At 42.6% G+C, this 127747-nt stretch overlaps 3 protein-coding genes across 3 annotated transcripts; 1 reads left to right on the forward strand and 2 right to left on the reverse strand.

Annotated features, from left to right (window-relative positions):
• The first annotated feature begins 20131 nt into the window (after window positions 1-20131).
• Window positions 20132-44982, forward strand: LOC117505869 (haze protective factor 1-like). Its single transcript, XM_034165402.1, has 3 exons — window positions 20132-20792; window positions 23491-23613; window positions 44736-44982. The coding sequence occupies exons 1-3, from the start codon at window positions 20253-20255 to the stop codon at window positions 44748-44750; spliced, it is 678 nt and encodes a 225-aa protein (XP_034021293.1). The 5' UTR covers window positions 20132-20252; the 3' UTR covers window positions 44751-44982.
• A 20415-nt stretch (window positions 44983-65397) lies between these two features.
• Window positions 65398-67559, reverse strand: LOC117505875 (nucleoside diphosphate-linked moiety X motif 17-like). Its single transcript, XM_034165410.1, has 4 exons — window positions 67389-67559; window positions 66370-66468; window positions 66147-66280; window positions 65398-66042 (listed from the first exon to the last, which is right to left on the reverse strand). The coding sequence occupies exons 1-4, from the start codon at window positions 67521-67523 to the stop codon at window positions 65877-65879; spliced, it is 534 nt and encodes a 177-aa protein (XP_034021301.1). The 5' UTR covers window positions 67524-67559; the 3' UTR covers window positions 65398-65876.
• A 6280-nt stretch (window positions 67560-73839) lies between these two features.
• LOC117505872 (nucleoside diphosphate-linked moiety X motif 17-like) lies at window positions 73840-121482 on the reverse strand. The gene is made up of 9 exons (XM_034165403.1): window positions 121467-121482; window positions 117692-117773; window positions 83007-83123; window positions 82749-82932; window positions 79444-79469; window positions 75831-75923; window positions 74812-74910; window positions 74589-74722; window positions 73840-74484 (listed from the first exon to the last, which is right to left on the reverse strand). The coding sequence occupies exons 2-9, from the start codon at window positions 117764-117766 to the stop codon at window positions 74319-74321; spliced, it is 894 nt and encodes a 297-aa protein (XP_034021294.1). The 5' UTR covers window positions 117767-117773; window positions 121467-121482; the 3' UTR covers window positions 73840-74318.
• Between the last annotated feature and the right edge of the window lie 6265 nt (window positions 121483-127747).

Consider the following 127747-nt stretch of genomic DNA (forward strand, 5'->3'; position numbering starts at 1 on the left):
CAGATCCAAAAGATAAAGAAAGATTAATAATTTCCAGCACAGTCAGCCCAAGAGTGGGCCACAGGTCCTTAAACAGTTTTGTTGGTGTAGGATCAAATAAACAAGTTGTGCTTTTTGTTGATGTTATGAGTTTCGTCAGCATGCCTAGTGAGATACTTTCGCATTCTGTAAATCTACCTCAGTAATGGCGCCCACCTCAATAGCAGGGTGTAGTGGCTGGGTTAAGGCATGCTGGTATATGTTTAACCTAATGTCTTCTATTTTCTTCTCAAAGTAATCCAGGAAATCTTGTGCTGTAAAAGGAGAGCAAACTACAGGTGGTTGTCCATGAATAAGTGTTGCCACCGTGTCGAACAAGAACTTTGAGTTAAGCTTGTTCTTGTTGATCAAATCAGAGTAATAGGTCCACTTTGTAGCCAGTAGTGCATGTTTATAGTCTAAGATACTTTTGAACTATGCCATTTTCATCTGGACCTCTAGCCTTATGCTTGAGGTCATGCAAGTAATCATTGAACCAAGGTGACTGTGTTTTAGGGGGGCGTGGTTTTAATAAAGAAGGCGCAATCATGTTGAGTGTAGTTTTGAGCGCTGAGTTTAAACTCTCCACAAGTCTGTGTACTGACTGGTCATTTTCCAAATGTGAAGCTAAGACATCAGGCAGTCTAGCTTCGAGTCATAGCTGAGGAGTTGATGCGTCACTGAAGTGATAAATAAGGTTGCTGTTCCACTAAACACAGCAGCGATACTACAAACCTTATGAGTGATCAGAGACCACCAATGCAAGAGGCATGATGTCAATCTTCGTGACAGCAATACCACATGTGAGAACCAAATCCAGGGTATTTCCACTAATGTGCATTGAGTCCTGAATGCTTTGCTGAAATCCTAATACATCCACAATTTCCATAAATGATTTGCAGAGGGGATCAGAAGGCTTATTTATATGAATGTTAAAGTCACCAATCATCAGAATGTTATCTGCACTAGTCGACAAGTTAGAGATTAATGCACCAAATTCATCTAAGAATTCAGTGTATGGGCCAAGGGGCCTATGTCCAGCAACAAAGTAATACAGCTGATTTTTATTCTTCTGACTTTGGCAATACATAGTATCATGGGCAGAGCGGAGAATCAGATGTTCAAACGAGTTATATTTGTGACCACCTACAGCTAATAAACTAAGTCTAGATTTATCAATAAGAGCAACACCCCCGCCTTGCGTAGTATCATGAGGTACGTGACTAAATGTGTATGCTGGTGGGCAGGCCTCATTTAAGGGGAGGACAGCTGTCAGTTTAAGCCAGGTTTAAGCTAATTGGTTTAAGCAATTATGGTTGATGATCCATAATTAGATCATTAATCAGCAATGATTTTGAGGACAGTGATGTTCACAGCCATAAAGTCTTGCAGACGTGTCACAACATGCACAGCAAGACAGTTTTGACTCATGGTTAGAATTTTAAACAAACTAATTCTGGACAATTATGATTATTCAGTTACAGTGAGGAAAATACGTATTTGAACACCCTGCGGTTTTGCAAGTTCTCCCACTTAGAAATCTTGGAGGGGTCTGAAATTTTCATCTTAGGTGCAAGTCCACTGTGAGAGACATAATCTAAAAAAAAAATCCGGAAATCACAATGTATGATTTTTTAATAATTTATTTGTATGTTACTGCTGCAAATAAGTATTTGAACACCTACCAACCAGCAAGAATTCTGTCTCACACAGACCTGTTAATTTGTCTTTAAGAAGCCATCTTATTCTGCACTCTTTACCTGTATTAATTGCACCTGTTTGAACTTGTTACCTGTATAAAAGACACCTATTCACACACTCAGTTAATCACACTCCAACCTGTCCACCATAGCCAAGACCAAAGAGCTGTCTAAGGACACCAGGGACAAAATTGTAGACCTGCACAAGGCTGGGATGGACTATAGGACAACAGGCAAGCAGCTTGGTAGAAGACAACAACTGTTATGATTATTTATTAGAAAGTGGAAGAAACACAAGATGACTGTCAATCTCCCTCAGTCTGGGATTCCATGCAAGATCTCACTTTGTGGGGTAAGGATGATTCTGAGAAAGCTCAGAACTACACAGGAGGACCTGGTCAATGACCTCAAGAGAGCTGGGACCACAGTCACAAAGATCACAAAAATCCTGCAGGGCAGCAAGGTCCCAAGCCAGCACATGTCCAGGCCAGTCTGAAGTTCACGAGTGACCATCTGCCAGAGGAGGCATGGGAGAAGGTCATGTGGTCAGATGAGACCAGAATAGAGCTTTTTGGAATCAACTCCACTTACCATGTTTAGAGGATGAGAACAACCCCAAGAAAACCATCCCAACCGTGAAGCATGGGGGTGGAAACATCATACTCTGGGGGTGCTCTTCTGCAAAGGGGACAAGACGACTGCACCGTATTGAAGGGAGGATGGATGGGGTCATGTATTGCGAGATTTTGGCAAACAACCTCCTTCCCTCAGTAAGAGTCTTCCAGCATGACAATGACCCCAAACACACAGCCAGGGCAACTAAGGAGGGGCTCCGTAAGAAGCATTTCAATGTCCTGGAGTGGCCTAGCCAGTCTCCAGACATGAACTCAATAGAAAATCTTTGGAGGGAGCTGAAACTCCAAACCTGAAAGATTTGGAGAAGATCGGTGTGGAGGAGTGGACCAAAATCCCTGCTGCAGTGTGCAAACCTGGTGAAAAACTACAGGAAACGTTTGACCTCTGTAATTGCAAACAAAGGCTACTGTACCAAATATTAACATTGATTTTCACAGGTGTTCAAATACTTATTTGCAGCAGTAACATACAAATAAATTATTAAAAAAATCATGCATTGTGATTGCTGGATTTTGTTTTTTTAGATTATGTCTCTCACAGTGGACATGCACCTAAGATGAGAATTTCAGACCCCTCCATGATTTCTAAGTGGGAGAACTTGCAAAACAGCAGGGTGTTCAAATACTTATTTTCCTCACTGTATGTATTTACAAAGTGACAATATTAGCTATATGTTTTAGTTTTAAAGTAATGCACTCATTTGGAAGGTTTTAGCGTTTACAGGCACACATGCCAAATATATATATATATATATATATCTCAACAAAAATATAAACGCAACACTTTTGGTTTTGCTCCCATTTTGTATGAGATGAACTCAAAGATCTAAAACTTTTTCCACATACACAATATCACAATTTCCCTCAAATATTGTTCACAAACCAGTCTAAATCTGTGATAGTGAGCACTTCTGCTTTGCTGAGATAATCCATCCCACCTCACAGGTGTGCCATATCAAGATGCTGATTAGACACCATGATTAGTGCACAGGTGTGCCTTAGACTGCCCACAATAAAAGGCCACTCTGAAAGGTGCAGTTTTATCACACAGCACAATGCCACAGATGTCGCAAGATTTGAGGGAGCGTGCAATTGGCATGCTGACAGCAGGAATGTCAACCAGAGCTGTTGCTCGTGTATTGAATGTTCATTTCTCTACCATAAGCCGTCTCCAAAGGCGTTTCAGAGAATTTGGCAGTACATCCAACCAGCCTCACAACCGCAGACCACGTGTAACCACACCAGCCCAGGACCTCCACATCCAGCATGTTCACCTCCAAGATCGTCTGAGACCAGCCACTCGGACAGCTGCTGAAACAATCGGTTTGCATAACCAAAGAATTTCTGCACAAACTGTCAGAAGCTGTCTCAGGGAAGCTCATCTGCATGCTCGGCGTCCTCATCGGGGTCTCGACCTGACTCCAGTTCGTCGTCGTAACCGACTTGAGTGGGCAAATGCTCACATTCGCTGGTGTTTGGCACGCTGGAGAGGTGTTCTCTTCATGGATGATGCGAAGGAGATGTGTTGCACTGCATGAGGCAAATGGTGGTCACACCAGATACTGACTGGTATCCCCCCCCAATAAAACAAAACTGCACCTTTCAGAGTGGCCTTTTATTGTGGGCAGTCTAAGGCACACCTGTGCACTAATCATGGTGTCTAATCAGCATCTTGATATGGCACACCTGTGAGGTGGGATGGATTATCTCAGCAAAGGAGAAGTGCTCACTATCACAGATTTCGACTGGTTTGTGAACAATATTTGAGGGAAATGGTGATATTGTGTATGTGGAAAAAGTTTTAGATCTTTGAGTTCATCTCATACAAAATGGGAGCAAAACCAAAAGTGTTGCGTTTATATTTTTGTTGAGTATATATATATATATATATATAAATATATATATATATAAACCGACCAACCACTGATGACAGAAAACTAATTGTCCCATAATATCTTTTGGCATTTTGGCACACTCAAGTGGGATGGTGCTTGTGCATGCGTGTACTTCCAAACAAAAAGACTGTGTACTTCCTCAGTGCAGTGAAAAAACTCACTTCAGAAATTAGTCCACCTTTTCATTGTAACTTCCTCCTAACAGTACTTCATGCCTCCAGACGACTTACAGCACAGTGGATTTGTTGTGTGTGTGCATGTGTGTGTGTGTGCATGCGCAAGTGTGCAGACTGCAATGGTACCAAATGTATGGAACCAAATTTGGACACTAAATGCAATGCAACACAAATGGGATGAATAATCCATGTCAAATGGCAAGGATCCACTCAGCCATTATATAAATTAATTTATGTCCACAGTGTCCACTACATAATGAATTATGTCCACAGTGTACAATACAAATTCAGTTATGTCCACAGTGCCCACTACATATTAAATTTGTCCACTATATAGTGGATTATGTAAACGTGTCCACTACATATGCAGTTATGTCCACAGTGTCCACTACATATTCAGTTATGTCCACAGTGTCCACTACATATTCAATTTGTCCACAACATATTGGTTTGTGTCCATGGTGTCTACTACATATTCAATTATGCCCACAGTGTCCACTACATAGTGAATTATGTCCACAGTGTCCCCTACACAGAACCTTCTCCTTAATGATTGAAAGTGTTCATGTGTTCAGCCCCTGATGGTTCTAAAGACTGTCTGGAGAACTGATGGTTTAATTATATTAAAGTGGTTGTTTTAATCAGTTATTAAGTTAACTTTATTCTTTTGAAAAATGAAAAGTGAGTTTTCACTGCTTGACCTTTTACCGCGGTGATTCTGGGGTCAGGTTATTGATGGGTTTGGATCAAATCAGGGATTCAGATTATTGATGGTTTTGGATCAAATCAAGGATTCGGGTTATTGATAGTTTTGGATCAAATCAGGGTTTCAGGTTATTGATGGGTTTGGATCAAATCAGGGATTCAGATTATTGATGGTTTTGGATCAAATCAGGGATTCAGATTATTGATGGTTTTGGATCAAATCAAGGATTCGGGTTATTGATAGTTTTGGATCAAATCAGGGTTTCAGGTTATTGATGGGTTTGGATCAAATCAGGGATTCAGATCATTGATGGCCTTGGATCAAATCACGGATTCAGGTTATAGATGGTTTTGGATCAAATCAAGCATTCGGGTTATTGATAGTTTTGGATCAAATCAGGGTTTCAGGTTATTGATGGGTTTGGATCAAAACAGGGATTCAGATCATTGATGGCCTTGGATCAAATCACGGATTCAGGTTATAGATGGTTTTGGATCAAATCAGAGATTCAGGTTATTGGTGGGTTTGAGCCAGATCAGGGATCCAGGTTATTGATAGTTTTGGATCAAATCAGGGATTCAGGTTATTGGTGGGATTGGATCAAATCAGGGATTCAGGTGTTTGGTGGTTTTGGACCAATAATGGAGCTGACTTGAGCAGATTGTGAGTGTGACCACTGAGTGGAGCCCTGCGTCTGCAGGAGCATGCTGGGAAAGCCACGCCCCCTGCACCTGTGTATAAAGGAGTCTTTTTGTGGCTGGAACCGGACTCCCGCCGACACTGACACTGAGCGCTTTGTCCCAGTAGGACTATGTGGAGCTGGACGCTGTTCGCCATCTGGCTCCCTCTCACCGCCTCCTCAGGTAACACGCTCACCTCTGCTTTTACCAAACAGCTTCCCAGAAAGAAAATCACAAAGGAGTTCAAACTCAGAGGTTAAAGGTCAGAGAGTTGACTTTATTCCTGAGTGTGTGGGACACAACAGTGATCAAAGGTCAAAGGTCTGAGGGAACCTTAGTCCTCACATCGTTTGATTGACATGTAGTTTGACAGTTTTGTTTATTGTGTAGATTGTGAGGACATCGTTTGATCGACTGTAATTTGACAGTTCTGTTTATTGTGCAGTTTGTTGAGGACATCATTTGACATGTAGTTTGACAATTCTGTTTATTGTGCAGTTTGTTGAGGACATCGTTTGATCGACTGTAATTTGACAGTTCTGTTTATTGTGCAGTTTGTTGAGGACATCATTTGACACGTAGTTTGACAGTTCTGTTTATTGTGCAGTTTGTTGAGGACATCATTTGACATGTAGTTTGACAATTCTGTTTATTGTGCAGTTTGTTGAGGACATCGTTTGATTGACTGTAGTTTGACAGTTTTGTTTATTGTGCAGTTTGTTGAGGACATCATTTGACACGTAGTTTGACAGTTCTGTTTATTGTGCAGAATGCTCGTAGCACGGGCCGGGGCGGTGGATTAGCAGCAATCTTCCATTCCAGCTTATTAATTAATCAAAAACCCAGACAGAGCTTTAATTCATTTGAAAGCTTGACTCTTAGTCTTGTCCATCCAAATTGGAAGTCCCAAAAACCAGTTTTATTTGTTATTATCTATCGTCCACCTGGTCGTTACTGTGAGTTTCTCTGTGAATTTTCAGACCTTTTGTCTGACTTAGTGCTTAGCTCAGATAAGATAATTATAGTGGGCGATTTTAACATCCACACAGATGCTGAGAATGACAGCCTCAACACTGCATTTAATCTATTATTAGACTCTATTGGCTTTGCTCAAAAAGTAAATGAGTCCACCCACCACTTTAATCATATCTTAGATCTTGTTCTGACTTATGGTATGGAAATAGAAGACTTAACAGTATTCCCTGAAAACTCCCTTCTGTCTGATCATTTTTTAATAACATTTACATTTACTCTGATGGACTACCCAGCAGTAGGGAATAAGTTTCATTACACTAGAAGTCTTTCAGAAAGCGCTGTAACTAGGTTTAAGGATATGATTCCTTCTTTATGTTCTCTAATGCCATATAACAACACAGTGCAGAGTAGCTACCTAAACTCTGTAAGGGAGATAGAGTATCTCGTCAATAGTTTTACATCCTCATTGAAGACAACTTTGGATGCTGTAGCTCCTCTGAAAAAGAGAGCTTTAAATCAGAAGTGTCTGACTCCATGGTATAACTCTCAAACTCGTAGCTTAAAGCAGATAACCCGTAAGTTGGAGAGGAAATGGCGTCTCACTAATTTAGAAGATCTTCACTTAGCCTGGAAAAAGAGTCTGTTGCTCTATAAAAAAGCCCTCCGTAAAGCTAGGACATCTTTCTACTCATCACTAATTGAAGAAAATAAGAACAACCCCAGGTTTCTTTTCAGCACTGTAGCCAGGCTGACAAGGAGTCAGAGCTCTATTGAGCTGAGTATTCCATTATCTTTAACTAGTAATGAGTTCATGACTTTCTTTGCTAACAAAATTTTAACTATTAGAGAAAAAATTACTCATAACCATCCCAAAGACGTATCGTTATCTTTGGCTGCTTTCAGTGATGCCGGTATTTGGTTAGACTCTTTCTCTCCGATTGTTCTGTCTGAGTTATTTTCATTAGTTACTTCATCCAAACCATCAACATGTTTATTAGACCCCATTCCTACCAGGCTGCTCAAGGAAGCCCTACCATTATTTAATGCTTCGATCTTAAATATGATCAATCTATCTTTGTTAGTTGGCTATGTACCACAGGCTTTTAAGGTGGCAGTAATTAAACCATTACTTAAAAAGCCATCACTTGACCCAGCTATCTTAGCTAATTATAGGCCAATCTCCAACCTTCCTTTTCTCTCAAAAATTCTTGAAAGGGTAGTTGTAAAACAGCTAACTGATCATCTGCAGAGGAATGGTCTATTTGAAGAGTTTCAGTCAGGTTTTAGAATTCATCATAGTACAGAAACAGCATTAGTGAAGGTTACAAATGATCTTCTTATGGCCTCGGACAGTGGACTCATCTCTGTGCTTGTTCTGTTAGACCTCAGTGCTGCTTTTGATACTGTTGACCATAAAATTTTATTACAGAGATTAGAGCATGCCATAGGTATTAAAGGCACTGCGCTGCGGTGGTTTGAATCATATTTGTCTAATAGATTACAATTTGTTCATGTAAATGGGGAATCTTCTTCACAGACTAAAGTTAATTATGGAGTTCCACAAGGTTCTGTGCTAGGACCAATTTTATTCACTTTATATATGCTTCCCTTAGGCAGTATTATTAGACGGTATTGCTTAAATTTTCATTGTTACGCAGATGATACCCAGCTTTATCTATCCATGAAGCCAGAGGACACACACCAATTAGCTAAACTGCAGGATTGTCTTACAGACATAAAGACATGGATGACCTCTAATTTCCTGCTTTTAAACTCAGATAAAACTGAAGTTATTGTACTTGGCCCCACAAATCTTAGAAACATGGTGTCTAACCAGATCCTTACTCTGGATGGCATTACCCTGACCTCTAGTAATACTGTGAGAAATCTTGGAGTCATTTTTGATCAGGATATGTCATTCAAAGCGCATATTAAACAAATATGTAGGACTGCTTTTTTGCATTTACGTAATATCTCTAAAATCAGAAAGGTCTTGTCTCAGAGTGATGCTGAAAAACTAATTCATGCATTTATTTCCTCTAGGCTGGACGATTGTAATTCATTATTATCAGGTTGTCCTAAAAGTTCCCTAAAAAGCCTTCAGTTAATTCAAAATGCTGCAGCTAGAGTGCTGACGGGGACTAGAAGGAGAGAGCATATCTCACCCATATTGGCCTCTCTTCATTGGCTTCCTGTTAATTCTAGAATAGAATTTAAAATTCTTCTTCTTACTTATAAGGTTTTGAATAATCAGGTCCCATCTTATCTTAGGGACCTCGTAGTACCATATCACCCCAATAGAGCGCTTCGCTCTCAGACTGCAGGCTTACTTGTAGTTCCTAGGGTTTGTAGGAGTAGAATGGGAGGCAGAGCCTTCAGCTTTCAGGCTCCTCTCCTGTGGAACCAGCTCCCAATTCAGATCAGGGAGACAGACACCCTCTCTACTTTTAAGATTAGGCTTAAAACTTTCCTTTTTGCTAAAGCTTATAGTTAGGGCTGGATCAGGTGACCCTGAACCATCCCTTAGTTATGCTGCTATAGACGTAGACTGCTGGGGGGTTCCCATGATGCACTGTTTCTTTCTCTTTTTGCTCTGTATGCACCACTCTGCATTTAATCATTAGTGATCGATCTCTGCTCCCCTCCACAGCATGTCTTTTTCCTGGTTCTCTCCCTCAGCCCCAACCAGTCCCAGCAGAAGACTGCCCCTCCCTGAGCCTGGTTCTGCTGGAGGTTTCTTCCTGTTAAAAGGGAGTTTTTCCTTCCCACTGTAGCCAAGTGCTTGCTCACAGGGGGTCGTTTTGACCGTTGGGGTTTTACATCATTATTGTATGGCCTTGCCTTACAATATAAAGCGCCTTGGGGCAACTGTTTGTTGTGATTTGGCGCTATATAAAAAAAAATTGATTGATTGATTGATTGATTGTGAGGACATCGTTTGATCGACTGTAGTTTGACAGTTCTGTTTATTGTGATTTTTGTTGAGGACATTATTTGACATGTAGTTTGACAGTTTTTTATTGTGCAGTTTGTTAAGGAGATCATTTGATTGACTGTAGTTTGACAGTTTTTATTGTGCAGTTTGTTGAGGACATCATTTGACACATAGTTTGACACTTCTGTTTATTGTGCAGTTTGTTGAGGACATCATTTGACATCATTTGACATGTCCCTCTTGCTTGCCTCTACTGGTGGTTGGCTCTCACTGCGGTATTGTATCACTTCCTGTTCCGGAGCACAGCTGTGTTTTTCTGTATCTGTTAGCTGTTTAATCTGCGCAGTTAGATTGATCTAGTTATCTAGATTACGATTTGTTTCCCAGTGTAATCTTTACGTGCCTTAACTAAATCACTCCTTCTGCTGAATCACCTCTAAATTATTTACACATTATTCACTTTGCGTGTTTTTAGGAATCCGCTAGCTTAGCGTAGCTACTAGCTCTTAGCCGATTTAGCATGGCGGCTTCTCCTGTCTCTCCTGCACTTTTCTGCTCTGGGTGTGAAATGTTTAGTTATTCCTCGGCCTCCTTTAGCAGTAATGGTACTTGTAATAAGTGTAGCTTATTCGTAGCTTTGGAGGCCAGGCTGGGCGAATTGGAGACTCGGCTCCGCACCGTGGAAAATTCTACAGCTAGCAAGGCCCCTGTAGTCGGTGCGGACCAAGGTAGCTTAGCCGCCGTTAGTTACCCCCTGGCAGATCCCGAGCAGCCGGGAAAGCAGGCCGACTGGGTGACTGTGAGGAGGAAGCGTAGCCCTAAACAGAAGCCCCGTGTACACCGCCAACCCGTTCACATCTCTAACCGTTTTTTCCCACTCGACGACACACCCGCCGAGGATCAAACTCTGGTTATTGGCGACTCTGTTTTGAGAAATGTGAAGTTAGCGACACCAGCAACCATAGTCAATTGTCTTCCGGGGGCCAGAGCAGGCGACATTGAAGGAAATTTGAAACTGCTGGCTAAGGCTAAGCGTAAATTTGGTAAGATTGTAATTCACGTCGGCAGTAATGACACCCGGTTACGCCAATCGGAGGTCACTAAAATTAACATTAAATCGGTGTGTAACTTTGCAAAAACAATGTCGGACTCTGTAGTTTTCTCTGGGCCCCTCCCCAATCGGACCGGGAGTTACATGTTTAGCCGCATGTTCTCCTTGAATTGCTGGCTGTCTGAGTGGTGTCCAAAAAATGAGGTGGGCTTCATAGATAATTGGCAAAGCTTCTGGGGAAAACCTGGTCTTGTTAGGAGAGACGGCATCCATCCCACTTTGGATGGAGCAGCTCTCATTTCTAGAAATCTGGCCAATTTTCTTAAATCCTCCAAACCGTGACTATCCAGGGTTGGGACCAGGAAGCAGAGTTGTAGTCTTACACACCTCTCTGCAGCTTCTCTCCCCCTGCCATCCCCTCATTACCCCATCCCCGTAGAGACGGTGCCTGCTCCCAGACTACCAATAACCAGCAAAAATCTATTTAAGCATAAAAATTCAAAAAGAAAAAATAATATAGCACCTTCAACTGCACCACAGACTAAAACAGTTAAATGTGGTCTATTAAACATTAGGTCTCTCTCTTCTAAGTCCCTGTTGGTAAATGATATAATAATTGATCAACATATTGATTTATTCTGCCTAACAGAAACCTGGTTACAGCAGGATGAATATGTTAGTTTAAATGAGTCAACACCCCCGAGTCACACTAACTGTCAGAATGCTCGTAGCACGGGCCGGGGTGGAGGATTAGCAGCAATCTTCCATTCCAGCTTATTAATTAATCAAAAACCCAGACAGAGCTTTAATTCATTTGAAAGCTTGTCTCTTAGTCTTGTCCATCCAAATTGGAAGTCCCAAAAACCAGTTTTATTTGTTATTATCTATCGTCCACCTGGTCGTTACTGTGAGTTTCTCTGTGAATTTTCAGACCTTTTGTCTGACTTAGTGCTTAGCTCAGATAAGATAATTATAGTGGGCGATTTTAACATCCACACAGATGCTGAGAATGACAGCCTCAACACTGCATTTAATCTATTATTAGACTCTATTGGCTTTGCTCAAAAAGTAAATGAGTCCACCCACCACTTTAATCATATCTTAGATCTTGTTCTGACTTATGGTATGGAAATAGAAGACTTAACAGTATTCCCTGAAAACTCCCTTCTGTCTGATCATTTCTTAATAACATTTACATTTACTCTGATGGACTACCCAGCAGTGGGGAATAAGTTTCATTACACTAGAAGTCTTTCAGAAAGCGCTGTAACTAGGTTTAAGGATATGATTCCTTCTTTATGTTCTCTAATGCCATATACCAACACAGTGCAGAGTAGCTACCTAAACTCTGTAAGGGAGATAGAGTATCTCGTCAATAGTTTTACATCCTCATTGAAGACAACTTTGGATGCTGTAGCTCCTCTGAAAAAGAGAGCTTTAAATCAGAAGTGTCTGACTCCGTGGTATAACTCACAAACTCGTAGCTTAAAGCAGATAACCCGTAAGTTGGAGAGGAAATGGCGTCTCACTAATTTAGAAGATCTTCACTTAGCCTGGAAAAAGAGTCTGTTGCTCTATAAAAAAGCCCTCCGTAAAGCTAGGACATCTTTCTACTCATCACTAATTGAAGAAAATAAGAACAACCCCAGGTTTCTTTTCAGCACTGTAGCCAGGCTGACAAAGAGTCAGAGCTCTATTGAGCTGAGTATTCCATTAACTTTAACTAGTAATGACTTCATGACTTTCTTTGCTAACAAAATTTTAACTATTAGAGAAAAAATTACTCATAACCATCCCAAAGACGTATCGTTATCTTTGGCTGCTTTCAGTGATGCCGGTATTTGGTTAGACTCTTTCTCTCCGATTGTTCTGTCTGAGTTATTCTCATTAGTTACTTCATCCAAACCATCAACATGTTTATTAGACCCCATTCCTACCAGGCTGCTCAAGGAAGCCCTACCATTATTTAATGCTTCGATCTTAAATATGATCAATCTATCTTTGTTAGTTGGCTATGTACCACAGGCTTTTAAGGTGGCAGTAATTAAACCATTACTTAAAAAGCCATCACTTGACCCAGCTATCTTAGCTAATTATAGGCCAATCTCCAACCTTCCTTTTCTCTCAAAAATTCTTGAAAGGGTAGTTGTAAAACAGCTAACTGATCATCTGCAGAGGAATGGTCTATTTGAAGAGTTTCAGTCAGGTTTTAGAATTCATCATAGTACAGAAACAGCATTAGTGAAGGTTACAAATGATCTTCTTATGGCCTCGGACAGTGGACTCATCTCTGTGCTTGTTCTGTTAGACCTCAGTGCTGCTTTTGATACTGTTGACCATAAAATGTTATTACAGAGATTAGAGCATGCCATAGGTATTAAAGGCACTGCGCTGCGGTGGTTTGAATCGTATTTGTCTAATAGATTACAATTTGTTCATGTAAATGGGGAATCTTCTTCACAGACTAAAGTTAATTATGGAGTTCCACAAGGTTCTGTGCTAGGACCAATTTTATTTACTTTATACATGCTTCCCTTAGGCAGTATTATTAGACGGTATTGCTTAAATTTTCATTGTTACGCAGATGATACCCAGCTTTATCTATCCATGAAGCCAGAGGACACACACCAATTAGCTAAACTGCAGGATTGTCTTACAGACATAAAGACATGGATGACCTCTAATTTCCTGCTTTTAAACTCAGATAAAACTGAAGTTATTGTACTTGGCCCCACAAATCTTAGAAACATGGTGTCTAACCAGATCCTTACTCTGGATGGCATTACCCTGACCTCTAGTAATACTGTGAGAAATCTTGGAGTCATTTTTGATCAGGATATGTCATTCAAAGCGCATATTAAACAAATATGTAGGACTGCTTTTTTGCATTTACGCAATATCTCTAAAATCAGAAAGGTCTTGTCTCAGAGTGATGCTGAAAAACTAATTCATGCATTTATTTCCTCTAGGCTGGACTATTGTAATTCATTATTATCAGGTTGTCCTAAAAGTTCCCTAAAAAGCCTTCAGTTAATTCAAAATGCTGCAGCTAGAGTACTGACGGGGACTAGAAGGAGAGAGCATATCTCACCCATATTGGCCTCTCTTCATTGGCTTCCTGTTAATTCTAGAATAGAATTTAAAATTCTTCTTCTTACTTATAAGGTTTTGAATAATCAGGTCCCATCTTATCTTAGGGACCTCGTAGTACCATATCACCCCAATAGAGCGCTTCGCTCTCAGACTGCAGGCTTACTTGTAGTTCCTAGGGTTTGTAAGAGTAGAATGGGAGGCAGAGCCTTCAGCTTTCAGGCTCCTCTCCTGTGGAACCAGCTCCCAATTCAGATCAGGGAGACAGACACCCTCTCTACTTTTAAGATTAGGCTTAAAACTTTCCTTTTTGCTAAAGCTTATAGTTAGGGCTGGATCAGGTGACCCTGAACCATCCCTTAGTTATGCTGCTATAGACGTAGACTGCTGGGGGGTTCCCATGATGCACTGTTTCTTTCTCTTTTTGCTCTGTATGCACCACTCTGCATTTAATCATTAGTGATCGATCTCTGCTCCCCTCCACAGCATGTCTTTTTCTTGGTTCTCTCCCTCAGCCCCAACCAGTCCCAGCAGAAGACTGCCCCTCCCTGAGCCTGGTTCTGCTGGAGGTTTCTTCCTGTTAAAAGGGAGTTTTTCCTTCCCACTGTAGCCAAGTGCTTGCTCACAGGGGGTCGTTTTGACCGTTGGGGTTTTACATAATTATTGTATGGCCTTGCCTTACAATATAAAGCACCTTGGGGCAACTGTTTGTTGTGATTTGGCGCTATATAAAAAAATTGATTGATTAGTTTGACAGTTGTGTTTATTGTTTAGTTTGTTGAGGACACCGTTTGATTGACACGTAGTTTGACAGTTCTGTTTATTGTGTAGACTGCGAGAACATCATTTGACTGACTGTAGTTTGACAGTTGTGTTTATTGTTTAGTTTGTTGAGGACACCGTTTGATTGACACGTAGTTTGACAGTTCTGTTTATTGTGTAGACTGCGAGAACATCATTTGACTGACTGTAGTTTGACAGTTTTGTTTATTGTGCAGTTTGTTGAGGACATCGTTTGATTGACTGTAGTTTGACAGTTTTGTTTATTGTGCAGTTTGTTGAGGACATCATTTGACACGTAGTTTGACAGTTCTGTTTATTGTGTAGATTGTGAGGACATCGTTTGATCGACTGTAGTTTGACAGTTTTGTTTATTGTGCAGTTTGTTGAGGACACCGTTTGATTGACACGTAATTTGACAGTTCTGTTTATTGTGTAGATTGTGAGGCCATCGTTTGACACATAGTTTGACAGTTCTGTTTATTGTGCAGTTTGTTGAGGACATCGTTTGATTGACTGTAGTTTGACAGTTTTGTTTATTGTGCAGTTTGTTGAGGACATCATTTGACACATAGATTGACAGTTGTGTTTATTGTATAGTTTGTTGAGGACACCGTTTGATTGACACGCAGTTTGGCGTCTCACTAATTTAGAAGATCTTCACTTAGCCTGGAAAAAGAGTCTGTTGCTCTATAAAAAAGCCCTCCGTAAAGCTAGGACATCTTTCTACTCATCACTAATTGAAGAAAATAAGAACAACCCCAGGTTTCTTTTCAGCACTGTAGCCAGGCTGACAAAGAGTCAGAGCTCTATTGAGCTGAGTATTCCATTAACTTTAACTAGTAATGACTTCATGACTTTCTTTGCTAACAAAATTTTAACTATTAGAGAAAAAATTACTCATAACCATCCCAAAGACGTATCGTTACCTTTGGCTGCTTTCAGTGATGCCGGTATTTGGTTAGACTCTTTCTCTCCGATTGTTCTGTCTGAGTTATTTTCATTAGTTACTTCATCCAAACCATCAACATGTTTATTAGACCCCATTCCTACCAGGCTGCTCAAGGAAGCCCTACCATTATTTAATGCTTCGATCTTAAATATGATCAATCTATCTTTGTTAGTTGGCTATGTACCACAGGCTTTTAAGGTGGCAGTAATTAAACCATTACTTAAAAAGCCATCACTTGACCCAGCTATCTTAGCTAATTATAGGCCAATCTCCAACCTTCCTTTTCTCTCAAAAATTCTTGAAAGGGTAGTTGTAAAACAGCTAACTGATCATCTGCAGAGGAATGGTCTATTTGAAGAGTTTCAGTCAGGTTTTAGAATTCATCATAGTACAGAAACAGCATTAGTGAAGGTTACAAATGATCTTCTTATGGCCTTGGACAGTGGACTCATCTCTGTGCTTGTTCTGTTAGACCTCAGTGCTGCTTTTGATACTGTTGACCATAAAATTTTATTACAGAGATTAGAGCATGCCATAGGTATTAAAGGCACTGCGCTGCAGTGGTTTGAATCATATTTGTCTAATAGATTACAATTTGTTCATGTAAATGGGGAATCTTCTTCACAGACTAAAGTTAATTATGGAGTTCCTCAAGGTTCTGTGCTAGGACCAATTTTATTCACTTTATACATGCTTCCCTTAGGCAGTATTATTAGACGGTATTGCTTAAATTTTCATTGTTACGCAGATGATACCCAGCTTTATCTATCCATGAAGCCAGAGGACACACACCAATTAGCTAAACTGCAGGATTGTCTTACAGACATAAAGACATGGATGACCTCTAATTTCCTGCTTTTAAACTCAGATAAAACTGAAGTTATTGTACTTGGCCCCACAAATCTTAGAAACATGGTGTCTAACCAGATCCTTACTCTGGATGGCATTACCCTGACCTCTAGTAATACTGTGAGAAATCTTGGAGTCATTTTTGATCAGGATATGTCATTCAAAGCGCATATTAAACAAATATGTAGGACTGCTTTTTTGCATTCATGCAATATCTCTAAAATCAGAAAGGTCTTGTCTCAGAGTGATGCTGAAAAACTAATTCATGCATTTATTTCCTCTAGGCTGGACTATTGTAATTCATTATTATCAGGTTGTCCTAAAAGTTCCCTAAAAAGCCTTCAGTTAATTCAAAATGCAGCAGCTAGAGTACTGACGGGGACTAGAAGGAGAGAGCATATCTCACCCATATTGGCCTCTCTTCATTGGCTTCCTGTTAATTCTAGAATAGAATTTAAAATTCTTCTTCTTACTTATAAGGTTTTGAATAATCAGGTCCCATCTTATCTTAGGGACCTCGTAGTACCATATCACCCCAATAGAGTGCTTCGCTCTCAGACTGCAGGCTTACTTGTAGTTCCTAGGGTTTGTAAGAGTAGAATGGGAGGCAGAGCCTTCAGCTTTCAGGCTCCTCTCCTGTGCAACCAGCTCCCAATTCAGATCAGGGAGACAGACACCCTCTCTACTTTTAAGATTAGGCTTAAAACTTTCCTTTTTGCTAAAGCTTATAGTTAGGGCTGGATCAGGTGACCCTGAACCATCCCTTAGTTATGCTGCTATAGACGTAGACTGCTGGGGGGTTCCCATGATGCACTGTTTCTTTCTCTTTTTGCTCTGTATGCACCACTCTGCAAGTGCTTGCTCACAGGGGGTCGTTTTGACCGTTGGGGTTTTACATAATTATTGTATGGCCTTGCCTTACAATATGAAGCGCCTTGGGGCAACTGTTTGTTGTGATTTGGCGCTATATAAAAAAATTGATTGATTGATTGACAGTTGTGTTTATTGTGTAGTTTGTTGAGGACACCATTTGATTGACATGTAGTTTGACAGTTTTTTGAGTAGTTTGTTGAGGACACCGTTTGACACGTAGTTTGACAGTTTTGTTTATTGTGTAATTTGTTGAGGACACCATTTGATTGACATGTAGTTTGACAGTTTTTTATTGTGTAGTTTGTTGAGGACCCCGTTTGATTGACACGTAGTTTGACAGTTGTGTTTATTGTGTAGTTTGTTGAGGACACCATTTGATTGACACATAGTTTGACAGTTTTTTATTGTGTAGTTTGTTGAGGACATCATTTGACACATAGTTTGACAGTTCTGTTTATTGTGCAGTTTGTTGAGGACATCGTTTGATTGACTGTAGTTTGACAGTTTTGTTTATTGTGCAGTTTGTTGAGGACATCATTTGACACGTAGATTGACAGTTGTGTTTATTGTATAGTTTGTTGAGGACACCATTTGATTGACACGCAGTTTGACAGTTGTGTTTATTGTGTAGTTTGTTGAGGACACCATTTGATTGACATGTAGTTTGACAGTTTTTTGTGTAGTTTGTTGAGGACACCGTTTGACACGTAGTTTGACAGTTTTGTTTATTGTGTAATTTGTTGAGGACACCATTTGATTGACATGTAGTTTGACAGTTTTTTATTGTGTAGTTTGTTGAGGACACCGTTTGATTGGCATGTAGTTTGACAGTTGTGTTTATTGTGTAGTTTGTTGAGGACACCGTTTGATTGGCACGTAGTTTGACAGTTTTGTTTATTGTGTAGTTCGTTGAGGACACCATTTGATTGACACATAGTTTGACAGTTTTTTATTGTGTAGTTTGTTGAGGACACCATTTGACACATAGTTTGACAGTTTTGTTTACTGTGTAGTTTGTTGAGGTCACCATTTGATTGACACATAGTTTGACAGTTTTTTTATTGTGTAGTTTGTTGAGGACACCGTTTGACATGTAGTTTGACAGTTTTTTATTGTGTAGTTTGTTGAGGACACCGTTTGATTGACATGTAGTTTGACAGTTGTGTTTATTGTGTAGTTTGTTGAGGATATCGTTTGATTGACATGTAGTTTGACAGTTGTGTTTATTGTGTAGTTTGTTGAGGACACCATTTGACACATAGTTTGACAGTTTTTTTATTGTGTAGTTTGTTGAGGACACCGTTTGACATGTAGTTTGACAGTTTTTTATTGTGTAGTTTGTTGAGGACACCGTTTGACATGTAGTTTGACAGTTTTTTATTGTGTAGTTTGTTGAGGACACCGTTTGATTGACATGTAGTTTGACAGTTGTGTTTATTGTGTAGTTTGTTGAGGATATCGTTTGATTGACATGTAGTTTGACAGTTGTGTTTATTGTGTAGTTTGTTGAGGATATCGTTTGATTGACATGTAGTTTGACAGTTGTGTTTATTGTGTAGTTTGTTGAGGACATCGTTTGACACAGTTTGACAGTTTTTTGTTGTATAGTTTGTTGAGGACACCATTTGATTAACACGTAGTTTGACAGTTTTTTTTATTGTGTAGTTTGTTGAGGACACCGTATGATTGACATGTAGTTTGACAGTTGTGTTTATTGTGTAGTTTGTTGAGGACACCGTATGATTGACATGTAGTTTGACAGTTGTGTTTATTGTGTAGTTTGTTGAGGACATCGTTTGACACAGTTTGACAGTTTTTTGTTGTATAGTTTGTTGAGGACACCTTTTGATTGACACGTAGTTTGACAGTTGTGTTTATTGTGTAGTTTGTTGAGGACATCGTTTGACACATAGTTTGACAGTTTTTTATTGTGTAGTTTGTTAAGGACACCGTTTGACACGTAGTTTGACAGTTTTGTTTATTGTGTAGTTCGTTGAGGACACCATTTGATTGACACATAGTTTGACAGTTTTTTTTTATTGTATAGTTTGTTGAGGGCATCATTTAACATGTAGTTTGACAGTTTTTTTATTGTGTAGTTTGTTGAGGACATCATTTGACATGTAGTTTGACAGTTTTTTATTGTGTAGTTTGTTGAGGACACCGTTTGACTGACACATAGTTTGTGTCTGCAGTGGTTGTTTATATGTTGGCCAACAAGCAGCTACAGTGACCCATGTACGTTAGCAACTAGCATCCTTGACTGATAATGTCTTCTTCTACTTGTTTTTGCTGCTCCCATTAGGGGGCGCCACACCAGCTCAGTCATCTCCATCTCACCCTGTCCTCTGTATCTTCCTCTGTCACAGCAACCACCTGCATGTCCTCCATCAGAACATCCATAAACCTCCTCTTTGTCCTCCCTCTTCTCCTCCTGCCTGGTGTCTCCATCCTCAGCATCCTTCTCCCTATATACCCTGGGTCCCTCCTCTGCACATGTCCAAACCATCTTAGTCTCACCTCTCTGACTTTTTTCTCCATGTGATCTGTAATTCATTACATTTCTATACCCACTGACTCCAGTTAAGAGTCACAGGGGGTGGAGCCTATCCCAGAAGTCACAGGGCGTGAGGCGGGGTTCCCCCGGACAGGATGCCAGTTCATCACATGATTTCTAACGTGATTTTTTTTCTTCACATTTCTTTAGAGTCTTCCACCATGACACATGTTACTATGACAACCGCCATGTCACCACTGACTAGGAGTGGAGAAGTTTCTAAAAGTCCAGAATCTATCACTCCACCACTAACACTTCCTGTGAAGCCTGAAACCAGTCAAAGCCCGAATTCAGTCAGTGCGACCAGCAGAGAAACCGACTTCGGCACCTCCAGCCAGGAGTCCGCCACAGACCTGACAAAGCAGTCCATCACTCAGTCCATGTCCCTCATTGTCCAGACTGATTACCCTGCAGCCCAGACTGGTTCCACTGTCACTCAGTCTGGTTCTCCCTCAACCCGGACCGGTTCCACTGTCACTCAGTCCGGTTCTCCCTCAACCCGGACAGGTTCCACTGTCACTCAGTCCGGTTCTCCCTCAGCCTGGACCGGTTCCACTGCTGAAGTGACGCAAGAACACCAAATCACTACAGTGCCAAGTGCCAACACAGCCATGTCTACGGTTACAATGGCGGCCACCAATGACACCGAAGTCCAGCCCACTGCAGATGGTGCAGACGGGAATTTGATGGTAGCGTCCACCCATGGCACAAATTCTGCTACAGCTTCTCTGAACAGCGACACAGCACCTGTTAGTAAAGTGACAGGAAGTGCCACAGGAACCCTCACGTTACAGACATCATTCAAAGCGGAGACCACAGGTGGTGCTCCAGCTGTCGCTGCTGTTCCAGGATGGGGAATAGCTCTGCTAGTCCTAGCATCACTAGTACTGCTGCTGCTATTTCTACTGCTAATCGGACTGGTGAGTACATACACAATCATTAAAGTCACCAAAACACCAATGATACCTTTTCTTTCCCTACAAACCAGAAGTGATTTAGTGAGAGAGCTAAAGCATTAGTATCGCTGACAAACTCCCACAATGGTTATCCTTCACATGGTGTACCTCAGGGAAGCTGCGTGGGTCCTCTAAGTTTCTCACTGCACATACGTCCCCTGAGTGACGTCATCATAATGTTCATATTTTACCATCATTTAAGATAATCTTTTATTGTTAAAGTGAGCAACAATAATTTGTATTCGAACTGGACCCACAGTTTCAAGACAAGATCAGCTGGATTCTGTAGACAAATAATAATAATAATAATAATAAGAAGAAGAAATAATCCTTGAACTGAAACCCCAAAAGTCAAACTTAATAAACAAAATAACCAGAACATTTTTTTTCTATTTTTAGGTTTTGTTTTTTTTTGGTGTGTTTTTGTCTCTTATTGGGATTAAAAATGAACAAATGATTTTACTGTTTGTCCAGAAACTTCGTTTGGACTTGAGTCTTTAATTAAAAAAACATGATTCTTTACACAAAAACTTTTAAAAACTAAATCCTAAACATATGAAACACAAACTAAGCATTTATGTAATTTAAGAGAACTAAAACATCACATTTACAGCCAGCTGTTGATAACAAGAAGACGTCTGAAGGTATGGAGTTAAAATGGTCTCATTAATATTTGTAAATGCACGCAGGGTGATCTACAAATAATCATTGATTTGCAAATGTGTTCTGATATCCACAAATGCAAATTTCATATTTATAACTTGTAAATTGGTCTTTGCAAATAATGTTGTATTTGCAAATATAAAACTTAATTTGTAAAAAAAAAATTACATTTGTAAAACTGGAAATTGTATTTGTGAATTGAGTTTCAGCATTTGTGGATCACCAATTACACGCATTCCTCGCTTTCCTCTGTGACGTCATTTTGAAACATTGTTTTCGCGAACACAGATCCACAAACAAATGCCGACTGATTCACAAATACACACACACACACTGGATATCCACTAGATGGCAGTGTTTTTCCATTCATTGATGTGGCAAACTGAAACTATATGCTCCCGGATGACTCTTTAATCGTGATCGTTACTGAGTATTTAAAATGCTTATCGCAAAGCGTTCTTTCTTTTACGACATAATGCAAGTTTTATAAGTCCGCGGACACTGATCTGTGTGTTACAGATACAAATCAGTTTCCTCGGATCCGCGGAGCCTGGCTGTTGCGACAGTTGTCGTAAAGCGGGACTGGTTGGTTGTTGCGGTGACGCTGTTTGGGTAGCAACTTTTAGAACTTTCAAGTTTTTAAAAGAAGAATTTTGCAGCATGTCTGTGTCACGGAGCACGCACAGGCGCAATGCTGTTTAATACGCTTATTTGAACCACTGCGTTAAAGAGTACAACACTAACACCCCCGCCCCCCTCCCCATGATGAAATCCGCAGACATATAATTTTAAAAAATAATTCAGCTTGCCACATCAATGAATGGAACCACACTGCCATCTAGTGGATATCCAGTGTGCGTGAGTGTGTATTTGTGAATCAGTCGGCGTTTGTTTGTGGATCTGTGTTCGCGAAAAGAATGTCTCAAAATGACGTCACAGAGGAAAGCGATGAATGAGTGTAATTGGTGATCCACAAATGCTGAAACTCAATTCACAAATACAATTTCCAGTTTTACAAATGTAATTTTTTTTACAAATTAAGTTTTATATTTGCAAATACAACATTATTTGCAAAGACCAATTTACAAGTTACAAATATGAAATTTGCATTTGTAGATATCTGAACACATTTGCAAATCAGTGATTATTTGTAGATCACCCTGTGTGCATTTACAAATATTGAGACAATTTTAACTCCATATGAAGGAGGTCCAAGCGTGAGCATCTGTGACTGGTGGGACCTTCTTCAGTCACAGCTGGACTTTGTGCTAAATCATCTGTGTTCCTTCTTGATGGCTTCCCTCAGTTGTCTGGCTGGAGGACAGAGTGCTCCAGGCTTTGTGGTCTGTGTCAGAGACGTCTGTCCCGATTTTTACAAAGCTGGCTGTAAAAGTGATGATGAGTTGTGATACCAGAAGGTGTGAGTGCTGCTACAGTCCATCAGTTCAAGTCCATCCAGTAGCTTTTATGTTTTCTTTCATTTATCTCATCTTGTAGAGATTTATTTTACAGGAGAGTGACAAATATGTTGCATATAACTTCAAAATGGATCAGGCATGCCAAATCCTGCTGGCATGTCCCGATTGTGCTCACATTCTGACTGTGTTTCCCATTTGGGCTGATTCGACCTCAGTCACACTCATTCATGCTAAGTAAAAAATGTTGTTTCTATGTCTGCTGGCCACGCCCACTCTCCTGTTTAACTCACTCGATGCCATTGACTCTAAAACGCGTCTTTTCCGATAGTAACGCGCCAAAGACGCGTCATCGAGCAAATTTCTTTTCTTCTCTTTTCTTGTGGTATGTTTGTTGTTGACATGGACATAGAACTCAATTGAAAAACACTCAAATGCTGAAGAAATCCTGGCACTGGGATGTTCTGAACTTTGAACATGGCTGGCACTCAATGAGTTAACAGGCATCTGTCTGTCACCTGAGCCTCAAACCGGTTGTTTCAGGTCTAAATCACAAAGTGATCAAAGCTGCTCCTCCTCTGTAGTTACTGTGGTGCTGCTACAGGGGGCGCCACAAGAGCTTCAGCCCCTATGAGAACCTGGACCACAAAGGCGACATCCCCCTGTACACCACGCACGGCCGCTTCGAAGGATGCAACGGGACACCTGTACGTAAGTCCGAGCGCACACAAGATCCTCACACAGATTTGTGCACGAACATCCAATCAGCGAGACCAGAGTCTGAGCGAACAGACTGTCAGCGGCATGTTGGTGATGTTACCCAGATGTCTGTCACATCCTCAGCACCATGACAGAGGTCTCTCAGAGTGAGGGCGGGGCTTCAATCAATCAATCAATCAACTTTTTTCTTATATAGCGCCAAATCACAACAAACAGTTGCCCCAAGGCGCTCCATATTGTAAGGCAAGGCCATACAATAATTATGAAAAACCCCAACGGTCAAAACGACCCCCTATGAGCAAGCACTTGGCAACAGTGGGAAGGAAAAACTCCCTTTTAACAGGAAGAAACCTCCAGCAGAACCAGGCTCAGGGAGGGGCAGTCTTCTGCTGAGACTGGTTGGGGCTGAGGGAGAGAACCAGGAAAAAGACATGCTGTGGAGGGGAGCAGAGATCAATCACTAATGATTAAATACAGAGTGATGCATACGGAGCAAAAAGAGAAAGAAACAGTGCATCATGGGTGTTGGGTATTTTCTCCTCCAAACATTTTTAAAACCTTTAACAAGACAAACAGAGTCAAGAAACACCAGTGAGACAGAAAGTCAAATTTTACGCGTGGAGTGCAGTCAGGCTGTACACCAAGGCTACACTAAAGTCTGGCCTGCTTTTCCGCTCTTTTATTAAGAGACGCCCTCATCACATAAACAAAAAACTTGTCCTAAGGGTGGGGGTGATGACGCAAGACAAGTTTCTTCCCGTAACATAAACGCATACGTCAATAAGTGCAGCTGTAAGGAAGAACACTTTCTTTTACACAGGTCAGCACATCTCGTTCGTCTGTTGCAGTTATCAGCTGTTCTGCATCTGCCTGAAGTGTCCTGTCCTTCACACTCCTTCACACTAAGCACCACATCACAACAGTCAAAACGTTCTCTTACTCCCAGTCGTTAGAGGCTGCAAAAACAAAGTTATATTATAATAATAAGTACATCCAGCCCTTCATTCCCAGCTCAGATTGACCCCAGAGTGCTAAAACAAAATTGAATTCTCAGGCTTGGTTAAGACAGGTGCAAAACAGCACAACACCGTTCTCATGAGAAAGAAGACAAAGCTAAAACAAGGTTGAATAACACGTACATTCTCAGGGTGAAGTGCAAAACAGCACAACACCGTTCTCATGAGAAAGAAGACAAAGCTAAAACAAGGTTGAATAACACGTACATTCTCAGGGTGAAGTGCAAAACAGCACAACACCGTTCTCATGAGAAAGAAGACAAATGTACAAATGTTTAACAGTGATAACATATATACAAAATCTTTAACATTCCCCTCCTGTTTATCGCCTGTTAAACATACAGTAGGCATCACTCAGCTTAGCACTTCTTTTTGAGATTTTCACTAAGAGGTTCATCATGGTATGTTCTCTCTATAGGCTTACACCCCAGAGGTGATGTCATCATTGTCACCATCATCGGTGTCTGGGTCATCATACTTCCATTGGTCTGGGTACAGGTCAGGAGAGCCATCGTCCTCCTTGTCGTCGTCTGTCCCCAGAAGTGGATATGATGCTGGTCCCCCTCCTGGTCCTGGACTTATTGCTGTGGTTATCATTCTATTTGCAAGGCCTCGGAGACATGGAATACAACAACATCCACACAATGTTAGAATTGCAGCAAATACTGCTATAGACACTAATAGTGAAGAAATCAAAGACCTCCATTTTCCCATCCCTTCCAGCCACCAATCCCAGCCTTCGGTGTTTACTCCACTGTGCTCTTTCATCTTCCTGTTCAACGTCCTCAGCCCATCAATGGCTTGAGTGAGACTGCCGTCTGCAGCCGTGTTGTTGGGAATGAATGTGCAGCATTGTTCTCCGAACATGGCACAAACACCTCCTTTCTCTGCCAACAACATATCCAGAGCAATACGATTCTGGAAGGCCATAAGGGACGTGGCTTCTAACTGTGAATGGACAGCCTTAAATCCTTCCTCAGTCCAATTTCCTAATTTCTGTACATTGTAGTGGATGTAGTTTATTCTGTCCACGTTTTTATTAATTGAACACCACCAACAGATGGAAGATTCGAATCCAGCTGCTATTTGATCAACCAGTTTATACTCGTCAGGCACTCCCCTGGGGACTCCTATTGCGTCAATATATGTTGGATTTCCCACTCCTTTCCAATCTCTTTTTACTCTATGTCTGGCTATGCCTTTCTGCCAATCTTCAGGAATAAGAGAGGCTGCATATGTCGTAACGTCTTCAGGGGTCATGGGTATGGCTTCAACTGGTAACAATAATGATATTAATGCACAATAACCTGACACATTCCGTGGCAGTCTGTCAAAGATTCTGTTATCCCCACACCACCACCATACGTCACTCCTCCCGACAGGTTTGAATGTGGGAGTACTATGGACCACATTCTTACACCAGGCGGTGTGGTTTAAGCTACCCAAAGTCTTACTTGTCCCTGTCAAGTGTACACATGTATGGTTAGCATGCCCAACTTTGCTTGAGAATAAAGGTTTAATCTTAGTCAATTTGGTCACTGGATAGATCTTGTCCCACTTAGAACAATTGTTGTTTGCCGCAATGTATGTCTGTGTCATAGCAGTCTTTGGGTAATGCTGCCGGTATTACCTGTAATATAGGTCTGGGTCCCATACATACAACACAGTCCTTCTTTGCTGCTAGTCCTGCTTGTTCTGCCATTAAAAGCCAATTGTTATTTTGTCCACTAATTCCTGTAGTTACTAGGAACCAGTCATCTGCCTTCATGTCTTTTGTGCCTTGTACAGACACCCCCTTTGCTTGTATGGGCACCCCCTTTGCTTGTATGGACACCCCCTTTGCTTGTATGGACACCCCCTTTGACGTACTTAATTCGGTCAATATTGGTTGCTGTACTCTATCTGTTTCACAGAGGAAGAAATGGAAATACGGATCTTTTCCTTGTTTGTATACCCAAAGGAGGAACAACCAACAGTCTCCCTCTATATCAGGTGGGAATATGGTTCCTTTTTCTGTGGTATTCACCACTATAGACAGCTTATCATCTGTTTGATACATTTTGAGAATTTGACTCTGGTACTTAGCCCACTCGGTTTGTGCCCATCTTGGTGTCCATCTACTCCATTCATCGGCTACCAACGTTTCCCATCTCCTATCTTGTTGATCGTTGGTCATATACCATGAGAAACTATTTCCGTAATTAGTCCCTCTGTCACCATCCGGCATTCCATGGGTAAGAGCACTATATGGTACAGAGATGATCACAGAAGTATTTCTAGGAATGCAGGCTTGTACACCAAATCGGTACGCATTATTCCCATCACAGCTATGTACTGTGGCATTTATTATCGGACTGGGGTCTTCGTTACTTCTTTTTGGTCTCTGCAATCTGCGGATGTGATCCTTATTATCATGTCCCGTGCTCATGGCTTTTAATAATAATCCCAATTCAAAAAAGAAAAGTAGCATAACAAGGACTGTCCGTGGGGTCCAGAAACCCTCGTTCTTTTTATTTTTTTCTTTCGCCATTTCTGCACACTACAGCACACCTATGTTCAGAACAGTGGCTTCTTAATGTCTTCTGCTAGCTTTCGTGTCTAACCTGGATCTTAACACCAAGCTCACACACTATTACTAGTCTTATCCTACTGTTCTTACTGTTTGTCTGTGTCTGCACAAATGACTTTCTTACAGTGAGTTAAATGAATCCATGTACTTCTTTCCCCAATTTTCAAAGCTGTGGGTGTTGTGAGTAGTACTTGATAGGGCCCTTCCCATTTAGGTGAATGCCAGTGTTTTCTCTTGATGCTTCTTATCAACACCCAGTCTCCAGGTACCGCTTTAGGGTCCTCCTGTGGAGAAATGGGATCATCAGTGTTTGGAACTCTCCCTCGTTGTCCTTCTAACATTTTTCTCATGTAATCCGCCAAATTGGCTTCCTCAGGTACATCCCAAATTTGTCCATAATATGGCAATCGATATTTTCTGCCAAACAATGTTTCATACGGTGTCAACCCCATGGTACTAGTTATGTTTATATACATTTTTACCAAATCTACACTATGCGTCCATGGTCTGCCTGTTTCCTCCATTGTCTTTCTAAGTCTGTTTTTTACTGTTCCATTCATCCTTTCCACTAATCCGGCGCTTTGTGGATGATAAGCACAATGATTTTTTAGATTAACCTGTAGTGCTTCTCCTACGTATTGCACTATTGTATTAACAAAATGCGCTCCATTATCTGAATAGACTGTTTCTGGTATTCCAAATCGTGGGATGATGTCTTTGCATAATGCTTTAGCCACTGTAAGTGAATCTGCATGTTTTGTAGGGAACAATTCTACCCATTTTGAGAAGGCATCAATTATGACTAAACAAAATTCCTTCCCTTCATGTTTACTCAGCTGTATATAATCCATATGAATCACTTGAAAGGGATATTGTGGTGTTGGAAATTTACCTCTTTGGGGTCTCAAATTGCCTTGTGAGTTGTGTTTTGCACATGTCATGCATGCTCTACAATGCTGTTTTGCATATGCATCGAACCCATAAAAACAAAAAATAGATTGCAATTGCGATATCATACCCCCTGATGAGACATGCGTCACGCCATGGCTCATAATAGCTGCCCATTTAAACATATTTTTTGGCAATATGGGTTTCTTTTGTGGTCATACGTACAAGTCATTTGCATACGTAGCTCCTTTAGCTATCCACATTTGTTTTTCTCTGTCAGTTGCCTGCTGTTGCATGTCAGCAAGCAGTGTATGACCTAAATGCAAATCTGGAGTAGTTTCCTGTACAACAAAAATAGAAGAAGCTGCTGCTGCCTCTTTTGCTGCTCTGTCAGCAAAATCATTTCCTTTTGAAACACTGTCAGAGCCATTGGTGTGAGCCGCACATTTGCATATAGCAATTTGTTGAGGCAACTTCACAGCTTGCAGTAGGGCAGTTAGGAGAGTGGCATGAGTCACTGGCTTTCCAGATGATGTCACCATTCCACGCTCCTCCCACAGTTTTGCAAACATGCACTGTGCTGAAAGCGTACTGGCTGTCTGTATAAATCGATACGGCCGTACCTTGAAACAGATAGCAAGCTGCAGTTAAAGCAACTAATTCAGCTGCTTGTGCTGAAAATGACGATGGCAATGAAGCAGAATCTAATACTTCTGAATTTGTGACGACAGCATATCCAGACTGCGTTTGTCCATAAGCATTTTTAGTGGAAGAACCATCCACATACACAATTGTACTGTTTGGGATGGGTGTGTCCCAGAGGTCTGGGCGTGCTTTCGTACAGACCGTAGCTACATCAAGACAATTGTGCGGCTCACCATCCTCAGGTAAAGGTATCAATGTGGATGGATTCAATGTTGTACAGCGCTCTACCGTAAGGTGTGGTTGTGATAATAGCAAGGACATGCACGAAAGATGTCTTGCTGGGGACAAAAGGCTCATGTTTGTCTGCAACAGAAGTGCAGAGACTGCATGTGGAACTTTCAATGTCAGCAGATGGAATAGAACAACATTACTGCTACTTTGAACAGCCATAGAGGCTGCAACAACAGCTTGTATGCATGGTGGTAAAGCACTTGCCACTGCATCCAATTTAGATGAGTAGTAGGCAACTGGCCTTAATTTTGAGCCATATACTTGAACCAAAACACTAGTCATGAACTTATTCTTACAATCAGCTGTTTGAATGAATGGTTTACTATAATCTGGTAGTGCCAAAACTGTGGATGACACTAATGTTTGTTTGACTTTTACAAAGGCTTCCTCAGCGTCTTTGTTCCATTCCAACACGGTTGACATTGAAATATCATCTTTGTACATCAAATCAGAAAGTGGACTAGTCAATTCTGCATAACAGGGAATCCATGCCCTGCAGTAATTTGTCAGTCCAAGAAATGACATCATCTGTTTTTTGGTTTGTGGTTTTGGAGCGTGTAAAATTGCTTCCTTTCTGTCAGACAGGATCGTGCGCCCAGTGGCTGATAATTCATGTCCTAAATATTTTACTTTATCCCTACACAACTGAACTTTGTTTTTACTCACTTTGTGGCCATTATCAAATAAGAAACATAATAATGCTACTGTGTCAGTTATGCAGTTTTCTCGCGTGTCAGAGGCAATCAGAATGTCATCAACATACACTAATAGTTGGCTATCTGCCGGTGGAACAAAATTGGCTAAACATGCTGACATGACTTGAGAATAAATAGTTGGACTCTCTGCGTAACCCTGCGGTAATCTGGTGAATGTATATCGTTGTCCTTTAAAGGTAAAAGCAAACCAGAATTGACTATCTGGGTGTACTGGCACAGAGAAAAATGCATTACTTATGTCAATTACTGAGAAACTATTAGAATTTGGTCTCAGCGAATTTAACAAGGTGTGTGGATCTGGAACACATGGTGCTCTTTTTACTACAGCAGCATTTACTGCCTGCAGATCTTGAATCATTCTCCACCCCACTGAGGGCGGAGCCTTTTTTACAGGAAATATGGGTGTGTTACATGGTGAATCTGGACATGGCACTATTACTCCTGCTGTTAACAAATCCTCTATTACTGGCCTGATTCCGTCAATTGCATCAGGTTTCAATGGATACTGTCTTACACATGGTCTGTATTCTGTTTTTGGCCTTATAACTACAGGTTGTGCATTTTTAATCAGTCCTACGTCTGAAGGACCTGTTGTCCACAATCCTGACGGTACCGAAGAGAGAAGATCATCCTCTTCAGGACTCAACTGAAACACTCAGGATTGTGAAGTGGACACATCAATATGTGTCCAGCTGTCAGCACCAATGAGACATTAACTGGCACTTTATACAATTTAGTTGATGGACTGAACTCCGTTCGTGGTCCAACTCTGCTCCAATCAGTGGCTGACAAAGCTGTCATGACTGTCAGTCCCAATTCTTGCCATTCTGTCAAATATGGTTTACAAAGTGACACATGTAATGGCATACCTGTGAATCTCAATTTTAAAATGTCTTCAGTGGCACCTGTCACTGTTATGACGGCTGTTGAGTTGCCATCATGAATCAAATCGGTCATTGTCAGTTTCACAGGTGAAACATTTTTCAATTTAGTTTCATAGTCACCATCCGGACCTGGAGGATCTTTATGCCACATTGTGACATGCAGGTCAGGTGGTGACATCTTTTGTTCAGGATTTTTTAGTAGGGCTGTCGCTTGCAAGACGACATCTTTACCCCATCCTGCAGCATCTTCTTCTGAAATGTCAAATGTATAGTAATAGTGGAATGTGGGGTCATCGTTTTCTTCTCTTACCATGTTAACGCCTCCTGTGCGTTCAACAACTAATTTCCCTTGTTCCACAATTATGGACAAGCCCAATGCAGTCAATCCGTCTCGTCCTAAAAGGTTAACTGGACATTGTGGCATGCTCAACACTGACATAGTACACGTCAGGCCAAATGGATCTGTCAACGTTATGGGTTTAGTGATAGGGACGTCTGATGTTTGTCCATTTGCAGAGCGAACCCTAAAGATTTCGTTGCTTAATTGATGGACAGGTATGTTGTCATTACATGTGGTTCTACATGCTCCTGTATCACAAAGGAATGTCACTGGTCATTTACCAACAAAGTCACTTCTGGTTTTGGTACCGGATTTCCCAGCAAGGCACACAGATCCATATCACAATCAGACTGCCTATCTGATGTGGAATCATGGATTATGGATTCTAGTCATTGTGGATACTGTGGCTGTGGAGGATTATTCCGTTGTGGAATTCTCCCTGCTGCTCCCTCAGTAGGTGGATTCGGACAATTTCTATACATATGTCCCTCTCTCCCACAGTTCCAACAAATCAGGGGACCACGTGGTGGCCCTCCCTGTCTGTGCTGCTGTTGTGGTTGCCATGGTCCTTGACGTTGTGGCTGTCCACCTTGTCTATTTTGCCATGGCTTTTTGGGGCGTTTGCACTGCTTCTGCTGTCTTAAGTTGCCCTGCTGGTAATATATTTCATCATCTCCATGTGCTACATACACTCCTTTGTCGCTGTTTCTTGTCTTTTTCTGTTTTAAGACTTCTTCTGCATGACAGCAGTGTGTATGTGTGTCTTCCAATGTGCCTGTAGGCAATCCAATCCAATGTTTCTGTATCCAAGCTTTTATATCCTTATTGGAATGTTGGATCAGAGCGTTTTTCAATTGTTGTTCATACACAGGTGTTCCTGGCAATATGCCACTATGGACCCTAAATACATTCTCAAATCTGCATCTAAACTCTGTCCATGGTTCTCCTTCTTTCTGTGTTGTCCTGGTAATTTCAGTATAATTTATCTTTGGTCCTAACACTCCTTTTGCACGTGTAATCATAGCTTCCACTCTTGTTTCTAAGACTAGATCATCATGTGTCAGTGGTACGCCTTGTTGATCTGCAGGATTCCAGTCTCCGCGTACCTGACTCCATTTAGGGCCACATGCTTTCATCCACACCTGTTGGACTTCAGGTCCATTAAGGTGGTAAGATGTTCTAATGTTTTCTATATCCTGCAGAAAGCCCTCGATATCGACATGTGGCGATGGTATCATGTCGACTGCTGCTTTGATATCATCAGCATTCCATGTTCGATATACGAGCATGGTTGATCGATGTCCTGCTGTTCCTGCACAAGGATTTGGTACTTCTATCATAGGATAGGCACCTCCCTGATCACTATGTTCCACCATGGGAGGGGCTGTAGGCACTTTTGCTTGACTGCGTGTTTGTGGTTTTTCTGTTTTTTCTCTTTTTACCTTAGGTTTTACTGCCAAATCATACTGTGGTGGCGGTACATCGTCATCCTCTGGTAGAGGAGATAAAGGTGTTGTTGTCACCGACGATCCAGCCGGCGGTGGTTGCTGAGGTTGTTCTGGCTCTCTGTGCTGAATTATCACATCTTCTTCTGCCTTACCTACAGCTTTCTTTTTCCTTGCTTTCTCTAATCGTCGCTTCTCTGCTCCTTTCTGTCTGTTCTCTGCTTCTTCCTCTCAAAATGCCACTAAATCTGCCCCTACTTTCTGCATCTTTTTCTCATCCCGTTCTAACTCCTTCTTCAGCTTCTGTATGCTGATCAGGTTCAGTCGTCCGTCAAAGTCATGTTTATTTATCCAGGTCTCCAATTTCTTTGTTGCTTTTGGATTTTTTGCTTCCATAAATTTCCAGTCATCAGTTGATAAATTTTCCTTATTTTTAGACGTCTTACCCCCCATTTTTATTATATTTTTTATCCCTTGTTATAATTTGGACTTCAGACGGGGGCACACCTAGGGTGTTCTAAATCTGAAGTTTTCACACTTTCTTTGGACATGACAATTAATTTGCCGTCGTGTGGTTGATTCCTTTCACCTCCCCGTAGGAAGCGGAATCACTTGCCTGCTGCTTCCACACGCACGGTTGTCACTAACGTTGTCCAAAGTATTACACTTTCACACAGTTATTTACACTTACACAATACACTATGTACACATAGAAACACTTTTAATAATCGTACGCGTATTCTTATGCCAGGGGAGCTCGCCCTCCCGTGAAATTTAACTAATGTCCTGCATTAGGGGACTCCGCCGTCCCTGCCAAATTTAACTGCTTTTTTACAGTGCACATATTTCTACCCGGGATTTCCTTTACGTATTAAAACAGAGGAGTCCGTATCCTCCTTCCGGAATTTAACTACGTGCGTCCCTCGCAACCGTAGAGGAGTCCGCCCTCCTTACAGAGTTTAACTGCTTAGCATTAACAGACGATTCTGTATCATCGCTTGCGGAATTTAACTGTTTTACGCGATCTGATCACCACTCACTCAGTACTGTTTACAAAGAAATTTTACTCACTGACTCGACTTCCTGTCTGTCTTCTTCGGGAAAATCTCGTCAACCAGACGATGCCAACAGTGGTCGACAATTGCAGACACGATCAATCGATCGATCGGACCTTGGCCAAGGATTTACGTCTGGACTTGACGACCTCCGCCGGACACCTCCGGTGTTGTTGAGATCCCGGACGAGCCCCCAGTCAATGTTGGGTATTTTCTCCTCCAAACATTTTTAAAACCTTTAACAAGACAAACAGAGTCAAGAAACACCAGTGAGACAGAAAGTCAAATTTTACGCGCGGAGTGCAGTCAGGCTGTACACCAAGGCTACACTAAAGTCTGGCCTGCTTTTCCGCTCTTTTTATTAAGAGACGCCCTCATCACATAAACAAAAAACTTGTCCTAAGGGTGGGGGTGATGACGCAAGACAAGTTTCTTCCCGTAACATAAACGCATACGTCAATAAGTGCAGCTGTAAGGAAGAACACTTTCTTTTACACAGGTCAGCACATCTCATTCGTCTGTTGCAGTTATCAGCTGTTCTGCATCTGCCTGAAGTGTCCTGTCCTTCACACTCCTTCACACTAAGCACCACATCACAACAGTCAAAACGTTCTCTTACTCCCAGTCGTTAGAGGCTGCAAAAACAAAGTTATATTATAATAATAAGTACATCCAGCCCTTCATTCCCAGCTCAGATTGACCCCAGAGTGCTAAAACAAAATTGAATTCTCAGGCTTGGTTAAGACAGGTGCAAAACAGCACAACACCGTTCTCATGAGAAAGAAGACAAAGCTAAAACAAGGTTGAATAACACGTACATTCTCAGGGTGAAGTGCAAAACAGCACAACACCGTTCTCATGAGAAAGAAGACAAAGCTAAAACAAGGTTGAATAACACGTACATTCTCAGGGTGAAGTGCAAAACAGCACAACACCGTTCTCATGAGAAAGAAGACAAATGTACAAATGTTTAACAGTGATAACATATATACAAAATCTTTAACAATGGGAACCCCCCCACAATCTACATCTAAAGCAGCATAACCAAGGGATGGTCCAGGGTCACCCGATCCAGCCCTAACTATAAGCCTTAGCGAAAAGGAAAGTTTTAAACCTAATCTTAAAAGTAGAGAGGGTATCTGTCTCCCTGATCTGAATTGGGAGCTGGTTCCACAGGAGAGGAGCCTGAAAGCTGAAGGCTCTGCCTCCCATTCTACTCTTACAAACCCTAGGAACTACAAGTAAGCCCGCAGTCTGAGAGCGAAGCGCTCTAATGGGGTAATATGGTACTACGAGGTTCCTAAGATAAGATGGGACCTGATTATTCAAAACCTTATAAGTAAGAAGAAGAATTTTAAATTCTATTCTAGAATTAACAGGAAGCCAATGAAGAGAGGCCAATATGGGTGAGATATGCTCTCTCCTGCTAGTCCCCGTCAGTACTCTAGCTGCAGCATTCTGAACCAACTGAAGGCTTTTTAGGGAACTTTTAGGACAACCTGATAATAATGAATTACAATAGTCCAGCCTAGAGGAAATAAATGCATGAATTAGTTTTTCAGCATCACTCTGAGACAAGACCTTTCTGATTTTAGAGATATTGCGTAAATGCAAAAAGGCAGTCCTACATATTTGTTTAATATGCACTTTGAATGACATATCCTGATCAAAAATGACTCCAAGATTTCTCACAGTATTACTAGAGATCAGGGAAATGCCATCCAGAGTAACGATCTGGTTAGACACCATGTTTCTAAGATTTGTGGGGCCAAGTACAATAACTTCAGTTTTATCTGAGTTTAAAAGCAGGAAATTAGAGGTCATCCATGTCTTTATGTCTGTAAGACAATCCTGCAGTTTAGCTAATTGGTGTGTATCCTCTGCATAACAATGAAAATTTAAGCAATACCGTCTAATAATACTGCCTAAGGGAAGCATGTATAAAGTGAATAAAATTGGTCCTAGCACAGAACCTTGTGGAACTCCATAATTAACTTTAGTCTGTGAAGAAGATTCCCCATTTACATGAACAAACTGTAATCTATTAGATAAATATGATTCAAACCACCGCAGCGCAGTGCCTTTAATACCTATGGCATGCTCTAATCTCTGTAATAAAATTTTATGGTCAACAGTATCAAAAGCAGCACTGAGGTCTAACAGAACAAGCACAGAGATGAGTCCACTGTCCGAGGCCATAAGAAGATCATTTGTAACCTTCACTAATGCTGTTTCTGTACTATGATGAATTCTAAACCCTGACTGAAACTCTTCAAATAGACCATTCCTCTGCAGATGATCAGTTAGCTGTTTTACAACTACCCTTTCAAGAATTTTTGAGAGAAAAGGAAGGTTGGAGATTGGCCTATAATTAGCTAAGATAGCTGGGTCAAGTGATGGCTTTTTAAGTAATGGTTTAATTACTGCCACCTTAAAAGCCTGTGGTACATAGCCAACTAACAAAGATAGATTGATCATATTTAAGATCGAAGCATTAAATAATGGTAGGGCTTCCTTGAGCAGCCTGGTAGGAATGGGGTCTAATAAACATGTTGATGGTTTGGAGGAAGTAACTAATGAAAATAACTCAGACAGAACAATCGGAGAGAAAGAGTCTAACCAAATACCGGCATCACTGAAAGCAGCCAAAGATAACGATACGTCTTTGGGATGGTTATGAGTAATTTTTTCTGTAATAGTCAAAATTTTGTTAGCAAAGAAAGTCATGAAGTCATTACTAGTTAAAGTTAATGGAATACTCAGCTCAATAGAGCTCTGACTCTTTGTCAGCCTGGCTACAGTGCTTCCTGTATATAACTGGTCAGGCCATATTTAACTTCCTGTTTACTTCTGGTTGCACCATCTCAGCCACATGGGCTGTGCCGCCAGTGCATTCAGAGTTATGGCCCCAAATCTGGAAAAACCAGCTCAATCAAGACTCAGCTGGCCGATATGATGGAGAGGAGAAGGGTCGACATACAACCCCTGGCAAAAATTATGGAATCACTGGCCTCGGAGGATGTTCATTCAGTTGTTTAATTTTGTAGAAAAAAAAGCAGATTACAGACATGACACAAAACTAAAGTTATTTCAAATGGCAACTTTCTGGCTTTAAGAAACACTATAAGAAATCAAGAAAAAAAGATTGTGGCAGTCAGTAACGGTTACTTTTTTAGACCAAGCAGAGGAAAAACATATGGAATCACCCTGTAAATTTTCATCCCCCAAACTAACACCTGCATCAAATCAGATCTGCTCATTGACATTGACCCTATGTGTCTTTTTGCAAGGAATGTTTTTGCAGTTTTTGCTCTATGGCAAGATGCATTATCATCTTGAAAAATGATTTCATCATCCCCAAACATCCTTTCAATTGTCCAAAATATCAACGTAAACTTGTGCATTTATTGATGATGTAATGACAGCCATCTCCCCAGTGCCTTTACCTGACATGCAGCCCCATATCATCAATGACTGTGGAAATTTACATGTTCTCTTCAGGCAGTCATCTTTATAAATCTCATTGGAACGGCACCAAACAAAAGTTCCAGCATCATCACCTTGCCCAATGCAGATTCGAGATTCATCACTGAATATGACTTTCATCCAGTCATCCACAGTCCACGATTGCTTTTCCTTAGCCCATTGTAACCTTGTTTTTTTCTGTTTAGGTGTTAATGATGGCTTTTGTTTAGCTTTTCTGTATGTAAATCCCATTTCCTTTAGGCGGTTTCTTACAGTTCGGTCACAGACGTTGACTCCAGTTTCCTCCCATTCGTTCCTCATTTGTTTTGTTGTACATTTTCGATTTTTGAGACATATTGCTTTAAGTTTTCTGTCTTGACGCTTTGATGTCTTCCTTGGTCTACCAGTATGTTTGCCTTTAACAACCTTCCCATGTTGTTTGTATTTGGTCCAGAGTTTAGACACAGCTGACTGTGAACAACCAACATCTTTTGCAACATTGCGTGATGATTTACTCTCTTTTAAGAGTTTGATAATCCTCTCCTTTGTTTCAATTGACATCTCTCATGTTGGAGCCATGATTCATGTCAGTCCACTTGGTGCAACAGCTCTCCAAGGTGTGATCACTCCTTTTTAGATGCAAACTAACGAGCAGATCTGATTTGATGCAGGTGTTAGTTTTGGGGATGAAAATTTACAGGGTGATTCCATAATTTTTTCCTCAGAATTGAGTGATTCCACAATTTTTTCCTCTGCTTGGTCTAAAAAAGTAACCGTTACTGACTGCCACAATCTTTTTTTCTTGATTTCTTATAGTGTTTCTTAAAGCCAGAAAGTTGCCATTTGAAATGACTTTAGTTTTGTGTCATGTCTGTGAGCTGCTTTTTTTCTACAAAATTAAACAACTGAATGAACATCCTCTGAGGCCGGTGATTCCATAATTCTTGCCAGGGGTTGTAGTGTGTGTGCAAGAGACCAAGTGGAAGGAAAGTAAGAGCAGGCGCATAGGAGGGGGGTTCAAGTTGTTGTAACATGGTGAGGACAGGAAGAGAAATGGTGTTGGGGTCATTTTAAAGGAAGAGTATGTTAAAAATGTGTTGGAGGTTAAGCGAGTGTCTGACAGGGTGATGAGTGTGAAGTTGGAAATTGAAGGGGTGATGATGAATATCATCAGTGCATATGCCCCACAGGTAGGTTGTGAGATGAAGAAGAAAGAAGATTTCTGGACTGAGTTATATGAGGTGGTGGAGAGTGAACCCAAGCATGAAAGAGTGGTGATAGGAGCAGACTTCAATGGGCATGTTGGTGAAGGAAACAGAGGTGATGAGGAAGTAATGGGTAGATATGGTATCAAGGATAGGAATGGGGAAGGACAGATGATGGAAATGGCTGTGGTGAACACCTTCTTTAAGAAAAGGGAGGAGCACAGCGGGACATATAAGAGTGGAGGAAGGTGCACACAGGTGGACTACATTCTTAATAGGAAATGGTGGTTTGTAAGATGACTTAGAGGTGAAGAAGAAGAGAGAGAGAACTCAAGAAAGGATCAGATGGCGGAAGCTGAAGGAGGAAGACTGTTGTGTGAAATTCAGTGAGCGGGTGAGAGAGGCACTGGATGGAGGGGAAACAATTTTGGACAACTGGAAAAGTACTGCAGATGTGGTGAGTACTGAGTGAAACGTCACAAAGAGACGGGGTGGTAGAATAAAGATGTGTGATAAAGTACACAAAGAAAGAGGTTAAATGGTAAATGGACTGCATTTATATAGCGCTTTTCCATCTGCATCAGATGCTCAAACCACTTTACAATTATGCCTCACATTCACCCCGATGTCAGGGTGCTGCCATACAAGGTGCTCACTACACACCGGGAGCAATAGGGGATTAAAGGCCTTGCCCAAGGACGCTTAGTGATTTTCCAGTCAGATGGGGATTTGAACCCATGATCTTCTGGACTCAAGCCCAACACCTTAACCACTTGACCATGGAAAGATGAAAAAAGTAGACAGGAGGACAAGGAGATGTGACATAATTTGAAAAGAGAAGTGACAAAAGCTGAGGAAAAGACATATAGTAAACTTGTACCAAATAGTCAGATAAAGGGACAGTGCTGGAAAGGGTGCAGCAGGAGAGAATTTTGAGAAGTTGGAGGGAGGTAGTGAGACCAGCTATGTTGGATGGCTTAGAGACGGTGGCACTAGAGAGACAGGAGAGAGGTGAGGTGACAGAGAGGTGAGACTGAGACGGTTTGGACATGTGCAGAGGACGGACCCAGGGTATATAGGGAGAAGGATGCTGAGGATGGAGCCATCAGGCAGGAGGAGAAGAGGGAGGACAAAGAGGAGGTTTATGGATGTGCTGAGGGAGGACATGCAGGTGGTTGGTGAGACAGAGGAAGATACAGAGGACAGGGTGAGATGGAAATGGATGATCTGCTGTGGCGCCCCCTAATGGGAGCAGTATGGAGCTAAATCCAGGCCAAAAGTTTTGTAATCTGAAAATAAAAAAAGATTGAAAAAATAAATTTTGAAACTGAAAATTCAATGTTTGTTCTTGAATTTTGTAATCATTTAAAAAGTATTATTAAAATAAAAATAAGTGTAAGATATACGAGGGCTGTCAATAAAGTAACGGTCCTTTTTATTTTTTTCAAAAACTATATGGATTTCATTCATATGTTTTTACGTCAGACATGCTTGAACCCTCGTGCGCATGCGTGAGTTTTTCCACGCCTGTCGGTGATGTCATTCGCCTGTGAGCACTCCTTGTGGGAGGAGTCGTCCAGCCCCTCGTCGGAATTCCTTTGTCTGAGAAGTTGCTGAGAGACTGGCGCTTTGTTTGATCAAAATTTTTTCTAAACCTGTGAGACACATCGAAGTGGACATGGTTCGAAAAGTTAAGCTGGTTTTCAGTGAAAATTTTAACGGCTGATGAGAGATTTTGAGGTGATTCTGTCGCTTTAAGGACCTCCCACGGTGTGAGACGTCGCTCAGCGCTCTCAGCCGCCGTCGTCAGCCTGTTCAAGCTGAAAACCTCCACATTTCAGGCTCTATTGATCCAGGACGTCGTGAGAGAACAGAGAAGTTTCAGAAGAAGTCGGTTTCAGCATTTTATCCGGATATTCATAACCATCCCAAAGACGTATCGTTATCTTTGGCTGCTTTCAGTGATGCCGGTATTTGGTTAGACTCTTTCTCTCCGATTGTTCTGTCTGAGTTATTTTCATTAGTTACTTCATCCAAACCATCAACATGTTTATTAGACCCCATTCCTACCAGGCTGCTCAAGGAAGCCCTACCATTATTTAATGCTTCGATCTTAAATATGATCAATCTATCTTTGTTAGTTGGCTATGTACCACAGGCTTTTAAGGTGGCAGTAATTAAACCATTACTTAAAAAGCCATCACTTGACCCAGCTATCTTAGCTAATTATAGGCCAATCTCCAACCTTCCTTTTCTCTCAAAAATTCTTGAAAGGGTAGTTGTAAAACAGCTAACTGATCATCTGCAGAGGAATGGTCTATTTGAAGAGTTTCAGTCAGGTTTTAGAATTCATCATAGTACAGAAACAGCATTAGTGAAGGTTACAAATGATCTTCTTATGGCCTCAGACAGTGGACTCATCTCTGTGCTTGTTCTGTTAGACCTCAGTGCTGCTTTTGATACTGTTGACCATAAAATTTTATTACAGAGATTAGAGCATGCCATAGGTATTAAAGGCACTGCGCTGCGGTGGTTTGAATCATATTTGTCTAATAGATTACAATTTGTTCATGTAAATGGGGAATCTTCTTCACAGACTAAAGTTAATTATGGAGTTCCACAAGGTTCTGTGCTAGGACCAATTTTATTCACTTTATACATGCTTCCCTTAGGCAGTATTATTAGACGGTATTGCTTAAATTTTCATTGTTACGCAGATGATACCCAGCTTTATCTATACATGAAGCCAGAGGACACACACCAATTAGCTAAACTGCAGGATTGTCTTACAGACATAAAGACATGGATGACCTCTAATTTCCTGCTTTTAAACTCAGATAAAACTGAAGTTATTGTACTTGGCCCCACAAATCTTAGAAACATGGTGTCTAACCAGATCCTTACTCTGGATGGCATTACCCTGACCTCTAGTAATACTGTGAGAAATCTTGGAGTCATTTTTGATCAGGATATGTCATTCAAAGCGCATATTAAACAAATATGTAGGACTGCCTTTTTGCATTTACGCAATATCTCTAAAATCAGAAAGGTCTTGTCTCAGAGTGATGCTGAAAAACTAATTCATGCATTTATTTCCTCTAGGCTGGACTATTGTGATTCATTATTATCAGGTTGTCCTAAAAGTTCCCTAAAAAGCCTTCAGTTAATTCAAAATGCTGCAGCTAGAGTACTGACGGGGACTAGAAGGAGAGAGCATATCTCACCCATATTGGCCTCTCTTCATTGGCTTCCTGTTAATTCTAGAATAGAATTTAAAATTCTTCTTCTTACTTATAAGGTTTTGAATAATCAGGTCCCATCTTATCTTAGGGACCTCATAGTACCATATCACCCCAATAGAGCGCTTCGCTCTCAGACTGCAGGCTTACTTGTAGTTCCTAGGGTTTGTAAGAGTAGAATGGGAGGCAGAGCCTTCAGCTTTCAGGCTCCTCTCCTGTGGAACCAGCTCCCAATTCAGATCAGGGAGACAGACACCCTCTCTACTTTTAAGATTAGGCTTAAAACTTTCCTTTTTGCTAAAGCTTATAGTTAGGGCTGGATCAGGTGACCCTGAACCATCCCTTAGTTATGCTGCTATAGACGTAGACTGCTGGGGGGTTCCCATAATGCACTGTTTCTTTCTCTTTTTGCTCTGTATGCACCACACTGCATTTAATCATTAGTGATCGATCTCTGCTCCCCTCCACAGCATGTCTTTTTCCTGGTTCTCTCCCTCAGCCCCAACCAGTCCCAGCAGAAGACTGCCCCTCCCTGAGCCTGGTTCTGCTGGAGGTTTCTTCCTGTTAAAAGGGAGTTTTTCCTTCCCACTGTAACCAAGTGCTTGCTCACAGGGGGTCGTTTTTACCGTTGGGGTTTTACATAATTATTGTATGGCCTTGCCTTACAATATAAAGCGCCTTGGGGCAACTGTTTGTTGTGATTTGGCGCTATATAAAAAAATTGATTGATTGATGATTGATTGATATTCCACTGTTAAAGGAGATTTTTTTAATGAAAGACGTGCGGACGGATCCGCGCGTCGGGACGCAGCCGACGCGGTGTGGCGGCACAGGAAAAACACCTCCGTGTTGATAACCATTTGTAAAATCCAGGCGGCTTTTGATGGCTTTCAGTGGAGTGAGTATATGAGAAATTGTTTAACAGGCAGGACATGTTCCAACTTGTCCTTAAGGCTTTCAACAGAGGTGTTTTTCCTGTGGCGGAGCGTCGCGGCGGCTGCGTCCCGACGCGCGGACCCGTCCGCACGTCTTTCATTAAAAAAATCTCCTTTAACAGTGGAATATCCGGATAAAATGCTGAAACCGACTTCTTCTGAAACTTCTCTGTTCTCTCACGACGTCCTGGATCAATAGAACCTGAAATGTGGAGGTTTTCAGCTTGAACAGGCTGACGACGGCGCCTGAGAGCGCTGCGCGACGTCTCGCACCGTGGGAAGTCCTTAAAGCGACAGAATCACCTCAAAATCTCTCATCAGCCGTTAAAATTTTCACTGAAAACCAGCTTAATTTTTCGAACCGTGTCCACTTCGATGAGTCTCACAGGTTTAGAAAAAATTTTGATCAAACAATGCGCCAGTCTCTCAGCAACTTCTCAGACAAAGGAATTCCGACGAGGGGCTGGACGACTCCTCCCACAAGGAGTGCTCACAGGCGAATGACGTCACCGACAGGCGTGGAAAAACTCACGCATGCGCACGAGGGTTCAAGCATGTCTGACGTAAAAACATATGAATGAAATCCATTATAGTTTTTGAAAAAAATTAAAAGGACCGTTACTTTATTGACAGCCCTCGTATATTTTTCAGTTTAAATAAATGTTTGATTCAGCTCTCTAATTATTTTGATCAAATAATTTATTTTCATTCATATTTCTTTTTTTCACCTTCATATCTTTTTTCAGTTTCAAACTTTGGGCCCCGTTCTGGAGTGGGAGGGTGTGGCTTCGATTGAGAGGGGCGTGGAATTGTGAGTGACAGGAGAGCAATCAGTGCTCACATGATGTTGCTTTCAGGAAACGTGGGTACTTTGATAGATAATGACTTAACACTTTCTCTCCACTGTGTTGTCTTGATACCTGTAAAGAAAGTGATGCTAAAGATGTCTATTACAAGTCATTCTAGACCACTCTTGGTCATTTTTGATGTTTAAAAACTGCAAAATATGCAAGATTGTAAAGTTTAACACCTATACCTAAAAAAGTGATGTGTCCCAAATCCACACAAGACCATGAACGCAGCAAAGCATCGCCGCATGAAAATGAGGCAGGTCGCTCATTTTACAGGCTGCCAGCAGTTATTGTGCATCAAGCAGTGAAGTGTTACGAGTTTTCTAAGTGACACACAGAGAGACCTGACTCAGCAGATCTGAAGGAAGCTTTAATATGGACAGAACCAAGCAGACCACCTGGAAATCCAAATCCAAAGCCGCCCAGAAGAGTGCTCCAGCTACTGGCGGTGTGAAGAAGCCTCACCGTTACAGGACACCGGCACTGTGGCACTCTGCTGCTACCAGAAATCCACCGAGCTGCTGACCCACAAGCTGCCCTTCCAGCACCTGGTGAGAGAAATCGCTCAGGACTTCAAGACCGACCTCCACTTTCAGAGCTCCGCTGTGATGCTCTGCAAGAGGCCGGCGAGGCTGACCTGGTCAGCAGCTTGTGGATCAGCAGCTCGGTGGATTTCTGGTAGCGGCCGATCTATCTCAGCGTCTCAGTGCTGGGCAGGTAACGGTGAGGCTTCTTCACACCGCCGGTAGCCGGAGCGCTCTTCCGGCTTTGGCTTTGGATTTACAGGTGGTCTGCTTGGTTCTGGTCACATTACGGTTGTGAAACTGCCGGCCACTTTGTTACATCGTCATTAAATTCACTATCCGGTACAACATACGGATCCACTGAACCAACTGCTACACATCGATTACAATAAACAGCTTTATCTCGAGGGTTTAAAGCCTCGTAATAAACTTTCATTCTCTCTATTTTCTTTCACGCTCCAGCCGCGTAGTAAATAAACGATGGAGACGGGAGCAGAGTCATTATCTATCAAAGTACCCACGTTTCCTGAAAGCAACATCATGTGAGGACTGATTGCTCTGCTGTCACTCACAATTCCACGCCCCTCTCAATCGAAGCCATGCCCTCCCACGCCAAAACGGGGCCAAAAGTTTGAAACTGAAAAAATAAGATCTGAAAGTGAAAAAAAGAAATATGAATGAAAATAAATTGATTAAAATAATTACAGAGCTGATAAAATATATTTAAACTGAAAATATATATCTTACACTTATTTTTATTTTAATAATACTTTTTAAATGATTCTAAAATTCAAGAACAAACATTGAATTTTCAGTTTCAAAATTTATTTTTTCAATCTTTTTTATTTTCAGAGTACAAAACTTTTGGCCTGGATTTAACTCCATAGAACAGCAGGAAGAGTAACAATCCAATCTGTCAGGCTGAGTCAGCGACACACTGCTGTCAGCCTCCATGAAGCAAAACTAATCAGATCAACAATTACACAAAACAAACTGAATTGATTGTTTATTAATTGGTTTTGCTCAATGTTTTTGTTTCAGGAGGTGATCAGTTGACACGTGCAGGCACTCCACTCAGCCAGCAGGGGTCAGTGTTGTTCCCTTAGAGCCCCACCTCTTTCACTTAGCCAATGATGATGCTCCGCCTTCAGAGACTGTTGATCCAAGAGGACTCATACTTTATGTTGGTTTTATGACTGTTTGTAAAGTTTGTATCAAGATGTAAAATTCATGGTTTTGACTGTTAACTATACTTTCAAACGAATGTATAGACATTTTTGTATGTAGTGACTGAGAACTAAGTTATAAGTTAAAAATGCTAAACACCCTCATCCTCTATGTCTCCAAATTAAAAGCTCATATAATGAAAATGAACTCTTTAAAATCTGTTGAACTTTGATGCAATAAATCAACCCAAAAAGCATCTTTACATTGTTTAGATGCCATGCACAGGTCTGCCACCAGTGTTGGGAATGTTACTTTAAAAAGAATTAGTTATAGTTACTAGTTACTTCTCCCAAAAGGTAACTGAGTTAGTGACAGGGCGGGCGGGTGCCAGGCATCCGAAGCGGCTGGACCCACAATGCAGACTCCCAGATCAGGTTTACGTGTAAAAGAAGTGATCGTCTTTATTCAGGCTGAGGTACGGTACACGGGTGATCAAGCAGCGGAGCAAACAGGGTCAGACAAAAACACAGTCATATTCAAGCAGGGTTCAGCGGAACGAGCAAACACGGACATCTGGGATGAGGCGAAAAGCGTAGTCAAAAAAAAAAACAGCAGATTTCAAAGAACACGGCAAGACAAAACAGGATGGAAAACAAGAGCTAGGATGTGTACAAACCACGACAAACTGACGAGGAAGTGGTGGCTGGGAGATGGTTAAATAGGACAGGAGTTAACAAGGTGCACCTCAGGAACAATCTAGAAAAGGGGGCGTGGCTAGTGAACAAAGACGATGCATGGTGCAAGAAGGTGAGGAGGGACAACACAAGGTGGAGTGAGGTAAGACACAGAGATGCGTGAACAGGTGCCAAGAGTGTGAGTGAATGAAAACACTAAACAGACTGAATCAAAGTGAGGGACAAAGACATAATGACAGGTGCAGGCGTGGAGTGAACATCATAAGATGGACATGAGGGCAAACTGAGAACAGAGCGAACACAGAATCAGAGGAACTGAAATTAAACATGAGCATGAGAACAAAAAGAAACTTCACGAGAACTGATCAGGAAATCAATACTAAAGTGAAACTAAACAGGAACAGACTAATAAACAGGAAGCAAAACCCAAAATAAAAGTACAACAGAAAACAACCGAAATGAGAACAGTAAAAAATAAACAGACGAAAGCTACATGATAAACAATGAAAACACAAACCGGCTGAACAGAACTAGAATGGAACTGGACAATGGTTAAAGGATGAAAAGTGACAACATAAAACATAACAGAATAAACCATGATGAAAAATAAACAACTAAATAAATCAAAGCTAGGGCGCGAGAAGGGAAAAAGAAAGGAGAAAAAACTGAATACGACGCCCAGAGCCGGACAAAACCGTGACAGAATCAGAATCAGAAATGTTTTATTGCCATATGAGTGAACAAGTTCACAACATTAGGAAATTGCTGCGGTACATGGTGCTAACATTAAAAAAACAGAACAGTCAAACAAGTAATATATAATAAAACTTTACACTATAACAATGTTACAAAATGTACAGAATGTATGAGCTAAGATAAATAAATGGTGGTAGCAACAGTGTAGAGTTCTAAAGGTTCTTGTTGAGGAGGCTAACAGCAGAGGAGAAAAAACTGTTCTTATGGCGGGAGGTTCTGGTCCGAAGGGACCGTAGCCTCCTGCCTGAGGGGAGGAGGTCAAAAAGGTTATATCCAGGGTGAGAAGGATCGGCTCTGATCCGACCTGAATGCCCCAGTGTCCTGGAGATGTACAGGTCCTGAAGAGATGGAAGGTTGCAGCCAGTCACCTTCTCAGCAGAGCGTATAATGTGCTGTAGTCTCTGTATGTCCCTGGTGGTGGCTCCAGCGTACCACACTGTGATGGAGGTGGTGAGGATGGACTCGATGATGGCAGTGTAAAACTGCACCATGATCCTTGCTGGCAGGTTGAATGTCTTCAATGCCGCAGGAAGTACATCCTCTGCTGGGCCTTCTTGACAACAGAAGTAATGGTGGACTCCCACCTGAGGTTTCCCAGGAAACAGAAGGTGTCCACTATGGTGATGGGGGTGTCTGCCAGGGTAATGAAGGGGAGAGGGGCTGTGTCCACAATAATCTCCACTGTCTTCTCAGTGTTCAGCACCAAGTTGTTATAGCTGCACCAGGACACCAGTTGTTGGACCTCCAGCCTATAGGCGGACTCATCCCCACCTAAGATGAGTCCGATAAGGGTGGTGTCATCTGCAAACTTGATAAGCTTGACAGACTGGTGATCAGAGGTACAGCAGTTGGTGTACAGGGAGAAAAGCAGAGGAGAGAGGACACAGGCCTGTCCCGTCAGTGTCGCCACCTGCTGATTAACAGCAGTTACGCTCTAAAACTCAAATCCTCACAAACCAACACAACTCGGCAGAAAGAACTTTGTATGAATGTAGCAGCAGCTTCATTCTCTCACTTTCAACATGTGCACCTTTAAAGTTACACATAGCTTGAAATAAGCATGTTTTGTTCATTTCTAAAGCATCAGCCTGGTGGCCATCCAGGAAACTGCAGCTTGTGTTTGGATTTTGGCTTTCTCAAGAAAAGCAGAATTTTACTTATGTATTTATTGTTTGGAGTCCTGGGGTCATGTTGGTGCGCTCTCTCTCTCTCTCTCTCTCTCTCTCTCTCTCTCTCTCTCTCTCTCTCTCTCTCTCTCTCTCTAGATATATACTGTATATCGTGCACCAACATGACCTTCATCAGAACCTCAATGGGACTGTGGGAGACTTTGGCCTGGGCAATATATCGATTAATTCGATGTTTTTCTTGCAGATGATTTAAAAAATACAAAATTCGAGTTTTTTTTTTCTCCTCTTGCAGCGGTGCACCTTTTTGTCCCCAGGACCTTCCATAGCTCCCCGTCCCCGTCCTGTTTCCTTCACACAATAACAAACATGGATAAATGCTAACGGAGAGCGAATTTCATCAGTGGTTTGGGATTGCTGCAAGAGATGTGGAACAACAAGTGACTGGACGCTGCAAAGTTTGTTTAAAGCCATGGTTCTCCCCAGACAATGGAACAACGGCGTAGTGCCATTATATTTTTGTTTAATCCAGCCAGTCTGTTTGTGCTGATCGGACTGCTGCCTGCTCGTCCCCCACCCGCTGGCAGCCAGCCGAGCCAAGCGGAGTCACAGCGCTGCAGCTCAGAGTGAGAGAGCATGTGGTCTTTCAGTGAAAGAACAAATACTCCGTCAAATTCTTCCAACAAAAACAGCTCCTTCTGCCTGCATAACTAGTGACACATTAAGGCTTTATTTTACAAAGGAAAGCCTTCATGTTTCCAAAGTTTGCTCAAATAAGCCGCATAAACGGTGTGAGAGTGACGAGTCTCTCAACGAGAGAGAGACAGAGAGACAGAGAGAAACGATCATCTTCACCACACAATTCAGTGAAACAGTAAAAGTATGAAAAACTGATTCAGAAAGTTTTTCATCCAGGATTTCATCTTTATGAGAGCAAATTTACTTCTTACAGAAGTGTTTTCTTTTTATTATTGTTGTTTCTGCACCAGTGACACCAGATCAAAATCAAATCAAAATCAATTTTATTTATATAGCGCCAAATCACAACAAACAGTTGCCCCAAGGCGCTTTATACTGTAAGGCAAGGCCATACAATAATTATGGAAAAACCCCAACGGTCAAAACGACCCCCTGTGAGCAAGCACTTGGCGACAGTGGGAAGGAAAAATTCCCTTTTAACAGGAAGAAACCTCCAGCAGAACCAGGCTCAGGGAGGGGCAGTCTTCTGCTGGGACTGGTTGGGGCTGAGGGAGAGAACCAGGAAAAAGACATGCTGTGGAGGGGAGCAGAGATCGATCACTAATGATTAAATGCAGAGTGGTGCATACAGAGCAAAAAGAGAAAGAAACAGTGCATCATGGGAACCCCCCAGCAGTCTACGTCTATAGCAGCATAACTAAGGGATGGTTCAGGGTCACCTGATCCAGCCCTAACTATAAGCTTTAGCAAAAAGGAAAGTTTTAAGCCTAATCTTAAAAGTAGAGAGGGTGTCTGTCTCCCTGATCCGAATTGGGAGCTGGTTCCACAGGAGAGGAGCCTGAAAGCTGAAGGCTCTGCCTCCCATTCTACTCTTACAAACCCTAGGAACTACAAGTAAGCCTGCAGTCTGAGAGCGAAGCGCTCTATTGGGGTGATATGGTACTACGAGGTCCCTAAGATAAGATGGGACCTGATTATTCAAAACCTTATAAGTAAGAAGAAGAATTTTAAATTCTATTCTAGAATTAACAGGAAGCCAATGAAGAGAGGCCAATATGGGTGAGATATGGGTGAGTCCCTTTCAGTACTCTAGCTGCAGCATTTTTAATTAACTGAAGGCTTTTCAGGGAACTTTTAGGACAACCTGATAATAATGAATTACAATAGTCCAGCCTAGAGGAAATAAATGCATGAATTAGTTTTTCAGCATCACTCTGAGACAAGACCTTTCTGATTTTAGAGATATTGCGCAAATGCAAAAAAGCAGTCCTACATATTTGTTTAATATGCGCATTGAATGACATATCCTGATCAAAAATGACTCCAAGATTTCTCACAGTATTACTAGAGGTCAGGGTAATGCCATCCAGAGTAAGGATCTGGTTAGACACCATGTTTCTAAGATTTGTGGGGCCAAGTACAATAACTTCAGTTTTATCTGAGTTTAAAAGTAGGAAATTAGAGGTCATCCATGTCTTTATGTCTGTAAGACATTCCTGCAGTTTAGCTAATTGGTGTGTGTCCTCTGGCTTCGTGGATAGATAAAGCTGGGTATCATCTGCGTAACAATGAAAATTTAAGCAATGCCGTCTAATAATACTGCCTAAGGGAAGCATGTATAAAGTGAATAAAATTGGTCCTAGCACAGAACCTTGTGGAACTCCATAATTAACTTTAGTCTGTGAAGAAGATTCCCCATTTACATGAACAAATTGTAATCTATTAGATAAATATGATTCAAACCACTGCAGCGCAGTGCCTTTAATACCTATGGCATGCTCTAATCTCTGTAATAAAATTTTATGGTCAACAGTATCAAAAGCAGCACTGAGGTCTAACAGAACAAGCACAGAGATGAGTCCACTGTCTGAGGCCATAAGAAGATCATTTGTAACCTTCACTAATGCTGTTTCTGTACTATGATGAATTCTAAAACCTGACTGAAACTCTTCAAATAGACCATTCCTCTGCAGATGATCAGTTAGCTGTTTTACAACTACCCTTTCAAGAATTTTTGAGAGAAAAGGAAGGTTGGAGATTGGCCTATAATTAGCTAAGATAGCTGGGTCAAGTGATGGCTTTTTAAGTAATGGTTTAATTACTGCCACCTTAAAAGCCTGTGGTACATAGCCAACTAATACAGATAGATTGATCATATTTAAGATCGAAGCATTAATTAATGGTAGGGCTTCCTTGAGCAGCCTGGTAGGAATAGGGTCTAATAGACATGTTGATGGTTTGGAGGAAGTAACTAATGAAAATAACTCAGACAGAACAATCGGAGAGAAAGAGTCTAACCAAATACCAGCATCACTGAAAGCAGCCAAAGATAACGATACATCTTTGGGGTGGTTATGAGTAATTTTTTCTCTAATAGTTAAAATTTTATTAGCAAAGAAAGTCATGAAGTCATTACTAGTTAAAGTTAAAGGAATACTCGGCTCAATAGAGCTCTGACTCTTTGTCAGCCTGGCTACAGTGCTGAAAAGAAACCTGGGGTTGTTCTTATTTTCTTCAATTAGTGATGAGTAGTAAAATGTCCTAGCTTTACGGAGGGCTTTTTTTTATAGAGCAACAGACTCTTTTTCCAGGCTAAGTGAAGATCTTCTAAATTAGTGAGACGCCATTTCCTCTCCAACTTACGGGTTATCTGCTTTAAGCTGCAAGTTTGTGAGTTATACCACGGAGTCAGGCACTTCTGATTTAAGGCTCTATTTTTCAGAGGAGCTACAGCATCCAAAGTTGTCTTCAATGAGGATGTAAAACTATTGACGAGATACTCTATCTCACTTACAGAGTTTAGGTAGCTACTCTGCACTGTGTTGGTATATGGCATTAGAGAACATAAAGAAGGAATCATATCCTTAAACCTATTTACAGCGCTTTCTGAAAGACTTCTAGTGTAATTAAACTTATTCCCCACTGCTGGGTAGTCCATCAGAGTTAATGTAAATGTTATTAAGAAATGATCAGACAGAAGGGAGTTTTCAGGGAATACTGTTAAGTCTTCAATTTCCATACCATAAGTCAGAACAAGATCTAAGATATGATTAAAGTGGTGGGTGGACTCATTTACATTTTGAGCAAAGCCAATTGAGTCTAATAATAGATTAAATGCAGTGTTGAGGCTGTCATTCTCAGCATCTGTGTGGATGTTAAAATCGCCCACTATAATTATCTTATCTGAGCTAAGCACTAAGTCAGACAAAATGTCTGAAAATTCACAGAGAAACTCACAGTAACGACCAGGTGGACGATAGATAATAACAAATTAAACTGTTTTTTGGGACTTCCAATTTGGATGGACAAGACTAAGAGTCAAGCTTTCAAATGAATTAAAGCTCTGTCTGGGTTTTTGATTAATTAATAAGCTGGAGTGGAAGATTGCTGCTAATCCTCCGCCTCGGCCCGTGCTACGAGCATTCTGGCAGTTAGTGTGACTCGGGGGTGTTGACTCATTTAAACTAACATATTCATCCTGCTGTAACCAGGTTTCTGTAAGGCAGAATAAATCAATATGTTGATCAATTATTATATCATTTACTAACAGGGACTTAGAAGAGAGAGACCTAATGTTTAATAGACCACATTTAACTGTTTTAGTCTGTGGTGCAGTTGAAGGTGCTATATTATTTTTTCTTTTTGAATTTTTATGCTTAAATAGATTTTTACTGGTTATTGGTGGTCTGGGAGCAGGCACCGTCTCTACGGGGATGGGGTAATGAGGGGATGGCAGGGGGAGAGAAGCTGCAGAGAGGTGTGTAAGACTACAACTCTGCTTCCTGGTCCCAACCCTGGATAGTCACGGTTTGGAGGATTTAAGAAAATTGGCCAGATTTCTAGAAATGAGAGCTGCTCCATCCAAAGTGGGATGGATGCCGTCTCTCCTAACAAGACCAGGTTTTCCCCAGAAGCTTTGCCAATTATCTATGAAGCCCACCTCATTTTTTGGACACCACTCAAACAGCCAGCAATTCAAGGAGGGGCCCAGAGAAAACTACAGAGTCCGACATTGTTTTTGCAAAGTTACACACCAATTCAATGTTAATTTTAGTGACCTCCGATTGGCGTAACCAGGTGTCATTACTGCCGACGTGAATTACAATCTTACCAAATTTACGCTTAGCCTTAGCCACCAGTTTCAAATTTCCTTCAATGTCGCCTGCTCTGGCCCCGGAAGACAACTGACTATGGTTGCTGGTGTCGCTAACTTCACATTTCTCAAAACAGAGTCGCCAATAACCAGAGTTTGATCCTCGGCGGGTGTGTCGTCGAGTGGGTAAAAACGGTTAGAAATGTGAACGGGTTGGCGGTGTACACGGGGCTTCTGTTTAGAACTACGCTTCTTCCTCACAGTCACCCAGTCGACCTGCTTTCCCGGCTGCTCGGGATCTGCTGGAAGGGAACTAACGGCGGCTAAGCTACCTTGGTCCGCACCGACTACAGGGGCCTGGCTAGCTGTAGAATTTTCCAAGGTGCGGAGCCGAATCCCCAATTCGCCCAGCCTGGCCTCCAAAGATATGAATAAGCTACACTTATTACAAGTACCATTACTGCTAAAGGAGGCCGAGGAATAACTAAACATTTCACACCCAGAGCAGAAAAGTGCAGGAGAGACAGGAGAAGCCGCCATGCTAAATCGGCTAAGAGCTAGTAGCTGCGCTAAGCTAGCGGATTCCTAAAAACACACAAAGTGAATAATGTGTAAATAATTTAGAGGTGATTCAGCAGAGGGAGTGCTTTAGTTAAGGCATGTGAAGATTACACTGTGAAACAAATCGTTATCTAGTTAACTAGATCAATCTAACTGCACAGATTAAACAGCTAACAGATACAGCAAAACACCGCTGTGCTCCGGAACAGGAAGGGATACAATGCCGCAGTGAGAGCCAACCACCAGTAGAGGCCAGATCAGAGGCAAGATTAAATTACTTGTCAATCAATCAATCAATTTAATCAATTTTATTTATATAGCGCCAAATCACAACAAACAGTCACCCCAAGGCGCTTTATATTGTAAGGCAAAAGCCATACAATAATTACAGAAAAACCCCAACGGTCAAAATGACCCCCTGTGAGCAAGCACAGAAACCTCTGGCAGAACCAGGCTCAGGGAGGGGCAGTCTTCTGCTGGGACAGGTTGGGGCTGAGGGAGAGAACCAGGAAAAAGACATGCTGTGGAGGGGAGCAGAGATCGATCACTAATGATTAAATGCAGAGTGGTGCATACAGAGCAAAAAGAGAAAGAAACACTCAGTGCATTATGGGAACCCCCCAGCAGTCTAAGTCTATAGCAGCATAACTAAGGGATGGTTCAGGGTCACCTGATCCAGCCCTGACTATAAGCTTTAGCAAAAAGGAAAGTTTTAAGCCTAATCTTAAATGTAGAGAGGGTGTCTGTCTCCCTGATCTGAATTGGGAGCTGGTTCCACAGGAGAGGAGCCTGAAAGCTGAAGGCTCTGCCTCCCATTCTACTCTTACAAACCCTAGGAACTACAAGTAAGCCTGCAGTCTGAGAGCGAAGCGCTCTATTGGGGTATGGTACTAAGAGGTCCCTAAGATAAGATGGGACCTGATTATTCAAAACCTTATAAGTAAGAAGAAGAATTTTAAATTCTATTCTAGAATTAACAGGAAGCCAATGAAGAGAGGCCAATATGGGTGAGATATGCTCTCTCCTTCTAGTCCCCGTCAGTACTCTAGCTGCAGCATTTGTATGTGAGAACTTACTTTGCAATAAATTTGATTCTGATTTGACAATCAAATCAGTCCAGGTTTAGCTCTTGTTCAATCAAGACAATTAGAGGTTATATTGTTTTTAAAAAGTATGCAGTCCCACTCAGAAATGTTAAGAAGAAAAACTAAACTGTCAACATGACAGAAAAACTCTGCCTGTCTGACTGGATTAAAGGTACAGTGTGTCATTTTTAAAGAAGAGGAGAGCAAATGTGATGTCCATCAAATATTAATGTGTTTTTAAACTTTTCAATCTTATTTATTTTATTAACTTAGACAGAAACATGCAAAAAAGAACTTTGATATTATAACATAACTGTCATTTTTTTGTCTATTATTCTTGCTTTCAATGCATCTAAAACCAGTCAAAATGACTCACAATGCGCCGCCTCGGGTGATAATTGCCACCAGCACCACTATACTAAACATTTCTGGGGAGAACCCTGAAAGCCCATCGCAACAAAACGCAGCCATGACAAGCATTTTTTGTTCAGGGGGGGATTTGCAGGAGTTACTGAGGAGGATCAGTATAGAAATGGGAAAATTGAAAATATGGTTTGACAGAAACAAATTATCATTAAACTTAAGTAAAACAAAATACATGTTATTTGGCTATTGTAATACAGACATACAGGTTCAGTTACAAGTCGAGGGGGTAGATATTGAAAGGGTACATGAAAATAAGTTTCTGGGGGTGATAATAGATGATAAGATAAACTGGAAGACTCATATAAAACATATACAAAGTAAACTGTCAAGAAGCATTTCAGTTCTAAACAAAGCGAAACATATTCTGGACCACAACTCACTCCGCATTCTTTACTGCTCACTGGTTTTACCATATTTACAGTACTGTGCAGAGGTATGGGGTAATACTTATAAAGGTACAACACAATCACTATCAGTAATGCAGAAAAGAGCTATAAGAATTATTCATAATACTGGCTATAGAGATCATACAAATCCACTATTTTTACAATCCAAATTCTTAAAATTCACAGACTTGGTTCATTTTCAAACAGTACAAATTGTGTATAAAGCAATAAACAATTTACTTCCAGCAAATATTAAAAATATGTTTTTTAACAGATCAGGGGATTACAGTCTGAGGGGGAAATTTAATTTAAAGCATCAGTGGGCACGAACAACATTAAAAGGTTTCTGTATTTCTGTCTGTGGGGTGAGGATGTGGAACAGATTGGGAGTGGGGCTCAAGCAATGTCCAAGCATGAACCAGTTCAAACAGCGGTACAAAAATATAGTTTTTTTCTAGGTATAGGGAGGAGGAAGGGTAATGAGGGTTAGGGTGTTTTTGTTTTTTGCTTCGGCTTGTAAATATATAGTATTTTGTATGTAAGTAGGTATGTGTAGGTGTATATTTATGTTTGTGTGTATATATATATATACTCAACAAAAATATAAACGCAACACTTTTGGTTTTGCTCCCATTTTGTATGAGATGAACTCAAAGATCTAAAACTTTTTCCACATACACAATATCACCATTTCCCTCAAATATTGTTCACAAACCAGTCGAAATCTGTGATAGTGAGCACTTCTCCTTTGCTGAGATAATCCATCCCACCTCACAGGTGTGCCATACGAAGATGCTGATTAGACACCATGATTAGTGCACAGGTGTGCCTTAGACTGCCCACAATAAAAGGCCACTCTGAAAGGTGCAGTTTTGTTTTATTGGGGGGGGATACCAGTCAGTATCTGGTGTGACCACCATTTGCCTCATGCAGTGCAACACATCTCCTTCACATCATCCGTGAAGAGAACACCTCTCCAACGTGCCAAACGCCAGCAAATGTGAGCATTTGCCCACTCAAGTCGGTTACGACGATGAACTGGAGTCAGGTCGAGACCCCGATGAGGACGACGAGCATGCAGATGAGCTTCCCTGAGACGGTTTCTGACAGTTTGTGCAGAAATTCTTTGGTTATGCAAACCGATTGTTTCAGCAGCTGTCCGAGTGGCTGGTCTCAGACGATCTTGGAGGTGAACATGCTGGATGTGGAGGTCCTGGGCTGGTGTGGTTACACGTGGTCTGCGGTTGTGAGGCTGGTTGGATGTACTGCCAAATTCTCTGAAACACCTTTGGAGACGGCTTATGGTAGAGAAATGAACATTCAATACACGAGCAACAGCTCTGGTTGACATTCCTGCTGTCAGCATGCCAATTGCACGCTCCCTCAAATCTTCCGACATCTGTGGCATTGTGCTGTGTGATAAAACTGCACCTTTCAGAGTGGCCTTTTATTGTGGGCAGTCTAAGGCACACCTGTGCACTAATCATGGTGTCTAATCAGCATCTTGATATGGCACACCTGTGAGGTGGGATGGATTATCTCAGCAAAGGAGAAGTGCTCACTATCACAGATTTAGACTGGTTTGTGAACAATATTTGAGGGAAATGGTGATATTGTGTATGTGGAAAAAGTTTTAGATCTTTGAGTTCATCTCATACAAAATGGGAGCAAAACCAAAAGTGTTGCGTTTATATTTTTGTTGAGTGTATATATATATATATATATCGGTTTAGGTGTGTAGGAATATATGTGTATATCTGGCAAAGGGTATTACTGGTTGTGGGGAAGAAGGGGTAGGGATAAATAAGCTGATGCTTCACCCTACCCCTTTTCAGGTACACAGTAGGAACTTTTTTGTTGTTGTCTTCACTGATCTATCTTGTAATTGTTGTATCAAATGTTCGAAATAAACAGTTTTCATTCATTCATTCAGCCGTACAACAAACTTATTCCAGTATGTAAAACAGAGGCATCCAGCTCCGTGGGAGAAATGCTACACTTTACGGGGGGAACAAGAGCGCAAACTCCCACTAAAAACCAGCTCATTCTGGTGGAATCATTTACCCAAGTGTATTTTTTAAATCAAAAGAACAGTTGGAGCTTCAATTCCAGGAGTTAAGTAGGAGTTAGTTTTAAGTTTTTGATCAAATAAAAGCAAAAGTTGTTTTGAGTTATCTCTGTCATCTGTACTAAATGTTTTCTTTTAACAAAAAAAAGGGGGGGGGGGGATCGGAAAAAAATCGAAAATCAAATATTTTCTGAAAAAATCTGAGATTTTATTTTTAGGCCAAATCGCCCAGGCCTAGGATACGTCACTGGAGGCCAACTCCAAGGCAGTCGCACAAGTCACCATCAAGTCCCCGCTGCTGTTCTGCATAGGTCTCAACCCACTCAGAGCAGCTACGGAGTAACCATCAGCCACCTCCTGGATTACATCAAGCTGTACACCAAGAGTGAGCAAGACATCACTGATCCACCTCACCAGGATCTACAGTGAGGATATCAGGATGTCATTCGGATTGGATAAGTGTGGCCGATTGGTCCAGAATGAGGGGGTGGAGTTGCCAGACAGCAGGATAGGGGGCACACAGGACAGCTACATGTACCTATGAATCCCACAAGCCAATGGGAACCATGATGAAGATGCAAGAAGGTCAGTCACATCAAAATACATCCAGAAGACAAGACAGATGCTGAGAAGCCACCTCAATGGTAGGAATAACATCCAAGCCTTCAATACATACACCCTACGAGCCATCAGATACCCAGCTGAGATAATAAGTTGGTCACAAGGAGATAGATGTCAAGACACAAAAACTCCTCACAATGCACTGAGGTTTCCCTACAAAGTTTAGCACCCTGAGGCTCTATGAGCAACGCAAGGAGGGAGGGTGAGGATTAGTGAGGGTCAGAGCCACAACCCAGGATGAGACGAGGAGCATCCTTGAATACATCAGAAAGATGTCCCCCAAGATCAGCTGCTACAAGAATGCCTCAGACAACTGAAGACAGACAGTGATAAAGAAGAGGAGTAGATATGGAAGACCAAGTCCCTCCGTGGGATGTACCATTGATGGCTAGAGAAAGTGGCTGACATGAAGAAGACCTACCAGTGACTAGAAAAGTTGGGCCTAAAGGATAGCACAGAGGCTCTCATCATGGCAGCACAAGAACAAGCCCTAATCCCCAGATCCATAGAGGTAGGAGTCCACCACAGCCAACAGGACCCAAGTTTTAGCCTGTGCAAATGTGCCCCAGAGACAGTCCAGCACATAGCAGGAGGATGCAAGATGTGAGCTGGGACAGCGTACACTCAGAGACACAACCAAGTGTCGGAAATCATGTACAGGAACATCTGTGCCTCATGTGGATTACAAGTCCCCAGGTGCCGATGAGAGATGCTGCCGAAGGTGGTTAAGGACGACAGGGCTATAGTCCTGTGGGTCTTCAAATTCCAGCAAGACAAGCAGCTGCTGGCCAACCAACCAGACATAGTGGTTAACAAGGGAAAGAAAACTGCAGTTGTTGGCAATCCCATATTTATTGGAGAAGTGCCCAAGGTAACTGACAGGCTAACTAGCTTAGCCTAATCCACTTGTTCACACTGCAGTTGGTGCACTAATTTTAGAGCGTAGCTCATTTAAAAAGTAACTAAAGTGTGAGTAAATGAGTTGTGATCAGGTAATGTTTTAATAAATAACAGTTGTGTCATCAATATATCTGTGTATATTGATTAGCTACTTGTAGCCTCTGAGAAAACCTGACAGAGGGTCAAAGACACTGAATGCATCACTGTTCTTTATGATGTCACTGAGGGACTTACCTGAACAGGTGATTTGGCAGTTGAAGGGAGAAGAACCTGAACCTGTCACACAGTCCCTCTGGGCAGAGCCAGACTCAACACAGACAGGTTGTTGTGTGGGCCGCCAGAAGAGGAGCTACTGCTGGCCCACCACCAGAGGGCGCCCTGCCTGAAGTGCGGGCTTCAGGCACGAGAGGGCGCTGCCGCCACGGACACAGCCGGGGGTGACAGCTGTCACTCATTATCTCATGACAGCTGTCACCCATCTACGCTTCATCATACTACTCCATAAAACCCGGACGTCATCTCCACCTCATTTCCGAGATATCATCTACCTGTGAAGGTAATTTCTCTGCTGACTTAAAACTAAATAATAGTCTGAACTCTTTTGCAGCCATTTTTCTGTGGTGTGCCTTATCTGCTGGATTGGCATTTGGTGTGAACAGTGACGGCTTCGCTTCACACCCAAACCAGATAAGTGGTTTAACAGGAGCTGCACGAGTGTGTGATTAGAGGTGGAGGTGACTTTCCACCTTCTGACTGTTTTTGTTACTGGGTGTGCACACACCCACATCTCACTGTTTGTGCTCCTCACCAGCAGTACCAGATCCGACAGTCGGGGACGGTGATCACCTGGGAATTCGGGACTTGGCGGCTCCAGTATTCACCAGGTTCGGTGGCGGCGGAAATCGTGTGGTTCCGGCTCTTCTCAGGACAGACGTCTTCTATCCTTGAGCCTGCCCACACATCACCTTTGTGTATTGACTGCTATCATATTCTGAGATTGTCTGTATAGTCGTTGTGCACATTCACATTAAATTGTTACCTTTTGGCTCATCTACTGACCGTTCATTTGCGCCCCCTGTTGTGGGTCCGTGTCACTACACTTTCCCCAACACAGGTCTGATCGCCCACACAAGTCTGACTGAGGAACCACGTCTCCTGTCTGTGTGAACAGCAGATCCACAGTCCAGATGTCGACACACCACACCTGCTGCCTTCAGGGTCAAGCCAGAGTACCAGTCCATCCCTGGTCTCGAGTCGTCCCGGACTTTGAGCTCCAGTGTCCCAGCACAGCGACTGGCTCCTCCCACCAGCCTGACGTGTTCTGAACACAGACAGAGTCGTTAGTCAAAGTAGTAAAGTGAGTTTGAGTTGAAGACAAATCAAAGCTGCAGCTCTTCTTCTACCTGAGCAGGTGAGTCCAACAGATTTACCAGCTGAGCAGGTATTTGAGTCTGAGCGTCCACATGACAAGAGACCAGACTCAGTCCCTCCACACTGGAACTCTGAGCTCCACTTTGGAGCCTCCACGTCTCCATAGAGCACCCCCTGGAGGACTGAAGGAGGCCCACAGTTCAGCTCCCTGCAGACCACCTGTGCATCCTGCTGGTCCAAGTCATCTTCACACACTGAGGACCAGGACTGGTTCCACTTCACCTCCAGTCTGCCTGAACACCGACTGGACCCCTGAACCAGTCTGACAGAGTCTGGACACACAGCCAGTCTGCTTTAAATCATGTCTTCAGCTGCATAATTATTGCCAGGGGTTGTATATATCATTAACAGGAACACAGTGGAAAGTAACTAAACGTTTGAGGTTTTGTCTAAATGACACGCGGTTGGTGTCAATTATTGTGGCATTTATTTAATTAAATATTTTACTGGCAATTTCAATTTGAGTCACTCAGTATTATAAAAAAAAGTGTTTGTACCCCTTAACTCAGCCACATGCGGTGTGCAGCCCGTACATTCTTAGTGCCAGTCCCAAGCCTGGAAAAATGAGGAGGGTTGTGTCAGGAAGGGCATCCGGCAGAAAACAAGCCAACCCAACTATGCAGACTAAGAATCAAATTTCCATACCGGATCGGTCAAGGCCTGGGTTAACAACGTCCACCACCGGTGCTGTTGCCCAACAGGGTGCCGGTGGAAATTGGGCTACTGCTGGGCAAATATGACGAAGAAGAGGAGGAGAACATTTCTACAAACAGAGGGAGAAGAAGAAAACTAGAAGGGTGGAAATGAGAGTGGGGACTTTGAATGTTGGTAGTATGACTGGTAAAGGGAGAGAGCTGGCTGATATGATGGAGAGGAGAAAGGTAGACATATTGTGTGCAAGAGACCAAGTGGAAGGGAAGTAAGAGCAGGAGCGGCGGTGGGTGCAAGTTGTTGTATCATGGTGAGGACAGGAAGAGAAATGGTGTTGGGGTCATTTTAAAGGAAGAGTATGTTAAAAGTGTGTTGAAGGTTAAGAGAGTGTCTGACAGGGTGATGAGTGTGAAGTTGGAAATTGAAGTGGTGATGAATATCATCAGTGCATATGCCCCACAGGTAGGTTGTGAGATGGAGAAAGAAGATTGCTGGAGTGTGTTAGATGAGGTGGTGCAGAGTGAACCCAAGCATGAAAGAGTGGTGATAGGAGCGGACATCATAGGATGGTTGTTTGTCTGATGACTTTAGAGGTAAAGAAGAAGAAGAGAGTGAGAGCTCAACAAAGGATCAGATGGTGGATGCTGACGGAGGAAGACTGTTGTGTGAAATTTAGCGAGCAGGTGAGAGAAGCACTGGATGGAGGGGAAGCAATTTTGGACAACTGGAAAAGTACTGCAGATGTGGTGAGGACGAGAGCTAGGACAGTACTGGGTGTGACATCTGGACAGTGGAAGGAAGACAAGGAAACTTGGTGGTGGAATGAAGAGGTCCAGGAAAGCATAAGGAGAAAGAGGTTGGCAAAAACGTTTTGGGATAGTTGGAGAGATGAAGAAAGTAGACGGGAGTACAAGGAGATGTGACATAAGGTGAAAAGAGAAGTGGCAAAAGCGAAGGAAAAGGCATATTGCGAGCTGTACAAGAAGTTGAATAGTAAGGAAGGAGAAAAGGACTTGTACCGATTGGCCAGACAAAGGGACAGAGCTGGAAAGGATGTGCAGCAGGTTAGGGTGGTAAAAGATGCACATGGTAATGTGCTGACAAGTGAGGAGTGTGTGCTGAGAAGGTGGAGGGAATATTTTGAAGAGTTGATGAATAAAGAAAATGAGCGAGAGAAAAGGCTGGATGATGTGGTGAGAGTAAATCAGGAAGTACAAGAGATTAGCAAGGAAGAAGTGAGGGCTGCTATGAAGAGGATGAAGAGTGGAAAGGCAGTTGGTCCAGATGACATTCCAGTGGAGGCATGGAAATGTCTAGGAGAGATGGCAGTAGAGTTTCTAAGCAGATTGTTTAATAAAATCTTGGAAAGTGAGAGGATGCCTGAGGAGTGGAGACGAAGTCTGCTGGTTCCTATTTTCAAGAACAAGGGTGATGTGCAGAGCTACAGTAACTACAGCCACAGCATGAAGTTATGGGAAGGAGTAGTAGAAGCTAGGCTTAGAAAACAGGTGAAGATCTGTGAGCAGCAATATGGTTTCATGCCGAGAAAGAGCACTACAGATGCAATGTTTGCTCTGAGAATACTGTTGGAGAAGTACAGAGAAGGACAGAAAGAGTTACATTGTGTGTTTGTGGATTTAGAAAAATCTTATGACAGGGTGCTAAGAGAAGAGCTGTGGTATTGTATGAGGAAGTCTGGAGTGGCAGAGAAGTATGTTAGGGTAGTGCAGGACATGTACAAGAATAGTGTGACAGCGGTGAGATGCGCAGTTGGAATGACAGACTCATTCAAGGTGGAGGTTGGATTACACTAAGGATCAGCTCTGAGCCCTTTTTTGTTTGCAGTGGTGATGGACAGGTTGACGGATGAGATCAGACAGGAGTCCCCATGGACTATGATGTTTGCAGATGACATTGTAAATATTACATTGTTGATTAAGCGCCTTGGGGCAACTGTTGTTGTGATTTGGCGGGATTTTAATTTGTGGGATTGTGGGTGTTCTGGACGAAGTTAGTGTTATCATGGGTGGTGGGGCGGAGGTGGTGGCCACGTTAGTGTGCGCGGGGGAGGGGGTTCCGCCCTTGGAGTAAATCACTCTAGGACCGCCACTGAGGACATGCAAGGTGGTTGGTGTGACAGAGGAAGACACAGAGGACAGGGAGAGATGGAAAAGACTGATCTGCTGTGGCGACCGCTAACAGGAACAGCAGAAAGAAAAAGAAGTGTTTGTATCCCCTTATTATAGGCTATTTGAACAGATTACATACATAGTTGAATGTAAATAAGACTAAGCACTCACCTGTTTTGCCCGGTGATCTTATATTGTTAGAAGATGATTCCCCAAGAGCAGCAAAACTCACAACATGCCTGGGAGAGATGACTGCAAAGGATCTCCAGCTTCTGTCCATAGTAGAAGACCAAAGTTTGCAAGGATTTTTGAGAGCTCTTGACTCAAAATATAAAGTCCCAGAAGAAAAAAACCTGACAGACTCAACTTGTAAAGATGTTTGATGAATGAAGAGACAAAGTGGTTCTTTATGAAGCTCTAATTTGAAATACACTTTTTTTTTTTTTTTTTTACAATTACCACACACATTAAGTGTATTTGCACAAAGTACCGGTGTCAGATCGGTATTGCCGATACCAGCCTTAATTTTACTCAGATTGGAAAGGAAACTGGTGCTATTGAACATCACTACCAAATACCAGTGTGGATCTGGCTGTATCCGCTGTGATAACTCCAAATAAAGGGTGCATCCAAAAGGACAACAAGGATAAAATGACAAAACCCTGAAAAAAGTGCTACTAATTCTAAGTTATTCTGCTCTATGTTTTAAATGATCTGAATATACGCTTGAGGACTTTTTTCTTTTTTTGGTGGTTGGCTCAGTGAGTTTGCGTCCTGAATGAGTTTCTTTTATTTGTTGGGTGTTTGTGTTTCCAGCTGATGATTCATCACAGACATGAGGAGGAGCGGACCGTTTGTTCCTGATGGAGCTGATATTCACATAAAGAAACCGGGCGGGGCCCTGAGCTCTGGGGTTGGCCCCGAGCTCTGGGGTTGGCCCCGAGCTCTGGGGCCGGACTCTGGGCTGGGCCCTGTTTACTCACTGAGTCAAACCTCATTCAGCAAACACATGAATTGTTTTTTTTTTTAAATAAATGAAATAATAGCTATTTGCTTTGAGGCTGTTTGTTGCAGAACAAACTTTACAGAGCTTGAGTCAGAAATAAGGAATGTGTTTAAAATAAACTGGAGAGAGAACACAAAGTATTTCTGTAAAGTTTTATTATAAATCAAGTTAATAAAAGTGAGGGCACTCGGAGTGCATTCCTCCACCCAGGCCCAACCAGCCTGTATTTCTTTTCTGTTGTCATTTTGTTGGATTATTATCTTGATTACTGACCTTTGACTCTAATCTTCGATCCTGATCGCTGATGTTTCAACGTCAACAAAAAAGATCTGTCCATCATGCTTCGATCTCATAATTAGGCAGGAACAAAGGAACTGGGATCCCAGATCAAAAGCAGGCTCCATTCCTGAATCCAGATCTGCAGATCTGCCCAGATCCAGGACTGACACCCTCTATCAGGTTCGTCAAATATATTCTTGACATTTTGAGGTATCCTGTTGACAAACTACAATGAAAATAAGTAAAAACCTTTGGCTGCTCCCTTGTTTTCACTCAGGGTCACCACAACAAATTGAAGGTGGATCTGCATGTTGAACTGGCACAGGTTTTACACCAGATGCCCTTCCTGACTCAACTGTACATTGCATGGAGAAATGTGGCAGGGATGGGGTTTGAACCAGGAACCTTCCAGACTGAAACCAAGCCAAAGAAAAAATAAAAACATTTAAAAGTGCCTGAACTTAGTGGAGCAGCCAATAACTGTTTCCTCTGCAAACATTTTGTGGGTTAATGTGCTGTGCAGAGAACAAGGCAGCACTCCCTCTGTACTCTCAGCTTGTCTCTCTCCCATTTACAGTTCCAGTCTAGGCACACATGCGAGTCTAGTGCATTTGATTTGTGTGTGCACACGCTGGAGTCCTATCCTGTGAAGTCATTGACTATGTTTACATGCTTTAGCAGACAGAGTTACTCTTGTATACATGGTCACTGGTATAATTTGAAATATCCCCATCTAAACAGCAATGCATGTCTTCCACCGATGCTTGATTTGCAAATCCTGCTTCGTGTAAAACCCCTCACTACACACTTTATACACTTTTCTCAAACAGGCATTAACATTTTCTCACTTTTCTCTCCTGTGTAAACACTCTCTTTTTTCTTCTGGGCGAGGAGATTAACAGACACACGCAGAACAAATGCGCCTGCTGTCCCTTCACTCACTGCCTCTGGGGGTACGGATGCGGGACCCGCAAAGAATCCAAGTCATGGCCACGGAGCTCTGCGGCTGCGGTATACTGAGACCCTGCGGTGCTGTGGATTTTTCAGCAAATGCCAGAGCCCTCCGCATGAAAACAGTGAGCGTAGTCTCTGGACCTGTTGCACAGCAGAGAGGGGGTGGTTTGAGTGGCCCGCTGCGGCATTTACCGAGCCCGCAGACTCAGTAAGCACATTCTTGTGCTTGTGGTGATGCCGACCGGCGCCGCGACCGGTCCGCCTGATAAGGATACAGAACACAATGAGCTGTTTACATCTGCTTCTGTGGTGTCCGGTGGGTTGCGCGCGCCGCATACAAGTAGTTGCCATACTCAAAAGACCAAGATTCCTTGCGGATAGGACACGCACAGAACACAAAATAATGTTCCTTTCTATGGGGATATCCCAATGCACATTTATATGACCTAATATTCGGGTTAGAAAAGGAGTAACCCAGGGGTCTTATTCAAGTTTTTAAAAACCAGAATATGAGCATATTTAGGTTTTTGCAGGTGTTTACATGGCCGTGCACAACCGGTTATTGCTAATATTCCGGTTATGAAAGGGTTATTGGCTGCATGTAAACGTAGTCATTGTCCCTCCAGAATAATAAACAGCAGTTCTCATGACACAACACACAGATGTTTCTTTTTTTCTCCATAATATGGCAGTCAGCAAAAAGATTCACAGAAATATATTTAAAACTCTGATTTAGAGGTTAAAATATCTCTTATGAACACAGTTGGACATGAATCCACATATATCTGAATTTTCCCAACACAGTGGTTAGACCTGTTAAAAGGCTCCAGCTACCAGTCCTTCTGCTTGACGTGGGGACGAGGAGGAGGATTGAGGAGGAGTGGCTTAGGAAAGAAGCTTTGTTTACATCCTGAAATGTGGCACTAGTGTGACATCTAGTGGCATAAAAATAGATTTCATATCACTTTGAAAGGCGGGATGCTGCTATGTTGACAGCGTGCGTCTGCTGCACCAGAAGCTTCAGCTTCTTATTTCAGGCAGCTTGTCTCTGACTCAGAGGACACTTGACATTAAAACTAATTCTCCAAATTAAACTTTGAAAAAATATCAGCTAGGAAACAGAAGCTCTCCATCCTCCCTACAGGGGGTCAAAGGTCAGATGTCTTCAGATTCTTCAGCCATAGCTCCAGGGCAAACTTGGTCCCCGTGCTGACACGCTCCACATCTGGACCGCTGGCTGGTGCTCGGCTGACCAGGACGTCCAGTGGCAACATGGAGTTATACAGCAACCCGTCTGAACCAACCTGTGATATGCTGGAAGCAGCAAGCAAAGGTCAAAGGTCAGCATGGTCAAGATGTCCAGAAACATCAAATCCCAGACAAGCTGAAAACGGTAAATACTCAGTGTTGTTCATCACCTGACACTCGGTGGCAGCTCATCCACTTGGACCTCGGCATCCTCACAGTCCACAGCCGACACCACGGCTCCAACCAGCCGGGCGTCGACCCACAGAGACGCACTGACCTCAGCCGGCGACGGCCTCAGAGCAGCCTGCAGGGGGAGACACAGAGATAAAGCCCATTGCTACTCATTGGCTGTTGTTACCATGACAACAAGCTGAGTGCAGAGTGTAGGCGCACCTGCAGCTGCAGATGTGAGAGGGCGGAGTTTAGCAGTATGTAGATGACGATGTGATGTCTGTGAGGAAGTCCTCTGGACAACATCAGAGGACAGACCGACTGAGGCAGACGCACACAACCGGTTTCAGTGAGACCATCACAACAACTCGGTTTGTTTCAAATGAGATCCAATAAAACAGTAAAAGAAGAAAAAAAAATAAAGTATTAATAACAGTCCAAAGAAACTATTCAAGAACTTTCATCTGCGTCATGTTGAGCAGATTTTTTTTTTATTATTTTTTTAAGCTTCATCTTTCTGTCAGTGAGATTATAGACTGACCTTAAATTACATGATTATTATTATTATTATTACCAGAAATATTGAGCATAAAATTAGTTTTACACATGTTGAGATGTTCGGTTTGTCCCAAGCAGCTTCACAGTTAAAATCTGTCAAATTAATAATACAGGTCTTACTTCAGCACAAACTGATCTGTGATCAATAACTGTGATGATATTGTAACGATCAGTTGAAGGGACAGCCTGAAGAGGGCGACATTTCGTTCCTTCATTTTGTGCAGCTTGTCAGAGTTCTGTAGGGGAAGACTTCAACAAAGGGATGCAGATCTTAGTCCTGGCTGTCCAAGCAGCAGAAATGAGGTTCCTCCGTCAGGTATCTGGACTTACACTCCGGGACAAGGTGAGGAGCTCAACTACAAACTCTGAGTAGAGCCGCTGCTTCTTCACATTAAAAGGAGCTAGCTGAGGTGGTTCAGGCATCTGGTGAGGATGGCCCCTGGTGGTCTCCCTCGGGAGGTCTTCCAGTCACGTTCAACTCTGAGGATGCCCCCAGGGAAAACCCAGGACACATTGGAAGGATTATATTCCCAGCTGTCTTGGAAAGACCTCGGGAAGAGTTACAGGACTTGGCCAAGAAAAGGGAAGTGTGGGATGAGCTGCTTGATTTGCTGCCACCGTGACCCGGATAAGCAGTAGAAAATGAATGAATGAATTCATGTTTTCATGCTGTCATGTCTCACCTCCCACAGTCCCAGGATCTTTGAAGAAAGCTGATCTGGTTCCAGCCGCAGACCAGTTTCCTCTTGTAACTCCCGGAGTCCAGCATCCAGCAGCTGCACACAAAGCGCCAGGTGAGGCGTTGGACCGTCGCGCATCCAGGACGAGTCTCAGTGACACAGGATGGAGAGCTACTGGTTAGGACCAAACTTGGCCACCCCTGACATACAGCACCACATCCAGGTACAGGTGCTATTAAAATAAATATAAAAATAGTTACCCAAACAAATTAATTTGCAGCTCTGTAACTCCTTTTGACCTCTTAAAATAGGTCAAGGTTAGCCATCTTCACACCAATCACCTGCATGTCCTCCCTCAGCACATCCATGAACCTCCTCTTTGGTCTCCCTCTTCTCTTCCTGCCTGGTGGCTCCATCCTCAGCATCCTTCTCCCTATATACCCTGGGTCCCTCCTCTGCACATGTCCAAACCGTCTCAGTCTCACGTCTCTGATGTTCATTCATCATCCTGTCCATCCTCATCACTCCCCCCAAAAAATAATTTTTGTTAGTGTCACCGTCTCTAAGCCGTACAACGTATCTGGTCTCACTACTGTCTTGTAAAAATTCCCCTTTAGTCTTGCTGATATTCTTCAGTCACAAATCACTGCCACCTTTCTCCACTCTCTTCTTCACCTCTCTACCACACTCTCCATTACTTTGGATAAATGACCCCCAGTATTTAAACTTATCTACTTTCATCACTTCTACTCCAACAGATTTACCAGCTGAGCAGGTATTTGAGTCTGAGCGTCCACATGACAAGAGACCAGACTCAGTCCCTCCACACTGGAACTCTGAGCTCCACTTTGGAGCCTCCACGTCTCCATAGAGCACCCCCTGGAGGACTGAAGGAGGCCCACAGTTCAGCTCCCTGCAGACCACCTGTGCATCCTGCTGGTCCAAGTCATCTTCACACACTGAGGACCAGGACTGGTTCCACTTCACCTCCAGTCTGCCTGAACACCGACTGGACCCCTGAACCAGTCTGACAGAGTCTGGACACACAGCCAGTCTGCTTTAAATCATGTCTTCAGCTGCATAATTATTGCCAGGGGTTGTATATATCATTAACAGGAACACAGTGGAAAGTAACTAAACGTTTGAGGTTTTGTCTAAATGACACGCGGTTGGTGTCAATTATTGTGGCATTTATTTAATTAAATATTTTACTGGCAATTTCAATTTGAGTCACTCAGTATTATAAAAAAAAGTGTTTGTACCCCTTAACTCAGCCACATGCGGTGTGCAGCCCGTACATTCTTAGTGCCAGTCCCAAGCCTGGAAAAATGAGGAGGGTTGTGTCAGGAAGGGCATCCGGCAGAAAACAAGCCAACCCAACTATGCAGACTAAGAATCAAATTTCCATACCGGATCGGTCAAGGCCTGGGTTAACAACGTCCACCACCGGTGCTGTTGCCCAACAGGGTGCCGGTGGAAATTGGGCTACTGCTGGGCAAATATGACGAAGAAGAGGAGGAGAACATTTCTACAAACAGAGGGAGAAGAAGAAAACTAGAAGGGTGGAAATGAGAGTGGGGACTTTGAATGTTGGTAGTATGACTGGTAAAGGGAGAGAGCTGGCTGATATGATGGAGAGGAGAAAGGTAGACATATTGTGTGCAAGAGACCAAGTGGAAGGGAAGTAAGAGCAGGAGCGGCGGTGGGTGCAAGTTGTTGTATCATGGTGAGGACAGGAAGAGAAATGGTGTTGGGGTCATTTTAAAGGAAGAGTATGTTAAAAGTGTGTTGAAGGTTAAGAGAGTGTCTGACAGGGTGATGAGTGTGAAGTTGGAAATTGAAGTGGTGATGAATATCATCAGTGCATATGCCCCACAGGTAGGTTGTGAGATGGAGAAAGAAGATTGCTGGAGTGTGTTAGATGAGGTGGTGCAGAGTGAACCCAAGCATGAAAGAGTGGTGATAGGAGCAGGACATCATAGGATGGTTGTTTGTCTGATGACTTTAGAGGTAAAGAAGAAGAAGAGAGTGAGAGCTCAACAAAGGATCAGATGGTGGATGCTGACGGAGGAAGACTGTTGTGTGAAATTTAGCGAGCAGGTGAGAGAAGCACTGGATGGAGGGGAAGCAATTTTGGACAACTGGAAAAGTACTGCAGATGTGGTGAGGACGAGAGCTAGGACAGTACTGGGTGTGACATCTGGACAGTGGAAGGAAGACAAGGAAACTTGGTGGTGGAATGAAGAGGTCCAGGAAAGCATAAGGAGAAAGAGGTTGGCAAAAACGTTTTGGGATAGTTGGAGAGATGAAGAAAGTAGACGGGAGTACAAGGAGATGTGACATAAGGTGAAAAGAGAAGTGGCAAAAGCGAAGGAAAAGGCATATTGCGAGCTGTACAAGAAGTTGAATAGTAAGGAAGGAGAAAAGGACTTGTACCGATTGGCCAGACAAAGGGACAGAGCTGGAAAGGATGTGCAGCAGGTTAGGGTGGTAAAAGATGCACATGGTAATGTGCTGACAAGTGAGGAGTGTGTGCTGAGAAGGTGGAGGGAATATTTTGAAGAGTTGATGAATAAAGAAAATGAGCGAGAGAAAAGGCTGGATGATGTGGTGAGAGTAAATCAGGAAGTACAAGAGATTAGCAAGGAAGAAGTGAGGGCTGCTATGAAGAGGATGAAGAGTGGAAAGGCAGTTGGTCCAGATGACATTCCAGTGGAGGCATGGAAATGTCTAGGAGAGATGGCAGTAGAGTTTCTAAGCAGATTGTTTAATAAAATCTTGGAAAGTGAGAGGATGCCTGAGGAGTGGAGACGAAGTCTGCTGGTTCCTATTTTCAAGAACAAGGGTGATGTGCAGAGCTACAGTAACTACAGCCACAGCATGAAGTTATGGGAAGGAGTAGTAGAAGCTAGGCTTAGAAAACAGGTGAAGATCTGTGAGCAGCAATATGGTTTCATGCCGAGAAAGAGCACTACAGATGCAATGTTTGCTCTGAGAATACTGTTGGAGAAGTACAGAGAAGGACAGAAAGAGTTACATTGTGTGTTTGTGGATTTAGAAAAATCTTATGACAGGGTGCTAAGAGAAGAGCTGTGGTATTGTATGAGGAAGTCTGGAGTGGCAGAGAAGTATGTTAGGGTAGTGCAGGACATGTACAAGAATAGTGTGACAGCGGTGAGATGCGCAGTTGGAATGACAGACTCATTCAAGGTGGAGGTTGGATTACACTAAGGATCAGCTCTGAGCCCTTTTTTGTTTGCAGTGGTGATGGACAGGTTGACGGATGAGATCAGACAGGAGTCCCCATGGACTATGATGTTTGCAGATGACATTGTAAATATTACATTGTTGATTAAGCGCCTTGGGGCAACTGTTGTTGTGATTTGGCGGGATTTTAATTTGTGGGATTGTGGGTGTTCTGGACGAAGTTAGTGTTATCATGGGTGGTGGGGCGGAGGTGGTGGCCACGTTAGTGTGCGCGGGGGAGGGGGTTCCGCCCTTGGAGTAAATCACTCTAGGACCGCCACTGAGGACATGCAAGGTGGTTGGTGTGACAGAGGAAGACACAGAGGACAGGGAGAGATGGAAAAGACTGATCTGCTGTGGCGACCGCTAACAGGAACAGCAGAAAGAAAAAGAAGTGTTTGTATCCCCTTATTATAGGCTATTTGAACAGATTACATACATAGTTGAATGTAAATAAGACTAAGCACTCACCTGTTTTGCCCGGTGATCTTATATTGTTAGAAGATGATTCCCCAAGAGCAGCAAAACTCACAACATGCCTGGGAGAGATGACTGCAAAGGATCTCCAGCTTCTGTCCATAGTAGAAGACCAAAGTTTGCAAGGATTTTTGAGAGCTCTTGACTCAAAATATAAAGTCCCAGAAGAAAAAAACCTGACAGACTCAACTTGTAAAGATGTTTGATGAATGAAGAGACAAAGTGGTTCTTTATGAAGCTCTAATTTGAAATACACTTTTTTTTTTTTTTTTTTACAATTACCACACACATTAAGTGTATTTGCACAAAGTACCGGTGTCAGATCGGTATTGCCGATACCAGCCTTAATTTTACTCAGATTGGAAAGGAAACTGGTGCTATTGAACATCACTACCAAATACCAGTGTGGATCTGGCTGTATCCGCTGTGATAACTCCAAATAAAGGGAGCATCCAAAAGGACAACAAGGATAAAATGACAAAACCCTGAAAAAAGTGCTACTAATTCTAAGTTATTCTGCTCTATGTTTTAAATGATCTGAATATACGCTTGAGGACTTTTTTCTTTTTTTGGTGGTTGGCTCAGTGAGTTTGCGTCCTGAATGAGTTTCTTTTATTTGTTGGGTGTTTGTGTTTCCAGCTGATGATTCATCACAGACATGAGGAGGAGCGGACCGTTTGTTCCTGATGGAGCTGATATTCACATAAAGAAACCGGGCGGGGCCCTGAGCTCTGGGGTTGGCCCCGAGCTCTGGGGTTGGCCCCGAGCTCTGGGGCCGGACTCTGGGCTGGGCCCTGTTTACTCACTGAGTCAAACCTCATTCAGCAAACACATGAATTCTGTTTTTTTTTTTAAATAAATGAAATAATAGCTATTTGCTTTGAGGCTGTTTGTTGCAGAACAAACTTTACAGAGCTTGAGTCAGAAATAAGGAATGTGTTTAAAATAAACTGGAGAGAGAACACAAAGTATTTCTGTAGTTTTATTATAAATCAAGTTAATAAAAGTGAGGGCACTCGGAGTGCATTCCTCCACCCAGGCCCAACCAGCCTGTATTTCTTTTCTGTTGTCATTTTGTTGGATTATTATCTTGATTACTGACCTTTGACTCTAATCTTCGATCCTGATCGCTGATGTTTCAACGTCAACAAAAAAGATCTGTCCATCATGCTTCGATCTCATAATTAGGCAGGAACAAAGGAACTGGGATCCCAGATCAAAAGCAGGCTCCATTCCTGAATCCAGATCTGCAGATCTGCCCAGATCCAGGACTGACACCCTCTATCAGGTTCGTCAAATATATTCTTGACATTTTGAGGTATCCTGTTGACAAACTACAATGAAAATAAGTAAAAACCTTTGGCTGCTCCCTTGTTTTCACTCAGGGTCACCACAACAAATTGAAGGTGGATCTGCATGTTGAACTGGCACAGGTTTTACACCAGATGCCCTTCCTGACTCAACTGTACATTGCATGGAGAAATGTGGCAGGGATGGGGTTTGAACCAGGAACCTTCCAGACTGAAACCAAGCCAAAGAAAAAATAAAAACATTTAAAAGTGCCTGAACTTAGTGGAGCAGCCAATAACTGTTTCCTCTGCAAACATTTTGTGGGTTAATGTGCTGTGCAGAGAACAAGGCAGCACTCCCTCTGTACTCTCAGCTTGTCTCTCTCCCATTTACAGTTCCAGTCTAGGCACACATGCGAGTCTAGTGCATTTGATTTGTGTGTGCACACGCTGGAGTCCTATCCTGTGAAGTCATTGACTATGTTTACATGCTTTAGCAGACAGAGTTACTCTTGTATACATGGTCACTGGTATAATTTGAAATATCCCCATCTAAACAGCAATGCATGTCTTCCACCGATGCTTGATTTGCAAATCCTGCTTCGTGTAAAACCCCTCACTACACACTTTATACACTTTTCTCAAACAGGCATTAACATTTTCTCACTTTTCTCTCCTGTGTAAACACTCTCTTTTTTCTTCTGGGCGAGGAGATTAACAGACACACGCAGAACAAATGCGCCTGCTGTCCCTTCACTCACTGCCTCTGGGGGTACGGATGCGGGACCCGCAAAGAATCCAAGTCATGGCCACGGAGCTCTGCGGCTGCGGTATACTGAGACCCTGCGGCGCTGTGGATTTTTCAGCAAATGCCAGAGCCCTCCGCATGAAAACAGTGAGCGTAGTCTCTGGACCTGTTGCACAGCAGAGAGGGGGTGGTTTGAGTGGCCCGCTGCGGCATTTACCGAGCCCGCAGACTCAGTAAGCACATTCTTGTGCTTGTGGTGATGCCGACCGGCGCCGCGACCGGTCCGCCTGATAAGGATACAGAACACAATGAGCTGTTTACATCTGCTTCTGTGGTGTCCGGTGGGTTGCGCGCGCCGCATACAAGTAGTTGCCATACTCAAAAGACCAAGATTCCTTGCGGATAGGACACGCACAGAACACAAAATAATGTTCCTTTCTATGGGGATATCCCAATGCACATTTATATGACCTAATATTCGGGTTAGAAAAGGAGTAACCCAGGGGTCTTATTCAAGTTTTTAAAAACCAGAATATGAGCATATTTAGGTTTTTGCAGGTGTTTACATGGCCGTGCACAACCGGTTATTGCTAATATTCCGGTTATGAAAGGGTTATTGGCTGCATGTAAACGTAGTCATTGTCCCTCCAGAATAATAAACAGCAGTTCTCATGACACAACACACAGATGTTTCTTTTTTTCTCCATAATATGGCAGTCAGCAAAAAGATTCACAGAAATATATTTAAAACTCTGATTTAGAGGTTAAAATATCTCTTATGAACACAGTTGGACATGAATCCACATATATCTGAATTTTCCCAACACAGTGGTTAGACCTGTTAAAAGGCTCCAGCTACCAGTCCTTCTGCTTGACGTGGGGACGAGGAGGAGGATTGAGGAGGAGTGGCTTAGGAAAGAAGCTTTGTTTACATCCTGAAATGTGGCACTAGTGTGACATCTAGTGGCATAAAAATAGATTTCATATCACTTTGAAAGGCGGGATGCTGCTATGTTGACAGCGTGCGTCTGCTGCACCAGAAGCTTCAGCTTCTTATTTCAGGCAGCTTGTCTCTGACTCAGAGGACACTTGACATTAAAACTAATTCTCCAAATTAAACTTTGAAAAAATATCAGCTAGGAAACAGAAGCTCTCCATCCTCCCTACAGGGGGTCAAAGGTCAGATGTCTTCAGATTCTTCAGCCATAGCTCCAGGGCAAACTTGGTCCCCGTGCTGACACGCTCCACATCTGGACCGCTGGCTGGTGCTCGGCTGACCAGGACGTCCAGTGGCAACATGGAGTTATACAGCAACCCGTCTGAACCAACCTGTGATATGCTGGAAGCAGCAAGCAAAGGTCAAAGGTCAGCATGGTCAAGATGTCCAGAAACATCAAATCCCAGACAAGCTGAAAACGGTAAATACTCAGTGTTGTTCATCACCTGACACTCGGTGGCAGCTCATCCACTTGGACCTCGGCATCCTCACAGTCCACAGCCGACACCACGGCTCCAACCAGCCGGGCGTCGACCCACAGAGACGCACTGACCTCAGCCGGCGACGGCCTCAGAGCAGCCTGCAGGGGGAGACACAGAGATAAAGCCCATTGCTACTCATTGGCTGTTGTTACCATGACAACAAGCTGAGTGCAGAGTGTAGGCGCACCTGCAGCTGCAGATGTGAGAGGGCGGAGTTTAGCAGTATGTAGATGACGATGTGATGTCTGTGAGGAAGTCCTCTGGACAACATCAGAGGACAGACCGACTGAGGCAGACGCACACAACCGGTTTCAGTGAGACCATCACAACAACTCGGTTTGTTTCAAATGAGATCCAATAAAACAGTAAAAGAAGAAAAAAAAATAAAGTATTAATAACAGTCCAAAGAAACTATTCAAGAACTTTCATCTGCGTCATGTTGAGCAGATTTTTTTTTTATTATTTTTTTAAGCTTCATCTTTCTGTCAGTGAGATTATAGACTGACCTTAAATTACATGATTATTATTATTATTATTACCAGAAATATTGAGCATAAAATTAGTTTTACACATGTTGAGATGTTCGGTTTGTCCCAAGCAGCTTCACAGTTAAAATCTGTCAAATTAATAATACAGGTCTTACTTCAGCACAAACTGATCTGTGATCAATAACTGTGATGATATTGTAACGATCAGTTGAAGGGACAGCCTGAAGAGGGCGACATTTCGTTCCTTCATTTTGTGCAGCTTGTCAGAGTTCTGTAGGGGAAGACTTCAACAAAGGGATGCAGATCTTAGTCCTGGCTGTCCAAGCAGCAGAAATGAGGTTCCTCCGTCAGGTATCTGGACTTACACTCCGGGACAAGGTGAGGAGCTCAACTACAAACTCTGAGTAGAGCCGCTGCTTCTTCACATTAAAAGGAGCTAGCTGAGGTGGTTCAGGCATCTGGTGAGGATGGCCCCTGGTGGTCTCCCTCGGGAGGTCTTCCAGTCACGTTCAACTCTGAGGATGCCCCCAGGGAAAACCCAGGACACATTGGAAGGATTATATTCCCAGCTGTCTTGGAAAGACCTCGGGAAGAGTTACAGGACTTGGCCAAGAAAAGGGAAGTGTGGGATGAGCTGCTTGATTTGCTGCCACCGTGACCCGGATAAGCAGTAGAAAATGAATGAATGAATTCATGTTTTCATGCTGTCATGTCTCACCTCCCACAGTCCCAGGATCTTTGAAGAAAGCTGATCTGGTTCCAGCCGCAGACCAGTTTCCTCTTGTAACTCCCGGAGTCCAGCATCCAGCAGCTGCACACAAAGCGCCAGGTGAGGCGTTGGACCGTCGCGCATCCAGGACGAGTCTCAGTGACACAGGATGGAGAGCTACTGGTTACCTCCAAAACCAAGTAAGTCCAGATTCCTCCAAGTAAACATCCACATGAAGTGACATTTCTGGATGAGATTTGTATGTGTTACTATGGTAACAGCCAAAAATATAAAATTCAAACTACAGAAAGGTTTGTTTTGACCTTTGACCCAAATTAATTCATGTCTCTGTATGTCAATAATAATAATAAAAAAAATGCAATGCTAAAATACCCTCGGCTGCATGAGGAATGTTTTTTATTTTTTATTATTTGCAGTTGTTTCATTGGTATCACAGTGCAAACTACATACATATATACATATACACACACACACACACACACACACACATATATATATATATGTGTGTGTAAACACACCGTCCCAGCTTTTTTGAAAGTGTTGCAGGCATCATTTCAAAATGAGCAAATATTTGCACTAAACAACAAAGTTTATCAGTTTGAACATTAAATATCTTGTCTTTGTGGTGTATTAAATTGAATATAGATTGAAGAGGATTTGAAAATCATTGTATTCTGTTTTTATTTACATTTTACACAACGTCCAAACTTCATTGGAATTGGGGTTGTGTAAATACATTAAGACAGCAAATTAACAGAAAAAACTTATGTAATTAACAGTTATGTTAACTGACAGTTGAGTTCTAACATCTAAGGTTCTAAAAACATTCTGGACTCACACACCATTATATATGTTGTTGTCCTTTCAGCTGCTCCCGTTTTGTTCGGGGTCACCACAGCGGATATAGCCAGATCCACATTGGTATTCGACACATATTTTACGCCGGATGCCCTTCCTGATGTAACTCCACATTACATGTAGAAACGTGGCAGGGTGGGGTTTGAACTTGAGTCCCGTGATTGAGGAGAGTAAAGTCAACTCAGAACACGGCGCCATTTTGGTTCCAACTACACTGAACTTTTTGTTTTCAACATTTTTTAAAATCATTTAACTACATACAGCAGGGGTGGCCAAGTTCGGTCCTCAAGAGCCACCTTCCTGACACTCTTAGTTGTCTCCCTGCTCCAACACACCTGAATCCAATGAAAGGCTCGTTAGCAGACTTTTAATGAGCCTTTCATTGGAAGGTGGCTCTCGAGGACCAAACTTGGCCACCCCTGACATACAGCACCACATCCAGGTACAGGTGCTATTAAAATAAATATAAAAATAGTTACCCAAACAAATTAATTTGCAGCTCTGTAACTCCTTTTGACCTCTTAAAATAGGTCAAGGTTAGCCATCTTCACACCAATCACCTGCATGTCCTCCCTCAGCACATCCATGAACCTCCTCTTTGGTCTCCCTCTTCTCTTCCTGCCTGGTGGCTCCATCCTCAGCATCCTTCTCCCTATATACCCTGGGTCCCTCCTCTGCACATGTCCAAACCGTCTCAGTCTCACGTCTCTGATGTTCATTCATCATCCTGTCCATCCTCATCACTCCCCCCAAAAAATAATTTTTGTTAGTGTCACCGTCTCTAAGCCGTACAACGTATCTGGTCTCACTACTGTCTTGTAAAAATTCCCCTTTAGTCTTGCTGATATTCTTCAGTCACAAATCACTGCCACCTTTCTCCACTCTCTTCTTCACCTCTCTACCACACTCTCCATTACTTTGGATAAATGACCCCCAGTATTTAAACTTATCTACTTTCATCACTTCTACTCCTTGTAACTGCACTATTCCACTGGGCTCCCTCTCATTCACACACATGGACTCAGTCTTGCTCCTACTGACTTTCATTCCCCTGCTCTCCAAAGCATATCTCCACCTTCCCAGGCTGGACTCAACTTGCTCTCTACTCCCACTACAGATCACAATGTCATCTGCAAACATCATAGTCCATGGGGACTCCTGTCTGATCTCATCCGTCATGTCCATCACCACTGTAAACAAGAAAGGACTCAGAGCTGATCCTTGGTGTAATCCCACCTCCACCTTGAATGAATCTGTAATTCCGACTGCGCATCTCACTGCTGTCACACTATTCTTGTATATGTCCTGCACTACCCTAACATACTTCTCTGCCACTCCAGACTTCCTCATACAATACCACAGCTTGACACCCTATCATAAGCTTTTTCTAAGTCCACAAACACACAATGTAACTCTTTCTGGCCTTCTCTGTACTTCTCCAACAGTATTCCCAGAGCAAACATTGCATCTGTAGTGCTCTTTCTTGGCTTGAAACCATATTGCTGCTCACAGATTTTCACCTGTTTTCTAAGCCTAGCTTCTACTATTCCTTCCCATAACTTCATGCTGTGGCTGATCAGCTTTATGCCTCTGTAGTTGCTGCAGCTCTGCACATCACCCTTGTTCTTGAAAATAGGAACCAGCACACTTCGTCTCCACTCCTCAGGCATCCTCTCACTTTCCAAGATTTTATTAAACAATCTGGTTAGAAACTCCACTGCCATCTCTCCTAGACATTTCCATGCCTCCACTGGAATGTCATCTGGACCAACTGCCTTTCCACTCTTCATCCTCTTCATAGCTGCCCTCACTTCTTCCTTACTAATCTCTTGTACTTCCTAATTTAATCTCTCCACCTCATCCAGCCTTTTCTCTTGCTCATTTTCTTCATTCATCAGCTCTTCCTGGACATCTTCATTCCACCACCAAGTCTCCTTGTCTTCCTTCCACTGTCACACCCAGTACTGTCCTGGCTGTCTCCCTCACCACATCTGCAGTACTTTTCCAGTTGTCCAAAATTGCTTCCCCTCCATCCAGTGCTTCTCTCACCTGCTCACTGAATTTCACACAACAGTCTTCCTCCTTCAGCTTCCACCATCTGATCCTTTGTTGAGCTCTCACTCTCTTCTTCTTCTTTACCTACAAACAAGGTCATCCTACAAACCACCATCCTATGCTGTCTAACGACACTCTCTCCTGCCACCTTACAGTCTCTGATTTCTTTTAGTTTCCAGATTCTACACAGAATGTAGTCCACCTGTGTGCACCTTCCTCCACTCTTACGTTACCCTGTGCTCCTCCCTTTTCTTAAAGGAGGTATTCACCACAGCCATTTCCATCCTTTTTGCAAAATCCACGACCATCTGTCCTTCCACATTCCTGTACTTGATACCGTATCTACCCATTACTTCTTCATCACCTCTGTTCCCTTCACCAACATGTCCACTGAAGTCCGCTCCTATCACCACTCTTTCATTCTTAGGTTCACTCTCCACCACCTCATCTAACACACTCCAGAAATCTTGTTTCTCCTTCATCGATCAACGTACCAATGGGGCATATGCACTGATGATATTCATCATCACCTCTTCAATTTCCAACTTCAAACTTGTCAGATACTCGTTTAACCTCCAACACACTCTGAACATACTCTTCTTTTAAAATGTATCAGAGAAAAAGAACAAAATATAAAGAATCACATGATGACAGAATCAGGAAAAAGCAAACACACAAACAAACATACCGTCTCGTCCGGCTCCAAGTGACCTCCTGAGGGAAAAAAGTAAAAACTGATCAGTTTGAGTATCAGGTAACAGGTTACTTTAATTATACCCGTAGGTAGATTTGCTTGCAGCCAGCGTGCAAACATCCAGCATCCAATCCACGTACAGGAAAAAGACTGTTACACCACATACGAGGTCTGTCCAAAAAGTATCGTACGTTTTTATTTTTTGCAAAAACCATATGGATTTGAATCACGTGTGATTGCATCAGCCAAGCTTGAACCTTCGTGCGCATGCGTGAGTGTTTTCACGCCTGTCGGTTGCATCATTCACCTGTGAGCAGGCTTTGTGTGAGCAGTGGTCCACCCCTCTCATCGGATTTTTATTGTGAATAAATGTCTGAACGATTTGGAGCTTTGCTGCATCAATTTTTTCCAGAAACTGTGAGAGACCTCCAGGTGGACACCATTCGGAAAATTTAGATGACTTTCAGCGACGATTTTATGGGGATTACACAGATTAAGGAGTGCTCCAGCCGGTTTAAAGACCACCCACAGCGTCTGAGAGCGTGGCACGCTCCGAGTGCCGATCGACAGGCTCAAACCCCACTCAAACAACCAGATCATTTCCAACGTGAAGGCTTTGTTGATCCGGGACGTCGTCTGACTTTCACAAAAAAGGCAGAAGGCATGGACATCAGCACTTTTTCGGCACATTCTACTGTTACAGTTTTTTTTTGATGGAAAGAGATGCGGAGGATTGCCCCACTGTGCCGCTCATGGCGCGGGACAAAACCACCTCCATGTTGGTCTCACAGGACGGCTTTCAGATGGCTCCGACGGCTTCCGGTTGCTTTTCAGTCGTGTGAGTATCCGAGAAATTGTGCATGAGCTGGACATGCCCCAACATGTCCTGTGAGGCTTCATCACGGCGTTGCTTTGTGCCATGTGGCTCCGCCGTGACGCGCGGAGTTCCTCTGCTCCTCTTTCCATGACAAAAACTCCTGTAACAGTGGAATGTGCCGTTCATTTCTAAACTGGACGCTGTCTTGATCCGGTATGTCGTCTGACTAGCACAGGAATTGCGGAAGACGTGGACATCAGCACTTTTTCGGCACATTGAGACAGACGTGCGGAGGAACTCCGCGCGTCGCGGCGGAGTCGCATGGCGCAAAGCAACGCTGTGATGAAGCCTCACAGGACATGTTGGGGCACGTCCAGCTCATGCACAATTTCTTGGATACTCACACGACTGAAAAGCACCCGGAAGCTGTCTGAAAACCACCTGAAAGCCGTCCTGTGAGACCAACACGGAGGTGGTTTTGTCCCGCGCCATGAGCGGCATGGTGGCACAATCCTCCACTTCTTTTTCCATGAAAAAAACTCCTGTAACAGTAGAATGTGCCGAAAAAGTGCTGATGTCCACGCCTTCTGCATTTTTTGTGAAAGTTAGACGATGTCCCGGATCAACAAAGCCTTCACGCTGGAAATGATTTGGTTGTTTCAGCGGGGTTTGAGCCTGTCGATCCGCGCTCAGAGTGCGCTGCACTCTCAGACGCTGTGGGCAGTCTTTAAACCGGCTGGAGCACTCCTTAATCTGTGTAATCCCCAAAAAATCGTCGCTGAAAGCCATCTTAATTTTCCGAATGGTGTCCAGCTGGAGGTCTCTCACAGTTTCTGGAAAGATTTGATGCAGCAAAGCTCCAAATCATTCAGACATTTATTCGCAATAAAAATCCGACGAGATGGGTGGACCAGTGCTCACACAAAGCCTGCTCACAGGTGAATGACGCAATCGACAGGCATGAAAAAACTCACCATGCGCACGAAGGTTCAAGCTTGGCTGATGCAATCACACGTGATTCAAATCCATATGGTTTTTGCAAAAAATAAAAAGGTCAGATACTTTTTGGACAGACATCGTATATGACATAAAATTCTGTTACAAATAAAACACCATTAAAAATTATTAAAAATAACAAAATAAAGATAAAAATAAAGATAAAACATAAATTAAAGATAAATAAAAGTGCTCAAGGTTCCAACAAGTCCAGGGCATTTAAAAAGAACAGACTGATAAAAGACAGTAAAGATCCATAAAAATAGCTGCTACTGCTTATTCAGTTCAATGATCGCAGCGAGAACAAAACTATTTCTGTTTCACTTTGTCCTACACCTTGGGACTGAAAACCTCCGTCCGGAGGGAAGAAGTTTAAAATCGCTGTGCAAAGGGTGGGAGCCGTCCTTTAAAACAGAAGAAGCAATATGATGTAATTGCTTCTTATACAGAGAAGCTGGACAGAGCTGTGAATCAGATTACTGGACCACTTCACTGTCTGATGAAGGGACTTTCTCTCCTATAAAGACTTATCTCCAAACCACGCCGCCAAAGAAAATGATAGAATCGACTCAATAAAACCACAGTAAAACATAGTTATTATTGTTTCGTCAATACGAAAATGTGCTAGTTTTCTCAGACAGCACAGGCACTGATGACGCTTTTTACACACGGAGTAAATCTAAAATTATTATGATGTAATGATAACAACAACAACAACAAGAGCAATCAGAAATTTCTAACATCTGCCAATCTGGATCCGGATCACCTCCAAAATTCAGTTTAGTCTTCCATGCCCTAGTATGTATCTATGGTGCAAATTTATGTGAGAATCCGTGAAGTAGTTTTGACGTAATCCTTCAAAGCCTATTTGGTGTTTCGCAGTTGTGAATCTTGCACCATCTCACGGTCTGTGACTCACGCGAGAGATCAGTTTCGGCAGAGTTCCTGTTCAAACGCTGTGAAGTCTGGACAACAAGACATCGCGGCACAGCAGAAGTTCATCACAGGTGCTACACCTCCTCCAGATAACACTCTCAGCATGGGAGAACGTGTCATCATCATAATCACTCGTGAATTTACTGGATCAACACCATCCATGTCCCCATATAGTCATTGTTTACATGCGCTGTGACACGCTGGAACTCTGCTGGCACCGTGGTGCATTCTGGGAAACACAGGGGGCCGCCAGGGGCATTATGGAAACATTCAAGTACTGAATAAAGTGAAATATTGATCCAGAATCCAGATCACCTCCAAAATTTAATGTCTTTCACGATGTAATATCTAACTGTGGTGCAAATTTAGTCAAAATTTGTGCAGTAGTTTTGATGTCATTCCACTAACAGACAGGTAAATAAATTAAGAAATAAACACTGATGATTTTATTGGTGGATGTAATAATAATGATGATGTAAGAAAACAAAACAAAACAATAATAATTAGACATGTTTTTGTAGAGTCGAAAACCAGCCAGTATGCGACACACCTGGAGGAACCCACGTGTTGGGAAATATACGAAGCCCCACTGCCCGCCGTGTCAGCAACACTCTCTGATTGGCTGACTGAAGGAGGACGGCCACACCCACATCAACTCCCCGTTGTTGAACGTCCAATGGCAGTGCAGCCGCCTGACTGGAGGACAGGTGCTTGATGGGACAAAAGGCGGCTCTCTGTGAGGAAAAGAGGCAGCGATTAGAGCGCTGTGATCACATGGAAAGGGTGCAGGTCAGGCAGAGGTCAAGACCTTTAGCGGGACTCCGTGACCTTTCTCTGCTCCGTAGACCAGGAACCGGTTTTTGTCCAGAGAGCATCTCACCTCCACCTCATCATCACCGCTGTTCGTGAAGAAACCAGTTATGCTCTGAAGACCGAGGAAGAAGAAAGTCCAGACACAGAACCAATCAGAATACGCTTAGCTCGGCTGCAACTGATAGCATAGCTTAGCACATGGAGATGAACTGAGGACAATCTGCTAGCATAGTAAGCTATGCTAGCATAGAGATGACGCTGTGACAAACTGTTAGCATAGCTTAGCACATAGAGATAAAGCCATGACAAACTGCTAGCATAGCTTAGCACATAGAGATGAAGCCATGACAGCTTAGCACAAAGAGATAAAGCCTTGACAAACTGCTAGCATAGCTTTGCACATAGAGATAAAGCCGTGACAAACTGCTAGCATAGCTTTGCACATAGAGATAAAGCTGTGACAAACTGCTAGCATAGATTAACCCATAGAGACGAAGCCGTGATGAACTGTTAGCATAGCTTAGCACATAGAGATGAAGCCGTGACAAACTGCTAGCATAGCTTTGCACATAGAGATAAAGCCGTGACAAACTGCTAGCATATCTTTGCGCATAGAGATAAAGCTGTGAAAAACTGCTAGCATAGCTTTGCACATAGAGATAAAGCTGTGACAAACGGCTAGCATAGCTTAACCCATAGAGACGAAGCTGTGATGAACTGTTAGCATAGCTTAGCACAGAGATGAAGCTGTGACAAATTGCTAAGTCATCTAGAGATCTTCAGATAAGTTTTGGAAATGTCCTCTGATGGTCCAACACTGCTTTCCAGAGGAAAACAAGGTTATAATTCAAAGTTCTTCAAAGAAAAGCCCTTGCTTTTATCAGTGAATTTTCGGTCATTATGAATTACATGACATTATAATGGCTTCACGTCAGAATCTGAGTTTCTCCAGGCCGGAAAACCCAAAGTTTATGGTCAAACTAAGGCAGGAACTTCTCAAGCCTGCAAAACGTCCCCCACGACAAGATGGGGCCATAAATCTTTGAGTCCCCACACTACTTTCTCTGTTTAAAGCAAAGAAAAAGACCTTTGGTTTGAAATAAAAATTTAGATCAGTATGTCTTTCATTTATATCTAAAGACTTATGGGCCTTTCACAATGAATCCGTTAGGCCAATCCGTCATCGCATGGGAATCTGTCGGATGCGTTTTCCAACGGATCCGACGCATGACGTCAGATGGGTTGCTTTGGAAGCGGCAAAAAAAAAAAAAAAAAAGGTGGGGGGAGGAGATTGCCACGTCACACTCTGGCTGTTTCCAGATCGCCATCTTGAATTTGCGTAGCCTGAACCACAAAAAGCTTATTTTCGGAGTGACGCTGACCGAGGGAGGACTGACGACTTGGTGGAATATCGATCGAACCGCGACAGCGGGCCGATCCGCATGGAGAAGCCGGCCTTCAGGCATCATCACTGGACAGACCAAGGCAGGCAGCCGGGGTGATGGAGCAAACCCACTCAGTCTAAAATCTCCCACTTTTTGGATATATTTGAAGTCCCAGTTTGCCCAACGGAGTTTAGTTCTGCATCTTTATCGAGGTGAGAATAATGTAAAAATAAAACGTTTACTGAACTGCTTTGAAGGTTTAATGATCGGGTAACGTTAGCGTAGCCTTTTAGCACAGTTGATCTGAGTGAACACTAACTTCTAAATGGTTCAGTCTTTTTACACAACAAAAATATAAACACAACACTTTTGGTTTTGATCCCATTTTGTATGAGATGAACTCAAAGATCTAAAACTTTTTCCACATACACAATATCACCATTTCCCTCATATATTGTTCACAAACCAGTCTAAATCTGTGATAGTGAGCACTTCTCCTTTGCTGAGATAATCCATCCCACCTCACAGGTGTGCCATATCAAGATGCTGATTAGACACCATGATTAGTGCACAGGTGTGCCTTAGACTGCCCACAATAAAAGGCCACTCTTATCACACAGCACAATGCCACAGATGTCGCAAGATTTGAGGGAGCGTGCAATTGGCATGCTGACAGCAGGAATGTCAACCAGAGCTGTTGCTCGTGTATTGAATGTTCATTTCTCTACCATAAGCCGTCTCCAAAGGCGTTTCAGAGAATTTGGCAGTACATCCAACCAGCCTCACAACCGCAGACCACGTGTAACCACACCAGCCCAGGACCTCCACATCCAGCATGTTCACCTCCAAGATCGTCTGAGACCAGCCACTCAGACAGCTGCTGAAGCAATCGGTTTGCATAACCAAAGAATTTCTGCACAAACTGTCAGAAACCATCTCAGGGAAGCTCATCTGCATGCTCGTCGTCCTCATCGGGGTCTCGACCTGACTCCAGTTTGTCATCGTAACCGACTTGAGTGGGCAAATGCTCACATTCGCTGGCGTTTGGCACGTTGGAGAGGTGTTCTCTTCACGGATGAATCCCAGTGTGTGTGGTCATGTCATGTGTGGCGTTGTGTGGGTGAGCGGTTTTCTGATGTCAATGTTGTGGATCGAGTGGCCCATGGTGGCGGTGGGGTTATGGTATGGGCAGGCGTCTGTTATGGACGAAGAACACAGGTGCATTTTATTGATGGCATTTTGAATGCACAGAGATACCATGACGAGATCCTGAGGCCCATTGTTGTGCCATACATCCAAGAACATCACCTCATGTTGCAGCAGGATAATGCACGGCCCCATGTTGCAAGGATCTGTACACAATTCTTGGAAGCTGAAAATGTCCCAGTTCTTGCATGGCCGGCATACTCACCGGACATGTCACCCATTGAGCATGTTTGGGATGCTCTGGACCGGCGTATACGACAGCGTGTACCAGTTCCTGCCAATATCCAGCAACTTCGCACAGCCATTGAAGAGGAGTGGACCAACATTCCACAGGCCACAATTGACAACCTGATCAACTCTATGTGAAGGAGATGTGTTGCACTGCATGAGGCAAATGGTGGTCACACCAGATACTGACTGGTATCCCCCCCCAATAAAACAAAACTGCACCTTTCAGAGTGGCCTTTTATTGTGGGCAGTCTAAGGCACACCTGTGCATTAATCATGGTGTCTAATCAGCATCTTGATATGGCACACCTGTGAGCTGGGATGGATTATCTCAGCAAAGGAGAAGTGCTCACTATCACAGATTTAGACTGGTTTGTGAACAATATTTGAGGGAAATGGTGATATTGTGTATGTGGAAAAAGTTTTAGATCTTTGAGTTCATCTCATACAAAATGGGAGCAAAACCAAAAGTGTTGCGTTTATATTTTTGTTGAGTGTATTTTTACCAAATAAAGCTACAGCTTTTTCCAGACACCAAAAAGCTCAACCTTAAATAACTTATTTTTTCGGGCATTTTTTTCATCGTTTTTTTCCAGTTTTTTTCCCCTTTTTTTATATATATATAAACTGTTTAGTGTTTCTTTATATTTAAAGAAATATTTTTATTTGTCCCAATCAGGAACATTTGTTGTGCAGACAACCAAACTTCCACTGATGAGCTGAACACCACGAAGTCCAGTCGAAAGAAAACATCTCTGCTCTTCAGCAACACCACCAGAGGTCAAAGCTGCAGAAGAGACCTTCATCTGGTCCAGAGAATCCAGCAGAACATCACCTGCTTCTAAATAAAAGGCTCTTTGAACAGCAACTACTTTATTATTTTTTTAAAAAGCTGTTTCATTTTATATTTTAACAATAAATGAACAGATCATTAAAAATGTCCACGAAATCAAAGTCCAAAGACATTTGCACAGGTAGAAGCTCTCCACTTATTGTGCTCAAATTCATATTTTAGAAATTACTCTGTCCTGATAACAACATTAAAGGCAATTACATATTTTGGCGAAATTACAAGTTGAAATGACTATATATAAAAAAAAAAATCATGAGGTTTATGTCACAGAAATCCTACTTTACAATCACACTGCAGTCATTGTTAAATTATTTCCTGTTGCATTTATAATAAACATTTGTATTTATTTACAGTGTCTGTTTTTCTGGTTAAAATGAGATATAATCTACCAGACTTACAAATTTCCACGTTATTTTGTCTAAAAATAAATGTCAGAGGTTCCTTATGTTAAACAAGAAATGAAATAATCTGAAATAACAGGTGGTTTTAATTTACAGACGAAAGGTTTCTAAAGAACCATTTATTGATTTATTTAGCTATTTTAATTACAAGTGTTCTAAACTTTTTTTAATAGTAATTAGAAATAATGAGGTAACAACAACAAAAAAACATTTCGAAGGATTTTTCTTCAGAAAACTGCTCCATAAATGAGTCCTGTGACACGTATGTTTTGCACAGATCAGTGGTTTCTGCACCGTCCATTTTGTAGAGATCAGTGGTTTCTGCCACCCGTCTTCCGTGTCGTTCCTATTAGACAACGCAAAGGTACGTCACAGCTCAGCAAGTCGGAAGTTGGATTGGATTGAACTTTCACTCCGTCAGCCTGCTGACAAGCGGCAATGCGCGCTCCCGTCAGATGCGTCGGTTTAGCTCGGCTTTTGACGTGACGCATCTGACGCATCTAAAACGCAACGCGTCTCATTGAAAATAATGCTTTTTAGACTGATTTTTGACGCATTTGACGGATTCAGTGTGAAAGGACCATTACTATAATGTTGGTTCATTTATTATCCAAACAAAGTGCTTTGCATGTAATCATTCCAGTTTATTGACATGTGCTCATTTTAACTGATGTGCGTTTGACTTTTCTGCAGTATCTAAAATGCTGATGTTGAAGTACTCTGTTTATCCAAGGATGTGTTTAACTGACTAGTAAGAATGATGTATCCATTTGAGTGTCTTAAAACAAATAGTATTTCAAATTATTTAATGTGTTTAAATAGTTGAATCATTTGAGTCTGTTCTGAGGACATGAAAATCCTGTGTGATTACACACACCCTAAATGGGTGGAGTTTGGTGACATCAGTCCTCTTTAAAAGTTAGAAGTGTCCTGCCTCGCACTCCCTTCTGCTCTTTTCCGCCTGCTCCACACTCTTTTCTGCTTTCTTCTTTGTAAACGCTTAAATTTTCTTTGTGGGCCAAGGCCTCATTGCTAAGCTAAGATAAGCTACCACGTGGCATTCATTCATTCATTCTTTCCTTTTGACAAAGTTTCAACCTGACACTTTAAAGGTGCCTCAAGTATTTCTGAATTTTTAAGAGAAATTCTGAGCTGAGCTTTTCAAATTAAGAGCGAATTTACAGAAAAAAACGACTTTTCCTTTTTCATTTTTTTTTCTCAACACTGTTAAAAGTTTTACTTTTTCTAAATTCATAAAGACTTTAATTTGGCTCCAATAATTTTTAAGCTACCAGACACCATTTTCAACAAACACCTTCTACCTCTGGGTTCCTGCAAGCTCACAACGGAGCTGATTTCAAACCAGCAAGCAGCCGTCGGCGAAGCCAGCCGACACCAGCCCTGGGATCACTCGGGGAAAACTCTGGTTAACCCCTCCAACCCAGGTGAGCTCACGCTGCCCGGAGCAGAAATAACGACGACGGGCGAACGGAACCAGCCCTCCAACCGCAGCTAATTGACTCAGTCCAGGCTCCATGAAAGTGATTTGTTGTCTATGGATCTCTCTTTATCTCTATTCCTTCCAACGTCTCATGAGTGAGTAAGAAAACTGTTTCCATGAATGAACCTGTTTGCAATCACTGTCCAGAAAATGCCAGTAAAATGTTCATTTCTTGTATAAATTGTAAATAAATTATAAATATTTTCTGCTGTGGCTTATTTTGTGTACAGAAGGAAACTCTAGGTCAACCGTATCGTGAGAATTCATGACTTTGAGATCAGAGATTGATTAAATTAAATTGAGACTAATTAATTCATTTGAGACTGATAAATTAATGTTTAAATTAGATAGATATATACTTTTAATGTCCCCATGGGGAAATTTGTCTTGGACTTCTCAAAATTCATGACCCATACAAAGATACAGAACAAGACATAAACAGTTCATAACAATAAATAAAAATAAATAAATAAATAAAGAATAAAAATAAATCAATAAAAAAACATACAAATTAAAGCACTTATGCTATAAATGTGCCCTGAGAATTAATTAAATAATAAGTATTAAACCCTAAATGAATTATTTTGGTGACCCGTTACATTGGGCCTAGTCCAATCTGATTCAATTTGGGAGTTTAACTACTTATTCACTATAAACTGCTACATGCCTTTGGTTTCCCGTGTGTTAGCCAATTCAGTACTAAATTTCCATCCATCATCCAGCCATTTTCTTCCACTTTATCCGGAGTCAGGTCGCGGGGGCAGCAGCTCAAGCAAAGCCACCCAGACCTCCCAATCCACACACACCTCCCCCAGCTCGTCTGGGGGAACCCCAAGGCATTCCCAAGCCAGTCGAGAGACGTAGTCCCTCCAGCGTGTCCTGGGTCTTCCCAGGGGCCTCCTCCTGATGGGACGTGCCCGGAACACCTCTCCAGCGAGGCGTCCAGGGGGCATCCGGAAAAAATGCCCAAGCCACCTCAACTGGCTCCTTTCGACGTGGAGGAGCAGCGGCTCGACACCGAGCTCCTCACCCTATCTCTAAGGGAGTGCCCAGCCACCCTGCGGAGGAAACTCATCTCGGCCGCTTATACTCGCGATCTCGTTCTTTCGGTCATGTCATGAGCCAAATCTCATGACCATAGGTGAGGATCTGAACATAGATCGATCGGTAAATCGAGAGCTTTGCCCCCCTACTTCTTCTTCACTACGACGGTCCAATACAGCGACCGCATCACTGCAGATGCTGCACAGCATCCGTCTATTAATCTCACGCTCCATCCGTCCCTCACTCATGAGCAAGACCCTGAGATACTTAAACTCCTCCACTTGAGGCAAGGACACTCCACTGACCTGAAGAGGGCAAAGCACCTTTTTCCGGTCGAGAACCATGGCCTCGGATTTGGAGGTGTTGATTTTCATCCCGGACGCTTCACACTCGGCTGCAAACCACCCCAGTGCACGCAGAAGGTCCTGATTTGACAAAGCCAACAGAACCACATCATCTGCAAACAGCAGAGATGAGATTCTGTGGTTCCCAAACCGGACCCCCTCTACACCCTGGCTGCACCCAGAAATTCTGTCCATAAAGATAATGAACAGAACCGGTGACAAAGGGCAGCCCTGGCAGAGGCCAACGTGCACCGGAAACAGGTTTGACTTACTACCGGCAATGCGAACCAAGCTCCTGCTGCGGTCGTACAGGGACCGGATAGCCCTTAGCAAAGGACCCCGGACCCCGTACTCCCGGAGCACTCCCCACAGGGTGCCCCGAGGGACACGGTCGAACGCCTTCTCCAGATCCACAAAGCACATGTGGACTGGTTGGGCAAACTCCCATGAACCCTCGAGCACCCGATGGAGCAAGTAGAGCTGGTCAAGTGTGCCGCGACCAGGACGAAAACCACACTGCTCCTCCTGAATCCGAGGTTCGACTATCAGTTGAATTCTCCTCTCTAGTACTCTGGAATAGACCTTACCGGGGAGGCTGAGGAGTGTGATCCCCCTGTAGTTGGAACATACCCTCCGGTCCCCCTTCTTAAACAGAGGGACCACCACCCCAATCTGCCAATCCAGAGGCACTGTGCCCGACCGCCACGCAATGTTGCAGTGGCGTGTCAGCCAAGACAGTCCCACAACATCCAGAGACTTAAGGTACTCAGGACAGATTTCATCCACCCCAGGAGCCTTGCCACCGAGGAGCTTTCTAACCACCTCGGTGACTTCGGCCTGGGTAATGGATGAGTCTGCCTCTGAGTCCCTAGTCTCTGCTTCCTCTTTGAAAGACGTGACGATGGGATTGAGGAGATCCTCAAAGTATTCCTTCCACCGCCCGACAACATCCCCAGTCAGGGTCAACAGCTCCCCACCTGCACCATAGACAGTGCTGGTGGAGAGCTGCTTCCACCTCCTCAGGCGTTGGACGGTTTGCCAAAATTTCTTCGAGGCCAACCGATAGTCCTCCTCCATGGCCTCCCCGAACTCCTCCCAGACCCGAGTTTTTGCCTCTGCGACCGCACGGGCTGCGGCACGCTTGGCCTGCCGGTACCTGTCAGCTGCCTCCAGGGTCCCACCTACCAACAAAGACAAGTAGGACTCCTTCTTCAGCTTGACGGCATCCCTTACTTCCGGCGTCCACCACCGGGTTTGGGGATTGCCGCCGTGACAGGCACCAGAGACCTTATGACCACAGCTACGAGTGGCCGCATCGACAATGGAGGTGGAGAACATGGTCCACTCGGACTCCATGTCTCCAACCTCCCCCGGGATCTGGGAGAAGCTCTCCAGGAGGTGGGAGTTGAAGACCTTGCTGACAGAGGGTTCCGCCAGTCGTTCCCAGCAGACCCTCACGATACGTTTGGGCCTGCCAGGTCTGACCGGCTTCCTCCCCTCCCAGGGGATCCAACTCACCACTAGGTGGTGATCGGTCGACAGCTCAACCCCTCTCTTCACCTGAGTGTCCGAGACACGTGGCCAAAGGTCAGATGATACGACTACAAAGTCGATCACCCTTGTGCTCGAACATGGTGTTCGTGATGGACAAACTGTGACTAGCACAGAAGTCCTATTAAATTTATTTTATTAATTAAATGTTACATGTTTGGTGCTCCCGTGTGGAGGCATAAAGATTTAAACTAAAATGTTACATATTTATGGGTCCCCGTTGGGAGGCCTGAATATCTGTAAAGCAAAGTGTCTCAAATGAATAAATAAATAAATAAAAATTATAAAAGTTACACAGTATTGATCATGGGGGGTCTGGGGGTGCTTCCACCAGAAAATTTTTAAAAGAGCAAGTTAAATTTTGTATATTCTAGTAAATTTTAATGGGTATGAAGCCCTCTGAAACAAAGAAAACTCACTTCAAACTGTCAAGTAAAAACACATTATTGATTATGGGGGGTGTGGGGGTGCTCCCCCAGAAATGTTTTAACCCTTTACCTACTGAGGCTATAAATGGACGATTGGTTATAATTTTTTATTATAGCAATAAAATTAAGAAATAATGTTCTATGTTTGTGTGCTTTGGTACCCTTTTCCAAGAGTACCTGAATTTCAATTATATTACACCTGATTAACTATTTATACACATTATTTGTAAGTTTTAGCATTTAAAATGAGAAAAAACACAAAAATGAACTTGGATTTTTTTTTTTCACTTTTTTAGTGAAAAATGATTATGTAAAGGAAGTTTGGATTTCACATTTTTAACAGGAAGCTGTACTTGTTTACAATCAAAATAATTAATTTTAACAGTGCAGAAACAGTGCAAAAGTAAACATTTTACAAGGCGAAAATATGCAAAAAGTAACCAATTTTAAAGTGCAGAACCAAACAATATGAATAACAACAAAGAAAGTGCAAAACTATATATAAATATATCAATTATTATCTGTATTATTAAAATGTGCAATGAATCACTCATTTGATCACTCATTTTGTGCAAAATTATACAATATGAATAAAACAAAGTGTCAAACTATATACAAATATAAAACCAAGAATCAAGATTAGATCTAAACTACATCAGTCCATTGTCAGTGTGTTCTTACTGTTTGTAACAGTTTCTGTCTGGCTGAAGACAGAGGCTAATTTTACAAAGTTTGCACATCCAGCAGGTTGACCTCTTGCAAACCTTGCAAGAACGCCGCCCCTTTGTGGATCGCTGGCAAGTTGGGTTTCCACTGCTTGTTGGCACCGGGCAGTGGCTTGTGGCTGATGGAGGAGGACCACTGAGAGGAATGCCAAGAAGGTGTGCTGTCAACTCCTCTTGGAACTGCTGCCTTGTCTTATGTTGCTGCTGCTGGCTGGCACACATCTCTTTATGGATAATAAAAGAATAAAAGAGTTTGTGATGCAGATGTCTACCAGGTGCTGAAAGACTGTAGTGGTCCACCTCTTTGTTTTGTGGTGGACTGTGTTAGTGGACAGCATGTGGTCAGAAGTGTCGACCCCTCCCATGTATTTATTGTACTCTGTGACAGCTGTAGGTCTCTTTGGTGCTGGTCACCAATTTTTTTCCATCGCTGCACCATGTCCCTGCTGTAAACAGAGTGCACACTGGAGCACAGGGAGACTTCACGGGTGTCCTTCCACTTCACATATAAAAGTCCACGGTCACGTATCCAGCGGATGCTGCCCCTTGGAGACCTTTTGTCCGGAGCATTTTCTTTGGTTTTGGGCACGCCAACTCTCCCCTCTCGGTATGTGCCACAAGCCCCAAAGCCCTGCTCCATTAGATGGCAAAAAAGCAGGGGACTGGTGTAAAAATTATCTGTGTAAATGATGTACCCAGTCATTTTTTACCAGTTGGGTCACAACATCAAAGGACAGCCCCCTCCCAGAGTCAGCTGTGGTGCCCTTCCCTGAGTAGAGCAGGTAGTCAACAGTGTAGCCGTTGGAGTCAGCTAAAACAAACAATTTCAGGCCCCATTTTGTAGGCTTGGCCTTCATGTACTGTTTTATTTTCAGCCTGGCTTTTGTTGCCACCATCCTCTCATCCACCGCTACGTGCTGTTTGGGGTGGTAAAATGCCTTGCAGTGAGTGTGAACCATCTCCAAAATGTGCCTGACCCGATGGATTGGGTCATAACAGAGAGACCCCTTTAGTGCATCATTCACAGCATCTGTTGTTGGATCACTCATGTGAAGATTGCTGATAATGAGCCTGAAGCGATCACGGGACATCACTGTAGCAGGAAAAGGCTGATGAAAGATGGTTGCCTGTCTCCAGTAGTCTGCCATCTGTGGAAGGTGGACCACAGACATGTACCGGAGCAAACCAATAAACTTTCTAAATTCCTCCATTGTAACAGGTGTCCAGGTAAACTTTTTCCCCTTCTCCAGGTGTTGGAGTGATTCTGTGGATACAGTGTTTTATTTTATCATGCATGTTTTGTGTTCTCTCTGCTCTGATAAAGTGTATTGTACTGATGTGATGGGTGAAGGTTACTTAAGATATGTGACATGACGTGTTTCTGCAAGTTGTGGTATCTCTGTGTGCACGCTAAGCTCTTTTTCAGGACATGTGAAGATGACTCATGCAGGACGCAGCCGAAGCTGAGCAGTGAGATAAAGAATAGAGAATTGAATGTTCCAACAACAGTGTGATTGTGATACATCAGTCCTTGTGTCAGAAGAAGTGTGATTAATCGTTAGATGTCTTAAACACATCTTAATCGAGCCCAAGATTAAAAAGGTTCTGAACATCCTGAATGTATTGTGCAATCAGCAGTTCTGCGGCAACAGCTCACGCGCTATCACTCTTCCCCTTAGGAGCTGTACCGCCCATGTATGTATGGAAGTCCTAAATAAAAAGAGCGGGAGCGCAGGCCAGACTTTAGTGTAGCTTTGGTGTACAGCCTGACTGCACTCCTCGCGAGCTTAAATTGAATTCTATCTCTCACTTGTTTTATTGCCTGATTGTCTCTTCCTCTTATCAAAGATACAGTATTCTAAACCCGACAAAGACTGGGGGCTCGTCCGGGATCCCAACAGACCTGACGGTTCCAGCGAGCGTGATTGACACCAGAGAAATCCTTGGCCAAGGTAACTCAGACCCTTTGACGGGACTGGCTCAATCCGTTGGCTGGGATCTGAAAGGTTGACGGGATCACCGAGAGGGAGAGAGACCGACAGGAGTGTGAGTATAGAATTTGATTCTGATAAAATTGTTGTTGTGAATGGTGGCAGTAGGCTGCGTAAAATAGAAATGTTGAAATAGTGAAATAGTGACAGAAAGTCACGGTTAAACAGGGAAATAAGTGCACAGTGAAAAGGCAGTTAAACCTCGCAGGGATGGTGGAGTCCCCTAATGCAGGACATTAGTTAAATTCCATGGGAGGGCGAGCTCCCCTGGCCTAAGAATACGCGTACGGTTATTAAAAGTGTTTCTATGTATTTGTGTAAATAAAATAACTGTGTGTGAGTGTAATAAAGGTGACTGAGTGAGAGTGTGGAGTCACTTCGACTCCCCTCTATGAAAATCTCACAGGAAAGTAAGTAGTAAGTTTTGAGAAGAAGCAAAGGCAAGGCCTTCCCGTGCCCTCCGGGGTGGCGAAAGGGAACGCACTTCTCAGAATAGTTGATTACTACCCTGTGATTGTAACAACACCAGTGGATTAGGACCCTGTAGGGGCAAAACCATCACTGGTCTAAAACATTCTGAAAACACAAAATGGGAAAATCTAACAGTAAAAATGAGAGACCTAAGTCCCGGGACGATCTAAAAACAAAAGATTGGATATACATGAATAAAATTGATCCAAATTCAACAAAACACTTAGATAAGTGGATAAAAGATCATGGATTTGATGGACGCCTGCAGAAAGAGTCATTAACTAAACTAAAGAACAGTATTGAGAAGAAGTGTGGAACAAGTGAGAAAAAAAAAAAAGAAAAAGAAGGTCAAGGTGAAATTGTAGCATGGGAAAGAGAAGTTGAGAAACGAAAGAAGGGCCTTAGAGAAGCAAAGGAAAGACAGAAAGAAACAGTAAATGATAAGAAGGAGCAGGGGAACGTGATGTTTCACAGACAAGAAGATAATGAGACAGGGCCTGCGGCTCCAAAAGTAGAAATGGTAGTAAAATTGGATACTACAAAACACAGTCAGCCAGAAGCTGAAATAAAGGAGAATAAACTCTATCCAGATTTACCACAGGGACAACCCCCATCATATGTAGACCCTACACAACACGTCATGAGAACACGATCCAAAACACCAAAAGATGAAGAAAAACAACCTGGACCATCAGCCCCACCGGCTGATCAGGAACCAGGTGGATCAGGAGTCTATCCAATGATTCATGTGGCAAATCCACATACGTCAGGACCAAGAACTATTCTTGTGTACCGAACTTGGACACAAGCAGACGTTAAGGCAGCTGTAGAAGGTATAACTCCTCCACGAGAAGATGTAGCCCAGTACATTATTGACGTAACCGCTTTGGTTAAATCCTACAATCTTAGAGGGGATGAAGTTCAACAAGTCATAATGGCAACTGTGACAAAGGATTGGGCTGATGTAAAAGGAGATTGGGATCCTGCAGAGGCAGACCACACTCCATTAGCCCATGATAGTCAGGAATTGGAAGATCGATTGGCCGCACTATTGCTGAGAATTAAGCAGAAATACCAGCAGAAGTCAAATTACACAGAAATAAATCGCACAAAACAGAAAGATGATGAACCATTCGAAGACTATCGACATCGAATGGAAAAAGTTTTTAAAGTGCACAGTGGTCTTCTACCACTGAAAAATGATAGCGTGTATGGACAACAATTGAAAAATGCACTCCATGCCAACTCCAGATCAGATATCCGAGCATGGGTAGACAAACACATGATAACGTTCCCAACAGCTGGGTTACAAGAGTATGTAGACCACGCCATACATGCAGAAAGAAATCTGAAAACAAAAAAGGCAGCCCGCTACTGTATATACAAATTTGGCCCAGGCCTGGCAGTGCTCTTTGGATCTGTCGGAATTGAGACAAACTGAACAATTATTGGAGGAAGGTCTGATGACCTGTGAAAACAGAGAACATGTAGTAATGATGTCACCTAAAGATCTACACATAACTATGCTATTCACTCCATGAAAGGATGAAAGGTATGGAGCAGGATTTCTGAAAATTCCATCAGAATTACAGACAGTAGCACACCTATACACAGACAGAAAAACCACCTCTGTGTGCAGTGTAGTGCTGACCCAAAGTGCAGACAAATGGTACAGAGGAAAACCTGAGGCTGTGCCGCATATTTCACTGATAAGGGCAGACACTCAGTCCTGGAAGGACCTTGGAAGAATTGTTAAAATAGCTGAGGAAGCAACTGATTGGCATGAAGCAGATGCAATGTCGATGTGGGATTTCAGTCCATCCACAGGCTTGTATCGGAAATACAAGTTTGTAAGTGCTTGAACGACACCGGTGATACATGAAGTAGATCTGGATGATTGAAATTTAACAACATCTGTGTTGTTGACACAGGAAGATGAGACTTTATTGGCCAAACTGCCTCCTCATCTCTGGGTGAAAGCACCCACAGATGTAGGACTGTTGAAAAATATTCAGCCAGTCAAAATTAAGCCACGATCTGATTGGAGACACGGATCAAACAATATCCATTAAAACCTGAAGCAGAAAAAGGAAATGATGACTTTCTTAGGTATCTGTAATTATTGCAGAGCCTGGATTCCATGTTATGCAGAGATGGTGCAGAAGTTGCAGGATTTAATACACTCTATACCAATGGATATGACTGACAAAATACAGTGGAATAAAGAAGCTGAAGAACAGTTTACAGCTCTTAAACAAGAACTTGTGAGTTCCACAGTATTATCTCTGCCCAATTATGCCAAGCCATTCACTCTCATGGTGGACACAAAACGGGGATTCATGTGTGCAGCTACAACAACATGGTAATAAAAATAAACCAGTTGGCTATTATTCCAAACGTTTGGATACATTCTTATCGCCTGCCAGACAGACAATGAACCATTAATAGATTCTGACCTTTTATTGGATATGCAAAAACAGGCACCAGCACAGGAACGACATTTGTGGTTGAAAAATGGGGCAACCCCAAACCCCAAAGGACTTTATTGTATACATAACAAACCCATCCTACCCAAAAGCTTATTCAAAGCAGCTGCAATTGCGACACATGGGTGTGTCGACAGGGGGGATGGTATATATGGTAGACCAATACTTTACTACCTATGGATTTAATTTATACTCAAAAAATTTTTGTAAAGCCTGTGTTACCTGATTGAAACACAACCCACAGGGAAGTATAAGACCCCGGAGAGGGCAATTCCCAAAACCACAGTATCCTTTTCAAATTGTTCATATGGACTTTATTGAACTAAATCGATGTGGACCTTATCAATACAGTCTAGTATTAATTGATGCCTTTTCAAAATGGGTAGAAATTGTTCCATCACAAAAAGCAGATGCTTTAACAGTAGCAAAAGCACTGTGTAAGACAATTATTCCATATTATGGAATACCAGAGACATTGTACAGTGATAATGGAACACATTTTGTAAATGAAGTTGTACAAAGAGTAGCAGAACACATGAAAATTAAGTTAAAACATCATTGTGCTTATCACCCACACAGTGCAGGATTAGTGGAAAGGACAAAGGGCACAATAAAAATAAGATTAAGGAAATGTATGGAAGAGACAAAACGAACCTGGATTGAATGTTTGGACCTAGTAAAATTGTATATGAGAATAACACCAACACCATCAGGTTTAACACCATTTGAGATACTTTATGGACGACCATATCGTCTACCAATTTTTGACATGGATACTAAAACAGCAGATGAGGAACAAACATTAGCAAATTTTATGAAAAAGACATTAACACAGAAAGAGATAACTTAAACACATTTACTGCCGAATAATTTTGATCTCCCACAGGACGGCCTTCCAGTAGTCCAGCCAGGAGACTGGGTGTTCATCAGAGTGATTAAGAGGAAGAACTGGTCCAGTCCTCGTTGGGAAGGTCCATACCAAGTGCTGTTAACAACACCAACTGCAGTAAAGATAGCGGAGAGATCAACGTGGATACATCTAAGTCACTGTAAGATACAGCGTGTGTTGGCTGCCTCCACAGTGTAAGGGGAAGTCTGGCTACAAAGGGAGTCTATTTAATTAGCAATAGATTGTCTCAATGCCAGTGAAGCAGGGAGATCCTTGCACTATTAGGTGAGGTTGGTTAACAACACTGTATCCTAGCAATCATGACTGAACTACAGCAGACCCCGGAGCGGCGTGCTCAGCGCCGCCGCTGCCGGACTGTTGGTAGGGCAGCCGGTTGCGTTGTGATCTTAGTGTGTTTCGTGCTCCTCGGATTCCTGGCCTGGTGGTTGACCCAAGAATTGCAGCTCACTGTGGACCGAGCCAGAGAACAACGCAAGCAACGTCAGAAGAGGTTTATTCATAATGTGAATGAGACAGATGGACACCCTCATATATACCATACTAATATGTGGTACAGAGATGTTCATTTATTGGCTATGGAATTACGTTACTAATTGTTATGTTTGTTCACAAATGCCTATATCCTCAACACACCCAGCTCTGACGGCTAAACCGTACCCTGCTAGGGTGACAATGTCTTATCATACGGATGCATAATCAAACTGTATTTCGGGGGCAACAGTTCTCAGCAAATCTGATAAGATGTAACACCACTTGCCTCAGTGCAACCACTTATATGATAGGGATTTCAACAGAGGACGTACAAGCGTGCCCAAGTGCTGCTCCATTGACTAGACTGAAGGGAAACGCAAAAATATCATCACGTTAAATTGTCATCACAACGGCCATTCCCAATTTGCTTTTACGGGACAGGGAATAAAAATGTAGGTAAAATTAAGAAACGTCTGTGTACCCAAACGTATGTTTTATCAAATAATTTAAGCCTAACCAAAACATAATATGTGGATGGTACTTATCTTCATCACATTGGACGGGGATGTAATTATACAGGCTCCTGTCCATGGGGAACGGATGAATCATGTGCTTATGTTAGTAAGTTTTGCTACCACCTGTAAATGGTACTCCGGTGTATGATGACATCTATTGGCTTTATGGTTCCAGACTGTACATGAGTCTCCCACCAAATTGGGGTGGTGTGTGTGCACCTACCCAGGTGACTGACCATACATATGTGGTAAGACCTCCACAGAGAAGAATGGCAGCACCAGACGGAGGAGATTGATATACCCAGATGTGTTACCACATAATCACATGTGGGGCTCGGATGTACTAAAGGACCAAAAAATTGTGGTCTGTAGGAGATAAAATAGCACATTCATTGTTCCCCTGGATAGGAGTGGGAAAAAATTCATTAATGATTGAAACTCTGAATTATTGATTGGGTCTGTTCATGAATGTAACAAAAAAAAATAGTAGCAGCTCAAAACACTGAAATAGATGCTTTATGTACCATGGTGATGCAAAATCGCATGGTTTTAGACTTGCTTACTGGTTCACAGGGAGGAGTTTGTGTTCTGCTGAACACAACATGCTGTACTTTCATCCCAGACTCCATTCATTCAGTGGATGTGCAGGATGCATTGGAAGAGCTGAATAAACTTCGTGATGCAATGCATAAAGACACCCTAGCCGTGAACCGGTGGAATCCCTGGTCCTGGTTGACTTCAGGACCATGGTGGCAGTTACTATTGAAAATGGTGACACCAGTTATTATAGTCCTAATGCTGATTGGACTTTGCATGTGTTGTGTGATCCCTTATATCAAAACAATGGTTGGCAAAATGGTGTCAAATACATTTGTACAGTGTAATCTGGCTTTCCAACAAACTATGCCAAAATATCAAGCATTGAAACAGTCAGACCTTAGTGGAGAAAACTATAATGACTGTGTTGAGAATTATGATGATATTGAAAAGCTCACAACTCCAGTTCAAGCTTGAACTGTTGACGTGATGAGTTAACACACTCTTAGCCTATGAAGCTTTAGCTGAAAATGTAATAAGACAAGTGGTGTAGTCGAATAATACAGATAAACGGTTCATTTATACCAGTCAGCCGAAGTGACGTGTGGTGGTGGTGTGGAGATAATAGAATTTTTGACAGATTGCCTAGGAATGTGTCAGGCTACTGTGCTTTAGTGTCCCTACTCCTCCCAGTAAAAGCCATTCCCATTTTAGCGAAGGACTTGTTGACGCACCTAAAGTCTGTGGTGCCTGAAAATTGGCATAGAGTAAAAAGAGATTGGAAAGGAGAGGGAGAGCCAACATATATTGTCGCAATAGGAGTCCCCAGAGGAGTGCCTGATGATTACAAACTGGCTGATCAGATAGCAGCTGGATTTGAATCCTCCATCTGTTGGTGGTGTTCAATTAATAAGAACGTAGACAGAATAAACTACATCCACTACAACGTGCAGAAATTGGGAAATTGGACAGAGGAAGGTCTTAAAGCGGTACATTCCCAACTGGCAGCCACCTCACTGATGGCCTTCCAGAACCGCATAGCCCTGGACATGCTGCTCACTGAGAAAGGAGGAGTCTGTGCAATGTTTGGAGAACAGTGTTGCACATTCATACCGAACAACACAGCAGCCGATGGAAGCCTGACCCAGGCCATTGAGGGCCTGCGGACACTGAACAAGAAGATGAAGGATCACAGCGGCGTTAATGCCGAATTCTGGGACTCGTGGCTGGACGTGTTTGGGAAGTATCGCACTTTGGTCTCCTCTGCGCTTATATCTATAGCAGTTTTTGCTGCAATTCTGACCTTGTGTGGATGCTGTTGTATTCCTTGTCTACGTGGTCTAGTCAATAGAATGATAACCACTGCTATCTCACCAGCCAGACAAGATTCAGCTCAGGCATACCCACTTCTGGGTAACCATCCAGAAGATGACGATAATGAGACTGATGAAGAAGACAACTACGACCACTATCTTCCAGATCTGTTCCCTGATCCAGGTGATTATGGTGAACCTGACGATGACCTCAACACCAACGATAAGACCTCCCGAGTGTAAATGTATTCTTACCATTGTTTAATGACCCTGCAGCTGAAAATCTGAATAAGAAGTGGTTGCTTAGTAACAATTGTTTACTTTTAGGTGAAGATGTAATACCGTTGGAATGCATGATAAACAGGGGGGAAATGTTGGAGTGATTCTGTGGATACACTGTTTTATTTTATCATGCATGTTTTGTGTTCTCTCTGCTCTGATAAAGTGTATTGTACTGATGTGATGGGTGAAGGTTACTTAAGATATGTGACATGACGTGTTTCTGCAAGTTGTGGTATTTCTGTGTGCACGCTAAGCTCTTTTTCAGGACATGTGAAGATGACTCATGCAGGATGCAGCCGAAGCTGAGCAGTGAGATAAAGAATAGAGAATTGAATGTTCCAACCACAGTGTGATTGTGATACATCAGTCCTTGTGTCAGAAGAAGTGTGATTAATCGTTAGATGTCTTAAACACATCTTAATCGAGCCCAAGATTAAAAAGGTTCTGAACATCCTGAATGTATTGTGCAATCAGCAGTTCTGCGGCAACAGCTCACGCGCTATCACTCTTCCCCTTAGGAGCTGTACCACCCATGTATGTAGGGAAGTCCTAAATAAAAAGAGCGGGAGCGCAGGCCAGACTTTAGTGTAGCTTTGGTGTACAGCCTGACTGCACTCCTCGCGAGCTTAAATTGAATTCTATCTCTCACTTGTTTTATTGCCTGGTTGTCTCTTCCTCTTATCAAAGATACAGTATTCTAAACCCGACACCAGGTTTGATGCTGCCTTTAGGTTAGTGGAGTCAACAAGGAGCTGGAGCAGTTCTTTATCAAAGTAGCGAGAAAAAAATCTCACCAGGATGTCTCACCAGAGGACAAGTTAGGACATGTCAAGCTCTCCACAATTTCTCTGATACTTACTGGACTGGTAAGCATTGAAAGCCGAGATAGGCCTGTCCCAACTTGTCCTCTGACACGCCGAAACGGAGGTGTTCCTTTGTCTCGCTCAAACAGCGAATCGGTCGTTATGCACGAAGCCGCCGCGCGGCTTTCCATGACAAAATCTCTTGTTAAAACTGAAATGTGCCGGAAAATGGCTGATGTCCAGCTCTTGTGATAACCAGTGAAAGTGCACATGACAGTCTCGTATCCACAGAGCCATTAGCTTAGAAATGATCTGGCATTTTCTGCCTCGTCGTCGCAGCTCGGACCGCGGCGTGCCGAGCGTCCTTAAAGCCGTCCTTAAAGCCGTCCTTAAAGCTGTAGTAACAGTCCTTATTCTCTGTGAAGCCCGTAAAATTTTCACAGAAAGCCAGATAAATTTTTCGAATGGTTTCCAGGTGCCAGTCTCTAACAGCTTCTGAAAAAATTGATGGAAAAAAAACCCAAATTATTCCGCCATTTCCAGACAATGAAAATCCGACGAGGGAGCGGGACCACTCCTTCCACAAGGCGTGCTCACAGGCGAATGACATCACCGACAGGCATAGAAAAACTCACGCATGCGCACATGGGTTCAAGCTTGTCTGACATAAAAACATATGAATCAAATCCATATAGTTTTTGAAAAAAAATAAAAAGGTACGATACTTTATTGACAGAGGTAAAGGGTTAAAAGAGCAAGTCAAATTTTGTGTATTGTCATGAATTTTAATGGGTTTGAAGCCCTCTGAAACAAAGAAAATTAACTTCAAACTGTCAAGTAAAAATTCTTTGTCTCCTGTAGTATTTTGATCGGTTCTAATCCAGTAAATGTGCCAAATGGGTGCTGTGTCACTGTACAGTCAAAATACAAAATTAAGGCCTAAAGCAACTGCCAACGTTGTTCTGCTGTGCACAAAGTAACACTGTCACCAGTTTTGAAAACACATGCGCACTGAGAAACTCAAAACTGGCGTATTCACATTTAATCTGTAAAATGCTCTCACTCGTAAAACAAACTAGGGCTGCAACTAACGATTATTTTAGTAATCAATTAATCAATCGACTATTTTTTTGATTTGTCGTTTTTTGTTTATTACTTACATGTGACTTTTGCCATTATTTCTTTGAGTTATAATTAAAAGGCCTTTATCACGCAAAATCAACGTTTGAGCTTGTAATAAAGTTATGATGTTATACGAGGTCTGTTAGAAAAGTATCGGACCTTTTTAGTTTTTTCAAAAACCATATGGATTTGAATCACGTGTGATTGCATCAGCCAAGCTTGAACCTTCGTGCGCATGCGTGAGTGTTTTCACTCCTGTCGGTTGCGTCATTCACCTGTGAGCAGGCTTTGTGTGAGCAGTGGTCCACCCTCTCGTCGGATTTTTATTGCGAATAAATGTCTGAACGATTTGCAGCTTTGCTGCATCAATTTTTTTCCAGAAAGTGTGAGAGACCTCCAGGTGGACACCGTTCGGAAAATTAATATGGCTTTCAGGGACAATTTTATGGGGATTACACAGATTAAGGAGTGATCCAGACAGTTTAAAGACCACCCACAGCTGCTGAGAGCGCGCCGATCGACAGGCTCAAACCCTACTGAAACAACCAGATCATTTCCAACGTGAAGGCTTTGTTGTTCTGGGACGTCGTCTGACCTTCACAAAAAGGCAGAAGGCGTGGACATCAGTACTTTTTCGGCACATTCCACTGTTACAGGAGTTTTTTTCATGGAAAGAAAAGCGGAGGGATGCGCCACAGAGCCGTTCATGGCACGGCACAAAACCACCTCCGTGTTGGTCTCACAGGATGGCTTTGAGACGGCTGTCGGTTACTTTTCAGTCGTGTGATTATCCGAGAAATTGAGCATGAGCTGGACATGCCCCAACATGTCCTGTGAGGCTTCATCACGGCGTTGCTTTGCGCCATGCAGCTCCAACGCGCGGAACTCCTCTGTACGTCTGTCTCAATGTGCCGAAAAAGTGCTGATGTCCACGTCTTCCGCAATTCCTGTGCTAGTCAGACGACATACCGGATCAAGACAGCGTCCAGTTTAGAAATGAATGGCAAATTCCACTGTTACAGGAGTTTTTGTCATGGAAAGAGGAGCGGAGTGCCGCGCATCGCGGTGGAGCCGCATGGTGCAAAGCGACGCCATGATGAAGCCTCACAGGACATGTTGGGGCATGTCCAGCTCATGCTCAATTTCTTGGATAATCACATGACTGAAAAGCAACCGACAGCCGTCTGAAATCCACCTGAACGCCGTCCTGTGAGACCAACACGGAGGTGGTTTTGTGCTCTCAGCGCGCCGCGCTCTCAGCAGTTGTGGGCGGTCTTTAAACCATCTGGATCACTCCTTAATCTGTGTAATCCCCATAAAATCATCCCTGAAAGCCATATTAATTTTCCGAACGGTGTCCACCTGGAGGTCTCTCACAGTTTCTGGAAAAAAATTGATGCAGCAAAGATCCAAATTGTTCAGACATTTATTCGCAGTAAAAAAACGACGAGAGGGGTGGACCACTGCTCACACAAAGCCTGCTCACAGGCGAATGACGCAACCGACAGGCGTGAAAAAACTCACGCATTCGCATGAAGGTTCAAGCTTGGCTGATGCAATCACACGTGATTCAAATCCATATGGTTTTTGCAAAAAATAAGAAGGTCGGATACTTTTCTATCAGACCTCGTATTCTCATCAAAAACATACCTGGAGTAGTGTTTTATTTTATTTTGCACATACATACATTGAGCATTTTTAGATGCCTACAGCAAATATCTCAACCACTGACAACATATTACAACAAGAGTCCATTAAAGTATCTTAAAGGCCTGACTAAAGTTTAACATGTGATCTTTAATAAGATGTTTTCATGGAAAAAAAAACACAAATGTACAGTTAACTGCATTTTTTTTTTCTTGTGTAAAAACACAGCTTAGAAGTGGTTTGACAGAAACAAATTGTCATTAAACTTAAACAGGGATGAAGTGGAGGTGTAAGAGTCACTAGGTGTTCACAGGAAACACTTATTTCTATATTTATGGTCATTGTTAGTTGGTTTAATCTGTTCTGTTATTTTGTTTTATCAGATTCTTTTTGTCTGTTTCTCTAAAATTGCACTATAGCATTGTTAGTTATAATAGGTACGGTCAGCCCTAAGTCACTTCCGCGTAGTTACGGCCGCCATTTTGGGTCGCTGCTGAAAACAAACTGTACGCACACTCACAACCATTGTTGATATCATCATCTTTACTGCTGTTTATTCACAAAGGCCTGCTGATTTGGTCATGCCAAATGGTGTAGGTACAGTCGGACATCAATCAATCAACTTTTTTCTTATATAGCGCCAAATCACAACAAACAGTCGCCCCAAGGCGCTCCATATTGCAAGGCAAGGCCATACAATAACCATGAAAAACCCCAACGGTCAAAACGACCCCCTATGAGCAAGCACTTGGCCACAGTGGGAAGGAAAAACTCCCTTTTAACAGGAAGAAACCTCCAGCAGAACCAGGCTCAGGGAGGGGCAGTCTTCTGCTGAGACTGGTTGGGGCTGAGGGAAAGAACCAGGAAAAAGACATGCTGTGGAGGGGGGCAGAGATCGATCACTAATGATTAAATGCAGAGTGATGCATACGGAGCAAAAAAAGAAAGAAACAGTGCATCATGGGAACCACCCCACAGTCTACGTCTAAAGCAACATAACCAAGGGATGGTCCAGGGTTACCCGATCCAGCCCTAACTATAAGCCTTAGCGAAAAGGAAAGTTTTAAGCCTAATCTTAAAAGTAGAGAGGGTATCTGTCTCCCTGATCTGAATTGGGAGCTGGTTCCACAGGAGAGGAGCCTGAAAGCTGAAGGCTCTGCCTCCCATTCTACTCTTACAAACCCTAGGAACTACAAGTAAGCCTGCAGTCTGAGAGCGAAGCGCTCTAATGGGGTAATATGGTACTACGAGGTCCCTAAGATAAGATGGGACATGATTATTCAAAACCTTATAAGTAAGAAGAAGAATTTTAAATTCTGTTCTAGAATTAACAGGAAGCCAATGAAGAGAGGCCAATATGGGTGAGATATGCTCTCTCCTTCTAGTCTCCGTCAGTACTCTAGCTGCAGCATTTTGAATTAACTGAAGGCTTTTTAGGGAACTTTTAGGACAACCTGATAATAATGAATTACAATAGTCCAGCCTAGAGGAAATAAATGCATGAATTAGTTTTTCAGCATCACTCTGAGACAAGACCTTTCTGATTTTAGAGATATTGCATAAATGCAAAAAGGCAGTCCTACATATTTGTTTAATATGCGCTTTGAATGACATATCCTGATCAAAAATAACTCCAAGATTTCTCACAGTATTACTAGAGATCAGGGAAATGCCATCCAGAGTAACGATCTGGTTAGACACCATGCTTCTAAGATTTGTGGGGCCAAGTACAATAACTTCAGTTTTATCTGAGTTTAAAAGCAGGAAATTAGAGGTCATCCATGTCTTTATGTCTGTAAGACAATCCTGCAGTTTAGCTAATTGGTGTGTGTGTCCTCTGGCTTCATGGATAGATAAAGCTGGGTATCATCTGCGTAACAATGAAAATTTAAGCAATACCGTCTAATAATACTGCCCAAGGGAAGCATGTATAAAGTGAATAAAATTGGTCCTAGCACAGAACCTTGTGGAACTCCATAATTAACTTTAGTCTGTGAAGAAGATTCCCCATTTACATGAACAAACTGTAATCTATTAGACAAATATGATTCAAACCACCGCAGCGCAGTGCCTTTAATACCTATGACATGCTCTAATCTCTGTAATAAAATTTTATGGTCAACAGTATCAAAAGCAGCACTGAGGTCCAACAGAACAAGCACAGAGATGAGTCCACTGTCCGAAGCCATAAGAAGATCATTTGTAACCTTCACTAATGCTGTTTCTGTACTATGATGAATTCTAAAACCTGACTGAAACTCTTCAAATAGACTATTCCTCTGCAGGTGATCAGTTAGCTGTTTTACAACTACCCTTTCAAGAATTTTTGAGAGAAAAATCAGGGACATCCGGGTCCCTGATGTGCGCGCACATAGCAACACAGATAGTAACGAGCGAGCCGCTGAAAACAAACCGCTGTCGCGTTCATTTCCTCCTTGACGTCCATTGCACTGTCATTGTTCTGCCACATTTTTTTTCTACTTAATATACACCAGTTTTCACAGCAAATGCCATGATCGTGTGTGGAACGCTACAGCCGCAGCCAAAGCAGAAATGTGAAGCGTCTTGACCAGCCACGCCCCAGGCCAATGAGGGCAAAGTCGAAGCTTCATTTCGGCTCACCTCCTGCAGCTGCCTCTCTTGGTGAACCTGCTACATATATTAAGTAGACAAAACCGTGGCAGAACGATGCGAGCACGATGGACGTCAAGTAGGAAATGAGCACAACAGCGGTTTGTTTTCAGCGGCTCGCTGGTTACTATGCGCGTTTCTATGTGTGCGCGTATCAGGGACCATACCTATTACTATTATTGTTGTTGTTGCTATTATTATTATTAATATATAAATAAAAATAAACAAAATTACAATTTGTATTACATTTGACCCTTTTACGACAATAAATGCTGAGCCATTTATTATTATACAGAAAACAAATGCACACAAACGTGCTGAGATGTGAACAGCTTAATGCTAACGTTAACATTGAAAACGCCATAGACATGCCAACGTGTTAGCATCGGCCCCGTTTTTAAGTTATAAAATACATCTATCAACTGTTTCAGAAGACCCTAACAGGTCGGTTTAATATAAAAAAGGTAAATATTACTCACAGACATATGCTCTTTAGGGTTTTAGCGGGGAAAAATTAAGATAAAGCGAAATAAAACAAAGAACCAACGAAGCAGCAGATCAAAGCACTGCTTCATTGGTTCAAAACAAAGCCAGGCCCTGCTCTACATGGGGAAGATCTGCCAATGTTCCCACGAAAACAGGGAGGAGAAGGACCGTGGCTCATGGCAAGCAGTAAACAGAGCGCAGAGGAGTGAAAATTCACACAGTCCCTTCCTCCGCGGTGCAGCGCCCTCCACGCTGACATTGCTGCTGCTTTGATTACCGCAGAATGGGATGTTGCTTTGACAGTGAGACTCTCATATTTCCGCCCCAAAACACGCATGACACCACGTGCGTGTGCATATGTGTGGTTAAATTTTCCAAATGACAGAAATCCGTCGTGGTGATGGAGAAATTTTAACCCATGACCTAAAGTTCTGACTATTGCAGTGCACAGAGCACTGGGGGAAAGTTCTCTTACAGCTGCTAAAATTCTCCTCACAGCGAGCCACGTGCCGAGCGCTGTAGGATAGGGAGACCCAGGCCAGCTTACCCCACTAGATTTTCAAATTTATAACGCTCTGAAACACTACTGCCTGCATTTTGAGGGCCAAATTATGCGAAGAAAAGCCATAGTTTTTTTTTATTATCTTTGTTACAGCCTTACTTTAAAGCCAACAGAAACAAGGCATCAGGCCAAAACACAGAACAGTGTAGACATGTGTCAGGAACATCAGAACTGCTAATTTATACACAGCAGTTTATTCAAGAAAATCCTTATGTGTTTTTTATCTTACTTGAAATAATTTGTAATTAAAATAGTTTTAAGTAAAACAAAAAAAAAGAAAAGATTCTTTAGAAATCTTTGATGTTTGTCTGTAAATTAAAACCATGATGATTGATTCCTTCATTTAATGTTAAAATAAAGAAAAGTGTTTTTTTTTTAAATAATAAGATAGTTGCTGTTTGAAGAGCCTTTGTTTTATTTAGAAGCGTAGCAGCAGGTGTGAGTTTGCAAAGATGAGAGGTGAGCTGGACTTCAGCACATTTAACCAGATGAAGGTCTCCTCTGCAGGTTCAACCTCAAATTGGTGGCATTTTTGGAAAGACTTTCGTCACATTTTGAAACACAGAGATGTTCTCTTCTTCTGTCTGGACATCAGATTTTGGTATATTTATTAGACTAAAGCCCCTTTCACACTGGAGCAAATGTAGAACTGCATATTGCGGTGCGTTTAGTTTAAATACGCCTGAAATGTGCGCGTACTCACCCTTTTTCCGTGTTCGTAGGTTTGCTTGCAACTGCGTATTTGCTTTTTAATGTGTGTGCACAGTCGCGTGCAGTCCTTGCCACTATTTAAAACCAGTTCAACTCTTTTTCAGTTCCTTCCTGCCGGCTGTGCAGAACACGTCACTGCACTTGGAAAACAGTGGACTGTATCATGAGGTTTTTACAATTTCATTACTGCCACATATGTAGCCAAAGCTGCTATTTTCTGTGGAAGAGCGCTCTGTTCTTTACTGCACGGTGTGGTGCACGTCACAGAGTCATTTAACATTATTTTATTTTATTTTATTTATTTATTTATTTATTTTTTGTCTTTGTGGCTCATTTTCCAGATGCTGCTGAGTCTGACTGTGGTAAAGGCTGCTGTGAATGAAGAGCTGTGACTCTAAACTTTTAAAGCTCCAGTTTCTCTGATCAGGTCTGCTGATTTGATCAGACGTGATCCATCAGGACATGTGATGATCGCACCGACATGCAGTGACGAGGCTTTTATTTTACAGTCACAGGTTTGATCACACCTGAGAGACAGAGACAGAGAGAGAGAGAGAGAGAGAGAGAGAGAGAGAGAGAGAGAGAGAGAGAGAGAGAGAGAGAGAGTGACCGACCTGCTGTTTGTGTTCTGTTTCTGGATTTCTGAGTTGATGTTCGATTCCCTGTTCTGAGCACACAGAGGTGCTGTGACTGTGTGATCATGTTCTCCAGCTGATTCACTCTGGATTCACGCACTCAGTTTTTGGATGTGTACAGTAGCGTCATGTTGCAGTAACGCTGTGCTGTGTGGACCTGCTTAAAACTGCATATTTTCTGTGTCCAGCGCTCTACACTGAAGAAAATTAAACATGTTTCATTTAATTTTCAAAACTCGGCATAGAGCTGCTCAACTTGGCATACATAGCTCTACATTTGTGCCAGTGTGTGCAAAGCTGTGTGCTTCATAGCTTAGCATACGAGGGCTGTCCGTAAAGTAACGGTCCTTTTTATTTTTTTCAAAAACTATATGGATTTCATTCATATGTTTTTATGTCAGACATGCTTGAACCCTCGTGCGCATGCGTGAGTTTTTCCACGCCTGTCGGTGACGTCATTCGCCTGTGAGCACTCCTTGTGGGAGGAGTCGTCCAGCCCCTCGTCGGAATTCCTTTGTCTGAGAAGTTGCTGAGAGACTGGCGCTTTGTTTGATCAAAATTTTTTCTAAACCTGTGAGACACATCGAAGTGGACACGGTTCGAAAAATTAAGATGGTTTTCAGTGAAAATTTTAACAGCTGATGAGAGATTTTGAGGTGATACTGTCGCTTTAAGGACTTTTCACGGTGCGAGACGTCGCGCAGCGCTCTCAGGCGCCGTCGTCAGCCTGTTTCAAGCTGAAAACCTCCACATTTCAGGCTCTATTGATCCAGGACGTCGTGAGAGAACAGAGAAGTTTCAGAAGAAGTCGGTTTCAGCATTTTATCCAGATATTCCACTGTTAAAGGAGATTTTTTTAATGAAAGACGTGCGGACGGGTCCGTGCGGACGGGTCCGTGCGGGCGGATTGCAGCGTCGGCTCGCAGCCGCCGCGACGCCCCGCCACAGGAAAAACACCTCTGGTTTTTCCTGTGCCGCCGCGCCGCGTCAGCTGCGTCCCGACGCGCGGACCCGTCCGCACGTCTTTCATTAAAAAAATCTCCTTTAACAGTGGAATATCCAGATAAAATGCTGAAACCGACTTCTTCTGAAACGTCTCTGTTCTCTCACGACGTCCTGGATCAATAGAGCCTGAAATGTGGAGGTTTTCAGCTTGAAACAGGCTGACGACGGCGCCTGAGAGCGCTGCGCGACGTCTCGCACCGTGAAAAGTCCTTAAAGCGACAGTCTCACCTCAAAATCTCTCATCAGCTGTTAAAATTTTCACTGAAAACCAGCTTAATTTTTCGAACCGTGTCCACTTCGATGTGTCTCACAGGTTTAGAAAAAATTTTGATCAAACAAAGCGCCAGTCTCTCAGCAACTTCTCAGACAAAGGAATTCCGACGAGGGGCTGGACGACTCCTCCCACAAGGAGTGCTCACAGGCGAATGACGTCACCGACATGCGTGGAAAAACTCACGCATGCGCACGAGGGTTCAAGCATGTCTGACGTAAAAACATATGAATGAAATCCATATAGTTTTTGAAAAAAATAAAAAGGACCTATACTTTACGGACAGACCTCGTATAGAGATGAAGTGTGACAAACTAGATTTTAAGGTTCTGCTACTAACCTATAAAATTATTCATAGACTGGCACCTCCCTACCTAGCTGACCTAATTAAACCTTACATACCGGCCCGGGCTTTACATTCTCAGGGTGCAGGACTACTTTGTGTCCCTAAGGAGAATAAGAAGTCTGCAGGTCACAGAGCTTTCTCTTATCGTGCCCCTGTTCTGTGGAATGATCTCCCTGCATCAATAAAACAGTCAGATTCTGTGGAGATTTTCAAGTCCAGACTTAAGACACATTTATTTTCCCTTTCATATGGATAGCATACTGGTACAGTTTTGTTTTACGCTTTTTACACTTTTAATTCATTTATTAGTAATTGGAGCGGGCTGCGGCCTCAACTTTACCTAAATTCTGGGTCTTTTAGTGAAGTTTAGGGCTAGTGGCTGGCGATCACCTTAGTATTTCTTCTGTTTTTCTTGTTTAATGTTGACAAATTATACAGTATTTCTTGTCTTTCTGATGCCTGATTCTGTTTTTTCTCTGTTTAAGGTGCAGCTCCATCCAGAGATGGGAGTTGTGTTTGTGTTGGTGATCCTCCTGTCCTGTGCACCAATAGCAATTCTTGTATATTCGTCCGTGAATTATTTCTGTAATTTATGTCTGTATCATGGTCCAAGCAGAGGGTCACCCCTTTGAGTCTGGTCTGCTTGAGGTTTCTTCCTCAGAGGGAGTTTTTCCCTTACCACTGTTGCTCTGGGGGTTGGTAAGGTTAGACCTTACCTGTGTGAAGCGCCTTGAGGCAACTCTGTTGTGATTTGGCGCTATATAAAGGAAATAAATTGAAATTAAAATTGAAATTGAATTCCTTCCCACTGTCGCCAAGTGCTTGCTCACAGGGGGTCGTTTTGACCGTTGGGGTTTTTCTGTAATTATTGTATGGCTTTTGCCTTACAATATAAAGCGCCTTGGGGCAACTGTTTGTTGTGATTTGGCGCTATATAAATAAAATTGATTTGATTTGAAACTGCTAGCATAGCTTAGCACATAGAGATGAAGCGTGACAAACTGCTAGCATAGCTTAGCACATAGAGCTTTTTGACAGCTCTTGCTTGCCTCTACTGGTGGTTGGCTCTCACTGCGGTATTGTATCACTTCCTGTTCCGGAGCACAGCGGTGTTTTGCTGTATCTGTTAGCTGTTTAATCTGTGCAGTTAGATTGATCTAGTTAACTAGATAACGATTTGCTTCACAGTGTAATCTTCACGTGCCTTAACTAAAGCACTCCCTCTGCTGAATCACCTCTAAATTATTTACACATTATTCACTTTGTGTGTTTGTAGGAATCCGCTAGCTTAGCGCAGCTACTAGCTCTTAGCCGGTTTAGCATGGCAGCTTCTCCTGTCTCTCCTGCACTTTTCTGCTCTGGGTGTGAAATGTTTAGTTATTCCTCGGCCTCCTTTAGCAGTAATGGTACTTGTAATAAGTGTAGCTTATTCGTAGCTTTGGAGGCCAGGCTGGGCGAATTGGAGACTCGGCTCCGCACCGTGGAAAATTCTACAGTTAGCCAGGCCCCTGTAGTCGGTGCGGACCAAGGTAGCTTAGCCGCCATTAGTTTCCCTCTGGCAGATCCCGAGCAGCCGGGAAAGCAGGCTGACTGGGTGACTGTGAGGAGGAAGCGTAGTTCTAAACAGAAGCCCCGTGTACACCGCCAACCCGTTCACATTTCTAACCATTTTTCCCCACTCGACAACACACCCGTCGAGGATCAAACTCTGGTTATTGGTGACTCTGTTTTGAGAAATGTGAAGTTAGTGACACCAGCAACCATAGTCAATTGTCTTCCGGGGGCCAGAGCAGGCGACATTGAAGGAAATTTGAAACTGCTGGCTAAGGCTAAGCGTAAATTTGGTAAGATTGTAATTCACGTCGGCAGTAATGACACCCGGTTATGCCAATCGGAGGTCACTAAAATTAACATTGAATCGGTGTGTAACTTTGCAAAAACAATGTCGGACTCTGTAGTTTTCTCTGGGCCCCTCCCCAATCGGACCGGGAGTGACATGTTTAGCCGCATGTTCTCCATAAATTGTTGGCTGTCTGAGTGGTGTCCAAAAAATGAGGTGGGCTTCATAGATAATTGGCAAAGCTTCTGGGGAAAACCTGGTCTTGTTAGGAGAGACGGCATCCATCCCACTTTGGATGGAGCAGCTCTCATTTCTAGAAATCTGGCCAATTTTCTTAAATCCTCCAAACCGTGACTATCCAGGGTTGGGACCAGGAAGCAGAGTTGTAGTCCTACACACCTCTCTGCAGCTTCTCTCCCCCTGCCATCCCCTCATTACCCCATCCCCGAAGAGACGGTGTCTGCTCCCAGACTACCAATAACCAGCAAAAATCTATTTAAGCATAAAAATTCAAAAAGAAAAAATAATATAGCACCTTCAACTGCACCACAGACTAAAACAGTTAAATGTGGTCTATTAAACATTAGGTCTGTCTCTTCTAAGTCCCTGTTGGTAAATGATATAATAATTGATCAACATATTGATTTATTCTGCCTAACAGAAACCTGGTTACAGCAGGATGAATATGTTAGTTTAAATGAGTCAACTCCCCCGAGTCACACTAACTGTCAGAATGCTCGTAGCACGGGCCGGGGCGGAGGATTAGCAGCAATCTTCCATTCCATCTTATTAATTAATCAAAAACCCAGACAGAGCTTTAATTCATTTGAAAGCTTGACTCTTAGTCTTGTCCATCCAAATTGGAAGTCCCAAAAACCAGTTTTATTTGTTATTATCTATCGTCCTCCTGGTCGTTACTGCGAGTTTCTCTGTGAACTTTCAGACCTTTTGTCTGACTTAGTGCTTAGCTCAGATAAGATAATTATAGTGGGCGATTTTAACATCCACACAGATGCTGAGAATGACAGCCTCAACACTGCATTTAATCTATTATTAGACTCTATTGGCTTTGCTCAAAATGTAAATGAGTCCACCCACCACTTTAATCATATCTTAGATCTTGTTCTGACTTATGGTATGGAAATAGAAGACTTAACAGTATTCCCTGAAAACTCCCTTCTGTCTGATCATTTCTTAATAACATTTACATTTACTCTGATGGACTACCCAGCAGTGGGGAATAAGTTTCATTACACTAGAAGTCTTTCAGAAAGCGCTGTAACTAGGTTTAAGGATATGATTCCTTCTTTATGTTCTCTAATGCCATATACCAACACAGTGCAGAGTAGCTACCTAAACTCTGTAAGTGAGATAGAGTATCTCGTCAATAGTTTTACATCCTCACTGAAGACAACTTTGGATGCTGTAGCTCCTCTGAAAAAGAGAGCTTTAAATCAGAAGTGCCTGACTCCGTGGTATAACTCACAAACTCGCAGCTTAAAGCAGATAACCCGTAAGTTGGAGAGGAAATGGCGTCTCACTAATTTAGAAGATCTTCACTTAGCCTGGAAAAAGAGTCTGTTGCTCTATAAAAAAGCCCTCCGTAAAGCTAGGACATCTTACTACTCATCACTAATTGAAGAAAATAAGAACAACCCCAGGTTTCTTTTCAGCACTGTAGCCAGGCTGACAAAGAGTCAGAGCTCTATTGAGCCGAGTATTCCTTTAACTTTAACTAGTAATGACTTCATGACTTTCTTTGCTAATAAAATTTTAACTATTAGAGAAAAAATTACTCATAACCATCCCAAAGACATATCTCACCCATATTGGCCTCTCTTCATTGGCTTCCTGTTAATTCTAGAATAGAATTTAAAATTCTTCTTCTTACTTATAAGGTTTTGAATAATCAGGTCCCATCTTATCTTAGGGACCTCTTAGTACAATATCACCCCAATAGAGCGCTTCGCTCTCAGACTGCAGGCTTACTTGTAGTTCCTAGGGTTTGTAAGAGTAGAATGGGAGGCAGAGCCTTCAGCTTTCAGGCTCCTCTCCTGTGGAACCAGCTCCCTATTTGGATCAGGGAGACAGACATCCTCTCTACTTTTAAGATTAGGCTTAAAACTTTCCTTTTTGCTAAAGCTTATAGCTAGGGTGGATCAGGTGACCCTGAACCATCCCTTAGTTATGCTGCTATATACGTAGACTGCTGGGGGGTTCCCATGATGCACTGTTTCTTTCTTTTTTTGCTCTGTATGCACCACTCTGCATTTAATCATTAGTGATTGATCTCTGCTCCCCTCCACAGCATGTCTTTTTCCTGGTTCTCTCCCTCAGCCCCAACCAGTCCCAGCAGAAGACTGCCCCTCCCTGAGCCTGGTTCTGCTGGAGGTTTCTTCCTGTTAAAAGGGAGTTTTTCCTTCTCACTGTCACCAAGTGCTTGCTCATAGGGGGTCATTTTGACCGTTGGGGTTTTTACGTAATTATTGTATGGCCTTGCCTTACAATATAAAGCGCCTTGGGGCAACTGTTTGTTGTGATTTGGCACTATATAAATAAAATTGATTGATAGAGATGAAGTGTGACAAACTGCTAGCATAGCTTAGCACATAGAGATGAAGCGTGGACAAACTGCTAGCATAACTTAGCACATAGAGATGAAGCGTGGACAAACTGCTAGCATAGCTTAGCACATAGACATGAAGCATGGACAAACTGCTAGCATAGCTTAGCACATAGAGATGAAGCATGGACAAACTGCTAGCATAGCTTAGCACATAGAGATGAAGCATAGACAAACTGCTAGCATAGCTTAGCACATAGAGATGAAGCGTGGACAAAATGCTAGCATAGCTTAGCACATAGAGATGAAGCGTGGACAAAATGCTAGCATAGCTTAGCATATAGAGATGAAGCGTGACACACTGCTAGCATAGCTTAGCACACAGAGATGAAGCGTGACAAACTGCTAGCATAGCTTAGCACACAGAGATGAAGCGTGACAAACTGCTAGCATAGCTTAGCATATAGAGATGAAGCGTGACAAACTGCTAGCATAACTTAGCACACCGAGATGAAGCGTGACAAACTGCTAGCATAGCTTTGCACACAGAGATGAAGCGTGACAAACTGCTAGCATAGCTTTGCACACAGAGATGAAGCGTGACAAACTGCTAGCATAGCTCTGCACACAGAGATGAAGTGTGACACACTGCTAGCATAGCTTAGCACATAGAGATGAAGCCGTGACAAACTGCTAGCATAGCTTAGCACATAGAGGTGAAGCCATGACACACTGCTAGCATAGCTTAGCACACAGAGATGAAGCCGTGACAAACTGCTAGCATAGCTTAGCACATAGAGGTGAAGCCATGACACACTGCTAGCATAGCTTAGCACATAGAGATGAAGCCGTGACAAACTGCTAGCATAGCTTAGCACATAGAGGTGAAGCCATGACACACTGCTAGCATAGCTTAGCACATAGAGATGAAGCCGTGACAAACTGCTAGCATAGCTTAGCACACAGAGATGAAGTGTGGACAAACTGCTAGCATAGCTTAGCACATAGAGATGAAGTGTGACAAAGTGCTAGCATAGCTTAGCACACAGAGATGAAGTGTGGACAAACTGCTAGCATAGCTTAGCACATAGAGATGAAGTGTGACAAAGTGCTAGCATAGCTTAGCACACAGAGATGAAGTGTGGACAAACTGCTAGCATAGCTTAGCACATAGACAGCAGACAGAACACGTGTGGTCAGTTATGTTACTGAGACTACCTCACATTATGAGTGACAGTAGGTTTATTTGTTTGTTGATTAAATTGGCCAAAACAACAACATTTTGCAATTTAGAACAAAAAACTACAACTTCCCAAAATTGTAACCAAATTTATAGGAGAGAAAAAAAAGAAGGAGCAGCTGAAAGTGGCTTCTAACATGCAGACCTGGCAACGCTGGAAGTCTTCCAACACTGACCTGAAGAAAATGCGCTCGCTGCGGAGCGGCTTGGTCCTTACAGACGTAAACCAGAATCCTCCTCACTGTCTCCATGCTGAAACTGTGAGAAAGGTCAAGAAAGAGTCGTGTTATACTCTGACCTTTGACCTGCAGTTCCTCTAGTGGATGGAACTTCTGCGACGACATGAGGAGAACTTGTTGTGTGGGCCGCCGAAGAGGAGGTACTGCTGGCCCACCACCACCAGAGGGCGCCCTGTCTGGAGTGCGGGCTCCAGGCACCAGAGGGCGCTGTCGCCTCACAGGAGCAGCCAGGGTGACAGCTGTCACCCATCACCTGAGACGAGACAGCTGATATCAATCAACAGGGAGGTATATCAGCAGGACGGCATCTCCACCTCATTGCCGAGATATCGTTTTACCAAGGAGGTAACGTATCCAGCCGATTATATCAACCTTAATTACCTTTTGCCTTTATACAGAGAGAGAGAAGAGCAGCAGGAAACAGTATTTGGATAAGTACTCACACTCCTGCACTTTAGTATTTTCCTGACAAGAGGTGGAGGTGGTGTTCCACCCTGTGTGTTGCTGGGTGCAGCCGCACCCACACCTGACTGTTTCTGTTCCTTGCCAGCAGTACCGGATCCGACGAGCGGAGGCAGTGGCCACCTGGGGTTCGGGACTTGGCGGCTCCAGTATCCCCGGGGTTCGGTGGCAGAGGAAATCGGGTGGTTCCGGTTCGACTCGGACAGACGTCTCCTATCGTCGAGCCTGCCCACACGACACCTTTGGAATTCAGTTACTGCTGTATTTGTAATCTGTTGTGTTTGTTGTGTGAATTCACAACAGTAAAACTTTATGATTTGACTTTCTCCATTGTCCGTTCATTTGCGCCCCCTGTTGTGGGTCCGTGTTCCTACACTTTCCCAACAGAACTCCCACGTTATGTTTGGGTTATCTGTTACGTCTGCATTTGTAAGTCCTGTTTGAGGTCTAAAAGTCCCTGATGGGAGAGGCGGGGTCACCATGTACAAAAGGTCAAATGTCTCAGCTGGTGGATTCAGTTCATTCATTCAGGAGGAAGCAGAAACTCTGCCTGAAATGATTTACCGACTGGCTGCACAAATTATAAAAATAAACGCCAGCTTTAAATAAGTGCCAGTGTTCCGATCAAAAGGTCCCCCCTAAAAATGGGTCCGCCCTGCCTTCCTCGTGCATGCGTCATTTGGGAACACAGCAGCTCGTCTGAGTCTGACTCTCTGACTCTCTGAGTCAGACTCTCTAAGGCTGAGTCTCTAAACCCAAAACAATCCAATGGATTAATGTGATTATTAACCATCAGACAACAAAGTAAAACCTCTTAAATCATTTGTAAAGTCAGTTTTAAGCAGAAACGAGCCGATAATTGCCCCATTTCTCTACTCACACACCAAAATGACGTAGGCGCAGCAGCTGCCTGTCAGACGTCTGGCGTGCAACTGTGATGCTCTGATTGGTCTGCCATCTTTTATTATAAAATAAAGCTGAATTTATGTGGAAATGATTGTAGTACTGAAGCTTCAGATATCTGTCGCTGAGACAGTTTGAAGCAGAAACGAGGATTTAATCAATGAATCTCAGCTGACACTTAGAAATGATGCTGCTGACACATGCGTAGTGTATGCAGGGTGGACCGATTTTTAGGGGGGACCGTTTGGTCGGCGACACGGACATTATGTATGTTGGTCGAGTCAGTCTTTCTTCTTCTAAGTCTACTGAGGAGTGGTACCTTAAAATCCTAAAGCCTGATTTATGCTTCTGCAGCTCTGTAACTCTGTGGCCAAACGATGTTGACATGCACGTGACACTTTTAAAGTTCTCCATCATGTCTTTTGCAGTTTCTCTGGATTATGCTTTTTCTGGATTAATTTGTCCCTCAATGAGCTCTTCTTTCTACAATCAATCTCCAAACCAAAGGTAAGGTGTACAAGTTTCCTCCATGAATTGTGGGTCATTTGAGTGACTTTTTCTGCCGCTGTGTTGTGAAGTTTGTGGACTTTTCTGCCAAACACATTTGTTCCATGATCGAAATGCAATTGGCAAACACACTGCAAAAACTTTTAAAATATGATGGGAGAGGAAGGAGTGAAAACGTAAAAGTGACAAATCACAGCCCTTCGCAGTCTCAGATTTAGCAGGTGTACATCAGGCTGCAGGTCATGTGTCTGAGCACGATTTGAAAAAATAATCTGCTGGGCTTTTAATTACAGAAATACAGCACCAGCTTTCCTCGAATCGGTGCGTGTCAATGCTGAACTTCATTTCAGCTCTCTGTTACTGGGCACATCCAGACTGCTCTGTCTCAGTAACATGCGAGGGGTTTTTAATGGAAATGAATTGTGATTGGACAGGACGTTTTGTCCAATGTGAGCAAAAATCTGTTATATACTATGTTTATTACATGGAAAAGCATATAAAAGCATTGGGAGTTTTGACTGTGTCTGAATATCCAGTTTATACGATGACGGTTTAGGTGACTTTCGCTGTACCTACTTGGACTTTTATTACTGAGATGTCATCAGCAATCTGACTGATGACACGTTCTGCACCCATCCAGCCGCCAAGAAGCTGTAGGCATCCAAACTTTTATATATCTTCGGGGCTTCTCCTGTGTAGGGTGATGGAGTATTGATAAAGTAGCTGAAAATCTCTGGATACCGCAAGTCTAGTTTCCGCTCAATATCGCTAAAACTGGTGAACTTCTCAAGGGAAATATTGCAGGGGTCCACGTTGAGTCTTTGTATTTTCTCTAACTATCTCTTGTGATGTTCAGGATCAAGTACTTTTGCTATATCGTGATGCTATACAAATTAGCTTGGCCGTTCGCCAACAATCCAGCATGGGCCATGCAGTGGTGCAGACGGAGCTTGCTGTCCAGTATGGTGGTGGATACAAAAATGTGTGTTGCATGTATCATCAGTGCACGTTGTCTATCGTGGTGAACGCCGCTCCTTTACCTACAAAACATGGCGGCCGGCCACCTGTTCACTCTAAAGCACAGTTGTTGTTTTAGCAAAAAAAAGAAAAAAAACAAAACACAGACTTCAGAAAGATGATTTACACATTTAAATTTACAAACAATAAATTAAAATATAACATTATTATCTTTTTAATAATTATTTGGAAATTAATTAATTATTAAATGTATTGCAGACTTTTTCATAATCAATTAATTGTTTTCAGTAGGTGTTTTATTTATCTATTTATTGGGCTCATATTCTGTGATTCCACCTTCTTAAATATGAAGTAGTTTCCGGATTTATAATTAATTTCTTTACTCCTCTCAGACAATTAATTAATATCTTTGTGTTGTGGACAAAACAAAACGTGAGGACGTCATCTTGGGTTCTGGAAAACATTAATCAACATTTTCACCATTTTCTGACATTTTCTGGATCAAACAAACTCACTGGTTAATTGATTCCGAAAATAATGGTAACTTGCAGCACCTGTCAGACACGCAAGATTAGAAATATAGGAAGTACAGGGATGCACAAGTACACTGAGTACTTCTGTCCTGAAGTGAAGGACAGTACTGTTCTTCAGTAGTACAGAAGTACCACTCGTGCTTTGAGCAGCAGGTTTTTGCCTGTGTGACCGCTCAATGTAAATAATGACGTCATAAAACACGCCTGAACATGACATTTCTTTTTGTGACCATCAACACTCACACTAAAGTGAAGACCTTGACTCGTGTCGCTGATTAATGATTTGACGTGAGCGTGAAAAGGTGAAAGAACCAAAGCTTCAGTCCTACCTGTAGAGTAACGGTTACTAACTGTCACCAACGGTCACCGGCGGAGGGGGAAGCGTCCACAACACAAAGTTCTTGTCACACTCACTCACGTCCTGCAACAAGACGGAAATCAGCCTTCTCGTCACTGGTGACTTTCACAATAAAAGGTCGCCCGCCCGCTGATCAACATTTCTTTTCTCTTATTCCCTCCGTGGTCATGTTAAAGTCAAACACTTAAGCACAAATCCAGAACGGTTTTTGTTTTCTCTGATTTGTGTATTTTTAACCAACTGATGCGTTCACTGTGACTGTTGAAATTCACAACAGATGTTACACATTTCGACATCAGCGCTTATATTGTAAGGCAAAGCCATACAATAATTATGTAAAACCCCAACGGTCAAAACGACCCCCTGTGAGCAAGCACTTGGCTACAGTGGGAAGGAAAAACTCCCTTTTAACAGGAAGAAACCTCCAGCAGAACCAGGCTCAGGGAGGGGCAGTCTTCTGCTGGGACTGGTTGGGGCTGAGGGAGAGAACCAGGAAAAAGACATGCTGTGGAGGGGAGCAGAGATCGATCACTAATGATTAAATGCAGAGTGGTGCATACAGAGCAAAAAGAGAAAGAAACAGTGCATCATGGGAACCCCCCAGCAGTCTAAGTCTATAGCAGCATAACTAAGGGATGGTTCAGGGTCACCTGATCCAGCCCTAACTATAAGCTTTAGCAAAAAGGAAAGTTTTAAGCCTAATCTTAAAAGTAGAGAGGGTGTCTGTCTCCCTGATCTGAATTGGGAGCTGGTTCCAGAGGAGAGGAGCCTGAAAGCTGAAGGCTCTGCCTCACATTCTACTCTTACAAACCCTAGGAACTACAAGTAATCCATGTCTTTATGTCTGTAAGACAATCCTGCAGTTTAGCTAATTGGTGTGTGTCCTCTGGCTTCATGGATAGATAAAGCTGGGTATCATCTGCGTAACAATGAAAATTTAAGCAATACCGTCTAATAATACTGCCTAAGGGAAGCATGTATAAAGTGAATAAAATTGGTCCTAGCACAGAACCTTGTGGAACTCCATAATTAACTTTAGTCTGTGAAGAAGATTCCCCATTTACATGAACAAATTGTAATCTATTAGACAAATATGATTCAAACCACCGCAGCGCAGTGCCTTTAATACCTATGGCATGCTCTAATCTCTGTAATAAAATTTTATGGTCAACAGTATCAAAAGCAGCACTGAGGTCTAACAAAACAAGCACAGAGATGAGTCCACTGTCCGAGGCCATAAGAAGATCATTTGTAACCTTCACTAATGCTGTTTCTGTACTATGATGAATTCTAAAACCTGACTGAAACTCTTCAAATAGACCATTCCTCTGCAGATGATCAGTTAGCTGTTTTACCACTACCCTTTCAAGAATTCTTGAGAGAAAAGGAAGGTTGGAGATTGGCCTATAATTAACTAAGATAGCTGGGTCAAGTGATGGCTTTTTAAGTAATGGTTTAATTACTGCCACCTTAAAAGCCTGTGGTACATAGCCAACTAACAGATAGATAGATTGATCTTATTTAAGATCGAAGCATTAAATAATGGTAGGGCTTCCTTGAGCAGCCTGGTAGGAATGGGGTCTAATAGACATGTTGATGGTTTGGATGAAGTAACTAATGAAAATAACTCAGACAGAACAATCGGAGAGAAAGAGTCTAACCAAATACCGGCATCACTGAAAGCAGCCAAAGATAACTATACGTCTTTGGGATGGTTATGAGTAATTTTTTCTCTAATAGTTAAAATTTTGTTAGCAAAGAAAGTCATGAAGTCATTACTAGTTAAAGTTAATGGAATACTCAGCTCAATAGAGCTCTGACTCTTTGTCAGCCTGGCTACAGTGCTGAAAAGAAACCTGGGGTTGTTCTTATTTTCTTCAATTAGTGATGAGTAGTAAGATGTCCTAGCTTTACGGAGGGCTTTTTTATAGAGCAACAGACTCTTTTTCCAGGCTAAGTGAAGATCTTCTAAATTAGTGAGACGCCATTTCCTCTCCAACTTACGGGTTATCTGCTTTAAGTTACGAGTTTGTGAGTTATACCACGGAGTCAGGCACTTCTGATTTAAAGCTCTCTTTTTCAGAGGAGCTACAGCATCCAAAGTTGTCTTCAATGAGGATGTAAAACTATTGACGAGATACTCTATCTCACTTACAGAGTTTAGGTAGCTACTCTGCACTGTGTTGGTATATGGCATTAGAGAACATAAAGAAGGAATCATATCCTTAAACCTAGTTACAGCACTTTCTGAAAGACTTCTAGTGTAATGAAACTTATTCCCCACTGCTGGGTAGTCCATCAGAGTAAATGTAAATGTTATTAAGAAATGATCAGACAGAAGGGAGTTTTCAGGGAATACTGTTAAGTCTTCAATTTCCATACCATAAGTCAGAACAAGATCTAAGATATGATTAAAGTGGTGGGTTGACTCATTTACATTTTGAGCAAAGCCAATAGAGTCTAATAATAGATTAAATGCAGTGTTGAGGCTGTCATTCTCAGCATCTGTGTGGATGTTAAAATCGCCCACTATAATTATCTTATCTGAGCTAAGCACTAAGTCAGACAAAAGGTCTGAAAATTCACAGAGAAACTCACAGTAACGACCAGGTGGACGATAGATAACAAATAAAACTGGTTTTTGGGACTTCCAATTTGGATGGACAGGACTAAGAGTCAAGCTTTCAAATGAAAGCTCTGTCTGGGTTTTTGATTAATTAATAAGCTGGAATGGAAGATTGCTGCTAATCCTCCGCCTCGGCCCGTGCTACGAGCATTCTGACAGTTAGTGTGACTCGGGGGTGTTGACTCATTTAAACTAACATATTCATCCTGCTGTAACCAGGTTTCTGTAAGGCAGAATAAATCAATATGTTGATCAATTATTATATCATTTACCAACAGGGACTTAGAAGAGAGAGACCTAATGTTTAATAGACCACATTTAACTGTTTTAGTCTGTGGTGCAGTTGAAGGTGCTATATTATTTTTTCTTTTTGAATTTTTATGCTTAAATAGATTTTTGCTGGTTATTGGTGGTCTGGGAGCAGGCACCGTCTCTACGGGGATGGGGTAATGAGGGGATGGCAGGGGGAGAGAAGCTGCAGAGAGGTGTGTAAGACTACAACTCTGCTTCCTGGTCCCAACCCTGGATAGTCACGGTTTGGAGGATTTAAGAAAATTGGCCAGATTTATAGAAATGAGAGCTGCTCCATCCAAAGTGGGATGGATGCCGTCTCTCCTAACAAGACCAGGTTTTCCCCAGAAGCTTTGCCAATTATCTATGAAGCCCACCTCATTGATTTTATGTCTAAACATAATCTGAGTGATCAGTAACATGGACTCTGAGTCAGAACAATGTCAGTGGTATTACCACAGTTCATCCAGAAGATTTACTGCAATAGAAAAGAAGGAATATGCAAGAAGACTGGAACTTGTGGGGTTCCCCAGGGCTCAATCTTGAGCCCATGCTATTTATACTGTATGTCAACAGCACACAGCAGGACAGTCAAAAACATCAGTCTATGGATTGATCTCCATAAGAACCTCTCAGTAAATAAATTCACACAAACACTGAAGAACCATGGCCAAGCGGTTTCCGGTTTCCAGTGTGGAAGGTTCTTGATTCAAGTGCCCCCCATTCTCCATGTAATGTGAAGTCACAACAGGAAGGACAGCTGGTGTAACACTTGAGCCAAATCGACATGCAGATCCACCTCAGATCTGCTGTGGTGACTCAAAAATAAGGGAGAAGCTGGAGAGACTGAAGAACCACAGGATGAGGAACACAGAGACACCTGCCTGTGGAACATGTCCACAGAAACACACCACATGTACTGAATGTAGTGTCTGATGTTCCCTCACAGTGTCAGTGACTCTCCTCATCTGAGTCTCACTAAGTAACCATTCATTTGGGCTTTTAGGTCACTGGTTAAGGTCTAAGTCTGAATTCAGTTCTATGTATTCATTCAGCACCAAATCATGACAAAACCTGGACAAACCTGCTATATGTTAGTGAAGTTAAACCTTCCCAAGCCCATGAGCAAAGCACATCAGTAACAGTGGTCAGGAAAAAGTCCCTCGGTGCATTCTGAGTAAAGGAAGAAACCTCAAACAGACCAGACTCAGCGGGACGACCATCTGCTTTTTATTAACTACCAAATACAAGAGCACAGAACATACAGAGACAAAAACACAAAGTCCGGAGGTCACACGAGGTCATACTGACACCTGTCTGTAAAGACATCCGGGGCGTGGAGGCTGGGTGTCCACTGATTCCACAGAGATCTCAGCATCATCCAGTAAAACTCAGCAAACCTTCTCTCACTAATAAAGGCGCTTACCCTGCTGGGTACCAGAACCCGAACCAACACCCAGTTGAACCATGTAGGAGCACAGACGGTACCTGTGTCCAGGCTGGTTTAGATGTCCAGTAAATAGTTGGAATTCTCAGGAGGTCCCAGAAAGCAGTCAGATTAACTCAATCAAACAACAGTGTGAACATAAGCTGCAAAGATGCACTGCTGATACTCACGCTTGTGTTCTTCAGGGCGAGGACGTGGCAGTAGGCGTGGCTGGACGTGGCAGGTGGACTTCTTGGTCATGAAGACAGACTGACTCAGTTACTATGCAGCAACCCACAACAAGCCCTGTGTTCCAGTCCGTAGGGACGTGGTGGTTGTCCACCCACCTGGAGGAACTCCACTCCAACCACAGGTCCTGTAGCTGTTTTAGGGCCTTTATGACCTCATCAACATTTAGTAGTTCATGTTGCCTTTGATGATCACTTGACCCAACTCAACATTACATGGAGAAATGTGGCAGGAATGGGATTTGAACCCGGAACCTATATATATATATATATATATATATATATATATATATATATATATATATATATATATATATATATATATCTATATATATCTATATATCTATATATATCTATATATTTTTTTTTTTTTTTTTTTTTTTTTCACAGTACATTAATAGTACAATAATAGTACATTTTCAACTGAGCTCTTTTAATTAAATAAACAAGGCGAGCACATATAAATGTCAAAGGCAACACTTTTCAACCAATCACGTGGCTCTACTGATCCACGCACAGGGCGAAGTCCTACCCAGCTGAGGGCAGGCTGAGAACAGGTGTAAAGTGTAGGTGGAGCACTGTGTCAGGGCAGCTTTTCCAACTCTGTTCAGTGAAGACATCTTTTCAACACAACCTCTGAATCTGAAGTCCTCCAGTCAGTCTTTGACTCGTCTCAGTTCAGTCACCACATTAAACTACTGGGGGGGATCAGCCAGCAAGAAAATCCCCTACAGAACTCATGATCTGTATAAAGAAAACCTGTGTTCCAGTCTGTAGGGACGTGGTGGTTGTCCACCCACCTGGAGGAACTCCACTCCAACCACAGGTCCTGTAGCTGTTTTAGGGCCTTTATGACCTCATCAACATTTAGTAGTTCATGTTGCCTTTGTTGCCTTACATGGAGAAATGTGGCAGGGGTGGGATTTGAACCCGGAACACACACATTATATATATATACATATATATATATATATATATATATATATATATATGTATATATATGTATATATATATATGTATATATATATATGTATATATATATGTATATATATATATGTATATATATATATGTATATATATATGTATATATATATGTATATATATATGTATATATATATATATATATATATATATATATCAATCAATCAATTTTTTTTTTTATATAGCGCCAAATCACAACAAACAGTTGCCCCAAGGCGCTTTATATTGTAAGGCAAGGCTATACAATAATTATGTAAAACCCCAACGGTCAAAACGACCCCCTGTGAGCAAGCACTTGGCTACAGTGGGAAGGAAAAACTCCCTTTTAACAGGAAGTTGTCTCCCTGTCTCCCTGATCTGAATTGGGAGCTGGTTCCACAGGAGAGGAGCCTGAAAGCTGAAGGCTCTGCCTCCCATTCTACTCTTACAAACCCCCTTACATGAACAAATTGTAATCTATTAGACAAATATGATTCAAACCACCGCAGCGCAGTGCCTTTAATACCTATGGCATGCTCTAATCTCTGTAATAAAATTTTATGGTCAACAGTATCAAAAGCAGCACTGAGGTCTAACAGAACAAGCACAGAGATGAGTCCACTGTCCGAGGCCATAAGATCATTTGTAACCTTCACTAATGCTGTTTCTGTACTATGATGAATTCTGAAACCTGACTGAAA

The sequence above is a fragment of the Thalassophryne amazonica genome, unplaced genomic scaffold, assembly GCF_902500255.1.
Source record: "Thalassophryne amazonica unplaced genomic scaffold, fThaAma1.1, whole genome shotgun sequence".
Classification (NCBI taxonomy): Eukaryota; Metazoa; Chordata; class Actinopteri; order Batrachoidiformes; family Batrachoididae; genus Thalassophryne; species Thalassophryne amazonica.

Excerpts from the sequence above, each read along its gene's own strand:
- LOC117505875 (XM_034165410.1), bottom strand. The coding sequence starts at position 67,523 with ATGCGCGACGGTCCAACGCCTCACCTGGCGCTTTGTGTGCAGCTGCTG. Across the intron at positions 66,469-67,388 it reads AGATCCTGGGACTGTGGGAG|TCGGTCTGTCCTCTGATGTT; the intron begins GTGAGACATGAC and ends CGTCTGCCTCAG. Across the intron at positions 66,043-66,146 it reads GAGCTGCCACCGAGTGTCAG|CATATCACAGGTTGGTTCAG; the intron begins GTGATGAACAAC and ends TGCTGCTTCCAG.
- LOC117505872 (XM_034165403.1), bottom strand. The coding sequence starts at position 117,766 with ATGGAGACAGTGAGGAGGATTCTGGTTTACGTCTGTAAGGACCAAGCC. Across the intron at positions 83,124-117,691 it reads AGCGAGCGCATTTTCTTCAG|AGCATAACTGGTTTCTTCAC; the intron begins GTCAGTGTTGGA and ends CTCGGTCTTCAG. Across the intron at positions 82,933-83,006 it reads GTCACGGAGTCCCGCTAAAG|AGAGCCGCCTTTTGTCCCAT; the intron begins GTCTTGACCTCT and ends TTTTCCTCACAG.
- LOC117505869 (XM_034165402.1), top strand. The coding sequence starts at position 20,253 with ATGTCCCTCATTGTCCAGACTGATTACCCTGCAGCCCAGACTGGTTCC. Across the intron at positions 20,793-23,490 it reads TTCTACTGCTAATCGGACTG|TTACTGTGGTGCTGCTACAG; the intron begins GTGAGTACATAC and ends CCTCCTCTGTAG.